At 41.3% G+C, this 110,980-nt stretch overlaps 1 protein-coding gene across 2 annotated transcripts; it reads left to right on the top strand.

Moving 5' to 3' along the window:
- The first annotated feature begins 4,467 nt into the window (after positions 1-4,467).
- DGKK (diacylglycerol kinase kappa) lies at positions 4,468-110,704 on the top strand. 2 transcript variants are annotated; one of them, XM_024240406.3, is made up of 28 exons: positions 4,468-5,292; positions 51,305-51,415; positions 53,132-53,212; positions 55,151-55,255; positions 71,138-71,273; positions 71,725-71,831; positions 72,139-72,261; positions 74,146-74,248; positions 81,970-82,153; positions 82,855-82,963; positions 83,730-83,869; positions 84,904-84,985; positions 86,690-86,781; positions 87,653-87,752; positions 88,717-88,945; positions 90,474-90,578; positions 91,034-91,130; positions 92,692-92,799; positions 95,244-95,340; positions 95,587-95,694; positions 96,630-96,743; positions 97,089-97,223; positions 98,401-98,561; positions 99,154-99,295; positions 100,261-100,347; positions 103,489-103,599; positions 104,786-104,909; positions 106,290-110,704. In XM_024240406.3, the coding sequence occupies exons 1-28, from the start codon at positions 4,702-4,704 to the stop codon at positions 106,367-106,369; spliced, it is 3,762 nt and encodes a 1,253-aa protein (XP_024096174.2). In that variant the 5' UTR covers positions 4,468-4,701; the 3' UTR covers positions 106,370-110,704. The 2 variants fall into 2 exon arrangements, with proteins under 2 accessions (XP_024096174.2, XP_024096175.2); XM_024240407.3 differs by lacking the exon at positions 100,261-100,347 and having other exon boundaries at positions 4,469-5,292.
- Positions 110,705-110,980: the final 276 nt, after the last annotated feature.

Here is a 110,980-nt window from a genome sequence, read left to right as displayed (position 1 = left end):
TCTATGTTAATTGCATCATTCAAGACCCATTTCAAGATCTGTCCCCTTAAAAAAAGCTGTCCGTGATTCACTCATAGGATTGCTGATATTTTGTTCTAAAACAGACTTTAGAGCTAGATGATCAAGCTCAACTTTATTCCCACCTCCATTTTTCATACGAGAAAACTTAAGGCCCAAAGATATTAAATGATCTGTATAAAGTCATGTTGAGAGTTTAGTGGTAGAACCTTAATATGAAGCCAGATTTCCTGACTCCCCTTGCAATTTCCTTTCCGCTCTGTCACACTTAGTCCCCACCCACCCCCAGCCCCCGAGAAAAGTACAAAGTGTGGTGTCATGATCATAAACTGGCATCTGTGTTTGGATTGCTTTTCACCTGTATGTGGCTTATCTTGACCACCAAGCTCTAATAATTCTTGTGGGAAGGATCATGTGTAATATTTCTGCCTTTTCTCCTTCCCCAGGACACCTAATAGGGCTGTATACACCACAGACTGGCAGTAAATACTGCTTAACTGTGGAGTGCTTCACTTCAAGAAAACATAAAAACAGAACCAATAAAATGAGTATACCCTGGTTGAATTATTATATTACATACATATTCAAAAATGTTCCTCTAAACAGGGACCTCCTATAGTGAGCTTGGTTACAGATCATTAACTGCTGTCCAGAAAGAGTGAGAGCTGAGAAACCTCTGCTCCTTTGACAGGCTCAAGAAAGAAAAAGACATTAACGCAGCCTTCCCACTCTGCTATGAAGAGGATTTACACAGACCCTGTCTCACAGCCCCCAGCTCACAGCCCTCAGTATTGTGCTCTGGTCTCCTTCAGCTGGGAATTGAGTGACACAAGTTCTAAATGTCTGTTCCACCATTAATTATCTCTGTGACCTAAGAAATGGCACTTAGTCTCACTGGACTTGTGTTTTCTCATCTGTTAAAGGGTAGGGGCCAGGGGTATGTGATGGAAGTCTGAATTTGCTTGCCTCACACATTTGTTGTGAGGCTGAAATGAGATAATATATGTGAAAGTACTTTAGAAATAAAAAGGCATTATACAAATGCAAGGTATTAACTTTTTAACTCTCCAATCCTATATCAATTAATCCTAGGAGACTAGAGTGAGTAAAGGTTAACAGGTTTGCATTTTAATCCCAGCTAAATTAATTGTCTGAATCCTCTACCTTCTCCATAAATGCTGCCTGTTCTTCATCCCATCTCCTTATTTTATTTAGTAGATTATTATAAAGGTTGCTATTTTGGCTTGGCACATCCCGAGGTAGTACAGTAGGGGAGGTTGGCAGCTGCTAAGACTCGGGAGAGACACTGATGTCTTCCCAAATTGCCCTAAAAGGGAGGACTTAGGGAATTTAAAGCCACTGATCAAGGGGGGAAGGGCTTCGACTCTAGCAGTACAGTGCCACCCTCTCATTCAATAATGAAAATGAAATGAAAACAGGAAGGGAGAAGAGATTTAATTTTGTCACATTTCTCAGCTTTTCTCTCCTTTGCCTCTCCAGAACTCTGAGCATGGCTGAAATTGAAGGAGCTCCATGCTGGCTTGGATAAACTTTATTCTGGGTAGAATCAGAGTAAATGCTGGCAGTTGGGTGAGGTAGTGCATTGCATATTCAAAAGATATGAGCCTACTGTACTGATCGATCCTTCATCCAGCCCAATCAGGTAACTTATATAACATGCCCAAAAGTCCCAAGCTAAGGACCATTTCTGCCCTGGGATGTCCAGACCCATGTTCATCCAAGCCTCTGTGGATACGGTCATCATTCCAGATATGTCTGGTTAAAGAAATTCTTATGTACCTCTTTGCCTTTTTAAAAATCTGTATTGTTTAATTAAAAGAGAGCCTCTTAGGAGATCATTAATCATTTGAAATATCAAATAGTGCTAAAAAGCAATGCAGAAAAATACATCCTAACCAGTAACCTACAATGAATCATCCACTTAACAGACATTTCCTGAATCCTGACTATGACCTCAAGTCCTGGGTTAGGTTGTGAGGAAAATACAGAAGCATCTAAGTAAAACTTTGTTGAGAAACCAGCAGGTTATGGGAAAGAGGAAGGTGTAGCTTAGTTACAGCAAAGGTGCCTCCCCAAATCAAGTACCAATCAACCATTCTGGCCATCCCTCTACCCTGCCTCCAATGTAAAGCATGGTATTCAATGCTGGGCTAAGGAACTCCCAACACACACACACACAAAACCCTTACTATGATATGAGGCAATAAGGTAGCTAATGATGGGCTGAAAAATAATTTTTTAAAACCTTCAAAACTAATCATAATGCAGTTCAGGCAGTATATCTCCAGTAACCTACCCTAATGGAGCAAAAGCCATTGCATTTTTAGCGTTCAATCTAAAAATGACCTTGTAGCAAGAGTCTAAATCATATATGTTGGCCTCATTATAATTGAGCGTAGAATTATAGACAAGAGTTTCAATAAACATACATAAAACAGTAACTCCAAGTTGTCCCCTGGTGGTATCTCGCTTGACAATACACTGTCTATGCCAAATCCCAAGAGGCCATCTGTAACCCAAGAGGCCATCTTACTCTGTGACTGCTCAGCCTTCAGCCCTTCTAACTACATGTCGGGTTCAGTAAAAAGCAAAATTTAAATGTGGGTTATCTGCCCCTTCTAAGGACAGGGATTCCATTAAGGTGTGAGAGCCAGAAAAGTGATCTCCAATCCTGGACTTGCTGGTTCGTCAGATCTGGCACTTTTATGTGCCAGATCCAATAATGAGATCTGGCACCTATATATTTCAGTCCTGAACTCTTAGGGTTAAAGGCATCTTGGCTACTTGAGTGTGGGATAGGGGAAAGGAGAACAAGCCCAAGGAGGGTGAAGAGAGTGGGCCCCTAAGGTGAATTTACTGGAAGGAGGACTGCCACGTGAGGGAATTGATAGGGCTCACTTCTCCTGGTCTTCCCATCCCCAGAGTTTAAGGACGGTCCCTGCACTAGCTTAGTAGCTGCCAAGCAGTGTTAACACATCTCTGGAAAGGTGGGCTTAGGCTGTGATGCTGCAGCGAGGATCTGGGAAATGCAGACCTCACCAGAGATTCTGGTCTTTGGAGGGAGTTAGGTGAAACTGTGCTCTTGTGGTATTATTTATTGCTGAGACGTAGTATAGGCAACAGAAAGATGCTGCAGATTCTAGAAAATTCTGGCTAGGTCAGTGTCCGTTGGCAAAAGAAGAGGGAATAGTGGGGGATATGGTCTGGGAGTAGATGGCTAGAGAAGGGGCTGCAGAAAGAGGGCTGCTACCCACAACTGCAGCATTATGTGTATGGGAGATAAATTCACTTGTCATATTTCAAATCAGGTTTACAGGTATTTCTCCCCCGTCCGCTCCCCCCACCCAGCTGTGGCTTGACAGGTAGTCTTCTCAAATTTTAATTATAATTGGTAATATATTGGCGTCTAAAGTCTAGGTCTGACTAAGATGATGGTTTGTATGTATGTGTACGTGACTATAACAGAAAGAGCTTGTAAAGTCTTCCGATGTGGTGGGAAAGGTGCTGCGCTAGGCATCAGCCGTTCTTTTCGCAAGAGAATCTCCCATCTCTAATGTCAGACTGCTTCAGGAGGTGAAAAAGGTGTGGGTGTTGCAGTGAATTTCCCCAGCCCAAGACACACACACACACACACACACACACACACGCGCGCGCGCGCGCGTTAACAAGTTTGGGGGGGAAAAAACCAAACTCCTGGGAAATCCAGCTAAAAGCACAAGGCAGGCTCCTATGGCATAGGCGAGCCAGACAGACGCCCAGATAGCCTCAGCTCCCGAGCGCGAAGCCCAGCTGCTGCCGGGGCACTCTCGCCTTGCTCTCGGGGAGGCTGCAGGCTGCGGAAAGCCGGGGCGCCAGCCTCCCTCATCATACTCCTTTCCCGAATCACCTCAAACTCTGTACCCAACGGCAAACCGCTTGGATCCGGCAAAGCTCAGAAATGCAAAAAACCGAAGGGGGGCAAATTGTACTTCAATCCAAAGGAGGCTGAACACCCGCCGCCCCCGCCCCCCCCCCCCCCCACACCCCACACACACACCATGCCGCTTAATTTCTTTTCCCGGCTTAGATAAAAAGCATTACTTGCCCATCGAGGCTTGGAGATGGGGGGCAAGAGGTTGGTCCGAGGCTAAGCTCACCTGCTGCTGAGGTGAGAGAGCAGACACAGGATGGAAGCTATTCTGACCAGCAGCTAAGTGTTTGGGGGATTGCAAAGACCCTCAACTTCGCCTCTGGCTTTTTTTTTTTTTTTTTCATTCGTGTCACTAAAGGGTTAAACACGGCAAGGCTCCAGCCCGCCCCCCAACCTCCACGCCGCTCCACTCCCCCTCCCCTTTTTGTCTCTCCCCTCCCCTCCCGCGCGTCGCTAGGAGGTCATCAAGCGCTCTGCCCAGTCCGCGTTCGCAAGCCCCTCTGCTTCCCGCCCATCGGACCCGTGGCTGCTTACGAAGAGGTGTGCGCTCACTGAGGGGCGTGTTCCAGCATAGGGAGACGCTGAGCGCCCACGGGTTAGACCTCAGAGCCGAGCCAGCCATGGAGTGGGATGGGGGAAAGTTTGGCACCCTGCGAGGGGCTGCCGGACTGGAGTGGGCGGGGCGCCCGAGGGTACTTTAGCCTTCCAGGCTTAGGGACGCAGGCTGCCCAGACCTGAAGCGGTGTGCGGCCATGGACCGCGGAGCTGCCGCGGCCCAGGGCACTGCCCCGCCTCAGGATGGAGAGCAGCCCGCTGAGTCTCCAGAGCCTCCGCCGCCTTGGCCGCCGCCGCCACCACCACCGGCTCCGCCGCCGCTCTCCGAGGCTTCGCCAGAACCCATACCAGAGCCCTGTCCAGAGCTTGCTCCAGGACCCTGTCCAGAGGCGACCTCAGAACCAGCCACAGAACTGTACACAGAACCGACCCCAGAACCAGCCACAGAGCCGGCCTCAGAACCGGCCCCAGAACCTGCCACAGAGCCGGCCCCAGAACCTGCCACAGAGCCGGCCCCAGAACCGGCCCCAGAACCTGCCCTAGAGTCGGCCCCAGAGCCGGCCCCAGAGCTGACTCCAGAAGTTGCCCCAGAGCCGGCCCCAGAGCCGACCCCAGAACCTGTGACAGAGCTGGCCCCAGAGTTCTGCCCTGAGGCGGCTCCAGAGTCCCGTCCAAGTCCAGCACCATGTCTATTGCAATGTCCGGTGGACACTCGAGAGAGAGGTCTAAAGACCTCGCCATCGCCATCGCCATCACCCAGAACGCCAATGTCGTGGTCCAGAATAAAGGTAAGCAAAAGACCTCCTGAAGCGGGGAAAAGAAGCAAGGCGAAGTCAGATGGCTATGGAGCCCGCGGGACTCCGGGTACCCCTTGCATCCCGCTTGTCTGGCACTGGCTGGCCAAGATGCTGAGAAAGATGCAGGGATCGGGGAACCCGGGGGAATGGGAAGGGGTTGGGAGGCGGGAAGCAACATGTGGGAATCGAGAATGGGCTGTTTGGGGCTAGAAACGGGGGTGACAGCAGGGGGTGGGAATCGGAGCAGTTTTCCCCGTGAGGAGAAGCGACAGTGCGGTGAGCGCCAATATCTTGAAAAGAGGAGGAAGATACCCTCGGGGAGCGCAAGAGACCTGGAGAAGTGTTTGGGGCTGGCCCCGAGTACATAGCGGACGGATTGAGCGGGGGCGGTGGGACACACCTCTTAGCCGCGGTCACTGCGGCAGAGGCCCAAGCTGCGGAGCCGCCGCATGCTTGGCCCCCTCCCTGCCACTGGGGAGGGGGCGCCTCAGCTGGGTGCAACTGGCGGCGCTCCAGGGAGGTGCCCGGCGCCTCTGCCGGCTGCTTCGAGCTGGTACTCCTGGTGAGGACGAGGGGATGGGCGGCGCCCACGCGCACTGCAGGGGAAGGGCAGGGTTCTCCGGGAGGAGGGGGAGAGCATGCGTGTGTCGAAGCCACCATTCCATCTGTCTGCAGGATTTCCCAGCAGGTAGGTGTAAACGCAGTGATACAATGATGCGCAGCGTCACAAACGGGGCAACTGGCATCCCGCACCAGGGCCAGTTGGAATGGTACAGGAGTCCTGGTTTAGAGACACGAAAATAGGAGTTGGGATTGCAGAACGTGTGAAGGGGAACATTCATCTCTACCAGTCTACCGCGACGCCTTCTAAATCGTTACACTTAGCCGGGAAAAGATGAGTGTAGAATCCTCTGGCACTCGCCCAAGGGGAGTAGGGAGGAAAAAGGTTTTCGTGTTTGCCTTGGACCCTGAAACCGCGTCTGCTCTTAAGCGGGAGTACGCCTGGCCTGTCTTTCCTGCTTTCTCTGCACTCTCCCTACTCTTCCTTTCCCCTAAACTTCGTTCCACAAAACTGTGAAAACCATGATAATGCACACACACACCTCAATTTAGCTTCCCCTGCAGGAAAACATACACACGCGCGCGCATTCACACACACACACACACACAAACGAATAACACAACACACGAACAATACCGGTCCGTCCTGCTGCCTAGCAGACCATAAGGACACGGCTCAGGAACCCTTCTGCTGTGGATCGCACACTTACAGAATGTAGAATGCAGGAGGGGAGGGGGCAGAGGTTGGTATCACGAAATGGAAGCGTTGGTTGCTTCCTGAGTTCTTAGTAGGGAGGCTTGAGTTTGCAAAATATCTGCAATGACGAATGACTGAAAAAGAAGGCTAAAATGAAAAGTTTCACAGAGAAAAGAAAGTGCAGAGGTTTAAAAATAAATAAAACAGGACGGTGGGAGACTCTGACAATTTTTAAAAAATTCAACACCCTAGCTCTCACCAGGGGATGTATCCCTCCCCTTCCTGAAAATACCCTTTCCTGCAGTGATCTTAAGAAGGGAAAAGTTGGGGTGGCTAGATTTGGGAGCTCACCCTCACCGGGTGATTTATCTTGTCTTTTTGGAAGAGTTTGCATTAAGCTGGTGGGAAAGAGACAGCAGGAATCACCTGACCTATGGCCATCTTAAGCGAAATTTTGGGAACATGGCTGTGAAACTGACACGTGGGGACGTAATACCCAGAGAATGCATCTCCCTTTTGGCCTCTGGAAGGCTGACTGGAGACCAGGACCCTTCCCCCAGTGAAAAGCATCCCCTGCTCCCATGTGAAAGCATCTCCTACCTGTTTGACAGGAAAATGTCATTGCCAGACAGATGAGGAAGATTAAGGTAAGGGGAATCATATTTGTTTCCTCTACATAGTGCCCACTCAGACGTGCTGGCTAGCTGACCCACAGACATTTGGCAACACTGGCAGGAGACCAGGATCCCATGGGTTTGACTTTGCCCTTAGTAGAGCCAGACATTTGTTGAACCACTTATCTGTAGAATGGGGTTAAGAACCACAACCGTCCGTTAAGAAGGCCATGCAGATTAACTAATCAGTGGCTCTGGAGAATTTTGAAGGATGCAAAGGATCTAGGTACGTGCTCAAATTAAATTGCTTGGAGCCAAACCCTTTTACAACACCCTCAATGTTGCTATGCAATTGCTCTCTGGTGCAGCTGGGAACATCTGATCTTCAGTGATAGGATCATTCTCTCCTGCATCTTCCTCAGACAAATGGCACCTGCAACCAGCTGGCTTGTATCTTAACATTCAAGGCAAACAGGTTGTCATCTTAGCTGAGGTGATGTTGTTTTCAAACACTGCCTCCTCGAGGCAAGCTTGGGGGGAAACAATTGTGCAACACGCACAGGCGTGCACACACCCCTAACACACACACATACTATACATATGTGTGCAAAATGTCAGGGAACAAAACAAAATACAGGTCTCATCATGCAATGAAATCCTCCATAGCAAGCATGAAACTATCCTGATAATTCAAAGGATGAAATGAGCAAAACCAAGTGTTTGAATGTGACTGCAAGTTTCTCCCAGGTAATTTTGTTGACTGGTATTGTAGCAAAAAACCAACATCTTCCAGCCTTGTAGTCTGCTCTTTTTTGGGATTTCAGAAAAGTTTCAGAACCTGCAATTGACTGAGAAAAGGGGGCTCATGTTTTCTTTTCAAATAGCTACCAGGATAACACAGTCAGTCTGTGAACCAAACATGTCTATTTCTTTCCTTTCTAAAATGTTTCAATTCCCAGGAAATGAGCCATGGTCTCCCACCTGGTGGCAGCAAGTGTAAGTCGGATGTGTGAATTGGTTCTTTAGCAATGCTATAACTCTCTTGGGGGAGAGATGGGGCTTATATGAAGTAGACCATGTTTCTTTCTCTCTCATCAGCTGTGCTTGAAGAAAGACAAAATTTTGTTTATTCATTGGGTTTTGACCAATTGATTTTCATTGTATAATGAAAATCACATCATACACATGATTGATGAAAATCTGGGGGGAGATACACTTTAATGGCTTTTGGGGGAGATAAAAGGGGTCTGGGTATCCCTCCTGATGACTGCACAGTAATAACCATTATCCTCAAACCATATCAGGACAGCTTTTATGCACAAAACTGATATTTTTGTACATTTTCTTGCAAAATAGCAAGCATTTGTTTATATGATATCTGGTGATTCCTATCAGAATATTTTATTAGTGATTTCTGAGCTTCTCAAAAATAGGGGTGGCCTTTCTCAGTGCCTAGTTCAATGCAGCCCTCTTTGATTTTGCTTAATAAACACTTGCTGAAGCTTGAAACCTATCCATTTCCAGCAATGTACAGGCTGCTGCTGTGAATGAATAAAAATTTGTTCTCATTGGTTTCAGAGTGAGAAGTAAATACTTATTTAAATGGCATGGAATATATAAGCCCTTAAGGAAGTACAGTCAATCTTTCCATTTTCAGAGTGCTTATTGGAACTATAATTAAGAAGCAAATTACTAACAATTTTTTTTTAATGGCTTGGAAAGTGTCCTTATCCCATGCAGTCCCAGCAGCAGCAGACTAATAATGATATTGTTAGCTTCAGGGGATAATAAATTTTTTTCCTAAGTGAACAGAGTATCTGCAGTGACTGTAAACAGATTTGGGATTATAGATTCAGATGTTTAACCTGTTGAAGGTCAGAATGAAATTACTTTCTTTTCTCTTCAGTTTTTCCCGCCTCCTTGCCAAGCTTTGATGATACCATCTGATTTATTTGGTGTATTCTAATAGTTCCTAAGCAGTCACTACAGGGTGTTCTAGAAAAGATGATGAAGTGTTGGTCAGTGGTCTTTAGTTTCTCAGAGTACAATTCTTATGCATTTAATTAAAATCTCCGACTAGGGCTTCTGCAGATCTGCAGCCCAAAGGGAAAGTGCCTCCAAGGAAAGGCAAAAAAAAAAAAAAAAGAAAAGAATAAAAATCCATAGAAACCAGGAAACCATTCAGGGGTATTCTAATAAGGATTATATAGTTCCTTCTGCTCCTGTGGCACTTTACAGTTTACAGAGTGCTTTCCTCTGCATTATTAACCCTTTTATTTCCTTGAACAAGGCAGCAGATGGGGGAGGGCAAAAATAAAACTTGACAGCTTATAGGATGTAATGATTAAATTTTCTGTTGTAGATTTTTTTAAAAATCTGACATATGGCCTTTTGTGATACATAGGATCCTCATTTGTCTAAGAACAGTCTTTTAGCTGACATTTCATCAGCTCTGAATTTTTTTCCATAGCAGTGGTTGCTGCTCCACTTCTGATGCTCCCAGAGGGGGCCAGCATAGAAGAGGAGCCCAAGAAGAAACGAAAAGAGGCAGAGACCCTGAACCGATTACTCACAAAGACCTTTTTTGTTGGTGTGTGTGTGTTTTGTAAAGGAAATAAATTGAAATCCTGCTAAGGATAGGGTGCCCGACCTTTCCAAAGCCCACCCACTGTAATTCTTTCAGTGGAAAAAAAATAATTTTAAAGGAAAAAAAAAAAAAGCAAGCAAGCAGCCATTCTAAAGGGAGATGCCCCACCCTCACCAAAGCAAATAGAGCTCATTCTCAAAATAATAAAAACAAATTTATGAATTTTAAAAATGAAAAGAAAGGGACAGTGACCCCAGATAATGAAATTTATCTCTCCTCTGAAAATTATTTTAAGAAAAAAAAAGAAAGAGCTTCTAAAAGGAAGTTCTCCTCACCCTCATCAAAGCCGATGGAACTTATATCCACCAAAGAAAAATTTTAAAATGAGAAAAGAGAAATCATCTTAAGTTAAACAGTATTTCTAACCTTAAAATATTCATGAAATTTGTAAACTTTATTTGACTTCATGGCTCATGCTCAATCTCTTGAGAAAATTAAGGGGGCAAAAATAAAGGGAAGGTCCACCAACCTCATCAAAGCTTCCTGACATTATTTTTCCCAATTACATAAAATGTGGAGCAGGCAAATCCTTAGAGATGGAAAGGAAATGAGTGAAGCAATATGGGAGTTGGAAAAGGGGATGATGGCTAAAGAGCACAGGGCTTCTTTTGAGGGTGATTAAAATGTTCTAGAATCAGAGAATGGTGATGGGTGCACAACCTTGTGGATACACTAAAACCCACAAAATTGTGTATGTTAAGATGATGAATTTTATGGTATGTAAATTACATCTCAATTTTAAAAAATAGTTAAAAGAAAGATACCATCCCTCTAACCACAAGATAAGAGACCTAGTATTCTCCCCAAAACAAAAAACAAACAAAATTGAAAAAAGGAACTAAAAGAAAGGGAGATCCTCTTAAAGGATCTTCAACTTCACCAAGGATAATAACCTTTGTTTGCCACCCCTTCAATTAAAAAAAAAGAAATTAAGGAAAACAAACAAAAAAAGGAAATCTTTTTAAGGGCAGATATTCTCAAAAATCATAAAAGTTAATGAAATTTATGAATCCTCCCCTCTAGATACACACATTTTAATTAAAAAAAAGAAAGAAATATTAAAGGATAGGTCACTGATGATACCAAATCTCCTGAATTTTTAATTCCAAGAAGCGGGGGTTGGGGGGTGCGGGAGGGAGGGACAAAAGAAATACCACTCCTCCATGACTAAAGAGCATAAACCTTATTCTTAAAATACAATTTTTTTAAAGATTTAAAATAAAATTAAGAATGGAAGGGTATATGTGTTGGTGAAGAGGATATTACTAATGAAACAAAAACAGAATCCTCTTAAAGAGAGGAAGTACTTCAATGTCACAAAGACCCATGAATTTTTCTGTCAAAACACAACCAAAAAAAAAAAAAACCGATTTTTTTAAAAGAAGAAAAAATAAAAGAAAATCCTTCTAATGGGAGTTGACTCAAATTCACTCAAAAACTTTATTCTTTTTATTTTATTTATTTATTTTTAATTTTTAACTGATGCATAATAGATGTACATATTTTCAGGGTACATGTGATAATTTAATATATTTGTATAATTTACCAAAAGATTTATTCTTAATATAGAGTTTTTTGTAATTTGAGAATAAATAGAAAAGATAGGCAGGGGAGAAACACAAAGCCAAGAAAGTCCTCTTAAACAAAAGTATTCTCAGCCTCAACAAAGCCCCTTTTTTTCTCAAAACAAGCAAATACATTTAGAATTATGGGGGGCAGGGGAGGGAAGAAATGAACAGTATGTTTTAAAGAGAAATATTTTTCTTAAGGAATGAAGATGCCCCCAAACTCACCAAAGTCCTGGAATATTTTTCTGAAAACAAAAAAGAAACAAAGAGAAGGAGAGAGGGAGAAAGAAGGAAGAGAAGGGAGAAGGAGAGAGAGAAACAGAGAGAGGGAGGGAGGGAGGAGGCGAGAAGGGAGGGAGGGGGAAAGCCTGACGGGTAGAGAGGAGAGGAAGGTAGGAGCGGGTAGGGAGAGACTGAGATAGGGAGAGGAAAAAAGAGGGAGAGAGACAGAGGAAGGGAGGGAGCCAGAGAGAGAGACAAAGGGGAGAGATGGAGAGGGAAAAAGAAAGAGGGGGAGAGAAGGGAGGAGAGGGAGAGAGGGAAGAAAGAAAGAGGGGAGAGGGAGGAAAGGAGAGGGAGAGAGGAAGGAGGATGGGAGGAGAAATGTGAAGGGAAGGGGAAAAGGACTAGCTAGGATAGAGTGAAGGTGGTAGAGAAGGAGGGGTGGGAAAGAGAGGAAGAAGAAAATTAACAACGGGATTATTTTTTAAAGGATCAAAGAAAGAAATTCTCTCCAGGAAAATGCACCAACACCTTACTGCAGACATTGCTTATTATTCCTGATGACTACCCTCTCCATCCCCCACAATAAGGAAAAAAAAACACACACACACAAAATCTCTTTCTCAAGCTTCTTCAAGGTGGGGAATGTGCATGTGTGGAGGGGGTGGGGATGTACCCAATCTCACCGTATCCCGGGGACCTTATTTATCTTTCAGCCTTCACTGTTTTATAAAAAAAAAAAAAAAAAAAAAAGCAAGCAAAGGAAAAGAAAATCTTTCCAGGAGAGATGTCTCCCATTCTAATTTTTCCCAATAAACTGTTTCTTTTAAAGAAAAGGAAAGAAAGAAAAATCCTACTAGTGAGGGCTTCCCAGCTTCATTAAAACAAGTTGCCCTTGTAGGTCCTCTCCACAAAACCTATTTTTTAATGGAAATCCTCCAGACCTAAAGAGAGATGCTCCCCCACCTCCACCAAAAGCAATGAATCTTTTCCCTGGAGATTTTTAAAGAAAAAAATCTTCCATTGTAAGAGGAGATACGTTCAACTTTACTAAAGTCAATGGACTTTATTCCTCTCCACATCCAAGAGGAGAAAAAAAATATTTGAGGAAAAGGGAAGAAATCCTCCTAAACTAAGGCAAGTTGGCCATAATCCCTCCAACACCATTGAACTTTCTTCCTGAGATTTTTTAAAAGAAAAAGCAAAGACAGAAAAAAAGCCTCAAAAAAAAAAAAAAAGCACTCACTTCTCCCACAGGCTCCACAGACTCTGAAGTGTTGTACAAAGAAAAGGTACTATCCCTCTCAAATGGCACCAGTGAACCTTACATTCAGCACTAAGGCTAAAGGATGATACATTTTAATCCCAGGCTGGCTTCCCGCTGCCCCAGTCTATTTCTGGTTACCTTCCCCATCATCCAGGTAGGCGACACTCCCAAGAAAGGCACTGTCCAAAAGAAAAAGAATTAGGAGGCAAACCTTCTGGGGAAAAATCATACCTCTTTTCCAAACCAAACAAATGATTTGGGAATTCTCTGCGTCATTGTTCCCATCTAACAGTACAGAGAATTAAGAGTTGATGATAAACTCAAAAGCAGTGACACTCTTGCTATTAACTACCAATTAGTCAGACACCCCTACCTAACAGGGAAGGACCCTTCGCCAACTCGATAATGGAGGTGATCCATCCTCCATTATGTCTCGTTGTGTGCTGGCTTTGATGTCTGTTCCTGCAGGGCGATTAAAGGGCTTGATTTTCACAAATCCATAAAATTTGCAAGTCATATTTATAAGCGGAGAGTAAGACTCAGTTAATGTTTTCTACATTTTAAAATTCATTTATTTCTTTAAAACATAAACTGATACCTGCTCCCTATGTGCTATGTGTTTAGCCTTGTGCTAAGCACTGAGGATTCTACAGTGAACAAAACCACATGGATGAGACTTCCTTTAAGCAAAACTGGTAAATGAGAGACTCAATTACCAAGACAAATATACAGATGGTGGTTATTTGTTTTACCAGATGCTTTGCCAAGGTATTCACTATTAATAGTCAATTCTCTCAGCATTCCTCTACTTAAACTAAAATTCAATGTAATAAAATAAAGGAATGCATGCTAATTTCAGAGAATGTAGAAAATCAAGAAAGCTTCTAAAAAGTAAATAAAAATCATCTAGTACCCCACCACTCAGAGATAATCACTGTTAATATTTTGCTATATTTTTCATTTATTTTCTCTGAATATTTGCTTATAGTCTTCTGTAGTAAGACTTTGGGGAATGCACAATTGTGTCTCGGGCTTCACCCTGCCCCAGTCACAACCCCACATGCTTAATTATTAGATCGTGTTCATTATTCTACCTTGGATTTAGGAAACACTTGTTCATTTTAGCTTAAAGTTCATCTAGTCAAACTCCTGTCTGATCTGATTGTTAAACATATGCTTGAATCACAACCATTCAGGGACATATTTGCTGTGTGAAGCAATAAGTATATAGATTTTATGTAGACACAATTGTTGCAGTTGCTCCCATATACAAATGTAGTTTGATCTCACATTTACTTACTGCACTTTTTTGGACACTTAGATTTTATTTGTCCAGCTAGCTTTTGTGACTTGGCCTTGGAGAAGGAGATCCAGAACAAAACCAACCTTATCTTCCCACTGTTAAATTCCCGAAAGGAAAAATCTAAATTTCTGAGTCACTTTTAACTATATGCCAAAAAAAAAAAAAAAATTTAGTGATGGCTTTGTCTCTTTAACAAGAAGTTACAGCATTATGCTAAACTGGGTATGCCATACCCAGAAGGGAAATAAGAATATATGAGGACATTATCCACAATTATAAGGAAATAGAATATTCAATTCATCCAGCTTTCATTAACCAAGTGTGATCAAAACTTGAGAGAGTTAATAAACTGTATACAACCCAACCAAGGCTGAATCAGTAATTTAAAAGGGAAGTGTAATGCATTATTGAGTAAGATCAGAATCTTCAGCCTGGTCAGTAGCACTTCAGAGATTTTCATCTTCCAAAGCATTATAGGCATTTATTGTTTAAGCCTCTTGCTTTAAAGAGCCTGTGAAGGAAATATTGGCCCCTGAGGACAGAGATTCTTACCCCTTGTTTCCCTCAAGCACGTGTAGGATACTGAGAGATATGCTTAATGCTCCCCACCCACTCGCACACCCAGAGCTTTGCAGTGTTCTTCTGAAACAAGAGGCAGTGGGTCTGAGGACTGAGCCTTTTCCCTGCCTCCAAGAGTAGAGGGGAATGAAAGTATGGCTTGCAGGACTAAATCCTGGATGTTCATTCATTTGCCTTCTCCTGCAGCAAATGTCTCTACCTCTTCTCTTCTGGGATTTTGCAGCTTGACACAGGAAATGAAAGGTACCTGCTGAGCAAAAATTGTTAAGCTCCTTGGCTGTCAGTAAAGAGACTTGAAACCCAGAAAGTTTTCATTAACTCTGGGCTCTGTCAGTTGAGCCCTCACTGTACTGAAGTCAGCTCCAGCGTCGTGGTGCTGTCCTCTGAACCCCAACTCTAAGAGTAGTTTCTTAGTTCCATTTTATAATAAACTTGATTTTTAATTTTCCCTTGATAAGTGTCACTTGCGTTTATTATGTACCTTTAACATATTATTTCATGGTTTATTCACATCACTGTGCATGTCTCTTGCACTATAGAGGAAAATATGATGTAGCTTTATTAAAACAGCCAAGTGTAAACAATAAAGAGGACAGTAAATGAAGCTGCAGAACAAGATTCTTGATTTCAGAAAATTAACAAGTTGGTACCCTTCTCACTAACCTCAATTAATGCTTACTGTGACAATTTCCCTCCTGCAGAGCTTGAGTAAAACAACTTTTCTCTTACCCAGAATTCGGATATTGCTGTCCCTTTCTTCCCTACCTCACCTCTAGTGCAAACTACTTAACTCTCTTTGACTGTTAAGACTAATTAAAATGATAATTTTGACATTGTTATGATCTCCTCTGCTTGAATTTACTTAACTTGGTGACATTTTTTTTGTTTGTTTTTTTTGGATGTGAGAGTTTCACTTTGGTTTCACATGGAATCAAAGCACCCATTAGTGGTTCTCTTCATGGTTTTCTTATTATATTCCTTCGCATTTGTGAGTCCTCTTTCTAGAAATTCCTGAAAAAGCCTTACTTTGCCTTTCCACAATTCCTCACTGGCACTGAACTTTTTGAATTTCTCTGTCTTTTTTTCTAATGATGGAACACAAAGGTAGACCTTTGAAACAGCTTGAAAGGTTGTTTTTTGTGTGGGAAGTACTTTGTACCCAGTATAGCAGGGCACTATTGTGACCTACTCACAAAGTATCTGCTCGTCTGTTAAGTGTTCAATAATTAGGTACTTAGTGTTTTAAATGCTTTATAATATGATACATATTTGGAGGATTGTTACATGGGCATTTAACAGTGTTTTACCGTATTTGAAGAAATATTGGGACTTTTAGATGTGGTGGGAATGCATTATCGCTTTTCCAACCTAAATAATGGAGCAAAGTTTCCTACAATTCAAAATTCATCATCCAACAAGTTTTCAGAGATGGATTAGGTGCAGATATGAGAGACTGCCTGATAGCAAATTCACTTTGATGTAAGAAGTTTAGGGGAAAAATGAAGAAGTTGTTTGAGGAAAGTAGGAACAATATATCCCCCTCAAACCCAGAGAGAAAACTGGTATTAAATTAAGCAGTGACAGTGAAAAGTATCAGTAGAAGTGAAGTTATACTTGAATTGGACAGGTGAGGCCAGGGCCAGGGAATCATAGGGTACTGATTGAAATATTGTAAAAAAATAAAGTAGATGAGGCAAGTCCTATTGAAATTTTAAAGGCAACAGATTCCTTGGCAAGTAGACTCAGAAAAATAAATAAATAAAGGCAATCGACAAAATTTTGTATATCACCTGATTAATGTTGTGCAATCATTGAAGAGCTGTTGATTAGTATAACATGGCTGAAGTGGAGGGTTGGCTGATGGGGCATATAATTAAAAACTATCCAGCTTTCAATTTATTTGTATGCTAAATTCAAATTTAAACTACAAAAGCTAAAATGGGAGAAAATAAATATATTATCTAGTATCCTTTTCCTACTGTTTCAGGCCCTCTTTTATCCACATTACACAGTTACAAGTCTCATCTGCCTTCTCTATGACATTTTTACCTATTTCATTTCAGTGTTTTCTATAGTGGAAGTAAGAAATCATGATGAAAATCCAGTGAAGCCTTTTATCTTCAGTATTATAGACCCATAGAATGTCCTGGAAAGAGCCTTTGGGGGTCAGGTAGTCCAGTGGTTTTAAAACCTTTTTAGCAGTAGAATCTCATGTTTTTCTCAATGAAATAATAAATGAAAGCCAGGCATTTAACATAAAACATGCAGTATTTTATCACTCCTCTTCTATGCTAAAATGGGTTTGTAAATAACTTAGCTTCCCAATTGCTTATTTTAGGCTAAGAGGAGAGTGTGTTTTCGTTCCCTGTTTATTACTAGCTGCTTAGCAAGGAGGCTGGTGATGCAGGAGCACATGGGACCAAAAAGAAAAAGAAAAATAAAGAAAGAAACAAGTCAGGGTTTAAAATTTGGCCTGTAATATTCCAGAAGGTAGATCATACTTTCTTGGAAACATGGCCGTTCTCTCAAGTTTCTTTCTTCCCTCCTCCTAACCTGGAATGTGTTAAAACTATCTCATAAAGTGGGTTGTCATAATGCACACTGTCTTTGCTTATAGGTCGTTATTATTTTTGGGGATTGTGTTCCTGACCAAGAACACTACACCAAATAAACTGTAGATATAACTAAAAATATGTGGTAAAAGCTAGCATATAACTGTAAGCCCCTGTAATCATTTAAAGCAGCAAAATTGTTCCAAGTCCTATAAAATAGGCATAAACGTACCATCCACATTGAATTTGTAAGGGGCCTTGGTGTACTATAAACTGTACATGAAGCACATAAAAGAGCTAATTCTACATAACTTTAATCCATTGTTTATTATTTATTTAGAATTTATACTCTGCCTGCATCCAGAAAAGATATGAAGTATCTTACAAAATTAAATGCACATAAAACAGTACAATTAAGCACAAATAAAAACAGGACAAAGCCAGTTCAAAGCAAGGGTGAATCAGACCTAGAACAAATGTATGCTAGTTATAATAAACCCTAATTACATTTTTAATTAGCGGCACTTTTGTTTGCTGCCTTTGGTGGTCGAAGGATTTTGGGGAATGATTTGAATGACTCAGGTCTCTTAAAGTTGGTGTCCGAGGAATTTTGAGCTGATGCAATACATCTTCCTGTAGCAAGCTGCAGCAACCACAAAATGAAGAACTAAAGGTTGACAGGATTGTGGTATAGGTGTTAATGAGCTGTCCTAAAAGGCTGCAGGACTGGGTTATTTTGGTGTGCCTGCATTTTAATATGCTAATGTTCGTGTCTGTGAGGCATATCAGTATGGAATTTTCTCACAAAAATATTTGCTCCGTGGTAACTTGTAGCAAGAAGTTGAAGAGTTTGGACTCTTTCTTAGATTGGAAGTCACCTCACTTTGGTAGACTCCAATTTAGATGGTGGTGCAATATGGGGTAAATTGCTTAATCTTTCTGTGGCTTAGCTTTTATGTCTCTTAAATGAAGCCCGTGATGTGCCATTAACTCAGCTCAACAGTCTCATCCAGCAAGCCTTCACTGCTATCCCATCCGGGCTAGACACCTAGAACCTAGGGTTCCCATCATCCTGTGCAAACCTTTGCATTACCAGTAGGCGGTGGTAAGCAGGACTGCCTCATATCTTCCCAGGGGATTATAGATTTTTCTAACTCCCACAGACACACCATATGTACTAGGAGGAGGCCCATATTGATTGTGTGGTCTTGAATTACTAGTCTTCAGTCATGAACATAGTTAATTTTAATAAAAATAAGAATGATGATTTATCTCCCCAGTTCTTAAAAAAACCCAAAATGCACATTTATTAAAATACTCCAGCATAATAACACTAAAGACTACTGCATTTAAGTATACTATATGGAGAGCAGGTTTAAACAAATAACTAAGTACCATTTGGTAACCTTTTCACTAATCTTAACTGTTAATCAGAATTTAATCTATTTCTGGTAGGTTTTTCACTTTAATTGAAAAGCTCTTGACTCATTACCTTAGTGTCAAATTTCTCCTGTACCTGGCACTTGAATTTGGAGCTAGGTGTCAGTAGGACTATTCCAAGGCTCTCTCTTTTTTGTGAGGACTGAGAAGCAACAGCTAAGCTCTGATGTTCCTTTGGCAGTCCAAGTTTTATCTAAAATAGCGTTCTACTAATTACAGGAAAAGCCTTAACTTGTTTCACCAATGCCTCTGATCAGATTAGCACCCTGACCTTGAAATGGTCTGGTCAGGGAAGAGAATATGAAGTCTCCAATCAGAGAGCAGGAAACCCTAACAGCCACCTTGTTTCCAATCAGAAGGAACAACTTTTCCTTTTAAATGAGAAGGAAAACTTCTACTCTTTCTAGAATAGCTGCAGGGCAAGATGACCACATAAAGTTGTACAGGTTGTGCACTATATGAGGGTGTCATGTCTAAGGGGACACCTTTCACATTGTAGACACCATAGATGTATATATTCATTGTGACAATTTTCTAGCAGATGGCAGTTAAGTGCCTCGCTTTGACAAAACTGGTATATTGTGACAATAAGGGAGTGTAGACAAATGTGGGCAAATAATGTTTAGGGAAAAGGGGAGGGGAAAATACTGAATTAGAGGTTGAAGTATTGGAAGCAAATCGGAAAGAAAGAATGTGTAATTTTTTAAGGAACATTTTCCTTTAAAGGGTTGATCCTGAGTAATTTTTTCAATAACTTCTATTTTTCCTTTGGCTATTCTCTCTTTGTTGATGAAAATCCTCCAAATGGCTTTGAAAGGAGGGGAATATTGTTAATGTGTTGCCATTTGATGGAATGCAAGTGTCTTTTCTCTCATTACACAACTGCTTATTTATAAGCCTTGGAATATATTGTGTTTAGGGAAACTAGTAATGAAGGTTAATATTTATCCAGTTATTAATAGGAGGAGCATGAAAATACTTCTCTTATTAAAATAATGAGAATATATTGTTCTCTATATAAAAATTCTATTTTAATGTTCTTCACACATAGTGTGAAGTATTAAGTACCTATACTTAATAACTGCTGAATTAACATGAACAAAGCAGTGATACACAGATAAATAGATACATAGATAGATACAGATATTAAAAGATCTCCAAAGACAGCAAGCTGAAATATACTTAGAGGATTATAAGATTTGCTCTGAAAATGTTGAGGGAAAGTGAGGACTTTCTTAAAGAAAACTGGTCTTACCAAGTCAACATCGTCTTTTAGGTATCAACTGAATAAGCTCCTTAAAACGGCTGCAGACAGTGGAGGAAACAAAGGGAAGCCCAGACAGAATAATCAGGGAATAAATCAGTAATTGTTTGAAAGTGTGAACTGAAGACCTAGTAGGTCCCCAGTTTGTGGAAAGAACAAAATAGATGCAAATTCTGCAATCTCATTTGAAAGACAAAACATGTACATTGGAGACAGGTACATAACAATATGAGGAAAGATATGATTTTGTTACAGGAAAAGCGGTACAGAGAATAATGCCGTAGAATTGTAAAAGAGGACCAATAAAGGATGGAGGAGGCTTTTCTTGTAATTAGTAGAAAACTATTTTAGATAAAACTTGAACTGCCAAAGGAACATCAGAGCTTAGCTGTTGCTTCTCAGTCCTCACAAAAAAAGAGAGCCTTGCATTAGTCCTACTGACAATCTAGCTCCAAATTCAAGTTAGGGAAGGCTTCCTGATGGAGTTGAGATCAATTGAATTTAGATCTGTGGAGAGGAGAAAGCATTCCACTACAAGGGAGCAAGCAACATACACAAATACCTGGAAGCAGCAAGAACCCTATTCAGCTGATATCAAAGAGCTTTGAGAGAAAGGCAGAGGGATTTGGACCTTATTATGTACAGCAGGATATTAATTAAAGTTCTTGAGTAGGAGAGTAACATAATGAAAGTACTGTTTTTAAGATATATATTGTGACAGCGTAAAGGATAGATTGGAAGGGAACAATGCAGAATGCAGAAAGATTACTTGGACTGTTGCAGAAATCAGGGTGAGAGATGATGGTGGCCTGCTTACCTCAGGCAATGATAATCTAAAATCATTCATTTAACACCTACTCTGTGTTGAGCGCTGTGCCAATAACTGTAATTTGCCTGAAGGAAGGAAATTATAGTCAAGTAAAGGAAATAAGACCAAGTATACAAATAACTGTAATCTCAAATAGAAAATGAGTATGTCCTCAAGAGAAACTCAAATTTAAAGGAGGTAAGAATTGATTGGGGCCTAGCAAGATGGGGTAGACTTGGGTTCAGTGATGAGTAAAAGAACATTCCAGAATTTTTCTTATTTGGGTGGAGGTGCTGAGAGGAGTGTTGAGAAGGGAATTCTAGGCAAGCAAAACGGTGTGCGCAAAGGAACAGAGATGGGAAAACCGTTTCTTTTTCTTTTTCTTTTTTTTTTTTTTTAAGCCTGAAGGTGTGAGAGAATTGGGGGAGAACAAGTGAATAGTGGAGTAAGGAGAAAGAAATGGTCAGAGGAGGTAGCATAGGATGCTGATAATGTCTCATTTTCTCTCCACTCTGCAATTCACCCTTTCGTCAGGCTGGCTGGATTCTTTGTGGGTGCCATCCGAGGGTCTGCAATCCTTTTGTTTCCCCTCTGGATTGCCCATTTCTATGCACCATCTTTCTCTGCCATGAGAGCATGAGATCTTGATTGGCTTTCAGAGATGTCCATGTCTGAGAAGGGAGCTAATTCCCCCGTGCATTTTATACAGGGCCAGTTGCTACATGAAAGAACATCTATATTCAGTCTTTGGTATTCAAGAGAATCTTTCAGTCTCAGTTTTGTTGCCTGTATATGTCTGTTTGTCATACTTTTGGAAGGCCTTGTCATGCATGTAAGGAATACTACTTCTAATTGGCTTTCTCTGTAGGCTTATAATATTGCAGAATGAGCCTTCAGAGACCTTCCCAATCAGGCATGTTATAGCCAAAAAATGTAGTTGTCTTTCTAGACTACCACTTGATTTTTGTATCATACTCTAATGCCTTATACACACACATTTCCCATGTCCTATGTCCTTGTATTCTCACCCCAATCCTGTGTAATTAGCGATATTCATTTAATTCCCATTGTACAGATGATAAAACTAAAGCTAAAGGAAACTTAACTGAAGATAAAAGTCAAGATTGAAGCCCAAGGCTCCGGACTACAAAACCACTTCCTAGTCCACCTCAAGATAATTAATAGAAGGATTTCAAAGCAGCCTCTTTGAGCCCAGAAATGATCTAGGTTCCTCTAAACAAAGTGGGATAATGGGGGCCACTTGCCTGCCTTTTAGGACTAATTACCTTCTTTAGGGCTAAACAAATCCACAGACTTAAGATGAGATACCATTTTAAGGTGGTTGTAATGATTGATTTTTTAAAAGGCTTAATACTTTTAAAATGCTTATAATGATGATTCATCATTTAAACTGTTTGAGACTTCCTGAGATCAGAATTCTCAAAAGGTTCTACAATTCCTAAGAGATTAAAAACACACCAGTCTAGTGCTTTGGGCCCAGAATTGAGATTTAACAGGCTGACTCTATTCCTAGCTGTGCCTTTGTGATTGAGATAAATCTTTTAACCTCTCACTTCTCATTTATGCATTTGCAAACAAGCATATTTCCCACCATAGAATATCTGGGAAGCACTTTAAAATTCTAGGCTCAAAGGTATTTTAAAGCTTTATGAATTCTGCAAAGCACTTTGCATAGCTTTAAAATGAATGTGACACCAATACATGGTGGAATTCATTCACTAAAAAACAGTAAAGAGCATGGGGACAGGGTTAGAGCCCAGATTTCTGCCTGCTTACTACTGTTTTTTAACAAGTGCATCTCAGGACTATGCTGTGCTTCCATCTCTGCCACAATGTGGTGTTGTCACAGCAAGTTGGATTATTTTGTATACTCTCCTGTAGAGCAGTATGTCACTAAGACTGGTTGCTGGGTAGAGATTTTTCTAAGGTAGAAGCCTAGTGAAGAAGGCGAATTCTTTACTTCACTTCCCCGCTTTGGAGCCTAGATTATATGAAAGAAGAAATGTTTTAGACTCTTTGGAATAATACTTCTCTGTCCTATGCCTTAATGTCCTTGTCTATAAAATGGAGTTAAGATTTGCTTCTACCTACAGAGAGTATGGTGTGAGGGTAAATGAGAGAGTTGCAGTGTAATATAGCGGGCTTCAGAGTCAGACACATTTGGGTTGCAATCCCAGCTCTGTCATTTCCTAGCTCTGTGACCTTGGGCAAAGACCCTTAATCACCTTTCTAAGTCTCATTTTCCTCATTTATGATATCAGTCTAATAATTCCCACTTTGTAAGGTTTTTCTAAGGATCAAATGACATATCAAGTTCTTAGTTCAGTGCCTTGTGCCTAACTGATTCTTTAAAACTATGGTAGCCCCTACAATGTGGAGAAGAACACTGATTTTGTTTCAAACAAATGCTATACTTGCTCATGACCTCTGGTCCCTTTTCCTTTCAAAAGGATGAGTGCCCTATGCAGAATAAGGAAAAAGTCAGAACAACAAGGATGGCTATCTTAACAATGCATCTTAACATCAGAGTCATATATCCCCTTTAATTACTGCTGTTTCTTTCTCTTCTGGTTAAAAGGGCATGTTAAGAGAAAGATCCACAATTCAATTCAACAAGTATTTCTGAGTACTTAGTATGTGCCTCTCTGACTTTTTTCATAATAAGTTCTTGCCTCTTGCCATAATTTTTCACAGAAAAGTGGCAGATACTTCACTGATATTAGTAATTGTAGGATTTCCTAAGTTTTCAGTCAATGATTATTTTAATAATATTCTGAGCTACCAATATCTGACTAATCACTATCTCATATATATATTATACATATAAATTGTATATAAATATATAATTTCCAGGGTGCATAGCCTTGGCATCAATTTCATTTACACTTGTCTCTAGCAAGAATATTAGTAACATTTGGGTGACCTGCCTTCAATCATTGAGGATGACGATGAACTTTCATCATTCTGGAAAATGATGAACTTCCTTCAGCAAAGAATGGTGACCTTTCGTGATCAATGTATGACAGTTCACAAAGTTTTATATTAACTTTATTCCAACTGCTGAAGAAATTGCTGGAGAAACCTAAGTCCTGAAAGAAGCTCTTTTCACTTGGAGTCTCTCCTAGGTAGATTTTTCAAGCAGATAGAGGCATTAATTCAATATCTACATAGAGTTTTTTCCCATTCATAGAGGACTAGAGAAGTGCCATTAAATTTCAAAGCCCCATTTTTTAATTTTTTCACTTAGAGAAGAAAACTATTTTGTGTTGCCTTCCTCCCTGCCACCCCTCTTGATTAGAGTTGTTCTGAATCTGAGAACACTGACAACTATATTTTCCTAGGATGGCCTTGTAACTTGAGATTGCAGCATAACAAACATGGCAGACACAATTTCTGATGCATGGATTTATATCCATAAGACGAATTGGAGGGAACAAGGCTATTCTGTTTATGCACTGACATTGCAACATCTGCTACTATTGAGAGACCTGAGCTCTGATATCCAGTTTGGCCATCCTGACAAGGTCTCCAAGATCCTAAGGCTCCTCACAGTTGATGATATCTTCTGTAGTCAACTCTCCATCTCTAGGTGAAATGAAGACAGATTTAGGTATTTAATCCATGGTCTCAAGTAGCCTTGAGATTTCATAGAGGAGGCTCATGGCAGAGCATGCCTCTTGTCCTCTGGGAAGAACTTTGACTCAGTAGTCTAAAAATAACATGAATGCCAGGGATAGTCATGTATACACTGCTGTGGTCAAATGGCTGTGTTTGCTAAGCATATACCTTAGAAGACAGACAAATGATTATAAATGGTTGTGAAGAGACAGCACTGACCTTCTGGGAAGTGTGAGGCAAACCTAGCTTATGTGTCATCCTGCAACAGGATCAAGTTCTGTATACAGTGGAAAGCTGCCACTTGAAGCCCACCAACGGAACAAGGTCAGCCAGATAAAAAAGGCAGGGCAGCAACATCCAAGTTCCCATCACAGTTCCACTCATCTGAATTGGTGCTCTGTGTTTTATAAGTGGCAGTTGGAAACTAAACAGCCAGTGTATGATGTGGTCAGGTAATCAGAAGCCTAGAGGATGAAGAAAAGCTTTCTGGGACACACTGAAATACAGCATGGCTTGGCCTTGGACTTCCAGCAAATGAGAATGTATGTGCAGACCGTTCTAGTCAGGAACTCTCAGAAACAGAATGTCTTTTTGCATATGGAGCCAAATATGAATCTTAGTTGCAAAAGTATGAAAAATATCTAGTGTGAGTAGTGGATAAGGCTAGCCTCAAGGATAGGGTTTGTGTGTACAGCATGGAAGATAGTGACCACAATTATTTGCAGCCATGTGTACACATGACTAGTCATCACTCTCACCTGTACTACATTTCAGCATAAAGGACAACAACGTGTGCCTTGTTTCTCAAGTCCATCTCGCAGAAGGCTAATGTACACGTTTTCTATGATTTAGAAGAAAGAAAATATTTTAAAAAACGCCACATACAGTTAGTCATCCTTTCTTTCTAGGCTAGAGTCAATCCGAGGGACTGACTCTCAGTTGCCAGGGGGACTTTCGTGGGAAAAGTTAAAGTACTGTAGCTGGAGAAGTCAGTCAAGAAAGCTTCAACTCAGTCCTAGGTGCTATTGGGGCCCTCTATACCCCATGCATGTCTGAGCAAGGTCGTGGTACTAGTGGTGTAAACAGTAGCACAGGAGTGGTTGTGAGCCGGCTCAGCTCTTGAGGCCATTGTGCTTCATCATTGCCTTTTCTCTCTAGGGAGCCTGATCACTAGAGTCTTTGTATGACCCATTACATTATTTGCTCAGAGGCAGCTTAGGATTTCTGTTCTCTGGCATGTGGCTTCTATCTCTGCGCAGAGGGAGGAAAAATAAACAATCAAATTAGTCCGCCTTGTCTCTCCTCAGTGTCTTCTAGTCCCAATACCATTGAATGTTGTCTTAGCTGTTTCGACCAAGGCTTCTACTACAGCAGACACTTCCTCTGTGGGATGGCTATTGATGAGGTATTTGAATATTTCATCACCTTTGGGTGGATCTTTCCCAGGATCCACTTAAGGAGGGAAAAACAGGAGGAGTGAGGGAGGAGAGGAGGCTCCAAGTGGGTAATATCTCAAATGCTGTTACTTCCGCTATCTCCCCTCTGACTACTCCCTGGGCTGCCACCCTAAGGGGCACATGGTTCTTGCTTTGGGGTGTCACCATGTGGTTTAGCATACAACTCTCATTCCAGAGCGTGGTCTTCCTGCAATGTAGTGGTGATCTCAACAAAGAAGGAAACTGATGTGTGCAAGCTAGTGTGGGAAGGCTGTTGAGGCTGTAAGCTGACAACAATGACTTCTACTTTACCCTGTAGAGTATTGGGGATAAAAGGCCCCAGTACTCACCACAGGAAAAGATGCCACTCAATTCATTCTAATATCCTGGCAATTATTTTATCAGGGTGAATACAGAGGCACTTCCCCATTCCTCCCTGCTTCACAGGTTCCTGCAGTCCCTCTGGGGCAATGAAGACCATTATTCCTATGGCATCCTGCAGGGGGAGTTCTAGGTCAGAAAGCAGATAGAAGCCCTTAACCTGGTTCACTGTTGGGACACCTTCAACTGTGACTCATAGTAGGCGTCTGATCTTCTGAGTCACCACTATTAAGGGATACTGGTCATCCAGTGCTCATTGTGAGCTCTTGATAGCTATGCAGACTTTACAGACTCTCGGAAGAACAAAAGAATCTATTTTGAAGCTCACCACTCCCTACCTCACCCCCTCCATGCATTATTGAGTCCATTTGTGGCTGTGTGTATACTTATGCACACTCACATGGATTTGCCCCTGCTGATGTATGTATGTTTCTCTTCCTACCAGTATGAGTTAGTGTTTCTGTGTAGGAGTCTAGCATTATGTCTTTTAGTCAAGTCCTGTGAGGGGCATTCTCGGATAATTAATAGAGTAATTTGTTTAGAAAGCACTTCCCACCCCCAGATGTCCCTAAGCAGACTGGGCTGATCACAAAAAATAAATGAATAAATAAATAAATCAGAACTATCTGGGGAGCTCCCAGAAGATCAAATAGCCCTATTTCAGATCAGCCATTTGGGATCCAGGAAATGGTATTGGGGCTAGAGCCTGCAAGATGGAAGTACTGGGTATGGGATGGAAAAAAAAAAAAAAAAGAGAAAGGAGCTTTAATAAAAGGTTAAAAATATTCCCACACAAAAAAAGGATGTAACCTCTGCCAGATGCCTAATTTCTCTTTCGATGTTTAGAAATACCACACAAATAGCTCTAGCATTTGAGTTGTCCAGGTGGCTGGAGATCCATTTATTTTACATTTAACAAAGGGTCAAAGGATCTTTACAGATGTTTTTGCTTAAGGGTCCCAAATAAACTGTCCACCACATTTATCTGGAGGTTGACTGGGGTGGGGGTAGTTTGTTCAGTACTTGCTATTTTTATGTTACCTTTAAGTCGCTCCTTTAAAAAAAAAAAAATTGAAAAGCAACATTTATGTCCTGAAAGATTTCCAAAAAGAATACAGAAGATCTGAGTTACTGCTCCCCCTCCTTCCCAAGAGAATTTCTCACTGGAAATCCAAGCAAGTCACTTGGACTCTGCCCTGAACACAAAGGATTATCGTGCAAATAACAGAAATTGGTTAAATATTGGTACAACCCAAGGTAAAGTGTCAGAAATCTAGCCCTACCTTAAGCCAAGTTGGGTTTTGAGAGTTGGCTGATAATGATAACTAGTCAGTGTTTAACAATGTAAGCTCATAGAATCTGATTGTCTTTGTATGAAACACCTAAAACCAGTGCTCTGCAGTGAGTTCCAGTTTACTGAATTTTGATTCATGTTGGTTCCTTATTAAGTAGGTGTGTCATGCATTTGTTGTACAGTGGCCTTGGATCTCAACTTCTGTGAAAGCATATATATATACACATACTACTTCTCCTAGACATTAACGAATTTTAGATTTTTTACTTATGTATGACCACATACTTTCCAAGACATTTCACAGACTTATATAATATAAATATATATATTATATATATACACACACAATAGTCATGCTTCCCTATTTAATTGTTATAAATGGAACAGTATAATTTGAAGAGGAATTGTAATTTTATGAGCTATTTCCTCCCCATGCACATCAGGCATGGTAAATAAACCCTCACTAGATAATATCTTTTACAGTATTATATTGAGCTCTAGGAGCTATGGGTCTATGAATTCCATCGTAGTACATATGCATTAGCATTTATGCATGAGCAATAAGCTCAAGCTTTTCTAGTTAGACCAGTCAGCGTACATGCACATGCACACATGCATGCACGTACACATGCACATATACATATACACACATGCATGCACATACATGTAAAAGCTTCCAAAAGCATGAAAGACAGCAGAAAGAATTTCATGAAGAATGTTTCTCCAAAGACAATATATAACAATATGCTATCAAAAGCATGAGCCACAACAGTAAGAACTGATCAATTATACCTCATCAAAATTTACAACTTTTACTCTGTAAAAGAACTTCTTAAGAGGATAAAAAGACAAATTGCAGATTAGGAGAAAATATTTTCAAATCACATATCCAACAAAGGACTTGTATCTAGACTCTACAAATAACTCTAAAAACTCAACATTTAAAAAACAAAAAATCTAATTAAAAAAGAGACAAAAGGCACACACAGACATTTCATCCAAGAGAATATACAATAGCAAATAAGCAAAAAATGCAAAGATGTTCCACATCATTAGCCATTAGAGAAATACAAATTAAGACCACAATGAGATGTCACCGTACACCTATTAGAATGGCCAAAATAAAAAAGTAATGACAACACCAAATGCTACAGAGGATGTAGAGAAACTGTATCACTTATAAATTGTTGGTGGAACTCCTATTCAACATAGTATTGGAAGTCCTGGCCAGAGCAATCAGGCAAGAGAAAGAAATAAAGGGCATCCAAATAGGAAGAGAGGAAGTCAGACCATCCTGTTTGCAGACAACATGATTCTATATCTAGAAAACCCCATAGTCTTGGCCCCAAAGCTCCTTCAGCTGATAAACAACTTCAGCAAACTCTCAAGATACAAAATCAATGTAGAAAAACCACTAGCATTCCTATACACCAACAACAGCCAAGCCGAGAGCCAAATCAGGAACGCAATTCCATTCTCAATGGCCATAAAAGGAATAAAACACCTACGAATACAGCTAACCAAGGAGGTGAAAAACCTTTACAAGGAGAATTACAAAACACTTGTCAAAGAAATTAGAGATGACACAAACACATGGAAAAACATCCCATGCTCATGGATGGGAAGAATCAATATCATTAAAATGACCACACTGCCCAAAGAAATTTAGAGATTCAACACTGTTCCTATCAAAGTACCAATGACATTATTCATAGAACTAGAAAAAACTATGTAAAAATCCATGTTGAACCAAAAAGGAGCCTGAATAGCCAAAGCAATCCTAAGTAAAAAGAACAAAGCTGGAGACATCACATTACCCGACTTCAAATTTTACTACAGGGCTACAGTAACCAAAACAGCACAGTAGAGGTACAAAAACAGACACATAGACCAATGGAACAGAATAGAGAGCCTAGGAATAAGGTTGCACACCTATAACCATCTGATTTTCTACAAAGCTGACACAAAAAAAAGCAATAGGGAAAAGACTCCCTATTAAATAAATGATACTGGGATAACTGGCTAGTTATATGCAGAAGATGGAAACTGGACCCCTTCCTTACACCATATACAAAAATTAACTCAAGATAGATTAAAGACTTGAATGTAAAACCCAAAACTATAAAATCCCTGGAAGACAAACTAGGCAATACCATTCTAGACATATGACTTGGCAAAGATTTCATGATGAAGACACCAAACACAATTGCAACAAAAGCAAAATTTGACAAATGGCATCTAATTAAATTAAGAGCTTCTTCACAACAAAAGAAACTATCAACAGAGTAAACAGACAACCTGCAGAATGGGAAAAATATTTGCAAACTATGCATCTGACAAAGGTCTAATATCCAGCATCTACAAGGAGCTTAAACAGATTTACAAAGAAAAAAAAAAAGTGGGCAAAGGATATGAACAGACACTTTTCAAAAGACATATACACAACCTACAAGCATATGAGAAAAATGCTCAACATTACTAATAATTGGAGAAGTGCAAATCAAAACCACAATGAGATACCATCTCACATCAGTCAGAATGGCTACTAAAAAGTAAAAAAATTACAGATGTTGGTGAGGTTGTGGAGAAAAGGGAACACTTATACTTTGTTGGTGAGAGTGTAAATTAGTTCAACCATTGTGGGAAGCAGTGTGGCAATTCCTCAAAGAGCTAAAAACAGAGCTACCATTTGACCCAGCAATCCCATTACTGACTATATACCCAAAGGAATAGAAATCATTCTACCATAAAGACACATGCGTGCGAATGTTCATTGCAGCACTATTCACAATAGCAAAGACATAGAATCAACCTAAATGCCCATCAATGACAGATTGGATAAAGAAAACATAGCACATACATACCATGGAATACTATGCAGCCATACAAAAGAATGAGATCATGTTTTTTGCAGGAACATGGATGGAGCTGGAGACCATTATCCTTAACAAACTAATTCAGGAACAGAAAACCAAATACTGCATGTTCTCACTTATAAGTGGGAGCTAAATGATGAGAACTCACGGACAAAAAGAGGGGAACAACAGACATTGGGGCCTACTTGAGGGTGGAGGGTGAGAGGAGGGAGAGGATCAGAAAAAAGTAACTGTTGAGTACTAGGCTTAATACCTGGGTGACGAAATAGTCTGTACAACAAACTCCTGTGAAATGAGCTTACTTATATAACAAACCTGCACATGTACCCCTGAACCTAAAATAAAAGTTAAAAAAATAAATTGCTGGTGGAAATGTGAAATGATACAGTCACTTTCAAAAACAGTTTGGCAGTTTTTTTTTTTAACATTAAACATGGATGTACCATATGACCCAGCAATTACACTCTTGGGCATATATCCCACAGAAATGAGAACTTATTTTCATGCAGAAATGTACACACAAATATTCACAGCAGCTTTATTTATAATAGCCAAATACTGGAAACTACCCATAGGCTATAAAAACCATGGCACATTCTTATCATGGAATACTACTCAGCAACACAACTTTGATGAACCCAAAGGAAATTATGCTGAGTGTAAAAAGCCAATCTCAAAAGGGTACAGACTGAATGATTTCATTTATGTAACCATTGTGAATTAACAAATTATACAAAAGGAGAATAGATTTGTGGTTGCCAGGGATTAGGGATGTGAGGGGGCAGAAGGAGTAGTTGTGGCTATAGAAGGATAGCAGGAGAGAGTTTTGTGCTGACGGTACAGTTCAGTATCTTGATTGTGGTGATAGTTACCCAAGGCTACACATGTGATAAAATTGCATAGAGCTACACACACACACACACACACACACACACACAATGAGTTCATGTATAACTGGTGAAATCTAAATAAGCTCTATGGATTTTACCAATGTCATTCTCTTGCTTTTGCTGTCATACTATAGTTATACAAGATGCTAACATTGGGGGAGCTAGGTGAAGGGTGCACAGAACCTCCCTCTGCATTTCTTTGCACATTTCTTTCCTGTGAGTCTATAATTATTTTTAAAAATAGTGTTTTTTTAAACCCCTGTAATAACATTTTTTGGATGCTAAATATTTTGCTTTATATGTAGGACATAATTTCTTTGTTTTGTGTATTAAAAATACATTTTGGTTCTATCTGTGTCATTTTGTGCTTAAGTATAGTACAGTATATTTAAAAGTACAGCATCTGATGTAAAAGATGTTAGTTCTCTGGCATAGGGATGTCACAGTGGAAACGGGAGGATTTATGCCACTGGACTTGAAGCTTCCTAGGGTAGAATTGTTGGTGTGTTGTGGCAAACAAACCCTAAAGTGACCTCAAATGATCCCTGCCTCCTGGTGTTCACCCCTTTGTATAATACCCTCCCCTATAATGTAGGCAGGATCTGTGAATTTCTGTGACTTGTTTCTAACCAACAGAATATGACAAAAGTTACGAGATGTTACTCCTGTGATAATGTTACTATATATCTATATAAACTCTGTGTTGCTAGTAGATGAGCTAGTCAGACTCTCTTTCGCTGGCTTTGTAGAAATAAGCAGCCATGAAGTAAGTGGCCATGTTGGAGAAGCCCATGTAGCAAGGAACTGTGGGTGGCCTGTAGGAGCTAAGCATGGCCTGCAGCAAAAAACTGAGACCTCAATCTTGTAACCTAAGGAATTGAATTCTGCCAACAACCTAAGGGAGATTGGGAGCATACCTTTCCACAGCCAAGCTTTTGATGAGAACATAGCCCTGGAAGATAGCTAGATCACAGTCTGGTGACACCTTGAAGCAGAGGACTCAGCTAAGCTGTACCTGAGCCTCTAACCTACAGAAACTGTGAGATAATAAATTTACTTTTTAAGCCACTAAGTTTGTGGTAATTTGTTACTTAACAATAGAAACGTAATACATACATGAATCCTCTGCAAGGTCCCACTTAGAACTGAGGCCACAACCCACACAGATCTACTCCCCATAATCTGTCTCATCATCCTGAGACAGAGAGAGGTCAAAAAGAGCAGCTTCACACATTTTGTTTTTGGTGACTGTGTCCTGAAATAGTGTTGTTTCTTCTTATTTGTCAAGGGGGTACCTTGACACAGCTGAGCCCAGGGTTTTACAGCCCCATTGTTAAACTGTAATCAAGAAGTTTAATAGGTTTGTTTGTTTAGAATTTTGTAATCATCAGTTCTCAGTTGTGGCATGACTAATCAAAACACATTTATATTTGGCTTTTGGAATGTGTTTTATGCTTTCATTTAAATATAGTTACATAAACCTGAGTGACTTCATATTCCATTCAGAAAATAGATGGCATTATATCTTGGATTCAAGCAAAGTACCCAACTTAAGCAGAGTGCCTGTTATGAGACTTGAAAATGTGCATTTCACATATTTTTTAGCTCTTAGTTGCTCTAGGTTGTTTGTTATGTGAAGAAATGGCCTTGTGAGATTTACCTTGAGGAAATTAATTGAGCATTCTGATTCAAGAAGCCTCTTTTGGGGCTGTAGGTTGCATTAGAACACAGAACTCAACAAGAGGACAAGGAATGTTATCTATGAAATTTCTCAAGATCTGTTGTTGAAGTGTATCAATGAGACCCTGAAAGCATTTTGGCCCAGGAAGATGACATAAGATGACATCATTTTTATTTATTTATATCAATGTATTAAAAGGTTTATACTTAAGCTAATATATAGCTACACACACATTCTGTTAAAAAACATATAAATGGCAATAATACAAAATGAATATGGTCTATAACACACTTTGACATTCTTAGAAATAGATGCTATTAAGAAAATATGACATTTCACTGCATTTTAAACTTGGGGAAGAGAAAGCACTCTATTTACTGAGGCAATGAGTTATGAAAATGATAAACTACTTCCTCAATTACCTTTGTGGGATGTTGAAAGGACAAATCAGGCAGAATGTATAAAACATTTTAAGCATCATGGAAAACGTGTGCTTGATGCTTTTTTTCCATACAGTAAAAGGTTTTATACATGGAATTTTGCCTTCCTGAAATCCTTCACTGACAGCTTTTCCTTTAACTACCGCTTCTCTCTTTGATTTTACTATTCGCTCATTCCAGAACTATCTTCCCTCATCCAAATATTCGTGTACCCAACTTAGTTTCAGGCCATCAGTTAGAATGTCCTCTTACCTCCAAACATGCTATTTGGAGAACATTCATATGTGGGAATCAATTAGTAAACCACGATTGACCACAGGGATTCCAAGGCACCTCTGAGTCCTTGAATGAGGAGATAGTATGTGTATGCACTTTATACATTTTGAGGTAAGAGAGACTGTCCCCTTTCATATTTACTTAAGGTTTATGAGGTTTTCAGTACATGTTTCCCTGTTATTTCTCATTATGTAACTTGCTACTCCTGGGTGAAAATAGTTCAGTGAATCATGAGCCTGGAAACAGGTTTCACCATGTCTCCAGGTGAGAAAGACCTGGAGAAGTCAAAAAGCTCATCAAGTTGGGAACACTAAAGTGGAAGTTCTGCTCACCAGGAAGCCATGAGGATTGAAGGCAAATAGGGAGTTCCCTTATAGCTAATTTCTCTATAATAACCAGAGAGAGTTTATTAGCATAAGCTATGTCCACCTACTCTATACTCACTTCCCCACGTTAAAAATTCTTTTGGTTTTCCCCTGGCCTCATGTTGGTATAGCAAATCTTCAAGTTCTCCTGACAGAATTGAGAACTAAGTAGAATTAGCATTTCCTGCCCCTGCATCAAAGGTAAATGGAAGAGGAGGAACTTCTAAGAAAGGTAAGAACAGCCATTTGGAGGGGACAGGTTAACTATACAGTCATCCCATATAGCCATGAGCAAGGAGATGGATTTTTTACTGTGACACCCACTCCAATTCTCTTAGCTTCCTAAAGGCATGCAGTAAATAAGAAGATTCATTTGCCATTTTTCATTGTATAACTCTCCATTTAGACTTTCCTTGAGAGCCCAAAGCACATGAATGACAAAGTATAATAGAATAAGAAAGGGTTGGATTTTTGTTTTAAGCTAAGTGCATGGCGGAAGCTGTTACGTAGTATATAATTGTAGACTTCCAGGTCCTGTCCAGTAAAGTCATAGATGTTACTCATTGGTATGATAAAACCCTGCTCGTCATTGTTGGTTTCGTGGAAAAATGGCCTTGTGATATTTACTTTTATGTCATGTAACTAATTTGGGGTTTGCAAGGTTAGACTCTAAAAGCTATTGCTTTCCTCTTAGGTTATTGGCCCGGAATTACGTTATACTATGACTAGAATACATTGACACCAGGTAAATGGTGATGCCTCAGTTATGGCAGATTATAGCAGCTCTTGAAACTACGTTTCCCATAACTGTGGCTGATGGAATACAACAGAAGAGGATATTTTCAACTCAGCCCTTTTTTGGGGCCTTCAAAAATTGGCTCGATGTTTTAATAATAAACATTCGAGAGCATTAGATTCAAAATGTCAATGTGCTAAATTTAAAGAGATACAAACACTTGGGTTCACTAATACTAACTGTTCTCATCCCCTCTTATTCTAACACTGGTTTCTCTTCCAGGCTTCAATAGAGCATTTCTTTCAAAGTACCTTAAGTCTTCATACCTATCATCAGAAGCCCTTCTGATGTAATAGGTTCTGTTTTTTTCTCTGGGGACCTCATGAGTCCTAGCACTATGAGTGTCTACAGTAAGCACAAATTCTTGCACAGACATAAATTTGATTTTCTATTTATAGTCTTTGTTTCTTTTCCCAGTGATCTTTGATCTGTTACTCATGGGAAGGAATGAGTCTGTGCTTGCATGGACTAATCCATACAAATCAAAAGTACCCTAACCTCTGGTAGTAAAGTCCTTCTGGGCTTGGACTATTTATATGTAAATTATGCTTCCAAATTTGGGGCAAAACACTAATATCAAATTGAGCCCCCACTACCCTGTTGCAACCACATATACACTTATACTTGACAAGACTTGTGTTCTAATTTTTTTAATTAATTAATTAATTTATTATTATTATTATACTTTAGGTTTTAGGGTACATGTGCGCAATGTGCAGGTTAGTTACATATGTATACATGTGCCATGCTGGTGCGCTGCACCCACTAACTCGTCATCTAGCATTAGGTACATCTCCCAATGCTATCCCTCCCCCCTCCCCCCACCCCATACTTGTGTTCTAATTTAGGGGTCAAAAATATAGCCACCATATTCACAGAAAGAAATAAGAAATATGTATTGCATTTCTACCTTACACTGGGCACTTTAATGCATTATCTTGATCCCTACTGAGAGTTGAATGCCATTATGTGTATTTTTACGATACAATTGCAAAGATTTTTAAGTTAAATGACTTGCCCAAGGACACACACCTAATAAGTGATGAAGCTGTGTTTCAAATTCAGGTTTATCTGAGTCCAAATCTACACTCCTTTTTGCTGTACTATATTGGTTTTGCATAAATATAAGTGCTTGGATATATTAATATAAGAATCTTCAGTGTATTTCTTCCAATAGTGACTGGCTTTTAGGAGCCAATTGATAGAAAAATGAATCCAGGAACATTTGAGAATACCTTTTTCATTGTCCTCTCCAGATGTGTTTTCCCCCATTCAATTTCACTTTGTAAATATCCATCAAGTGCTAATTATGGGTAAGTTGTGGCACTTTGGGCACTGTGCCTGGCAGATATAACTTGGCTATGACACATATTTGTGATTTACCAAGAGAGTTTTATGCTGAGGTTTGCCTTCCTGGCCTGCTCAGTTTTGAAATAATCTCTATTCCTGGGCCCAGGGTCTATCCCCGCAGTGTTAAATTAGGTAGGAGGCTACTTTACGGCAACAGACCTAAGCGATATTAATAGTTTGTTTTTTCTGTTATGCCTTGGCTTCCCTTGATGAATCAAGTGCCAAATTTTCATATCTTTTATCCATAGTTCCTAGCAAGGAGATGGCAGCTTGGAGAAGTGATAGGATTTGCTCACACAGCAGGTTACTGCTGGTGGCTAAACTCCATGAAGTTCAGAATCCATTAAGTCCACTGTCTTTCCCAGGTGCCATATTGGTGCCCATATTGTACCTGTGTGCAAATGTTTCTGTGAAGTGGTATTATTCAGGTGTCTTGTGGTTTTGCAAACTATTCACCCTCTCTCACCTCAAACCACTCCAGGAAAGAGTGGCAGTGTGTGTGATATAACGAGTAGAAATGTGTCTAGGCTTTGGAATCAGACAGACTTGAGTTCAAAGTCATCCCTCTTTGTAACTGTGTGTGGTCTTGGAGAAGTCTGTTGAACATTCTGAGCTTCAGTGTCTTATCTGTAATATGAGGATGATAATAACTACCTCGCATACTGTTGTGACTATTAGCACTAATGTATACAAAGGGCCTAGCACAATATTTCAGAAAAGGTGTAGATATCAGATGCCACTCTAATTAGAACATTGCTTTTTAATTATATGCATGGAGGGGTGGAAGGGGCAGGAGGGTAGCTGTGTCATGGTATTTGTGTTTCAATTTTGGGTGTGTACATTGCTGTTAGTGAGTTTGTTTCAAACTGGACTCTCCCCTGCCATCTCCCTTGCTCCTTCCCTTTATTAAGCTTTATTGTTTAGGCCCTGTTTCGAATTAAAAGACAGTCCCCTCCCCCACAGGACAAATTTGCCCACTGTTGTGTTTTGTGTGTGTGTGTGTGTGTGTGTGTGTGTGTGTCTGTCTGTGTGATTCAAAACTAGCTGTCCCCCAGATTGCAGCTGATAACCCTTCTCTTCCCAGTAGCCGCTACTGCCTCTTCCCAGAAATTTTAAACAGGGAGCAGCACATATGGATTAGGGCACAATCTCAGAGTCAATGAAATGGTGGCTCAGAGATCTTTCCAGGACCAGTGGGAATCCCATGTGTCATTGATGGGAAAATAAGCATCCCTTGTCATCTACAAGTCTATGAGTGTTTGCTGCCACCCCTAGCCCTCCAATGCAACATGCTCATCCTATTCTTATTTATTTTCTACTCCTCTTCCTCCTCCCTTTCCAGGCCTATCAGACTGAGTTATAATACCACCGATCTCTTCCTTCCTTCCCACCCCTCTCTCTTTCTCTCTTATTGCATTTGTACTTTTATGGTCAGCCCTTCTGGATACGCTATCAAGAGTTGAGCAGCACAAAATCCAGATGGTAACAGTCAGCCTCGCTCTAAGCCCTGGCTGGTAGGTGTTAGAATTTGATTACTGTAGTTAGTGGCCATTTAGGATTCAGCAACCTTAATCCCTTAAACATAGCCTGGCTAGAGAGGAGTGTAATTTTACCAGATGTTTGCCTGCAGGGAGAAGTTGGAAAAGGATGCAGATCTGGATGGTGTTTTTGCCTGCAGGGAGAAGTCGGAAAAGGATGCAGATCTGGATGGTGTTTCAACAGGGAAATAAATGGAGGTGAAACACTGTGAAAAAGGTAGCAGTAGGTTCTAGGGTAAAACATCTGAACAAGCTGTGGGAAGTTGCTCCCTGGGAGGGGAGGCAATACTGAGAGCCGCACTCTCAGTCTTTCTCAGTAAGATCCTTGTGTGATGCTTTTGTGCAGTAGTTGTATGGCCAAGTTAATTTTTTTATTACTAGGAGCTATCCAGGTCAGAGGAGAATTTCCCTTTGGGTCCAGTGTCGCATTACTTTCGTTAACCAAGAGAATGCCTGCCACTGGCACACTTGATTATGTCATATTTCTTTACCAGTGATGATGGCAGAGAGTTTTATTGCAGGATAACAGGAAAGGTAAAACTAGGCTTTGAAATATGGACTACTAATCAAAATGATATCAAACAACACAGAACCTATAAAGTGTGGAGATAACAGTGAAAAGAGCCTTGTACTGGAAGTCAGAAGGCCAGAACAAGTTTACTACTTAACGACCTTGGGCAAGTCACTGTACTTTTTTGAGTCACGGTATTATTACCTGAAAAAAAAAAGGCCAGTAGGATTACTTAACTGGCCTACCCCTCAGGGTTGTGTTCAGAATCAAGTAAGAATCTTCAATATCTTTATAACCAACAAAGTGCTGTGTAAATTAAATAATTATTACTTTAATTACTTTAGCATTTAAAATTAAAAACAAAAACAAAACTGAACCAACAAGCTGTGATTCACACCATCAAACTCCTGCCAAATCTGCCTTCTTCTGTCGATTGACTTAGAATAGGATATAATTTCCAATAAGACCAGTGGTTTAAACCTTCCTTTTTTCCTTCCACTGAAGGGATAACTAGTTATTCATGTCCTTGTGAAACCTCAAGAGAGATTTTAGCTCTGTCATTTATTAACACATTAGGGAAACTACTTCATCTCTCCAAGACTCAGATTAGCGTGGCATCTACCTTTCAGAGTTGCTAAAATCAAATGAGATAACCAATGTAACATGATTAGCATAGTCCTTCCCACATAGTAAGGACTCACCAACTGTTAGCACTTCATTTCACTATTATTTCTCCAGGAGGCTTGTCTCTGATAGCCTCCTGTTACCAAGAATACATTCACATTGGCACAGTTTTCAGCTTTGTTACCTGGTCAGTAATTTCTGTGGAACCAAGGCCCACAACATAGTCTCTTCTCTGACAGATTAGTGTCTCATGCAGTCACTTCTCTTCCCTCTCTTTTCCTTCCAAGTGTGATAGACTGTCAAACTACCATATCTCCTGACTCCATGTGGGGCAATTGTGTTCAGCCAGGGACAATCCTCTGCTCAGAGGCAGCAAGGCTACCCACAGCTTTAGGAATTGAGTGAGGGCGCCCATCAATCTGTCATCACCCATTCTACCCCCAAGCCAATCCAACCCCTGAGGTGACCTTACCTGACACTTCCCTCCTGCTCTCACCTACCACTGGTGGTACAGAGGCATTCTCTCTCTCTCTCTCTCTCTGAGTCTCTCTCTCTCTCTCTCTCTCTCTGAATCTCTCTCTCTCTCTCTCTGAATCTCTCTCTCTCTCTCTGAATCTCTCTCTCTCTCTCTGAATCTCTCTCTCTCTCTCACACACACACACACACACACACACACACACCCCTTCTTTTCCCACCGCTCATACACAACTCCTAATGAATTAGTGAATTTCATCTTCCCTAGACCACCACTGCTGCAAGAAGCAAACAGAACCAACTGGTCTAGCATCAATTTCTGTCTACCTTCCTCATGATTCTCGGTAATGCCACTTCATAAAACTGAGAAAAAGTAAAAACCAAACCCACACATCCCCTCATTATAATCTAGCCACTTATTCCCCAGAGGACTTTTTAGTGAATGTATTCTTAAGTATTATTCAGGCCTTCAGATGGCTGTCTGCATGGGTCCAGTTTGGCAATAAAACAATCTCCCCAGCTCAGGAGTAAACATGTACTTCCCAAGTACATGTGATTAGGTGATGTGGGCTCACCATCCCCACTTCTAAGAGGCATTTAAAGCCATGACTGGAAAGAAATGGATACTTTTAAAAACCAGAGCACAGAAATCACCAAAATTGAGTTTCTCTGTTTTGCTGTTTGAGTGAGTTGTAGCCAAATAAGCTACATACAGGCATGCGCTGCATAACAATGTCTCAGTCAATGCTGGACCTCATATACTATCGTGGTCCCATAAGATTATAATATTGTATATTTACCGTACCTTTTCTATGTTTACATACACAAATACCATTGTGTTACAACTGCCTACATTACAGTAATAGGCTGTACAGGTTTGTAGCCTAAGAGCAATAGTTTATGCCATATAGCCTAAGTGTGTAGTAGGCTATACCATCTAGGTATCTAGGTTTGTATAAGCATAGTCTCGTGTTTGCACAATGATGAAATGGCCTAATGACGCGTTTCTCAGAACATATCTCTGTCTTTAAGTGAGGCATAACTGTATTTGCATATTTACAAGCTTCCTTTTTGGCTTTAGGTTGCAGGCACTTTTAAATACCTCTGGGGGCTGAAGTCTCCAGATTTAGAAGCCCCCAAGCATGGTCCAGCATATTGTTACAAAGTTGTATATATGCAAAATTTGGGATTATGACATTTCAGGTACCTCTCTAAAGGACTGTTTTTTTTTTTTTTCTCCCTTCTTGTGAAATCATTTGCAGTACATGGTCCCCTTCAATAAATTCAGCTAAACTAGTGGGAAATCTGCAGATATCACTGGTCCATGGCTTTTCCTGCTGGGTGAAATAGTGACCCCTGGGGGAAAAAAGAAGTGAACTGAAGTGATCCCCAAGTTAGACCTCACACCCAAGTCAGATCATGATAACTGTCATCATGTAGTTATTTCATATGAGAGTGGGGTGGGGAGACATAGTAAAGTAAAAAAGATCAGGGTTCAAACCCCAGCTCTGCTATTCACTGTGACTTAGAGCTAGACACTGAAGCTCTCTAAGCCCCAACTTCTTCACTTCCCTCACAGGACTGTGGCTGTGGGCATTAAATAAGATAATGCATGTAAAGCAAGGGCAAATAGCAGGCATTTGTCAGCCAGAAACAAATCTCTTCCTTTGGAGAAGGAGGGTTGAAGAGAAACTTAGAGAAAAAATTGCTACTCCTGCTGCTTCTAATGAGGGCCATCACCAGAGTCACAACAGGAGCCACTGCTCTCATAGTAGATGGTTAGGATAAACAGGGCATGTTTCTTGGTGGTGGGAGCCCAGGGTTAGTTAGAAGCAGTGAGGGAAGTGTCCCTGAGAGAATAAACATCCACGGAATGTTAGAAGAACCTTCGTCTCTGGTAGCTTATGGTCAGGTAAAAGAATGGAAAAGAAGGCAATTGGAAGCAAGCGTTGCTTTGTCACTTTTTATGCGATGGCAGCACCAGATAAGCTAATTGATGTCCTGACCTCTGTGACCTTGCCTAGGTTGAGGACCAGGGTCCAAGGTACCCTGGTATCTTTTTGGAGGAAATTTGTGTGACCAAAAAACTTCTTTTCTAGGCAAGCAGCAACTACTGCTGTAGCCATAGGGGTCTCCCATGAAGCTTCCACTTATACTATTCCTTTCACTGGATTTCCTGTTTCTTGGCTTTTGGCTCTCCAATGGTCAGAAACAATCCTCTTTCCCCTACTCAGAACTTTGAGTCTTCCCTGGATTTGTGGAGCAAAGGCAACCTTCTGCAGAAAGGTTTATCATAAGCCACTTTTCTCCTCAAACCCCCAAAGCTCTTACTCAGCCCTTCCTTTTGATCCTACTCTTAGAGTCAAGCCATCTTCCTGCTGGTTTCCTCACATGCCATTCCATGCCATTCCCCTAGAGCCCTGTAACTGTGCACATATTCCAAGAGGCATTCCCAATACAGTGAAAACTCAACGGCTGCAGTTATAGGGCACCTTCACTCACCTTACGGAGGTCGGTGAGGAGTCCCAACACAACTGAAATACGGTGGCCAGAGGCCCAATGCTCTACCACTAATTTGCTATCTGACTTGAGTAAGCACAGCCCCTCTTGGAGCATTATTTTCATAATCTCTAACAGGACAGGGAGATCTAAGATTACTCATTACTAAGGTCGTGGTTAGCTCAGAAAGTTAAAAGGCCAGTTTTGTGGCATGAGCACAGACTTTGAACTAACATAGACCAGAGCTTGTATCTCCATCCTACCAACTTAACAGTGGCCCCTCGTCACAGTGAAATGGCTTGTTCAAGGCTGCACAGCTAGTAGGCAGCAAAGCCAGCATTCAAACCTATAAGTAGTTCTGGGCGGGCTCAGCAGAGCTCTTCCTCCTTCCTGGATGCAGCTAGTCCCAGGTCAATTACCAAGGGCCAGGTTACCACTTTCAGAACTTTGTCAGCCTGGGCTCAGATTGCTCACCTCCTTCCTATACCCCAAACAATTAGTGATCCTTACCCTCCCTAGGAATTCCAGTAATAGAAAAGAAGAAGGGGGGAGGGGCAGAGAGATTTGAGAAGACACAGACTTAAAGGCTAAGCTTCCATTTACATTGTTCCTTTCACTGGGTTTCCTGTTTCTATGTTTTTGGCTCCCCCAAAACTTATAGGTGTTTAGGCTTTATGGTCCCAGTGGACTAGTTTTAAAGTCATCAACTCTTGATATTTATTTTATCAATGTACTCAGACCAGTGCAAAATTACATGTATATACAGAGTTTTTGCAGTGTCATTTATAATAAAATAAGATTTGAAAGCACTGTCTTTCAATAGGGAATTGTTTAAATAAATCACATTACATTCATTTAGTAGAATGCTATGCAATTGTAAAAAGAAAGGAAACCACTTAATATGTATCAACATCTAAAAGGGTTCATTGTATATTAAGTGTAGAAAGCAAGAAACAAAACATTGTACATAGAATGCTATGATTTACAGGAAGAAAAAAGAATATATGTGTATATATGTTTGCTCACGTGTGTAAAATACCTTTTTAGTGATATGCAAGGAACTGGTTAAAATTTTTGCCTATTCATAAAAATAAATACGTATAGCATCATTATCAACTTTCTTTTATTTCACTGATAGAGAACAGGGACATAGATGTTCATCTATAGCTCTTCCTTAGCACAGGAAGCAGTGGGAGGAGATTTGCAGATACAGTCCTTGCAGACCTGCATGGTAGAAAGATCTGGCTTTTCAGTGTTAGGGTGACCACGAGGTCTCAGTTCGCCCAAGACCCTCCTGATTGTAGTGCTGAAACTCCTGGGAAAACCAGGACAGTCGGTCATCCTATTCCTCATCCTGCTGCTGCAGCCCTTAGACAGCCAGGAGGGAAGATTCCAGTAGTGGCATGAGCAGAGCGATGGCAGCAGCCCTTGGCTCCACAATCCACAAGGGACAAGGGACTCACAGAGTGGCAGGCACATGCTCTGTAAGATATTCTTATCTAACAGACAAGGAAATTGAGGCTCAGAGAGGTTAAGTGATTTGCCCAAGGTCACACAGCTAGTAAGTGCTGGAGCCAGTCTGTCTGACTCCTGCCATGTCAACAGGACCCTGGGGAATGTAAAGCTTTCAGTGGAGCAGTGGGTCTGACCTTTCTTAAAGCCTAAAGCACCCAGAGTTGCATTTTAACCAAATCAAACACAGTTGCTTTGAATCAACTTTGGCAAGCCAGTGTTAGGAAAAAGCTTTCTTCCCAGCACTCTAACCCAAGCAAAGAGAATAGATGTTTCAGGTCTTTGGACTGAAGGAGTCATAGACAGAAAGCTGGCCTTCTCAGTTGTGCCCGTAATAGTTCAGTTCTCACCTGGGGAATGATAGCCTACTCATCCCCTAACTTGATCCAGCCTCCTACACAAGAGCAACAAGAGAAATTAAAACGGAAGAGCAGCCAACTAATAACAGGTAGTGGTGCATGTCATGGTGCTTGTCTACTTTTTGAGTGGGTGGGGGTGGAATTCAACTTGGCTGTATAACAGGGGACCCTTTTGCTAGGAAAAGGTAAATAATTCCCCAAAGCCTTATGCATCAAAAACGAACCGAGCAGGCTGGACATGGTGGCTCATTTCTGTAATGGGATTACAGAGGTGGGAGGATTGCTTGAGCCCAGGAGTTCAAGACCAGCCTGGGCAACATAGCGAGACTGTCTTTACAAAAAGATGAAAAAATTAGTCAGACATGGTGGCGGGCACCTGTAGTCTCGACTACTCAGGAGACTGAAGCAAGCGGATTACTTGAGCCAGGAGTTTGAGGTTACAGTGAGTCATGATTGCGCCACTGCACTTCAGCCTGGGTGACAGAACAAGACCCTGTCTCTTAAAAAAAAAAAATGCACCAAGCAACAGAAAAACAGATGTAGCAGATAGTAGAAGCTTTAGGGACTTGGGAGAAGCATAGGAAAAGGTCACAGCAGCAGCTGTACTTGCCCTTTCCCAATTAAGCAGCAGGCGGGTGTTAATTATATACAGGAAATTGGGCTGCTTTACAGACTCTGTTGAGATATTTTATAGAAGATATTTTATAAATATGGAGTGAGGGAAATGTTTATCCTCATTAATTTATTAATTTACACATGCTGAGTTGTACAGAGCACCAGAGAGAGATACTACCTGTGCCAGGGTGTGGGAGTTTCTGGGAGCAATGGATTTGGGTAGTGGTTTATCGAAGAGGATTCAGAATGAAACTAAAGCAGAGTTTTCCAAAGCTTTAGCCTTCTCTGCAAGGGCAGCCATGGTTTTGGCAAAGACCATTTTGTGTGAACACTGTACACAGGACCTGAATTACGTATGCCTTGGAGTCCTACATTCTTGAATTTGAATGAAGCCAATTGATCTCTGTGGTGATTGAATTCGGGACAATAGATTAATTAGCACCATACTCACTCTCACCACAAAACAATCAGCCTTGAGGCTTTAATAGTAGAAACCATAATGTTATTTGGGTTTTAATGTCTAATAGAGCTGGCAGGAAGGATTAGGAAGCCTGCCTGCAGTGTGCTGTGGTTTAAGAAGCGTCAAGTGGTAACATGACATTTCAATATGTACAAGGATTCTACAGCCCTTCCTAAATTGTTTCTATCTGCAGCATCACAGATATTGCCACAGAAATGTGGCAGCTTGGACCAGGAGGACTACATGTGTGTCCCTTCTTATGAAATAGCTGTGTGCTTATAAATGTGGCCACCAAGCAGAATTTCCCATATGGAGTCCCATTCCTCATTGCCTTTTGTAATAACATCAGAGATGCGTTCTTCTGACAAATATTTTAACTCCAAGATGTTGCAAAGTCTCAAAACTGCAAAACAAACATGGGCTATCTTATTTGAGAGGAAAAATTTCAACTACTTCCTCGGGCAAGCCACTTGAAGATACTAATTTCAGGGTGTCTTTCATAGGACAGAATTGCGTTAGAAAACGCCTTTCACTACCTGCTTCAGAGGGCTGATGAGAAGCGGAAGCACTTTATTAATTACAAAGTGCTGTCAATATGTGAATTCTAATTACTCCTCCAGTCAATCTTGGACTGTCACTTTAAAAAAACTGGAGAACTCCCTTCTCGCCCGCCAACGAATGTTAGGTCTTTAGAAAAACAAGGAATACCATTTGCCACTTTGAGGGAAGCTCATTAAGAGTTCTAGTATGGAATAGTCAGAGCTGTTCATGGAATACTTTGTGTGTGTGTGTGTGTGTGTGACGGAGTCTTGCTCTGTCGCCCAGGCTGGAGTGCAGTGGCGCGATCTGGGCTCACTGCAAGCTCCGTCTCTCGGGTTCACGCCATTCTCCTGCCTCAGCCTCCCAAGTAGCCGGGACTACAGGCGCCTGCCACCACGCCCGGCTAATTTTTTTTTTTTTTTGTATTTTTAGTAGAGACAGGGTTTCACCGTGTTAGCCAGGATGGTCTCGATCTCCTGACCTCGTGATCCGCCCTCCTCGGCCTCCCAAAGTGCTGGGATTACAGGCGTGCTCGCCCGGCCGAGAATACATTTTAATTCTTAGCAATCTATGATCTTGTCATTTAGAATAAAGTTTGGCAGGGGGATGGGGTGGGGTCTGTGTTCACCCTGTTGTGTACATACTAATTAACCAAGCCCTCCCAGTTTTCTCATCACGGGGAGAGGAAGCACAGAGTCCACTAGCATTTTGTAACTGTGGGTACTTGAACAAAGTAAGGGAAACCAAGCCTCAGATTTACTGTCTGGAAGTCAGACGTGATACTGCATAGTTGTGAGGAGGCAATGAGATGATACTATCTGCCAGAGGCCAGGGACCAGGAAGCACTATGCAAATCTTCTTAGGGGATAGGCAAGGGCTCTCCCTTCAGTGCCTCCCTTGGCAGGATGCGTTTGCTTGTTACCTTGCTTCTTCCAATTTTTGCCTCAGGACGTTGTTCAGTTTAGTAGCCCCAAGCAGGTAAAGATTGTTTTGCATGCACATATTTTATCGACTTGGGGCAATCAAGCAAGGGATTTTTAGCTTCTGCCTGTTCAAACTGGCTTCCTGGGGCTGCCTATTGGTTTTGGGGTTTTAACAAAATAAACAATGGTTTATTTAGAAACAGTAATCGGGTGAGTAGGGAAGTTTCCCCAAAGGAGGACAGAATTCAGAAGGAAAAGGACTACAGGTACTTTACCTTTTCCAAGATCCAGGTTTGGGCATTTGTAGAAGTTCAGAGCTGATGACACAGAGCCTCTGTTTAGAACTTAAGGAACTCTTATTATGCACCCTGCGAAGGGAGGCATTGAAGGGAGAGCCCTTGCCTATCCCCTAAGAAGATTTGCATTCTAACTTAATTAACAAAAAGTAGGTTTTAACTTCATTTTATCTTATTCAAAGCAATACAACTTCATTTGGTTCCTTCCAACAATGCCCTCATGGGTCTTTTAACTTGGTGAAGAGGTTTATCTCACTAAACAATTTTAGAACCACAGAGCTTACGTGCTCCCTAGCCTTGACATTCTGTTCTTGTCATGGTTGACTGTGTCCTGTTTCCAGTTTCCAGATGGTAATTTGGCTTTTGACAGAAACAAAGTAACTTGATAGGCAAAAGAAGGACAGTTCCCACAAGCTACCAACTCTGTTCTGGTGCCAAAGGATTATAAACTTTGTGTTGACAAGCCATAGTATCTGCGAGAGTAATTCCAGACTTAATCTAAAATGTGTTAACAATAATAATAATAATAATAATTTATTATTGGAAAGTAGCTCCACAATCTCATCATCCACTTCAGAAATAAATCTTCCTCATCTCCACTGGTAGACACACATTGAAACTTTCCCCTTCTCATACCCTCAGACCTTGGGTATCAGGTATAAAAGAGATTACTTCATTTCTGCCATCTCTTTTTCCCTTAAAGAACTCAAACAACCACTCCCTGAAACAGCCAGGGTGTAGACAGAGCTTTTGTTGTATTTTTCAATGAATATTCCTCATACTTATGCTTATGCCCCTGCCATATCACATGGGTATATGTTTATGTTCCTTTAATAATTTTAACATTTTAGTCCCTTTAATTATTTTTTTCATTATTATAGCTTTATACTAGGTTTTAAAACCTAAATAGCAGGTAGTTCCCTCTTAATTATTCTTCTTTTTCAGAATTCCCAGCCTGTTTTTGCTTGCTTATTAAAAAAAATTAATAGACCATTTTTGGCATTTTTAGATATATAGAAAAACTGAGTGGAAAGTAAAGAATGTACCCATATACCCCCTCCCACCCCCTCCCAGTTTCCCCTATTACCTGCTTGGGGCTACTAAACTGACCAAGGTCCTGAGACAATTATTATTATTATTATTAACATCTTGCATTAGTGCAGTGCATTTGTTACAATTGGTGAGCCAATATTGATTTTTTATTATTAACTAAAATCCATCATTTGCATCAGGGTTCATTCTTGGTGTTGTACATTCTATGAGTTTTGACAAATGTATAATGACATGTAGCCACCATTACAGTATCATACAGGGTAGTATCGCTGCCCTAAAAATCTCCTGTGCTCCACCTATTCATCTCTTCCCAACTGCCCTTGAGCTTCTGGCAGCCACTGAGTTTTTTTACTGTCCCTATAGTCTTGCCTTTTCCAGAATGTTATGTAGTTGTATTGATATAGTTAATGTAGCCTTTTCAGATTGACTTCTTTTACTTAGCAATATACATTTAAAGTTCCTCCATGTCTTTCCGTGGCTTTATAGTGCATTTATTTTTATTACTGGATAACATTCCATTGTCTGGATGTACCACAGTCTGTTTACCCATTCACCTATTGAAGGACATCTTGGTTGTTTCCATGTTTTGGCAATTATGAATAAAACCGCTATAAACATTCATATGCAGGTTTTTGTGTGGACATCACTTTTTAATGCATTTGGGTAAATAGCAAAGATTTCAATTTTTAGATCATGTGGTAGAAGTATGTTTGATTTTGTAAGAAACCGCCAAACTGTCTTCCAAACTAGTTGTACCATTTTGCATTCCTACTAGCAATGAAGGAGAGTTCCTTTTGCTCCATATTCTTGCCAGCATTTGGTATTGTCACTGTATTGGGTTTTAGCTATTCTAATCCACATGTAGTGGTATTTAATTGTTGCTTTATGATGTATTAATAATTTTTAAAAGTTATTTTTCTTTTTTAAAAATTTTTTAATTTTATTATTATTATACTTTAAGTTTTAGGGTACATGTGCACGATGTGCAGGTTAGTTACATATGTATACATGTGCCATGCTGGTGTGCTGCACCCATTAACTCGTCATTTAGCATTAGGTATATTTCCTAAAGCTATCCCTCCCCCCTCCCCCCACCCCACAACAGTCCCGAGTGTGATGTTCCCCTTCCTGTGTCCATGTGTTCTCATTGTTCAATTCCCACCTATGAGTGAGAATATGCAGTGCTTGGTTTTTTGTTCTTGCGATAGTTTACTGAGAATGATGATTTCCAATTTCATCCATGTCCCTACAAAGGACACGAACTCGCTCTGGGCTTATACATCTTTACTTATCAGAATCTATTTCAGATTTGTATTAATTATGGTGAGATATAGAAAACTTATTCCTATATAGCTCCATTGTCTGTAAGGGTCCCCTGAGTGGTAGAGCTTAATTGGGGGTCCCCTGAGTTGAGGGTGGCTACTGGTTTGTTGGGAGTAGGCTCTGAATAACCAAACAGGATGACTTGCTGAGGAAGGGGATGTGATCTACAGGCAGATAAAATAGGAACTTGAACAAAGATAATCATTTCTCCTTCTTGCTCGTAGTAATATCATTAAAGAGCTTATCAAATGCATAAGCTAAAATCTGAGTCCTCTTGGGCTATCATATTCACAAGTTATAAATAGAAAGATTTTCGTTTACTAGCCCATGACTTGCAATGCCTGAAAAATGGGTTCTTTAAGGGTAAGTGCTTCTCAGAACAGGCCAAGAGAATGTAGTAGTGTAAATATCTGACAGTCAGAGTTACAACACTTTAAACTGCGAATGGAGGGAAGGGAAAAGTAGCCGACCAAAAACTGTAAAATGAGCTGGTATAGGGGACATTACATATGACAAAATAAGAAGAGTAAAGGAAGCATTTAATAATTTTAACAGAGCAGAACAAGTTGGGAAAAGGGCAGAGATAATGGGTGTAGATTCAGTTGCACAGAATTGATTCTGAGCCGTTAAATTTTGGAAATTAAGTCTTTAGCAGAAAGGAGTAAATGGGACTGCCTAGGTATTATGGAGACTTAGTGTGGAGAAATATATGGATAGAGGTGAGAGGGTTAGGATAAAAAAACCAAAAGCCATTTTTGAGAACTGTACTTTAGGCCACCTGGCCAGAGAGGGGAAAGGAACAATATATTCTTAATGCTTACAGCAGTTGTTTTTTCTTGGATGACTCAATTTCAACAATTTAAATATAATTTCTTACTCTCTCTCACTGCAAACTCCCTCCTTCCCACAAGATGTTATTGTTCTCTTTGTTCTGACTGCTCAGCACCATTCTTTTGCATCCCAAGGGTGTTACAATAACCTTGAAACTCCCATAAGCTATGAAGAGGGCTCAGGTAAATTGTGACTGCTTATGAACTGACTTTTCAGTTGAGATACAGAGGCTCTGTCCACTAGTACTATCCAATTGGTTAGAGAATTGAAGAGTGTATAAATGTGTGTGTATGAGTACGTGTGTGTGTGTATGTGTATGTGTGTGTGTGTATTTGGGAGAGCAGGAATGGCAAATAATAGTTTAGATCAGAGTCCTAAACTCAAATTCCTGCTGGAGTCAGGCACCCCATCTGAAGGGAGCAGCTGGTACTCAGTTTCTGCAGATTGTTGCCATGTGAGAATATAAATTCAATGTTACCAGATGTTCTAATTTAAAAAAAAAAAAAAAGAAACAGGAAACCTGAATTTTTATATGAAATCTTCTACCTTTTAACTACTACCAACTAATTTGAAACTTTGAAAAACACTAGGTAGGCCAAACAAAATTCTTCTCCAGCCACCCAATGGTGAATGCTAATTTAGATGATAGAATTCATGGTAGAGCCTTGATCTGGTGATTTTAAACTCAGTCTGGCCCTTTGTCCATTAAGTATGGGTTTGATTCCAGCTTGGTGGGGTTGAGTACTTCTCCCAAATGGCAGTCTTGCATGTTGGTTTGTATCCTATAACTTAAGTGAGAACTTCCTCAATGATGAAAATGGTAAGTAGACTCTATGCTTGGTTAGGATCAGTCTGTTCAGCAGGTAACTGAAAAATCAGTGGTTAGACTATGAGATGTAAAGAAAGTAATCAGAAGGTAGTTTTCTTGTGGTTCCTTTTTATGTGCTTGCTCCTTCATGAGATCATGAGTCCGCTGAAGACAAACCATGGTAAAGACTGGATTTGGCTCTAAACGTGTTGAGAAGCTATTGGAGGCTTGCGAACAAGGAAGGAACACGATCTAACTTAATATTCTAAAAGGAACACTCTAAAAGAGCTGACAGGAGAGCCCTGTCTGGAGCTACAATCTGGAGACTTCCAGAAAATCTGCCTTTACAGCCTTTTCCTCTACCACGCGTTCTTTCCTAGGAATGCTGTTCTTATATTTATGATGTTCATGTCCCTGCCCTCTACTGCAAATAGAGATATCCTCTACGGTTTTTGGGCCACGTAGCCTGATAAACGTGAAACCTATATCATCCTGAATGAGTAATCCAAGGGTAACCAATGTCTCCTCTGATTGAACGAGCTTCACTGTGTTCTCACCTGGCCTTCAGGCCATTTCTCAGATATGTGACAAGATAGAGCCTTCTAGATATCTGCTGTTTCCATCTGAGAAAACAAGTGATATGACCTTATGAATTGATCTAATTGCTCAACACCATGCTTCTGTCTTTCAGAAAATATTGAAGGAAGGACCTATGCTGAAGAACTGTAACTCCTTCAAGAGATGGAAGCTTAGATATTTTCTGGTTCAAGGACAGAAGCTCTACTTTGCACACCATCCCGCGGTAATGTATAGCATATTGTCAACTAGATTAATGGGTGGGTGCCAGGAAACCTTTGTGTGGGAAGATGGACTAATAAGTAAAGACGTGTCAGCAAACATTAGGGTGGAAGTTGAAGCCCTGTACTCCTTTTTTAACTTGCCTTTTTGGGTCAAATGGGGATACTTTTCTCTCCCTTCTCTTTTCTGTATCCCTTTCCTTTTGTATTTTTCCCAGCTAGCTTCTGCACCCAGAACCAACTATAATTTTGGGGATCCAGTGCAAAATGAAAATGTAGTGCCCTTTATTAAAAAAGCAGGGGGAAGTTGTATTAAAGCTACTAACATATAACGCTTTATGTTTATACTAAAATATTAATATAAAGCAAAGACTTGTCATGGTGTTTTTATTTGCTAATGTAATTCTAAGTAAAGAAAAATACAATTTTAAATAATTAGCATGAATTTCACTATTTGCACACTATACAACACCAGTTTTAAATGCAAATGTAAGAGCATTTAATTCATATAAAGAATAACTATAAAATTGTATAAAATTATACAATTTGTGTTTAGTAGCTCATACAAGCGTAGTATTTTGTTCTCAGTAGTATAAAAAACTGCACAAAACTAGCTCAACTGTTCATATTTTACTTCTCGATACTTGCACATTCCACCAACACTTTTTTAACTGAAAGAACTGTGGGTTGCCTTATCTTTCCATTTCCTTCCATGTCATCATTTTTAGCATAAATGGTTGGCTAACACAGGGGTGTAACGAGCAAGAAAGAATACAATAGGGCTTCTTGGTTGTTTGTATTTCTCAGAAACTATTGTCTTTTTCCTATGTCTGAAGCAAGTTCTGGTTCCAACAGAAAGTATGACCTCTCAGGGCTGTCAGCTCCCCTACTGCTTACTCAGTTATAGATGTAACACACTTATCTTGTACTTGCTTTGAGTCTTGCTAAACTCCCACTCATCATGGGTCCACTAGAGTTCTATGTTCACGGGCATCACAGATGCAAATGGAGCGACAAGACATGGGGTGGAAATGTATAATGCGCTTATCTCCTCTGCTCATATGCATGATCTGTTGTCCCATTGGACCTTACTTACAAAGCACATGCTCAAAGACAAAATTGTGAAGTAATTTTAAGATGATAACGACAAAGCATTAAACTAAGTGTGAGGCTCTTCTGAACATGGGGCCCTGTGTGACTGCACAGTTTGTATACTGGTGAAACCGGCCTTGCCTGTATCCATGATACTGATTTCCTGCTGCTGGCTAGATGGTATCTACTATGGCCAGTGAATAAGGAGACACAGGCCTCAAACTGGATGGGACTAGCAACACTGCAAAGGCTGCCACCCAATAAAATAGGAGTTTATCACAATCTGTTTCTCTAGGACTCTAGTTAAACCACATCTCATTATCTTTTCCAGCATAAGCCTTTATGTTTAAATAATTCTGAACTGACCAACTCAAGCCTTCCTATAATTCCACATAAATGTCTATAAAAAGTTTATTTTGATTTCATTTTTTTGTCACATGATACATTAACAAAAATCATGTTGCTAAATAAATTTTAGCCCTCAAGCCAAAGAAATGATTGGATCATGACTGCCACAAATGCCTGTCAGTAAGTGTGTGTGTGTGTGTGTGTGTGTGTTTACCTTTTAATGTCTCTTTGCATCATTAATCAGACAGTTCCTTGTCCCTCCCTGTCTTATATCTTTCCAGTTTGCACACTTTGAAACGATTGATCTGTCTCAAGCCACTGTGGCAGAAAGCAGCTGCAGAAACCTTTGCCACAGTTTTTGTGTAAGTAAGATTGGAAATGACTAAATGGGCAGGGGTAGGGGCTAGCTGGGAAGATAGCTTTCCATAACCACTTCTTGCTTCTTTGAACTTCAGGTTTCCAAAGTTTCCTTTGATCCCAAAGTGTTATCATTCATGCAAACATTTTCTAGCAGCCCACTGAGAGGGAAGAAAAAAAGTGATAGTCTTGTTCCTTATTACCGGTATAAAGCTAAGCTGATTTCAAGGGGAAGGGAGTATGTGACTTATAAAAATCAGTCCTCCCAGTGAAGGTGATTTAGAAGAGTATCACTGGGAGTCTTTCAAGAGACTGCTAATATGTTATAGAAAATGGCAGGATAATTGAGTTACATGACATCCTCTCCTCTGATGAGGTAGATAAAAGCCCTAATTCAAAGTGAAATCTACCCCATGTTGAGATTACTGATGAAAGTGCCTCAAAGAAAGCAGAAGATTTTCTAGGGAAGTGTCTAGGGCTTCGTGTGGCTGAAATGTCACATGGCTTTGGTCGTTCTGGTGAATCCAGACCAGAAAACTGACTGAAAAATAGAAAGCTTGGTAGCCCAGGAATTCTCCTACCCACCTCCTTCCAGAACTGTCTTCTCCCAGCCTCAGTGGTAGGTTATGGAGACTGGAGTTCCTGTTTAGGCAGGTAGGGGATAGTACCTAACAGACTAAAGAGCTGCGGACCCAATATCCTGCTTCCATAGTTGGTTCATGTTCCATCCTCCCTTGAAAGGAGAGCGGCTGGGTCTAACAAGAAGACTTTGCTTTTGTTACTCTCTCATTACATCACCCTGACACAGGGTAAAACTGAGGGCTCTGTTGACCAGTCCCAAAAAGCTGAGTCTTTGGGTGATGAGCCTATAGGCTAATGTTTTTGGTCTCCATTCTACAAAGAAAGAAATCATAAAGGTTAGGCTGCCCCTTAACCTAATTAAAGCACAGAAGCACTGAACATCAGCCCCACTCAAGAATGGGTTTGGACCAAAGGAGTGGCTGTTATCATAATCCCAACTAGCTCCTATTTCCATCTACCACATAATCTCACTGTGTTACATGCAAAAGAAGAAACAAATTCCTTGTTGGCGTGGTGAGCTCTAGCTTCAAGACTTGGGGAGCTTATCGTGAAGGCAAATAGGGCAATGGAAGCAATGACTGATGCTGTAGCTATCCATGATCCCTCCTGCCCTCTGGGAAAAGATCAAGTCCTGCCCACGGTCTACGTCTGCTAGACTCTCAGTGTGGCATTCTTATTATTCCTGCCTGGGTTCTTGTGCCAAGCAGGGTTAAGAAAGACAACTGTAAAATTCTCTTCAGGTTGTCCCTAACCATAAGAAAGAAAGAAACTGGGTTTTTAGACATCTCACTCTCCCACTAAACAGAAACAGGGACACCCTAATGAACCACATACAATTTTACCACTTCAAGTAGACAGAGTCGCAGTAAGCAAGTAGGGTTTTCAGGCAAACTAACTTGAGTAATAGATGGTACATGGTTTAGTATTTAAAAGAATGAATTCTGAAGCCAAAGAATCTGGATTTCAATTCTGATTTAGTTTTTTACCTGCTGGGTGACCCTGAGCAAATCATTTAACTCTTTTTGTCTTGGTTTTCTCGGCTATGAAATGGGAAAAATAACAATGCCCATCTCATAGGGTTGTAATGAAGATTGAATGAAATCATATGCATAAAGTGCTTTAGAATAGTTCTTGGCACATAGTGAATGGCATTAAAATGTTAATTATTGCTATTAGCATTATTATTATTTTGGATGGGTATCTAAGGAGCTACAGTGGCTCTGGGAACGTCTGTCTTATATTCAAGAAGTGGCTTACGTTGTGCTTGGTACATCTGTGTAGTTTCTTAGAGAATTCACAGACTGTGTTTGAAGGCAAAGTTATGGAGTGAGAACCAGCTAATAATGTGGCTTTTTGTTTAGGTTATCACACCACAACGAAAAATCACTCTGGCTGCACCCAACCGGAAAGACATGGAAGAATGGATTAACATCATAAAAACCGTCCAACAGGGAGAAATTTATAAGGTAAGGAAACTAGTAGAGAAGCCACACAATTCTTAATAGGTAAATAATTAATTGCATTAGTTAAGCCACCTTTAGAGCAGGGAAATAATAAGATGGAAGCAGAGACCACCTGGTTAGGAATTATAGACAGAAAACCTCTTTAGAATTATTCATAAATAGGAGTAATTCACTTGGACTCAGACCTTTGTAAGTATGTGGTGCAGATACTTCTATACATATCCACTTGTTATGTAGATGTCAATGTATGCCCAATGGATGAGTCACTCAAGATGTATGTGAGCAGCTAATGTAGATGCCCTTAGGTTAGGAAAACCGGAATCAGCAGTCTTGACTTGGGTCTGCTGAATGACTATAGTAACAGCTAAGGAAACTGAGACTCAGAAAGAGGTAGGAACCAGTCCAAGGCGGAATCAGTATTCAGTAGTGAAACCAGGATTCTGATGCAGGCTATGTGACTCCAAAGCCTATGTCCTTGACCACTATGCTCTTTGCCTTTCTGTTTTCTGTCTACTACAAAAGTAATGTAGAGGGAAGAGCAAGAAGTATCCTCTCCAAAGCTTAGCAAGGTTCTTTTTTACCTGGCAGTACCAAATCTCTGGCCACTGCTCCCTGCAGTAACTGGTGCAGTCAAACTTCAGGAGATAGACTCTGCCTGCCCTTCTATAGATCTACCACAGTTAGAATTTATGTAAGTTCCAGGAGGAGAGAGATCTGTGTCACTTATTTACTTAGAGCAGTCTCTGGCACATAGTAAAGGCACAATAAATATTTTTTGAATGAATAAATGAATCTGCAGGAAATCTTGGAACCAGAGTTTGGACAGAGAATGATACATGGTTCGTCTTGAAGCAAAGTTCTCCTGTAAAGGTCTTAGAGATAAAGGGGAAGGTGAATCCAGACTTTAAAACAACCTAATGTCTTAAATAACTAGCAATGGGTAGAAGATTGTTCTAGGCAATTTGGATGGAGCAGTGTGTGAAGTGGCTTGGTGATAATGCGGTTTAGAAATAAAGCTAATGCCATAGAGAAGAACCATCCATCCCTACTCCCCGAGAACTTCTCAGGCTTTTGACCACTTAGTCTCATAACTATACATTCTGCTCCCTATAGCAATGATGGGGAACATGACAAGATGGCTGACTTGAGGTCTCTCCAATATCATTAAGGCCTCTCCCAGTCCCACATTATATATGCTTAAATTGAGAGATCCCTTGCTTAGCATTTGATGGTGATCTTGATATGATTTAGCACTCAGAATTTTACCTCTTGTTACTTTCTTCTTCCTTTCCTAATGGAGAAGCACATCCCCTTTTTGCCCCCTGCCCTAACCAATGAGGCCACTATGGTACAACATTAGAGGCAGTCATAAAAAGTTGTGAATTCCATGCTCCTTTCCTATCTTTGTCCCTGTGGACCAATATCTTTCCTTCCTGTGACTTAACCTCTATTCAAACTGGAGGGTTTCTCATGAATCATATAACATTTTCAATTTGGCATAAAAGGTCACATATGATATTTTGAATTTTAATTATTGTTCTAGGAACGCAAAAACTGCTAGAGAAATTCTGATGACTACCAGAGAATTGGTGCGCCATCCCTGAATTCATTGAATTAAACACCTAGGTATTGATTACCCAGCACAAACTAGAAAGGAAAAAAATCTCCCTGTTTACTCTCTTGGAAGAGTTGTATCAGGTTGTAATCACAACCTCTGTGGAGCTTCTCCAGGGACCTAAATCTATTAAGGAACACTTTGAGCTGATAGTGAAATGTCTCGGCACCAGCATCTTAGCAATTTGTCTTACTTGAAGCTTAAATTGTCAAATATGCTTTCTCCCATATGTGCCTTATCTCTAATGGTCCCTTCTATCTTCTGTCACCACCAATGCCTGACAAATAGGGCAAGGGAAGATTAATCATGGATTTGGTGGTCTATTAAAGTGGTGACAAAGTAATTGGATAATCTATTGGAAACTAGTCAGTACACATTAATAAGCCATCCCCTACTAGTTGCCCAATTCTGTTTCATAAAGAGTAGAAAAAAAAAGATGCAATACTTGCTCCAAGCCTCAATGAGCTTTGTAGGTAATAGGGAGACACTATATACACAGAAACAAAAGAACAGTTAAATGACAGTACCCAAGATAAATGACAGTTTTCAGAGATGTTACAAGGCAATACATGATTGATTGCCAGAGGAATGAAACAGACAATAAAGTGGTATGGGAGTTCAGAGGAGAAAGAGATAAGTATGGGCTGGAGTCCTCTGGGAAGAGTTAACAGAGGAGAGATTTGAGACTGACCTTGAAAGATAGATTGTATTTTATTGGTGGCAGGGAATTAGGGGCAGTGCGAGGTCCTAGGCTATGGAACTGGTATAAGCAAAAGCTGAATAACAGGAAAACAGAACCTTTTTGGAATACAGTGAAAGGGAGAATTCATTTCACCAGAAAAGTTTAGGAAAGTGAGTCCAAGAAGTATGTCTTGAGAGGTAGATGAGGCCTGACTGTGGAGATTTTTCAATGCCAGGATAAAGAGTGGGGAAGATTTGCAATGTGTTCAAAGTTAAGCTTCAGGATGGATTCAAAAGGGAAGAGAATTGATAAGAGGGATACTTTAGAAATACAGGATGGATTAGACAAGGGAAAAACTAGAGGCCAGAAGTTCAGAGAAGAGGCTATGATTAATTATGGCAAGACCGTGTTAAGCCCCAGAATGAGGATAGAAAGGGAGGACAAGTGTGGATACTGAGTTAGGGGTGGGGGAGAACCTAAATATAAGAAAGAGGCAAATGAAATAGAAAAGTCACAGACAGATGAAAGGTGTGAGCCTGGGGGATTTAAAGAAAGAATAAAAGAAGAAAGTTAGAAATAAAGAGCTGCTTGGAAGACTAGATTAAAAAGTTAGCGTTTCCTAATGAATTGCCATGGAATCATTGACCATGGAAACAGAAATAGACCTTAAAAGTTATCTGGACTCCAGATACTAGATTTTAGAGCATCTGGAGATGTAAGTCATGTGGCCTTTATTTGAACTCTTCCAAAGGTAGAGAACTAACTTTCTTGCAAAAAAGTCCATCTAATGTTCCTAAAGCTCTAAATCTTGGAAAATTTTTTCTGAAACTTTGCTCTAGTTGAAGAAATAACTTTACAACATTCACTGTAAGCTGCAGGAATGACATCAGCTGGCTCTTGAGGTGGAGAACTCCCTATCATTGGAAGTAATACAAACAAACAAATTGAACAACTGCTTGTCAGATGTTGTACAGAAAATTGATTTTTTTCAAGTGGGCAAACTAGATGAACTTCAAAATTCCTTTCAACTTGAAAAGCTTATGATTCCAAGATTTCACTTAGCAGATGAGAAAACTGAGCCTCAGAGAGGTTCAGTTGCCTTGCCTAAAATCATAAGTTGATTCTGGCAAAATTAATATCTTAGTTCTTTTAATTTTTAATCCAAGTTCTCAGGAGGATATCGTAAATTCCGCCTAGTTATCTTCTTTCTATCCTTTAATTTCCACCCTTTGTGATTATGGGGCAGGAACACTAAGGTAGACAGCTGAATCGTATAGATCAACAAATAAATTCAAAGTGGCAAAATGACTCTAGCTCATGCATAGTGTGTCCATGGCTAGTGGTTTGCTCAGGCTGAGCCCAGTTTACACTTGTCCCAGCATAAGTATTAACAGCTCCCCTTTCACTGTAGAAAGTGGCCCAATTTGGACAACATGGTCACCCTACCAATGGCCAACCTGGGAGGCCCTAACACTCTTCTGTAGTTCCCCAAACCTTGATAGAACTGAGCAATTTAGTTCACATTAAAGCACAAACCACTGACTTTGTTTTATCTAAACTCAACATTTTATCATGTAAGCCATCCCCAAAAAGTCTCCTTTATGGAATTATATCTGTAGCCGACTTTGTGCTTTGTGGGATATTTCACCTGATACTTTTATGTACTTTGCAAACACTTAATATTACTAAATCCTCACATTTGGAAAGTGCTTTGGAGTCAATAAGCTTTCATTTAACTAATAGACAAATAATTAATACACATATCTGACTTCTCGATTATGCTGAAAGGAATTCAGGAGGTGGAGAAAGTACCCTTAGCTGCCCTACATCAGTGATGTCTTAGTTCAGGCTGCCATAATAAAAATACCATAGACTAGGTGGCTTAAACAACAAACATGTATTTCTCACACTTCTGGAGGCTGTAGAGTCCAAGATCAAGGGACTGGCAGGTTCAGTGTCTGGTAAGGGGCTGCTTCTTGGTTCATAGATGGGAGTCTTCTGATTGTATCCTCATATGGCAGAAAAAGGAGCAAGAAAACTCTCTGGGGTCCCTTTTATAAGAGCGCTAATCTCATTCATGAGGGATCCATCACTTCCTATAACGTGTGGGGAGCATGCATTCAGTGCATTGCCATCTGCCCCTGCACACCTCCAAATTAATGGCCTTCTCACATGTGAAATACATTCATTTCACCTAAAAATTCCAAAAGTCTTAACTCATTCCAACGTGAATTCTAAAGTCTAAAGTATCATCTAAATATCATTTATATCAGATATGGGTGAGACAGCCTTGGACAAAATTTATTTCCAGCTGTGAACCCATGAAGTCAAACAAGTTATGTCCTTCCAAAATAGAAATGGTGAACTAGGCATGGGATAGACATTCTCATTCTAAAAGGGAGAAATAAAAAACAAGGAAGAAATGACAGGTCCCAGGCAAGTCCAAAACCTGGCAAGGCAAGCTCCATGAGACCTTAAGTTTGGAGAATACAGGTGGTCTCCAACTTACGATGGTTGGACTCACAGCTTTTTGACTTTACAATGGTGCAAAAGCAATATACATTTAGTAGAAACAGTATTTCAAAATTTTGAATTTTGATCTTTTCCTGAGGTAGTGATAGGCAGTACTGTGCTGGGCAGCAGCAGCAAGCCACAGTTCCCAGTGAGCCACTCAATCTTGAGGGTAAACAACCCATATTCTACAGTGCACTGTGTTGCCAAAGTCTTGGGAGATATTGTACTTTGTGTTTTTACATCCCATCATGTCTACAAAACGTCCATTTTTGACTTAACAATATTTCGAACTTACTGGGTTTATCAGGATGTAACCCCATAGTAAACTGGGAGCATCTGTAATCCTCTGGCTCAATGCTCTGCCTTCCAGACCTACGCGGGTGGCAACATCACTCCCACAGATCAGCAGGGCAGTGCCAATGCTGTGGCTCTCTACAGTGGCCCTATTCATGGCATGATTCTCTGTTAGAACAGGGGCAAGTCCCCAGGGCTCTGCTGGACTGTTCCGTCCCCACAGCTCTGCTGGGCATTGGTTCTACCCTTTGAAATTGACGTGGAGGCAGCCTTGCCACCTAGAACTGTGCACTTTGGGCCTGTGGTGGGATGGCAGCCCTATTGATCTCTGAATCACCTTTGGGATCATTCTTTACTTGTCTTGAAGAAGTTCGCATCCGAATAGTTCTATGGTCCAGTCCTGTAGGGTCTTCTTTGTTGCGTCCCATTTTCTCAATTTCCTTTAGTCTCAGCTGACAGTGGTTCTGCTACTATAATCCCATCTCTATTCCTGGCTTTTGTAGAGATGGCTAATGAAGTCTGTGATTGACATCCACACTAATCTCTTTATCAAATAGTGGGTCTTTCACACCTTTTCAAACATATTTTCTTATTTTTTGTAATGTGGACAGACTGAGAATTTTCCAAAATCTCTAAATTCTATGGGGTTTTTGCTTAACAATTCCATCCTCAATTCATTTATCTCCTCTCACATTTTTCATTTTAATAACATTTTATTAACCAAATATATGTACAATATTATAATTTTAACTATAATCAAAATAAAACTGATTAATGAGCTATTTATTTATGTTTCTTTTTAAAAATTATTATTAATTTTGATTGACAAATCATAATTACACAGATTTATGGAGTAAAATGTGATGCTTTCACATATGTATACAAGGTGGCATGATTAAATCAAGCTAATTAACATATCCATCACCCCGATTACCTATCATTTTTTATGGTGAGGTATTTGAAATTTACTCTCTTAATTATTTAAAAATACTCTATATAATTCATTGTTATTGACTATAGTTACCCTGCTGCACAGTAGATCTCAAAATTCATTCCTCCTGTCTATCTGAAACTTTGTACCCTTTGATCTCCCCATTCCCTCCTCCTCTCCCTCAACCACCATTCTATTCTCTACTTCTTTGAGTTCAACTTTATCAGATTCCATATATAAATGAGATCATGCAGTATTTGTTTTTCTGTGCTAGCTTATTTCACTTAGCATAATGTCCTCCAGATTCACCCATGTTGTCACCAATGATAGAATTCCCCTCTTCTTTAATGCTGAATAGCATTCCATCATGTATATATACCACATTTTATTTATTCATTCATTTGTTGATGGACACATATCTTGACTATTGTGAATAATGCTGCAGTGAACTTGGGAGTGCAAATATCCCTTTGACAGAATGATTTCAGTTTCTTTTCACATATACCTAGAAATGGAACTACTGGATCATATGGTTGTTCTATTTTTAGGTTTTTTGAGGAACCCCTATACCATTTTCCATAATGGCTATATTAATTTACATTCCTACCAACAATGCCTAAGAGTTCCCTATTCTCCACATCCCCTCCAACACTTATTATCTTTCATCTTTTTTGTTAGAAAGCCATTCTAACAGGTGTGGTGTGATATCTCAATGTGGTTTTAATTTTCACTTCCTTAATGATTAATGATATTGAGCATTTTTTCCTGTACCTATTGGCCATTTGTATATCTTCTTTTGAGAAATATCTGTTCAGGTCTCTTGCCATTTTTAATTGGGCTGTTTTCTTGCTATTGAGTTGTTACAGTTCCTTATATATTTTGGATATTATCCTCTTATCAGATGTATGGTTTGCAAATATTTTCTTCCACTCTGTGTGTTGTCTTTTCACTTTGTTAATTATTTCCTTTGCTGTATAGAAGATTTTTAGTTTGATGTAATCTCATTTGTCCAGTTTTGCATTTGTTGCCTGTGCTTTGGGGGTCAGAGCCAAAACATCCTTGCCCAGACCAATGTTGAGGAGCTTTTTCCCTTGTGTTATCACAGTAGTTCTACAGTTTCAGCTTTTACAGTTAAGTCTTTAACCCACTTTGAATTGATTTTTTAATATGGTATAAGGCAGCAGTCTTCAAACTTTTTGGCACCAGGGATTAGTTTCCATGGAAGACAATTTTTCCATGGACTGTGGTTGGGGATTGGTAGGGGGGCTTCAGGATGAAACTGTTCCACCTCAGATCATCAGGCATTAGTTAGATTCTCATAAGGAGTGTGCAACCTAGAGCCCTCATGTGTGCAGTTCACAATAGGATTCTCACTCCTATGAGAATCTAATGCCACTGCTCATCTGACAGGAGGCAGAGCTCAGGCAGTAATGCTCACTCGTCCACTGGTCACTTCCTACTGTGCGGCCTGGTTCCTAATAGGCCATGGACTGGTACCAATCTGTGGCTCAGGGGTTCAGGACCCCTCATATAAGGGTCTAATTTTGTTCTCCTGTATGTGGATATCCAGCCAACACCATTTATTGAAAAGACTGTCCTTTCTCCATTTTGTGTTTTTGGCAACTTTGTCAAAAGCTGTCAGTCAACTTTTGTCAGTTAACTGTAAATGCATGGGTTTATTTCTGGGTTTCCTACCCTGTTTCATTTGTCAGTGTATCTGTTTTTATGCCAGTACCATGCTGTTTTAATTATAATCACTTTACATATGTTTTGAAATCAGCAAGTGTGATGCTTCCAGCTTTGTTCTTTTTGGTCAAGATTGTTTTGGCTATTCAGGGTCTTTTTTGGTTCCATACAAATTTAAGGATTTTTTTCCATTTGTGTGAAAAATGACATTGGATGATCTTAGAGGAAAGGTGTTCAAAAAATGACATTGGAATTTTGATAGGGATTGCATTGAATCTGTAGATTGCTTTGGGTAGTATGAATATTTTTTACAAAATTAATTCTTCCAATCCATGAACACAACATATCTTTCCATTTATTTGTGTTTTCTTCCATTTTTTAATTGATATTCTATAGTTTTCTGTATGCAGGTCTTTTACTTCCTTGGTTAAATTTACGCCTAAGTATTTTCTTTTTTGTTGCTATTGTAAGTGGGATTGTTTTCTTAATTTCCTTTTCACATAGTTCATTATTGGTACAGGTTGAGCATCACAAATTTCAAAATCCCAAACCCGAAATGCCCCAAAATCCAAAACTTTTTTAGCACCAAGATGATGCTTAAAAGAAATGCTCATTGGGGCATTTCAGATGTCAGATTTTTGGATTTGGGATGCTCAACAGGAAAGTATAATGCAAATACCTCAAAATCCTGAAAAATCTGAAATCTGAAACACTTTTTGGTCCCAGGCATTTTGGATAAGAGATACTCAACCTGTATATAAAATGCTACTGATTTTTGTATGTTGATTTTATATCCTGCAACTTTACTGAATTTGTTTATCAGTTCTAACAGTTTTTTGGTAGAGTCTTTGGTTTTTTTAAATATATAAGGTCATGTCATCAGCAACTAAAGGCAATTTCACTTGTTTCTTTTCTATTAGGATATCTTTTATTTATTTCTCCTGCCTAATTGCTCTGGTTTTTACATATGATAATTATCAGAATTTGAAAAGAAGTGATGAGAGTGGGCATCCTTGTCCCTGATTTTAGAGGAAAAGCTTTCAACATTTTACTATTTAGAATGATACTAGTTATCAGTTTGTTACGTGGCCTTTATTATGCTGGTTACATTCCCTCTATACCTAATCTGTTGAGAGGTTTTTTTCTTTTTTAAATCATGAAAGGGTCTTGAATTTTGTCAAATGCTTTTTCTGCATCACTGAGATTATCATGTGATTTGAATTCTTCATTTGTTGATATGGTGAATCACACTTATTGATTTATGTATGTTGCATCATCTTTTTATCTCAGGGATAAATCCCACTTGATCATGGTAAATGATTCTTTTAATGTATTCTTAAATTCAGTTTGCTAATATTTTATTGAGGATTTTTGCATCTGTGTTTGTCAGGAATATTAGCCTGTAGTTTTCTTTTTTTGTTGTGTCCTTGTCTGGCTTTGTTGTCAATGAGCATCAGAATTTATTGGATCACCTCTCTGACACTAGGGTTGGATGGGGCCAGGTGTTCCTCCATGGGTAATCGCTGGCCTAACAGTTATCCCTTGGCCTGGGGAAGAGTTAATCAGAGCACCCAGGTTGTCTGAAGAAGCCAGCTAGGGATTCAAGCCTGGAAGACCCATGGACCATGTTTCCTGCAGCATGGTGCTATTGGCAAGCTCCTCTGATGTGGCACTTCCATTGGCAGGAACACAGAGCAGCCACCAAGATCTATACATTGATTACTGTGAGCCCCACCCCATTTTTTGTTTCTTACTGACCCCAAGTGACCTAGCCCTGCTGGTACTACCAATGTTTCCCGTGGGACAAGACAGGAGTGGACTTCCTGTGAAGGGTCCCAAAATGTGAGGAAGCTGAATATCTGCCTTCAACTCTCTTTTCCCACTTAGAATCCATAACTCCAGGGAAATTCTCTGTGGCACTGCACCAGCTTGAGGGGGAAGCGGCATAGTCAAACAGAACCATTACTCTTACCATTTGACCCTGGGTTTTCTCAGTTCTGTGGTCCAAGGGGGGTGTCTCAGCCTCACTCCAAAGTTCTGGGATGTTCATAATGGTATTCTTGCCCGTGGATAGTTGCCAGTTGGATTTCTGTAGTGCAGGGAGTGAAGCTGGAGAACTCCTATTCCACCATCTTGTTGATGTCACTCTCTATCTTACATTTTACTATAAGCAGTCAGGAGGAACCAAATATCCTCAGCTAAATATCGAATTTCATCATTCACAAGTTCTACTTTCCATCAAACACTAGAATACAAACACAATTCAGGCAAGTTCTTTGCCACTTTATAACAACAATCACTTTTTCTTTATTGTCCAGTAACATGTTCTTGGCCGGTCCACATTTCTACCAAAATTCTGTTCATGATTGCTCAGGTATACTCTAAGAAGATAGAAGCTTTCTCTACAGTTCTCCTTTTCCCTTTCTGAGCTCTCACCAAAATCTCCTTTAAAATTCTATTCAGAACAATCTAGGCTTTCTTGGCATGTACCTCAAAACTCTTCTAACCTCTACCCATTACCCAGTTTCAAAGTTTTTCTACATTTTTAGGTATTTGTTATAGCAATACTCCTCACTTCTCAGTACCAATTCCTGTCTTGGTCAGTTTGGGCTGCTATAAAAAAATTCCACAGACTAGGTGGCTTAAAATGGCAAACATTATTTCTCACACTTCCGGAAGCCAGAGAGTCCAAGATCAAGCCACTGGCAGACTCAGTGTCTGGTGAAGACCCACTTCCTGGTTCATAGACAATTGTCTTCTTGTGTCTTCATATGGTGGAAAAGGGACTGAGATGGGTCTCTGGGGTCTCTTTTATAAGGGCACTAATCCGATTCATGAGGATTCCAATCTCATGACCTAATCACCTCCCAAAGGCCCCATCTCCTAATACCATAATCTTGAGGGTTAGGATTTCAACATATGATATGAAGGGGGTACACAAGCATTCAGTCCATTGCAAATGAAGAATCCGATTGGAGCAATGGACTGCATGAATGTATTCACCTAAGTATTTTACAGACAGTAAAAATCAAACACAAAAACCCAACAACCACACACTGAAAGCTTTAAAGAAAACTACTTTCTTTAGCATTTAGAGATCCCTGGTTTGCGTACATGCCACAGTTTTAAATCTGTCTTCAAAATGGATTTTTAATCTGTGTCAACAAGTAAGAAGACCTGTAATGACATACTGTATTAGTTTCCTAAGGCTGCTGTAACAAATTACTGCAAATTTTGTGGCTGAAAGCAACAGAAATTTATTTTCTCAGAGTCCTGGAGGCTAGAAGTCTGAAATCAACAAGTCAACAGGGCCATGATCTCTCTGTAAGATTTAGGGGAGGATTTTTTTTTGGCCTCTTCCTAGCTTCTGGTGGTTGCTGGTAATTCTTGGTGTTCCTTAGTTTGCTGACACATCACTCCAATCTCTGCCTTCATCATCACATAGTATTCCCCCCTGTGTTCCCTCTGTATCCTCACATGGTGTTCTCCTCTCTGTATGTACCTATGTTCAAATTTCTCTTTTTATAAAGATAGCAGTCATTGGATTGAGGCCTACCATAATATAGTATGATCTCATCTTAAATTTATTATATCTTCAAAGACCCTACTTCCATATAGAATCACAGTCACAGGTAGTGGACGTTAGGACTTGAACATATCCTTTGGGGGGATACAATTCAATCCACAAGAGTCCACCCTCTAGTCTCCCCCAAATTCATGTCCTTCCAATGTGCAAAATACATTCACTGTCATCTCAACATCTTCAAAAGCCATAGCATATTCCAGCGTTAAATCTAAGTCCAAAATATCATTTTGTAAATAATCTAAATCAGGTATGAATGAGACTTTGTGTATGGTCCATCCTCGGCAATATTCCTCTCCATCTATGGACGTGTGAAACCAAGAAAACAAGCTATATGCTTCCAAAATACAATGTTGAGACAGGCATAGGATAGATATTCCCATTTTGAAAGGGATAAAATGGAAGGAATAAAATGGTTGCGGGTTTAAAAAAAATTGGCAACCCAGCAGGGCAAATTCCATCAGGTTCTCCAGGCCTGAGAATAATTCTCTGTGGCTAAGTGTTCTGTTCTCTGACCCTACCCTCTTAGCTCACTGGAGTGTCAATCCCCCCACAAGCCCCTGCATAACCAAGGAGATAGCCCCACCTTCTGGAACCCAGGAGACAACTCCACCTCTGGAACCAAGGAGGCAGTGCCTCTGCCCCTTGGGCCCACAATCTTTGGGCCTACGAAGGCAACAGCAGCATCTCTGGCCTCTGAGCCTCTCTCGGCAGCCTTGCTGGCCTCTGAGCTACCCCTGGAAGTCATTCTTCCATTTTCTTGAAGGATAACACATGTTCACAGCTGAGTCGCTTTATCAGTGTGTTTCATGCCTATAGAATCTCAGAAGTCTGACAACCTTCCTTCATTTTACCCCATATCTGTCCCCTTAAGTCCAAGTCCAGTCCAATCTGACAGCGTTCTGCTGAAGTGGTTAATCGGAGCCAGGTGTCCCACATCTAATCTCTCCAGCAAAAGTTTGTCCAGACACACCCTTGATGTTCTCTGCAGAGCACACTTTCTTGGGTTTTGCAATATGGATAGGCTGAGAATTTTCTAAATCTTCTAGTTCTGGTGACTTTTTGCTTGATAGTTCTGTTATGGACTGCATTGTGTGCCCTCCACCCAAATTAATATGTTGATGCCCTAACCCCTAATGTGACTTTGGAGAGAGGACATTTAGGAGGCAAATAAGATTAAATGTGGCCATAGGGTGGGGACCTAATCCGATAGGATTTGTGGCCTTATAATAAGAGGAAAAGAAAGAGATATTCTCTCTCTCTCTCTCTTTCTTCTCTCTCTCTCTCTCTACATGCACACATTGAGGAAAAACCACAAGAGTACACAGTGAGAAGGTGGCCTTCTACAAGCTAGGAAGGAAGCCCTCACCAAGAACTGAATTGATTGATACCTTGATCTTGGACTTTCCAGCTGTAAACTGTGAGAAAATAGATTTCTGTTTTTAAGCCACTCAGTCTATGCTATTTTTTTATGATGCCTGAGCAGACTAACACAATTTCTTTCCTCATTGTATCACTTCCCTGTCACTTATCACTATAAACAGCAAAGAGAAACCAAGATGCACCTCTTATACTTTGCTTGGAAATCTCCTCAGTCAAATATTCAAGTTTATTGCTCACAAAGTCTACTTTCTACCCAACAGTAGAGCAAAATCAGCCATGTTCTCTGCTACCTTATAAAAGTATTACCTTTCCTTTAGTTTCCAATATGTTCCACATATTCACACGAGTCCTCACCAGAAACACCTTTAATGTTCATATTTTTAGAAACACTCGGTTCAAGGCAATCTAGGCTTTTTCTAGCATGTGTCTCAAAATTCTTCTAGTCTTTACCCATTACCCAGTTCCAAAGCCACTTCCACATTTTCAGGTATTTGTTACAGCAGCACCCCACTTCCCAGTACCAAAATCTGTATTAGTTTCCTAGGGCTGCCATAATAAAATAACTACAAACTGGATGGCTTAAAACCAACAGCAACTTACTGTCTCACAGTTTTAGAGTCTAGAAGTCCCAAATTAAGGTATCTGCAGAGCCATGCTTTCTCTGATGACCCTAGGGAAGGATCTTTCTTTGCCTCCTCCTAGCTTCTGGTGATTGCAGACAAACTTTGGCATTTTTTGGCTTGCAGATGCATCACTCCAATCTCTGCCTTCATTGTCACCTGGTGTTCTCCCCTGTGTCTGTGTGCTCTGTATCTTCACAAGGTGTTCTCCTCTTTGTGTGTGTGTGTCTGTGTCCAAATTCCTCTCTTCTTATAAGGATAGCAGTCATTGGATTAGGGCCCGTTCTAATCCATTATGGCCTCATCTTAACTTGATTATATCTGTTAAACCCCTATTTCCAAGTAAGGTCACATTCATAGGTACCAAGGGTTAGGATTTGAACATATTTCTGAGGGGACACAGTTCAATCACCACACATACTCATCCAGGGTGGGAAGCATCAACATTTTCTTACAGAATAGGATGTAGACAAGGAATATAAATTCCATCACCTCAACTGCTGAACCTAAGCAATGTCCATTTTACCTGTTCCTTTGTATTCTGTAGGCAATTTGGACGATGAAATTTAATATTATACCCAGGCAGAGCTCTGGATTTCTTCCACGCAGTCCTGTGAAACCTTGCACATTCTAGAAGAGCTTCACTTGTCACTCTATACAGGAATGATCTGTTTTAGAATTTGTTTCCTCCAGTAGACTATAAATTCCTTGAGGGAAACAACTATGGTTTATTCATCTCTGTATCTCCAGTGCCTACCATGGTAGATGATACATAATAGGTTCTTAGTAATTATTGGAGGAGAGGAGACTGGGAGGAAAAAAAAAAGATGCTTGTAGAATTACAATCTAGTGACTTGGGGAGTAGAAAGGTTCTAGGAGCTCAAAGTGCCAAAGCCAAGAGTATGTCACTTCCTCAGGACTCTCCATCTTCTATTCTAATCACCCTAGAGCTTTCCAGTGTCTTGATGTACAATAAACATTACAATCACAAAGCAATCCCAGAACATGTGAGCCTTTAGTTCATCAAAATAGCTTTCCCTTCCAGAAGGTTCCAGGTCAAATCAACAGTAGCTTAGCATGTAACCAGCATGCCAGAAGTGGAAAGGAGTGATCAGAGAGGGCAATGTGCAGGCTATGTCTTGGATAGCTAATTCATGTAAATTGATCAAGGATGAATACTTAATGTGCTAAAGCCCTCAATAGCTCTCTCTCTCTCCCTCTCTCTCTCCCCCCACTGTCAACTGATGTCAGAAAGAAAATATAGTTCTTTTTAAAGTCTTGTCATGCCTTTACACACCCAACTCATTATAATGTCAAGAATGAAAAGCTCTGTGTACGCCTATGTCTAAACTTCAGGGGAAGGCAGAGAAGGAGAAAATCAGACATTCATAGGAATTAGTGAAAAGGTATAAGAGTCCTTGGAGTTTTTTCGGTGCTCACCCTTCCCTTCTTTCAATCTCAAAACTGTTGCTGGTATACCCTTGCCTTCCCTACAGTCATGAAAGTCAGGCTGTGAAATACAAATGCCGCATTTAACAAAAAATGTTAAGGCATGTTAACAAAAAATGTCAAACTCAGTACCATGAAAGAGGACACCAAAAAGAATGCCAGTCCATGTAGGCAGGGGTTGTGTCTTGTTCACTATATCTCAAATGCTTTGAAAAGTGCCAAGCACAAAGTATTTACTCAGTAAATATTTGTTTAATGGATTATTGAATGAATTAAGCTGATTAATCAGGAAACTGCTGTAGGCAGTCAGAGCGTGGTATTCCTAAAAGAATACTCAAGGGACTCCTAAAAGAATCCCCTGAGATGAAACTGTTGTCCAGGTAAAGCAATGCTCTGCTCACCTGGCAGCCAGGAAGGGAAGTGTATACCTCCAGGAGGTAGTTAAAGCCTTATTATAATATTCCTTAGCCCAGAGTCAGAGCCTTACCTCCTGTCTTTATTCCCTGGCTAGAGAACCAAGGCCAAGGCCACGACAACACATTTTTGCTTGAACTAAGACAATAGAGTGATTGGCCAAGCAGTATAAAGATCATTACTCCTGGCCGGGCACAGTGGCTCACGCTTGTAATCCCAGCACTTTGGGAGGCCGAGGCAGGCAGATCACTTGACCCCGTCTCTGCTAAAAATACAAAAATTAGCCGGGCGTGGTGGTGCACACCTGTAGTCCCAGCTACTTGGGAGGCTGAGGCAGGAGAATCACTTGAATCCGGGAGGCGGAGGTTGCAGTGAGCCGAGATTGCGACACTGCACTACAGCCTGGTGACAGATCAAGACTTCCTCTCAAAAAAAAATAAATAAATAAATAAAATAATTACTCCTGCCTTCAGCTTCTATTCCAGGATCTGCCCCTCTATTATTTTTGTTTTTGAAAACAACTGGCAAAACAAACAAAAATGCACACAAAATATCCCAGGTCCCAGGTATTGGCTCCAACTTTCAGTCTTCCCCTTCACACGCTCTGACACCTATACAGCAGGCCATTTTAGACTTAGCAGCAGATTTTCAGGCCCTCTTTAATCCGTCTCGGTGATTCATCCTCCATTCTCTCTTCTCGTTTATTTATTTTAGATACCTGCAGCAGAAAACAACCCTTTTCTTGTTGGAATGCACTGTTGGTACTCCAGCTACAGCCACCGGACCCAGCACTGCAATGTTTGTCGAGAGAGCATTCCTGCCTTATCTAGAGATGCCATCATCTGTGAAGGTACCTTTCTGATTCCTTTAGGAAGTGAAGCTCAGTGGGCAGATATAGGGATGAAGGAACTCATGTGGCTTTAGTATCATTAACTCATACTAGGTCACTGACTCTGGTGTGAGGTTAACCCTGATTGAGGAAAGAAAAAGGGAGGAAACTAACATGAAGGGAATGAAAATAGAGGGATGAGTGTGGGGGGATAGGACTATATTATCGCAAGTGTTAAAAAGACAGAAATCACCTCATTCTTACCATCAATTTTCATTCAAGTTGGGTAATAAAAAGATTAGCCAGTAAGAATAAAAAGGAACTGGATCCTATTGGAAATAGGTTTTTGGAGGTGCATTAGAACTATTTAGAATGCATCTGTGTTCTAACTTTCAGAGCAGCTTAGGGAAGGGAATTAGAATCCTCACTGCCACCAGATTCACACCCATCTTTTTTCTTCCTCTTCTCACAGTGTGCAAAGTGAAATCTCACAGATTATGTGCTTTGAGAGCAAGCAAAGACTGCAAGTGGAATACATTGTCTGTCACTGATGACCTCCTCCTGCCTGCAGATGAAGTAGTAAGTACTAGCCATGTCTTCCCACAGTCGGCCTCTCCCACGTCCCCTTCAACCAGGATACACAGGGGAAGGAAGACTTCTTCCTAACTCCAGATAAGCAAAGTCCCAGGCTCACAATCCAACTTATCTGGAAGAATGAACCTCCCTCCTCCACTTGTCATCGTTTACTAGCATTGGAGTAGGGAGGGCAGGGTCATTTGGGTCATTTACCTAATGTCCTCCATGGAGTAGTACAATTATTCCAGTTGGCCCTTCCTCTCCTTATGTCTCTAACCTCTACCTCCTGTGTCTTTTTACCCTTCTGCAGAACATGCCCCATCAATGGGTAGAAGGAAACATGCCTGTCAGCTCTCAGTGTGCAGTATGTCATGAGAGCTGTGGCAGTTATCAAAGACTTCAAGACTTCCGCTGCCTGTGGTGTAATTCTACGGTAAGACTCTTCTCATCTTGACATTTAGAGAACTTAACTCCTGGCGAGGGGGTGGATTAGAACTTGATCATGTATACACATAGATAGAAACCTAAGAAACCCTTACCTCAAAACAGGTTAAACAGATTCCATAGTATAAAGCTTAGTATCCTGCCTTTCCAGATCTGACTATGGAGCCTTTGGGAGAAAGATTTAAGACCATCTTTGTTGCTTCTTAATTGGTGAGGTCTACTAACAAATGGGAAAAGCTGAACTCTCTAATGGCAGTATGGGCAATTAAAAAATAAGTTCTGAGTCTGCCTTTGAGAAACCTTCTCCCTTTCTCATTCACTATTTCCTAGGAACTTGTAACCTTTATTAATTAAAAATGGTTGATAATATTAACACATTATTATTGCCACTATATACTGAGTGCTTAATATACATGATCTCATTTATTCCTTCCAATAAGCCTAAACCGGGCCTCGTTGTTCCCATTTTACAGATGACGAAAGTGAGGGTCAGAAAAGTGAAGTGATTTGTCCAAGGTCATTCAGCCAGTAAGCAAGAGTCTTGATTCATACATAATTCTGCAAAGACTATGCTCTTTTTTGTTTTGTTTTTTGTTTTTGAGACAGGGTCTCACTATGCCACCCAGGCTGGAGTACAGTGGCACAATCACAGCTCACTACAGCCTCAAATTCCTGGGCTCGTGTGAGGTGGGCTCCTCTCACTTCAGCCTCCTCAGAGTAGCAGGGACTACAGGCACATGCCATCATGCCCAGCTAATTTTTTAATTTTTTTGTAGAGACGGAGTCTTGCTATGTTGCCCAGGCTGGTCTCAAACTTCTGGGCTCAAGCGATCCTCCTACCTTGGCCTCCCAAAGTGCTGGACTTACAAGCATAAGCCACCATTCCCAGCCGACCACACTCTTAACTACAACACTACCATGCCTCTAAACCAGTGGTCCTCAACTGGGGGTAATTTAGCCCCCAGGAGACATTTGTCAATGCGTGGAGACATTTTTTTATTTTTGCAACTCAGGGTGGAGGGAAGTGCTACTGACATGGAGTGGGTAGAGGCCTGGGATTCTGCTGAACCTCCTACAACGCACAGGTCAGCCTCTCTTAAAGAACTATCTGGCTCAAAATATCAGTAATGCTGAAGTTGAGAGACCCTGATCTAGATTTCTAGCCTTTTAGATGCTTCTCCAAAACTAAGTTTTCTAGACAAGAAGAAACTGAAGTATGAGCTTCTTCTTAGAAGACTCTGGTTGTCCTCTGTTTTTTTTTTTCAATTGCTTTTGAATAACCAGGCCAGGTTCATGCCCCCTAGAAACTGTAATTTTCCAGGAAGTGGCACTTGAAGATGTCAGAAATCTGGAAAGAATGGGCCGCTTGGGGGAAAGGCAGCAAAGTCTCAGCTATCACTTCCCAACTGTTTGACCTTGGGCAAAACCCTTTACCTTTCTGAGCTTTGGTATCTTCATTTTTAAAATGAATTCAATAATGTCTTTTCTACTTCACACACCTGTTGTTATAAGGATTGAAGTGTAATATTAGATTATTATTATTAACTCTTTTATACTGCACGTAAATTCCCTGTTCTGCAGGCCACTAAGGTTGTGCCTTAGGACTGGTGATTTCTCAGTGCCTGTAGGTGGGTGTCTTCTGAAAGCTACCTTTGAAAGGACCAGAGTTCTGAGGCCACACTGAGGGACAGTGTAGGCTCAGAGTAGAATGGGGGTGTTCAGGTGAGTTAGGGATATATGTATAGCACCAAATCTCAGAAAGGGAGATTAAATACTAAGGATCTAAATCTTGGTATTGGAACTCAAGACTGATCAATGGTATCCTTTTCTCTCCCCCTCCTTTTTTTTCTCTGCTCTTCTCTTGTCGTTTCAGGTGCATGATGACTGTAGGAGACGGTTTTCCAAGGAATGTTGCTTCGGAAGCCATCGCTCATCAGTCATTCCTCCCACTGCTCTAAGCGACCCCAAAGGCGATGGTGAGTAGTTAAATCTTAACCTCAGAAGCACATTGGGGATGCAGGGAAGGTGCAAAGTCTGGGAAGAAGGACTGCAATTAAATTACTCTCCTCAACCAGTCAAACATTTTGGGGAAGTAGGAATGTGCATGTGTATATAGCTAGCTCCTGGTTCTCTTACCTTTGGGATTGTGAATGTTGTTCTTTCTGGTGTATATCTACGTGGGCATGTTCTCTGTAGCTCGGTCACAATTGTTTCTGATCAGAATTGATTTCAGCTTTTTCATGATTTCCAAACACTGGATAAGTCATGAAATAAGTTTGTGTCCAGGTGGTCAAGGAAGAACTTCATGAAGGCCAGGTTATGTTACTTTTAAAATGGAAACGAACACCAATGTTGTTCCTAAATATGAAACTAACATGATCATTACCCCAACTTCACTGATGCTTTGTCAATTCCTGGACACTAGTGATTTATTAAGAACTCTGTTCTCAAGGTGTCTGAAGGCTACAGAAAGATCTAAGACATGGGCATTGCCAGAGCTATTGATTATTGTGGATTCAGGCTACTGATATAATACAACAATTAACAATTTAATGTGTCATATGCTAAGTGCCAAGGGAATGGTAGAGACATTTGGAAATGAGAAAACCTTAGAAATGTTAACCATTTATAGGAGGTTGAGCAGAAAGGAGGTAGTAATGAAATCAATGCAGCAAGAATAAACTTTGTATAGTCTTCTATCAAGAGGTCTAGCAATGTTAGAACAAAAAAAGCAGGAGCCAAGGAGAAGGGTATTTTGTATCGTTTTTGTGTTTGTTTAAGAATAAGTAAGACATGGAGGTATCATGACGTAAGGAAAAAAAACAAGAGCTAGGCAATTATGAGCTTTAGTTACTAGATATGTGATGTTGGGTTAGTCACTTACATTTTCTGAGCTTTGCTTTCCCCATCTGTAAATGGGAATGAAGCTATCTATTGTGAGGATAGATGATAATATGTGAAGGGCCTAAGTATCTAAAAACATAACCTCAAAGGACCATAAAATTAAATCCCTCGACTTCTTGGGCAACTAAATACCTAGTCTCCTAGCCTAATAAAAAGTGCAGATCCCACAGGGATGATTCACTCTTTGGCACTTGCGTTTTGAATTCACCTCTCCTTCCCTACTTTTTCTTTGCTTTTTCTGAGAGACTCTCCTTTTTGCCATTGACTTGTCCATTTGCTTCTCCCATTACTCATTATTAAAGAATGGGAACCGTCAAGATCAAAATCACATATCACAGCTTAAAAGACCTAACCTATTTTACTAACACTAAGAAATTTAGAAATCTAATATACTTACCACTGACATACTACTATTTCACTAAGCCAGGGAAGAGATACACTGCTCATAAATTTCAGTTTGTGTATGATTACTTTCACTCTATATATGGTCAATTTCACTTACTGGAGGAAAGTTCAAATTCTTCCTGGAATGTTTTAATCTGGATTTCTCTAATTTGCTAATTTGTCCATCTCTGACGTGTGGGATATCCACTGGTCCAAGAGTGATTAGTGAACCCTCGTTTCACTGACTTAAAAATTAGCCCCGTATAGATGCTAGTTGCTCACTTCACTGCCAGGGAAGAGCCAGCATTAGCTGGAAGCAAAGAAAGGAAAAGAAAGAAGAGTAGATGGTTTCCTTAGAGAACAGAAGGGGGCAAAGATTCCTGTAGCCATTACAACATATTTTAGAACTAGACATACCACATGTGTATGTGCGTGCTCATATATATGTGCACGTGCACACACACGCACACACAGCCACTCTAGATCCTTCCAGTTATTTTTCCAACCCTAACACAGATATAGCTAGACCTTAGTACATGGAATGAAATATTCACACAGGTTTCTGCAGGCACGTATACTCATATGTCCCCATAATAACATGTAAAGACACAAAACTGAATTTCACTCAGGTATACATGCATATATTATTCTGAGATCTACTCAAATAGTTATCCACATGGAGTCACCCACCAGGTAGTTGACCAAAGCGGTGATGAGACTGATGACTTAGTAAATAAGAGATACTTGCCTAGATAGGAGAATGAGGGACTAGGGGAAGATACGGTTGATACAAGAGGAAAAGTAGCAAACTGGTCAGCTGAGCAAAATCAGGCTGGTAGTGAAATCAACCTAGTTTTGAATCTGAGACATTTTGCTCACCCCCACAGAGACCTGACAAAGATGTCTTTAAGCAGATGGCCCACCTCAGCATGCCACAAATGACCCCAAATAGGTGTTAAGAGGATTGCCGCCTCTCCTTTGTAACTGGGCCAAACATGTTCTGTGCTTCCTGTCCTTGTGTTGGTGTTTTTAAAATTTATTTCTTCCTATCCTATATCACTTCTTATGCGTGTTATAGCTTGTTAAATAATGGCATTGTTACTTTCTTCTTCTTTCCACCAGTGATATAATATTATTGCTTAGGAGCACCTGGGCTAATCTATTCTTTTTGTTTGGTGTCTTATTTAACATCCCATGAGTTAGCTTTTAACTTTTCCTCCTAGTCATCTGCAATCTTGATCCAGTTGAATCTCACTCTCTGCCAGCCCTTCTTTCTATCATGCATTACTTGTCCTGGAACTTCTTAGAAATGTCTTTCAAACTTCCCTATCTTCTTGACTCTGTCTTCCTGGCTTCTTGGCTGTGGCCTTATGCCCTTTAATGAGTAAGTTTCCTACTGGAAGGTACCATCCCAGAGAAATCTTTTGCATCTTCCAGTCATAGAATCTTAGCCATGTGAGGTCCTTAAAGATGGTCTGGTTCAATGCCCCCTGGCTGAGCTAGAGAATCCTTTCTTCAGCACCCAGCTGAAGTCATGAGGGCATCCAGCTCATGACTTTCTGAGAAGGCCCTTGCTAGCGTTGAGTCACACCCATCTGTTCACGCATATATTTATTCAGTCAATAGACTCTAATTTCTGAGAATTCCTTCCAATTATCCCTTTTTCCTATCCAGTCTGCTTGGTATATTCCTTCTCTTATCCTTTAGGGTCCAGCTCAAAATCAAACATTGTCTTCTCTGTTTGACAGCTTCTGTAATGGCCTCTTCCCACTCTCCCAAACAAGTCAATTACTTCTTTGGCTATAAACCAAGAAGACATATCTCAAAGCACCTAACACATGCCATTATAATGGTGTCCGTCTTCCACCCCAGACTGTGAACTCTCTGTATCCTTAGCACTTGACTCAGACCTGGGTATACGGTATACGCACAGTCAAGATTTGTTATATGAATTCCTTAATACATTTACTGAATACTGCCTGTATGTAAGGCTCAGTGCTGAGCAACGACTAAGATAGCATCACTGGCTCATATGGAGAAAAAATAGTGAAGTGCAGTGGTTGTTGTATCAGAAGCATCTGAAAGGCTTGTTAAAACACAGATTTCTGGGCACTACCCCCAGAGCATTTGATTCAGTAGATCTGGGTGGGGCCCAGGAATTTGCATCTCTAACAAGTCCCAGATGTTGCTGATACTACTAGACCTACAAACACACTCAATCATTTACTGTATGCCCCTGGACAAGTTACTTAACCTCTCTGTGATTAATCTGGCATTTGTTTTCTGCCAATAAGGAATAACAATTGTACTCAAGTGTGTCATGAAGGTTAAATGAGTTGACATTTGTAAAGGAGGATTTTAAAAGTACGGGAAGAGAATGGTAAGCCAACCTATGCCAATTTCGCATCTTTCTGTGGAGTGAACAGCATAAATTTGAGTGGGACTGTTGGCTCCCTGTTTAGGGCACTGTGGTTATATTAATGCAGCTCAAAGAAACATGAGCTTTTTTTGAAAGGTTCTTTCAGGCTGTTGACTCATCAGGAGCTTAAAGTCAACTAAATCCTCTAAGCTCTTTTCACACTTGATGCTGCCAAGTCAAGTTCGTATTGTCCTGTTCTGGTACAATTTATGTCCTTGAGCCTAAAGGGCAAGCTTCACATTTATTCACTTTACATTTCATCCCTAGACTTTGACCGGTCAGCCTGTCAAGGTCATTTTTCAATCTTGATTCTGTCATCCAGTATCTCTTCCTCCAGCTTTGAGTACTTCAGAGTTCACAAGCCAGACTTCTATGTTTCCATGTGAATTGTCAATTAAAATTGTGGAATAATACTGGGCACTCCCTTATGATTAACATCAGTCTATTCAAAAGCAATCTTGTAGGAAGGATTACCTGGTTATAAATCTTAACATACCTGGTTATAAATCTTAACATACCTGGTTATAAATCTTAATATTTCTGCCCTCAGTGGCACCCATCTTTGTCACCTGGTTCACAAGATTCTCTTGACAAACTTGGCCTTGCTCAAATTCAGATATTCTCTTCCTCAGGGGGAAATGCTAGATGGGGCTGCCCCTGTAGTCTCCTGGGACTGCCTTCCTGCTGGGGCTGTGTCCCACTGTCTTCCCATCCACAGATGAGGTTTGATGCTAAAGTTCAAGTTGCCTTAATTACAGAATTTTCTCTCTAAGCTTCCTATGCTCACTCTAGTTTACACCCTCATGGCTATTTAATTTATAGACAGCATTAGTATAATTCGTTTTTCCTATTTCTTAATTTAATTCTTGTCTAGTTAATATATTCACATGGTTCGGTTTTTTTAAAAAGAAATACATATATACACATAATACTTAATGAAAAGTCTTGCTGCTATCTTTTCTCTGATCTTCTCAATCTCCTACAGCTCCCATATCCTCACTCACAGTTCAATACTGCCATTAGTTTCTTAAATACCTTCCAGTAGTTCTTCATGTATATACTAGTAAATATAAATAGATATTCTTATCCACCCCTTTTAATACTATGCACGTTGTTCTGCGCCTTACTCTTTTTCTCCTTCACAGTATATTTTGGAGATTTTTCCTTATCAACAAATTGCTTCCTCGCTCTTTTTTACAGTTACAAGATATTCTGCTGTATGGATATAGCATGATGTATTTAACCAGTCCACTATGATGAATAATTTAGTAGTTTTCAGTCTTTTGCTATTGCAAATAATGCCACAGTGAACAGCCTCATGCATATCCTTTTACATACACGTCTATATGAAAAATTCCGAGAAATGGAATTACTAGGTCAAAATGCATATGCCTCTGTAATTTTCATAGATACTGTCAAATTCACCTCCACAGGGCTTGTGTCACTCAGCACTTCCATTCTTGGTGTATGAGAGTGCCTATTTCCCCATGGCCTCCCCAGTCAAGTGTGTTATCTTTTTTTTTTTGCCAATGTTCTAGACAAGAAAAAAAAAATGATAACATAGTCTAGTTTTAATTTGTATATTTCTCGTTATGAGTAAGTTTGACCATCTTCTCATCTTTAGGAGCCAAGTTATGAGCTTAATGATTGGCTTTTAAAGGTCCATTTTCATCTAAACACTGGGAAACTAATTTAAGTTTTTGAATGATTTATTTTGAAGATAAGGAAACTGAGGCCCAAATAGTACACAGTGGTTGGTCTCACTGCCACTGCTGTCTCACCTTTAGAGAGGAACTACCCCCAAAGGGCCTTTGACACTAAACAAAACAAAAACATTGGGGGCATAGATAGGTTTATTCCAGGACCTCTGGCAGGGAAAGTGCTTGCTTCCAAGCACACCTCAGAGAGCCACTAGATGTTGGCAAGAAGTTGCTTCCATGAGTCCTTTAATTAGGGTGCATACCCAAAGTCATATGCTTACTTAGAGGGTGTTGACAGAGGGTTGCAGAGTGAGAAAGGGAAGCACAGAGCACAGACAGGTTCTAAAACAAGGGAGAGGTAAGCTTGGGGCTAGGCCATGAATTGGGACCTGCATTGTTGGTTGGTAGGGGAGCAAGCACATAAAAAGTTAACACCTTTTGACTACTTTCTTTAAATATCTTAAGACCTGACTTGTGACGTCTCAAGTCTGTGCTGAACAGTCTTCCCCTTATTTTTGCACTGCTTCCTCTAACATCTTGTTACCGTTGGATCTGTCCCATGTCACCTCTCTGACCTCATCTTCTGCCACTCCCCCCTCACTCACTCCACAACAACCATACTATTCTCTTCACTGGTCCTCAGACAGCCCAGACAGTCTCCCTTTTCAGGGTCCTGGCACTTATTCTTCTTCCTACCCTCAAAAAAACTCTTCCCTGCATTGCTCACTCCTGCATTCATTCAAGTTTCATCTCAAATGTCACCTCCTGAAAGAAGCCATCCCTGACCACTCTGTCTAAAATAACACCCCTTCCAATATCTACCCCCTTTCCCTACCTTATTTTTCTTCATGGCAAATTCTTTTTTATAATTCTTTGTTATGGTCTGTCTCCTCCATTAAAATATAAGTTCCACAAGGGCGGAGACTATTTCTATCTTGTCCACCACTGTATTCTCAGGACATACAGCAGGCACAGAGAATGTCCTCCATACATATTTATTGAACGAAGGGATTAATGTGTCTTAACTACCATTGTGTCAACACATTACTTTAGTAAAAAAATGTTGGAAGGGGTACTACTTTTGGATAATGTATTCAGGGAAAGTAACTACTTCCGAGCTATGCTAGTGAGGGGACCCAGCTTCTGCAAGACTCCCCTTGTAGCTGTGAGTCCTGGCAAGTCCTAAAAATTTGGTGCATGACTGGCTAGCTGGCTTAGGATGCCTTCAAGCTCCACTGGCCAGTGAGTGGGAATTGGCCCACAGAGGAAACCTGCCTTCGATTTTTCCAGGCAAACCAGTTATGAAATCTGCTCAAGTAGATTTCCTTCAGGTTCCCTTTCACCCAGGCTAAAACAAATGGGTCTTCTCAACCCACTTCCTCCCACCCCCACTGAGGAGTGAGCCACATGCTTTTTGCCCTGTGTATTTATTTTTGCGGAGGCATCCCTGTCAAGCCACAGCTCTGAGACCTGGGGGCTCACTATTTGTCTAGCATCTCTTAGGAGGCCATTGCACACTGCCTGTCTCCCTGCCAACAGGCTCTGAGACTCAGCACGAGCTGGCAGGCTTTGGTTATTAAGACTGCTATAACCCTACTTCTCTATGGGTAATTACAATATTGGGGATTATTAAAAGCCTCTCCCTTGTTCAGATAATTTTCCTATAGTCTTGTTTCCCCAGGGAAGTTGGTGAGATAACACAGATTGCTCTGCAACAGCCTTAGAGAAGTGATTAAAGCTCTTTGCTTCACCCCACATTGATATGTTTTGTTATTAGCTCCTGGCTAAATGACAGCCTTTCCTTCCCCTCTCTCCTGATCTGGTATCTTCTCACTATAAGAACTGAGGTATCCTGGGCAGAGAAAGGACTAGTTGTGTGCTGGTCTTCCTCCTGGGTTCTCAATCCTCTCCTTCCTCAGTTTCCTCGCAGTTTTACTAATCCTTGGTTGTGGCACCAATTTCGTTATTCCTTATGTTCCAACGTACTGTTGTGTATGGGTCTCTCTCCTGAGCTTGAAGGCAGGGACTATACCCCTAGCAGTATCTGGCATGATGCTTGGCATGTAGTAGTGGCTCAGCAAATGTCATTTGTCTGATGACAGCTGGACAAATACGACAAATACTTTTAAGCCCCTCTGGGTGGTATCTTGACTTTTCCTCTGCTCCTCATTCTCAAAAGACTGAGACTCATACTCAAAAAGTTATTGCAAAATGTGATGTTAAGTCATGTCTCGTTTCCATCTCAACGGGTCTGTTCTTTTTTTTCTTCTTTTTCTTTTCGTTGTGTCAGGCCAATTAGTAGTATCTTCGGACTTCTGGAATCTTGATTGGTCATCAGCCTGTTCATGTCCCTTGCTCATCTTCATCAACTCCAAAAGTGGCGATCATCAGGGGATTGTCTTCCTCCGAAAATTCAAGCAATACCTTAACCCATCTCAAGTGTTCGACCTGTTGAAGGGTGGACCTGAAGCAGGGTAAGCATGTACCCCATGGATATGATTGGGTATGTAAGAGAGTCTTCCCTCTATATATTCTAAACTAAAATAGGCTCCTTGGAATCAGTTCTTGTATTTGGGCAGGAAAGGTCTATTTTCTCAAGTTAGGACACAAACACATAACTCCAGAGCATTTTGGGTTGGCTGGTAGGAGGGCTCTTAGCCCTCTCCCAGAAATCCCTTCAAGCCCATGTCCAAACCCCTGTCAGATTTGCTTTATCTTTTTTGATTGGAAAACATAAAACTATGCCTCCTAACCTCAGAGACAGAGACAAATGGATACTGCTGTCTACTTTTCCTGCAACTCTCTTTCCTGGGACCAAATAGATATATCTCCTCTACAGACCTGTTTTATTTTGGGACCATCTGGCTGCTCAGTCCTGGTTCCTGTGAGCCCACTGGCCACCATGCAAGGCATCTTCCTGGGCCTCAGCAAATGGGTCTGGTTAGGTTACTAGTGTTTTCCAGAGGCACAGAAAGAAAATGAGTTGAGGCAAAGCCTGATCTCTGGGATGGTCTATGGTCTTAGATACACAGAGAGATAAGGGCTAAGGGAAAGAAGGCAGGTGGTCTGTTAGCGGAGTGCCAAAGCAGCAATCCTTGTGTCCTGATACATTGTAGGAAAAGTTACAAAACCCAGCTGTTCATGAAATGACCCCCTTTCCTCTTTGTCCTTCCAGGCTGTCTATGTTCAAGAACTTTGCTCGCTTTCGCATTCTGGTTTGTGGTGGAGATGGCAGCGTGAGCTGGGTCTTATCTCTGATTGATGCCTTTGGATTACATGAAAAGGTAAGTCCCTGGATGACTCACTTTAGCCATTGCTAGAAAGAGTAGGGGTGTGCAGCTGCCCATCCCAAGAAGTCCCAAGTCTTCGCCCTCCCTGTCTGTAAAATATGTTTCCCCCAGGTTTCATATTCAGCCTGACTGGTAGATTCCCAATCTAAGCCTACTCATCTACACTGTTTTCTGGTTGTCTATCTGTGTGACGTTGACAGAAAGAATGAGCAGTGCTCTGTTCCCTAGGCTTCAAAGTGAAGAGTTGAAGGGGAGGAGAGCAAACAAAACAGAAGTAGTCTTAGACAGCACTCAACCCCCAATTTCCTTCCCCTCCTGAGCCCACTGATTTTCTTCCTTGAGTCTCAAGAGTGGCAGAAACTTTCCTCTATGTCTCCTTGCTGTCCCTAGGCAGCCCCCTTGCTCTTCTCACTCCAGTAGCTTTGTCTCCTGACGTACTTCAAACCTCCTTGGCCCAGCCCAGATAGAAATTCACAGCTATATTTCTCTTCTTTAAGCATGGCCATGAATATTGTCATATTCCGGCAACTTTACCCTTTACTTAGTAGGTTCTGTGTTGTTAACACTGGGGGCCAACTCCTTAGGGAAAATTTCACCCAATTGCAAACATCCTCTCATTACCTTCCCCAGAATCTGAAGTCCCATAAATCCACTGGTTTTAAGACCATAATTCTTCCCAAAGAGTACCCTCTGGGTTCTTTCATGGGTGAAGCTTGGTAGAAAGACTGTCTGAAAAGGGTGTCTCCTTTTGTTCTTGCAGTGTCAGCTGGCAGTCATCCCACTTGGAACCGGCAATGATCTGGCTCGTGTCCTAGGCTGGGGTGCATTCTGGAACAAAAGCAAGTCACCTCTGGACATCCTCAACAGAGTGGAGCAGGCTAGTGTGAGGACCCTAGACAGGTAAGTGGCCGAAAGACCAGGCCCTTGTGCCTCTTCCTGTCCCACATCAGTTACATCATCTCAATCAGGAATACTTTAACCTCTCTGATAGAGCCTCATCTCCTTTCTGGCTTCAGTGCAGAGCCATTTGTGGGCTGGGTGGGGCTTGTCTCTTGGGAAGCCAGGGTCTACTATGTATCCTTCAAACATTGAAGCCCCTCTTCAAAACTAAAGGATCCTACTGGGAGGTCAAGGCTGCAGTGGGCCATGATCATGCCAATGCATTCCAGCCTGGGCGACAGAGTGAGACCCTGTCTCAAAAAAACCAAAACAAAACAAAAACAACAACAACAACAACAACAACAAAAACACCAGAAAACTAATGGAGTCTAGAGCAGGGGCCCCATGCATAAAGTTCAAGGGTTCTGTGAACCCTCTTCAAATTGCAGAGCTAATGATCTGTTTAAGCATATTCTCTCTTGGGGAAAAGTCTATAATTTCATCAGATTTTCAAAGAAACTAAAAAAGGGATGGAGGGAGAGTTTAGAAATAACTTGCTTACATTGTCACTGCTCTAGAGAAGAGCAAGTACTACCATCCTATCTCCTGAGGAAAAAAAGACTTTCTATGCTGGTATATATAGGAGCATTTGATTTATTGCTGCCCATAAGGATCTCCTGGGGAGCTTTTTAAAAACATCAACCTGAGCCCCACCACAAAGATTCAGTAGGTCTTGGCAGGGCCCTGGAATGTGTATTGTACAAAAGCACCTCAGATGATCTTGATGGTTACCTCTGGTTAAGAAGCACTGCTCTCTGAGAACCCTGTAAAGGGAAGGGAATTCCTTCCATCACACTGGCCTACAGAATTCATGAGACAGAGGTCCCTCTTATGGTCACCTTGAGATCAGGTGACCAGAGATTGCTTGGACACCCCCTACAACCCACCTCCCCCCACCACATAAACATTTTTACTTCTATCTTCACCTTTGAAGCACTAATTTTTACCAGTCATGAAACAGACCCTTAAATATCTGTCTTTGAAATTCATTTCAGATGGAGTGTGATGATTCGTGAGACTCCCAGACAAACCCCGCTGCTAAAAGGACAGGTTGAAATGGATGTACCACGATTTGAGGTAACTACTGTTCAGCTGTAATTCAGACCAATATCTTTATTACACAGTGAAATAATTGACAAAACCCAGAGAGAAGCTTTTGCATTGTCCATGGATGAGGATGAGATCATTGAGGGTTGGTGACATGTCAGTCAGCAGCTATTTACCAAGAACTATGTTAAGCACTGGGGATATAATTCATTCACCCATTTACTTATTCATTCAAAATATTTATGGAGTAACTACTTTATGTGAGATATTATTCTAGGAGATGTTCTTATATGCTACTGGGTAAAGAAGAATGACATAGTCTACTTGAATAGATGGAAAAATAAATTGTTTTAATCAAGTAGTATGAGTGTTAGTATATAAGGAAGTAGAGGGGGTTGGGAACACATAGCAAGAAGATCTATCTCAGTCTGGGGAAATCAGGGAAAGCCGCTCAGAAGGAGTGCCGTTTCACAAGATACTTGAGATCCAGAGGGAGTTAACCAGGAGAATAAGAAAGGGGAGGGCTGTTCCACACAGATGGAACAGCGTGTATTGTTCCAAAGGCAAGGGAGAGCATGGAATATTCACGAAACTGAAGTACATTCATAATGGCTGATGCATAGGGGCCAGGGAGGGGGCATTCAGGGAGAGTGACTAAAGATAAGGCTAGAAAAGTAATCAGGGGCCAGGCCGGGAAGGGCCTGATAAACCACAGTAGGAAGTTTGGATTTCATCCTAAGAGCAATAAGAATTACAGAAGGATTTTTTCTTATCTTATGAAAATTTCTACATTGATGAAAGTTAAAATGGTAGCTCTACTACTAACATTTTCCTATGCATGCTTTATCACATATCCAGTCATCTATCCAGTCTGCTATCTAAGAGAAGGGGTTTAAGTAGAGGATTGCCACGGTATGTGGAGAAACAATTGAAGTAATAAAAGACTAGAGGCAAAGAGAAAAGCTAGGAGATGTAACTGTCTGGGCAAGAGGTGATGGTGATTTGGACTGGTGAAGTGGTAGCGGGGATGAGTAGCAGTGGATACGTTTGAGACATACTGAAAAAATAGAATTATCAAGTCTTTGTAGATGTTTGAATGTCAAGGGTCATAGAGAGGAAGGAGTAGAAGTTGTAATTAAGAGCACAGACTCAAGAGCCAGACTACCTGGAATTGAATCCTGGCTCTACAATTTATCATCTTTCCCTTCTCTGGGCTCAGCTTTCTCTTCTGTGAAATGGAGATAATAATAGTCTTTATCTCACAGGGTTGTTATGACGATTATATGAAAAAAATACACATGTAGCTTAGAAGAGAGCCTGGCACATAGTCAGTACTATATAAGTGGGTACTGTTATTATTGGTAGTGATATTATTAAAGAAGTTACATTCTGGAATTGGAAAGATGTAGATTCGAATCCAGCTTTATTCCTTACTAGCTATGTAATATGAGATTGTTTGTTCATTTGAAACATGAAAGAAATAGTACCTCCTTCATATGAGGTTTTGATTATTAAGAGAAAATGAAATACATCTAAATTTTTAGAATATGCATAGATCTAAGATCATCTCTGTTGACCTTCAACAAGAATTCTTTGATCATTATCATTTCCAGAGAGGCAGTTGAGTTGCGGGTAGAGTCAGTAAGAAACAATGAGGTTGCAGGGGATGAGGATGGGCAACACACTGCGTTATTGTACTAAGATTCCAGGGCTAAGAACTCCTTTTGCCCCTAGGCTGCTGCCATCCGACACTTAGAATCTGCAGCCACCGAGTTGAACAAAATCCTGAAGGCCAAGTACCCCACAGAGATGATCATCGCAACCAGGTCAGTCTTCCTTTGGCTCTCAGCCTTTGGGGCTGTTCCCAGGTCAGACATGGGGCTCATTTTGATAGCTGGGGGTGTTGAGGCCAAGGAAAATATATGTTTATGTTCCCAAATCAGATTTCTCCCAACTCAAACCCCCTGAATGGAAAGTTTAGGAAAGAAAGATGACATTGAGGTGAAGTCGTCTGCTGCTCCAAAAAGTCAAAATTGCAAGCCAGAAATTTGGGAAGAGAATTATAGTAGGGAAACACAACATTATGGACCATTTAGGAGCATAGCATAGCTCCCTATAGTATAGACACCTTGCTTTCCATCTTTGACATTAAGAAAGGTCTCTGCAATATCTACCTATAGCTGCTTTCTCATAACCTGAGGAACACATTCCCCCTTCTAAATATGTGGGTCATTTGTTTTTCCTGGGACTTCTTAGGGGGCTCCTGCCCAGTCGACTAACTCTCCTTTGAGAAAAACTTCCCACAGGGAGAGTCCTCCCAATATAATTGTTTGTACTAAATTAGCTGGGCCCTTGAAACATAGCTGATTGACCCTAGGTGAAAACCTGACCCAAGTTGGACCAAGTGAATTCTCTTTTCTGGAAATTCAGAATTAGTACTAAGAAATGCTGGTCAAGCTCTATTAGGTTCTTGACTAGGGAAGTGGTGTGAAACTGAACTAAAGTGGGGATGGAACATATTTCACCATATGCACAGGAAAAAAAAGCAGAGAGAAAAAGGCTGGGAGGAGAGGGTGAGAGAGAGAGGACAGATCAGGAAAGAGAGAGAGGAGGAGGATGGGGACTGATGACATAAGAGAGAAGGGCTCTGGGCCTCATGGTTCATGTAACATTGTGCCATCTATCTTATCTTTCCAGATTCTTGTGTTCAGCCGTGGAAGATTTTGTGGTTGATATTGTAAAGGCCTGGGGTCAGATAAAACAGAACAATACAGCAATAGTGTCTGTGATTCTGAAAGTAAGTTTCCATTCCTTTTGTCTTATACTCTTTGTGGAGCAGCCAGGGGCCCCTTTTTAATAAAAAGCAAACATGCCTCTCACTGGAAATTGTAAAAGAAAGGAAAGGAGGGGCAGCTGTTAAGCCTCCCTGATGAGGAAGGTCTAACCTCATTGAACTTCCATCTTTTGCTAAATGAAGGATGACACTCTACATGCATACACACGTACCATGTACATGCCAAGCATCTGCCCACAACTAGACACAAGTGTACATCAAGCAGGTATGTGCATGGTTGTACATGAGAACATGCTTGAAAGTATGTACATATGAATACACACTTCAAATACATTCACATTCACCTCTCTAACAACAATAGCCAACATTTATATAGCACTTTGTGTCAAGGACTGTTCTGTTTTTAATGTATTAATGTATTTATTCCTCACAACTACCCTAGAATATGGAGGCACAAAGCGGTTAAGAAACTTGCCTCAGATCACAAACTATTAAGTGATGGAGCTAAGAATCGAGGCCTTAAATCATGCAGCAGATGTAGGTCCCCAAACCTATACACATACAAAGACACACACCAAGCACCCAAGCAGGGGCACATTCATATCCAGAGGAGCGTGCCCATGAAAATCCAGAAATATTTGTCTTTCCTCAAGTTTGCATGTTACACATTGTTTTATAGGCCTGTTTGACACAAGAAAGACTCAGCTATATACACTGATGCATGGGGCCACTCAGAAAAAAATGATATGTGTTTGATCTCCTAACACCCTTTGGTTATCTCATCACATCTACCCACCTACTTCTTTTGCTAAGTACTTCATCTTCTCACATGTGGTTTTCTATGCTCAGCATTTATGGACAACTCCTACCCCTCCCTACCCTTCCCCATATCACCACCACTCCTCATTCTGTCCTCTCAAGCATGGGTCCCTCATAACAACGCCCTGTCTCCTTCCTTGCTATATAGAGTGACTTAATGTATGATAAGCTCAGTGTCCTGATCGATGTCCTGGCTGAGGAGGCAGCAGCTACTTCTGCTGAGAAAAGTGCTACAGAATATGCAGACAGCAGCAAGGCAGATAGGAAGCCCTTCGTTCCTCAAATAGACCACATAGCCAAGTGCAAGTTGGAGCTGGCTACAAAGGCCCAGAATCTCCAGAAATCCTTGAAACTCATCATATTCCAAGTTGAACAAGGTAAGGTGGCCAGGGTTGTAGTGACTGAGGTAGGGGAAAGAAAAAGTTCCAGAGGATGGTTTACTGGCCTCACTGACTCTGGGTTTGCTCTCTGACTCTGCTACAAAAAGTCTAGATTCTGCATTCATATTGCATACAAAGTCAATATTCAGACTACTGATTTGAAAAGCCTCAGTCCTGCTAAGCTGCCCCTTTGGCTCCTCCTACCTCCCAGACAGTCAACTCCTGCTACTCATTTTTGGAAACCAACACTCATCCTATATAATTATATTAATATATGCTAAGTGACCTGGTTCAAAGCTCTATCAGCTTTCACCACCAGCCATAAGACTTTTTTCCTCCTTCTCCTGTTTCTTTCCAACCACTGAGCCTATGACTATTTTAGAAAGAAAATGGTGTTCAACTCTGCATGTGTTGCACAGTATTAATCAGGCATAAGGGCCCTGAGAGTGGTCCTGACAGTTCTGGCATTAATTGCCACTGCCCAGAACTCACGACAGTCTGCAAACTTCCCAACTCAGAATGAAAACTCTTCAACTCCCTCAGTTTCTTCATTGAATGTTTTGCTGACCACTTCTTTCCCACAATACTTTGAGAAACAGATCAGAAGGTGGTATAAGACTGAGTGTATTCTAACTGAACTATTGGAACTGAGCAGAAGTCCTATGCAGCAAGGAAGTCCCTTTGGCTGGCCCTTGACTTTTAGCCATGGTGCCTTGCCCTGCCTTGGTACCTTCAAGCACAACCTCAGCCAAGTTTCCTAGAAAGAAAGAAAATCTCCCTTCTGCACAGTGGAAGGATTAAACAGTCAATTTGCCTCTATTTCTATAATTAGTTTCCAAGCAGTGGGGATCAGAATAAACGGATGTAGCCATAACTGTCACAACCAACCCTCAGTCTGCTCCATCAACACATATGTTAGATTTAGAGGTGTAGCTTGTGGCTATGAGATAGGAAAATACCTCCCTGGTAGGGGTAGAGATTGAACCTATGAGCTCTGACACAGGCTGAGACTGGGCATCTCAGCTATACAACATTTGGCTGGTGAAAGGAAAGAGACTTCCCAAATGTTCCAGGTGTGGAGTGAGACATTAGAGTGAAAGAGTGGCACAGTCCTAGAGGCTCAATTATAGACAAAAGCCACATAAGTAAATGAACTAATAGAATGGAGGTAGAAGAGCAGAGGTTTTCCCGTGCTGATACCCCAATCCACAGCCACAAGCTTCTACTCACAACCACATGTACTGGGTGAGAGAAAAAAGAGTAACCAGTAAAACAAAGAAAGCTCAGGCATGAATATGAAAAAACAGCAACACTGTAAGTAAGCTGAGACTACAAACAGTATCATGGAGGAGATTTGATGGTCGAATGGGAGTCTCCATCATCTACCCATTAACTAAACAAAATAGATGCGTGATAAATGTTCAATAAGTGTAATTAATCTTTCCTTCCTTCCATCCTGTCTCCCTCCTTTCTTCCTCCCTCCCTTCCTCCTTTCTTTTTTGCTTTCCTTCCTCCCACTTTATAGTTCTGGATGAGGAAAGCAGACAGACAATATCTGTTAAGAACTTTAGTTCAACTTTCTTCCTGGAAGATGACCCAGAAGATATTAACCAGACAAGCCCACGACGCCGTAAGGATCTTTCTGTCTTCTTCCCTTATTCTAGCCTTTGTCACTGCTGTTTAGTTCCCAAAGAATAAATATGTATTTTTTATGCATCCTCTTTTAGCCATAATCCTGCAGTAGATACCCCTCCCTCTTCCCCAGAAACTCACACTATAAGATCCCATGCCAATGTCCAGAGTAATGACCCCATTAGGAACATTGAAGAGGCTGGTCTGATGAAATACAAGATTTGAAGTTGTTTTCACTGCCAGCAAGCAAGCAGCCCAGCTTTATTCTTCTCTCAGTGGAAGTCCCTATCCATCCAAGAGGATCCCTCTTTGGAATTAGAACCCTTAATATTATCTAGGAGAAAGTCATTGAGCTTGACCCTGCCTCCACAGAGAAAATAGGGTGAAATACAAGTGAGGGGAAAGGGCTTTTTTGTTTGTATCTGACACCCAAGTGATGTCTTTTGTGTCTAGGTTCTCATCGTGGCACTTTGTCTTCTATATCTTCTCTCAAAAGTGAGGACCTAGACAATCTTAACTTGGATCACTTACATTTTACACCTGAATCTATGTAAGTATTTAACTCTATCACCGTTTTAATGGCTTCTTTCTTTCTCTTGTTAAGAGCACAATCTCAGGATATCCATAGTCAAATCCTTTCTCTTACTTACTAGCTGTGTCACCTACACAAGTGACTAAACCAATGTGAGCCTCAGTTTTCTCATATGTAAAATGAAGACCATTGTAGAACTTGCATCATGGGTTTGCTGTATTTATTACATTTATATATGAAAAGTACTTGCACTGAGTAGTGCTTGGCACCCATAATTAAGTGTTATATGCATTTGCAGTTATTATTGTTATTATTATAAATAATTAATCAATCTTAGTTGTTGTTGTTACAGAGGACTTGCTTTTTTTCACTGTTGCCCTTAACAGTAAATGGTTGAAGATACTAAAAACTAAATGGTCATAGGGGACTAGGCAGCAAATCTAAGGACATCTGTCTCACCAGTTCTCCCTCTTTAGAATATCCCCAGCAGCCAAGTTCTGCCACACTCGCTCATTCTGAGTTCCATTAAGAAGATCAGTTTGGACATTAGTTAGAGAAACTCCAATCTCTGGACTGTGGTTGAGGGAGGCAAATCTCATGTGAGAGATGTAGGGTCAGTATGGTAATGAATAAAAAGTAATCTAAGATTAAACAGCTAAACTGTATCCATTTTAATTTCTCAAAAGGATACAGCTAGCAATTATTTATGTTTTCTTAAATAATTTATTTAAGAAAACAATGTTTATTCCTGTCTCCAACCTGCATTCTTGCCCCCACACTTCACCACTGGCTCAAATTTATGTCTGAGCTCTCATGGATCTACCTAATGAATTTTGATCAATAGTGCACTGGCAAGTGTTTAACGACCTGCTCTCTTGGGGGAGAAAGCCCTGATTCATTTATGGTGTAAACCCTTCCACCATGGCCTATTTAAGTTAGTGATATAATGCCATTGAATCTGGAGTTAGAAAGAGATATGCATAATCAGTTTACATGAGCTGGTGCCAACTGGCTATGGCACACCACTGGTTTTGATGTTGACACCCTAGATGGACAAAGGAGACTTGACAAATAATTTGGCTTTTTTGTTATGTACATATCTACCCTCTTTTATCAGTCTTTCCTCCCAAATGTGTGGGCACTTTGCCCTTTGATGTCGGACATCACTGAGAGCAGTTGTGCAGACTTAACTGTCATGGCACGTTTGTGTCTAGGATATTCAAAAGTTCTTTATAGGAGTAAACAGTATTTCCCTTAATACTGCATATGAAGAAAATATGGGCCACTCATATATAAGGCCTCCGAAGATTACTAAAATCATCAATGTTGCTTCTTTATTATAAGTTCCAATCCCACTGAAGCTTCCCAACTGGTGAGGCACTCCCTCTTACAGCTAATAAGCTAGTTGTTCACACAAAAGGATAACTACATGTGCCTCTCAAAAATGTTATAGTTAGTGCCCAGTGTGGAGGGGGCCTTCCCTCACTGGTTTTCCATCATGCAGATTCATCTTCATGCCCAATGATAGCAGCACTTCTTTCCTGCACCAATGTCTGTCCTCTTCTTTGAATAATTTCAGACGCTTCAAAGAAAAATGTGTCATGAACAACTACTTCGGAATTGGACTGGATGCTAAAATTTCTCTGGACTTCAACACCAGAAGAGATGAACACCCAGGGCAATACAAGTAAGGAAAAGAAACTCCCTTCCCTACATGCAAACACACTATCACAATACACATACGTATTCCTACATTCTCTACCTCTCAGACAAGCAACAGAAAGAAAGGGACCCGCTGGAAGTACAATGCATTGGCCCCAAGACTAGTCTAGCGGGACAGTGTGCGCCAAATTTTGGATGACTGCACTGGCATCCTAAACTTGAGCTGCCTTCAAATCCAGACCTGTGGATTTCTGTGTAAACACAGCTACCTGTGTTACTGTTACTGACAACAGATTATGTTGACTCAATTTAGCAAATCGCCCATCTTTGTTCTGTCTGTGAAAGTTTAACCAGGTTTCAGTAGTGGCTTCAGATCTGTTTTCACTTGACAAAGTTGCAAAGCATCAAACATCCCTCTATTTGTTTTTGGTGTTCCTAACCTGGTTCCCCTGGACCCGTTAATTTTACCCTATCCAGCGTTGGCCTACATGGCACCTTCTCGCACTTTCATACTTCAGACAAGACCTAAGTCAGTCTCAGAGTTCTTGTGGTACATTGAAGCTATAAGTAAAAAGTGTGACACCCCACCCCACCCCACCCCACCCCACCCCACCCCACCCTTGCCACCACCACTAGAACCTCTTTCTCAAAGCAGGCCTGGGCTGAGAAACAAGAACTTTGTCAGATATGTGATTTGCAAATATTTTCTCCCAGTCTCTTGCTGGTCTTTTCATTTTCTTAGTGGTATCTTTGAAGTACAAAAGTATTGAATTCTAAGGCGGTCCAATTGATCAGTTTTTTTCTTTATGGACCATGCTTTTGGTGCCATCTGTAAGAAATCTTTGCCTAATCCAAGATCTTAAAAATTTGCTCCTAAGTTTTCTTCTAAAGTTTGTATTGTTTTAGCTCTTATTAATACATTTAAGTGTATGATCTACTTTGAGTTAATTTTTACATATAGTGTGAGGGTCTAAGGTAAGAGTCTAAGTTTATCTTTTTGCCTGTGGATATCTAATTATCTCACCACCACTTTTATTTATTTATTTATTTATTTATTTATTTATTTATTTTATTTTTTTGGAGACGGAGTCTTGTTCTGTTGCCTAGGCTGGAGTGCAGTGGCATGATCTCGGCTCACTGCAACCTCTGCCTCCTGGGTTCAAGTAATTCTCCTGCCTCAGCCTCCCAAGTAGCTGGGACTACAGGTGCATGATACCATGCCTGACTAATTTTTTGTAATTTAGTAGAGACGGAGTTTCACCATTTTGCCCAGGCTGGCCTCGAATTCCTGAGGTCAGGCAATCCGCCCGCCTTGGCTTCCCAAAGTGCTAGGATTATAGGCATGAGCCACTGTGCCCGGATCTAGAGCCATTTTTTAAAACAGCTATCCTTTCCCCAGTGAATCGTGTTGGCACCTTTGTCAAAAATCAATTGACCACAAATGCAAGGGTTTATTTCTGGACTCTCACTCCTGTTCTATTTATTTATGTGTCTATCCTATGCAAGTACCACACTATCTTGATAACTGTAGCTTGAAAGTAATTTTTGAAATTGGGAGATGAAAGTCCCCCACTTGATTCTTTTTTTCAGAATGGTTTGTTCTAGGTATTGTGCATTTTCATATACCTAAACTCCTATTTTTGTAGATGAGAACACCAAAGTGCCCAGAGAATGAATGGTTTAAACAGTGTCTCAATAATTTTGTGCTAGCCTTCTAACATTTCAAAACTCATTCCATGTGATGATGGCTCATTTCTGTGGCTCTACTTTACAAGCTCCAAGTAAACTATATCCAGTCTTTCTAGTGATCATAAGCGCCCCACCTATTTCTATCAGAGATTCCACAGTCAGCAAGACCCTGTCCTCCCCACCTCCACCTCAAGTCACCTGATATCCTTTCCTGTCTCCTATTTTTCTCCACTGGCTCCTCCTCTAAAATCTCCCTACTAAGCTTAGATCTGTTCCATGGCATTGAATTAAGCATTTAGTATATGGATCTGGTGTTTGGAAAAGTACTTCACTTTGCCAGAAAAGTTGCTGCTTCGAAAAAATTGCACTCTAAGAGTCACGTGTTTCAAATGAAATTGATTCCAAGCAGCTGAAATCTCCTGGAGTAGCACAACTAGGGTAGCTGGTGTGTACCAGCCAGCTATGCTCATAGCTTTTTATGAGCATTGATGTCTGAATATAGCCTGTTTCTTCCAAGTCTGGACCAATATTGGTAGCAAGGAGAAATGGAAAATGTATCTATTGATAGGGTACTGAGGCTTCAAAGGGGCCCAGGAACCCATTTCTGCAAGTGTTTGCATGGGATATCAGTTACATTAACCGCTGTCCAGTTGCCATTTAGCATGACTCCTCTCTGTAAGAAGGCATTTGAGAAATAAGATGGTTTTCCTTCCTGTCTTTCTCCACCATTTATCTATATATCATTCACCCTCTGCTTTCTTAATGCTTACCTCCCTGTAGTAGCCGCCTTAAGAACAAGATGTGGTATGGCCTTCTGGGAACCAGGGAACTTTTGCAGCGCTCTTACAGGAAACTGGAAGAACGAGTGCATTTGGAGGTTAGTAGAAAAGCGGGTAGTCTTTCCTGGGTATGGAGAAAGGAAATCTCGCGGCCTTGGGAATACCCTATATGCTGATTCTTCCTGAGCTTTAACTCTGTGATCCTCACAGCTCATGGGAGGAAGGCATGAAGATAGATTTCCATGTAATGGAAGAGAAGACAGAGCCCTTTCCCCATCTCTGTAAATGTTCCTTCATGTTGCTATCTAAAGATCCAGCTAATGAGAGCTACTCTTTTCTTTCAGTGTGATGGAGAAACCATCTCCTTGCCAAACCTGCAAGGCATTGTAGTGCTCAACATTACCAGCTATGCCGGAGGTATCAACTTCTGGGGAAGCAACACAGCAACCACGGTTAGTATGGAACAAGGAATGGGGAGGGAGAAAGGCATGATCCCACTAAGGTATCTCTGAAGGAAGCATTGTGCTAACTGAAGTGAAAAATAGACAATGGGAGAAGAGGAGGTGGGCCGAGAACCTTTATTAGCAGCAGCTGTATGATCAGTTTTTCAGGCAATTACCATCCGAAAGCAGAAAATTCAACCAAAGACCTTAGGATAAGGTCAACTCTTAGGTGTTGCCTGGGCTTTGGATTTTCCATTCCTCGGGTCTGACAGATCCTTTAAAGGCTATCTAGACCATGCTTTTTTTTTTTTTTTTTTTTTTTGAGACCGAGTCTCGCTCTGTCATCCAGGCTGGAGTGGCAAGATCTCAGCTCACTGCAACCTCCGCCTCCCAGGTTCAAGTGATTCTCCTGCCTCAGCCTCCCGAGTAGCTGGGATAACAGGCACCAGCCACCATGCCTGGCTAATTTTTGTATTTTTAGTAGAGACAGTGTTTCGCCATGTTGGCCAGGCTCATTGACCTTGAACTTTTGGCCTCAGGTGATCCACCTGCCTCGGCCTCTCAAAGTGCTGGGATTACAGGTGTGAGCCACTGCGCCCGGCCAAGGCCATGCTCTTTTCTCCAAGGAATTCTGTCAATAAAATCTCCTGGGAAGCTGACCATGACCCCTTTACTCTGAGTTTACCCAAGAAGGTCATAAGGCCAATAAGACTGGCCTCAGGTATTTATGATGCTGGATTGGACAAGGAGGGAACTGGCTAAGAGTTCAGTACCCTTTTCCCAGATTGGCTTCCTGACCTCATCTTTTTCCCTTTTAATAATGAAGTTTCCACTCTTCATGAGCTAGAAAAATTCTCACCAGGAGCCTTTAAACATGCCTTCTTGTTATAGACATGGTGTGATTTCTCAAGGGTGGGAGATGTGACACAGTTCTTCCTCCTCAGGAATATGAGGCTCCTGCAATCGATGATGGGAAACTGGAGGTGGTGGCAATCTTTGGTTCTGTGCAGATGGCAATGTCCCGTATCATCAACCTGCATCATCATCGCATTGCCCAGGTAGGCAGGGGCTGGGTGGGCACCAGGAAGAGGCTGAGGTTTTTGGCTGCTACCCAGGATGTGGGATAGTCCCAGGAATTAACTGGGTAGAAGAATGACAGGGTGGAGTGAGCAGGTTATCTGGTGGGCAGTAAAGTGCTGACTGGGGTTGGAGGCAGAGGTGGCAGAAGCCAATGGAGCAAAAAGCCCATAGGAAACAGACATTTCTTCCTGGGATGATCTGATTCACATCCTTTCCAGTCCTGCTTCAGATACACATTCAAGGCCATAACTATGAGATTATCAGATAGAGTTATAGCAGTTGCCTCATTTTTCTCTTCCATTCTTCCTCATTTTCTCTGGCAGTGCCATGAGGTGATGATAACCATTGATGGTGAAGAAGGTATTCCAGTGCAGGTGGATGGGGAGGCCTGGATTCAGAGACCAGGCCTTATCAAGATTAGATACAAGAACGCTGCCCAGATGCTGACAAGAGATCGGGTAAGGGGGAAAAGCTTGTCTTGGGCTCCTATACTGCCTCACCCATAGTCACTTGAGTACTGAATATTTCCACTCAAGCAGAATTCCTCAAAGGGAGGTCTGTGTGCCCCTGGCATCAGAGTCACTTGAGATGCTGGTTATAAATGCATTCTTGGGCCCCCACACCAGACCCACTGAACCACATAGGGATGCGTAGTTCCCAGGAACCCAAATTTGCAAACAAGCTCCTCAAGACACTCTGATATATACTGACATTTGCAAACACTCTCCAAGAGAGTGAGACAAGGGGCTTCCTCCCCTGGTTTTGGACAAGGTTATCCTCCTCTTTCCACTGCAAAGAGAGCTAAAAGCATCAGTTGATTATGGAAAAATCTCCTTCAGCAACAAGTTCTGCATTGAATATGGTCTTTAGGTATCTCTAAGGTTCCTTAAAATGTTGCATTAATAAATGTCATCCACTTCAGCTAAACCTTCTAAAGCTTATAAAGGAGCTATTATTGATCACATATTCAATGCTTGGAGGTTATCTTGCACTCTAACCTGTGAAAAGTCCATGGAAATAGCAATAGAGAAGGGAAGAGAAGTCCAGTTTATAAACTGCCTATTCTGTGCTAGGCATTTTACATTTCTCTCATGTAGGTTCTCTCCACAATCTTATGAGGTGGATAAACTTATTCCCATTTTACAGATGAGGAAAATGAGGACCAGAGAGGTTAAATAATTTGCTAATGGTCACACAACTAGTAAATGACAGAAACACGATTCAAAATTAAATTAGATATGTTTGGCTCTAAACTCCATCACCACATATTGCCTACATTTGGCAAAGAAGGGAGCATGAAAGGTGCTCCACTGTCTTGTCAGTCATGATGCCTTCATATGGGAGCTTCTAGGAAGTAGACATGTGTCTGATCCAAGCCTGGTGTCCCAAAACCCAGCATACTCTGAACAACAAAAACTAAAACGGCATAGTCCAGAAGAGATTGAATAAAATGATGGATACTTGTATAGGTACATAGATGGGTATGACAGGGGGAATGGACAGGGGGCCCTCCTTCCCCTTTACCCACTGTACCCACATACCCATTGCCCACAGACGTCAGGCTCACAGACAGATCTGTCATGTGCACTAGTAGCTACAGCAATCATTAGGATATGCCACTGTATTCATCTCCAGGACTTTGAGAACTCAATGAAAATGTGGGAATACAAGCATACTGAAATTCAAGCTGCCCCTCAACCCCAGCTGGACTCCCAGGACTCTCAAGAGAGCCTCTCTGATGAGGAGTATGCCCAGATGCAGCACTTAGCTCGGCTTGCAGAAAACCTCATCAGCAAGTAAGTGGACTGGCCTAGATACAGGGCTGAGAATCCTAAGAAGGCATAGGGAGAAGAAGCCAATTTGTGTCTATTGGCTACTAGGGAGCCTGGCCTCAGAGAGGAATTTAGCTTAGAGCTCTAAAAATTGAGTGGGACCCTCACAATCCAGGCAGAAAATATTCTTTGTGCTCAGCAATAAGCCAGGTTAGACATCTCTCATTAGACCCAGGGATGAATTTGGATCTCTTGATGCTAATCCAAACCCAACAGAACTAAGACTGTTTACCCTTGCCCTTAAATATCAGGAGGGCCTTGGAGTTCCTAGAGTCAGCTGCCCTCTTCTGTTCTAGCCTTCTACCCTCCCCAAGTTCCCAGTATCTAAATTCAGGTGAGACAAGGATGGGTAAAGGTAAATACCTAGAGAAGAGTAGAAACATTTGCTAGCATAGGTGGCTACCTAGAGAAGAGCACAAATAACAGGAGGGAGTCATGAGTCCAAGTCAGGTACCCAGGGCTTTCACTTCTACCCTTACCCAAACCCTCACCAGTGCCCCAGGCCAGAAGTCCTTCAGAAATCCCAACTCATCTATCTGTCCTTGCTTTATTACAGACTTAATGACCTGAGCAAGATCCACCAGCATGTGTCTGTCCTCATGGATTCTGTGAATGCCAGCGCTAACATCCTGAATGATATATTTTACGGCCAAGACAGTGGCAATGAGATGGGTGCAGCTTCCTGTATTCCCATTGAAGTAAGTGGAAAGGAGTGAATTAAGGAAAGGAGTCAAACCAGATAGGAAAGAGGATGAAAGAGAAAGAAGTGGAGCCGGAGGCTGGACGGAGAAACTGGGCAAATATGGCAGGAAACTGATGGAGAGAGTGGATGGGAAGGCAGGCATTCCTTGACTTGTTACAGGTCCAAGGTGGTTGCTGGGGGAAAACCACAGCAGATTTCATCAGCCTGAGAGCTAGCCCTCTTCCCTGATAGCCATCCATCCCACCAGCTTCAAGGGAGAAATGGACAATGAATGAAGAGAAACTTGTACTTGGCCCTTCCTTATCCCAATTAGATCTCTGTATAACCTGATAAGGGGACACCTGTCATTGGAACTAGAACTTCCAGGTGCCTCGGTTTTCCTCTTGAGGGAAAGGTCCATATCAGGCAGGACACTTAATGTTAAATGTGTCACCCCATGGCTTTGTCCACTGCCAGAATTGCTAACTGATGCTTTTAAAAAGTAACTTTAGTGCTAGGCAAAAGATATAATTGTGTCAGGGCCTGATTACAGTTGGAGGAGGCCTACAACTCAAGGCCTGGAGTTGCAAGAAGAGAGATGTTAGGCCCTAATTCCACCTGCCCTGGAATGATGGTTTTGGCCTAGGACAACAAGTAGCCTTAAATTTACCCTCTGGTTTGCATATTTCCTATTTTCCTATACCCACTGCAATCAATCAATGATGCCAAAGCCAAGCCGTGCTCTGCCACTTCACATAGTACTACACAACTACTGTACCGCAGTTGTCAGCTGGCACTGGTTCTGATAGTACAGCTCATGCTGTACTAGTTGTACTATATTTTGAATATTGCTTTTTCACCTATAGCCACATCCTACTAGCCTGCTTCTACCTTCCCACGGAGAAGACAGCTGCATGCTTACTAACCAACAACTCCCCTGTCTTTGTCTTTTTCTCTCCTTTTCCGTTCTTCTCCTCTCAGACTCTAAGCAGAAATGATGCTGTAGATGTTACATTTAGTCTTAAAGGGCTCTACGATGACACCACAGCTTTCCTGGATGAAAAGCTGGTGAGTGCAGGGGGTTGGAGCCTGGGAGGGCAAAGTATTCTATCTGAACATGGTCATGGTCTTGTGCTTGGTCCAAGGGCACTGGAGACCCGTGGGAGCATTTTGGCCAAGTGCTTGCCTGGAAGTCCCTACTGTGTCACCTAGGATTGTTGTTGATTGTATGACTTCATGGGTTATGCTAATCCACAGGGACTACCATACTCTTGAGAGAAAGTCTCAACCTCTCCTTTGGTAAATGTCTTGTGAGTTCAGACCAGGCCAATAAAAAGTAGAGTGTTACTGTACTTGATACATCTCCAGTAGAAAAAGGTGAGCTCTTTTGAGCTGCTTTGTACCTCCCAAGTTTCTACATGCCTCTTTCACCCTATGAGAAGGTGGTGTGGAATAGTGGAAAAATTGGGAGATTCCTGGGTTCAAATCTCAAATCTGCCACTTACTAGCTATTAATATATTAGTTTCCTAAGGCTGCCATAACAAAGTATCAAGAACTAGGTGTCCTCAAACAACAGAAATGTATTGTCTCGCAATTCTGGAAGCTGGAAGTCCAAAATCCAGGTGTCAGCAGGGCCATCCTCTCTCTAAAACCTGTAAGGGGTCCTTCTTTGCCTCTTTCTAGCTTCCAGTAGTTTTCTGGCAAGCTTTGATGTTCCTTGGATTGTAGATGCATCACTTCAATCCTCTATCTTCACATGATGTTCTCTCTGTGTTTCTCTGTCTTCACAAGGCCATCTTCTTATAAGAACACCAGTCACATTGGATTGGGGCCTACCCTATCCAATATGACCTCAACAACTAATTGCATCTGCAATGACCCTATTTCGAATAAGGTCACATTCTGATGTACTGGGGGTTAGGTCTTCAACGTATCATTCCTGGGGGGACACAATTCAACCCATAACACTAGCTGTGCGACTTCACCTGTCTGGGTCTTGGTTTCCATATCTACAAGATAGGAATTATAATCCCTACCTCTCCAGGGTGTTGTGTATTAAGTACCTATCAGTGCCTAGCACATACTAGCAGCTTCATAGATAGTACATTTTATTAGTGCTAGGGAGAACAGACTGAGGCTCCATTTTTGGGCTACAAGGCTAGTTGCATGTTTCTGAGAATGCAAAACCCATAGGCATACTTGATGAGTGTGCTCTGATGAGGTGACTAATTATGATCATCCACTTTAGGGTTGGCTGGTAAGGCCCTGAGGCAGGTGCTGTGCTTGCCTCTCATCTAATTAAGGTTTATTTGAAGAGGGGCTTCAGAGTTGATATTGCAGAAGTGCATCTATTTCCTCTTTTCATTTGCTCATCTAATTGGCACACTGCACAGGAGGCAGAGTGGCTAAGGCAATCAGGTCAGGCTGTCCCAACATCTGAGCCCCAAGCTAGTCTTTGAGCCTCAGACAACATCAACAGAAGTACCTTCTATATATAGGCAGAGCTCAATAGCCTTGCCCGTTTGGGCAGCAGGAAATAGGTGCATTTGGTCTCTTGTCGCCACTTTCCCGAGGCTCATGACCTGAAAATTGGTTCACACCAACCAACAAGCCAACTTGAGCACATACCACACTTGAGAAGTCTCCCACCTCATAGGGCCCAGTGAGGACTTCAACACACATACACATCCACACATCCAAATGTGGCCAAGAAGCAGGCAGCAGCTAAGAATGACCATGTATCTCCAGAAAGGCTGTCCTAGAGGTGAGATGGAGATACAGCTTGTTTCATTTGGGTGTTATTCCTCCCCTTGAAGAAGGAGGGCAGTAAGGAGCTCTGAGTTAGCAAAGGGAAGTAAATTGATGACGAAGTGAATCCCTCCCAGTAACTCCCACTTCCCTTACTTGGCACACACATGTCCTGTGCATCTAGGGCAGTTTGTATTGTCTTAAGTTACTAGTTGAAAAGCAAAAAACATTATTTGTCGGCACTGACTTGCTCCTCCCTCAGTATCCCATTGTGACTGACCATAACTTCCTACCCTGTACTCCTCTCATTCACATGCCACCCATTTGTGACAGCCAGCAAGGCTCGACCTATGGCTGGAGCAGCAAGTGGCCTGTGCACAGCAAGAAGCCACATAAGTGCTAGATTGAAAGTAAAGTGCATGCCAGGGAGTAGAGGTGAGGCCCGGTTAGGTGGGCTGTAAGCATGTGAGGGCTGAAGATATCTGTGCCCATCTGTTCTCCCAGCTCACTACTTACTGGAATGTGAACTATCTCACCTGTGTTGATGTTCTAGAACTTGATTCTTCTGAGTCGAAGATGGTCCCAAAAGAATCCATTTTAAGTCTTCCATGGACTGTACAAAGGTCATCTTGTGGGCGCTGGGGGTTACTAGGGAGCACTTAAATTTGCTTCCTGAACCTGTGGGACAAGCCATCTAGAACTCATTTCTTAATTAGTCATAGTGATAGCTGGGGGCTAAAGCACGGCCTGGGGAGACAGACCCTCTTTTCCAGGAGGAGAAAGTTGAGCCAGCCTCTCTCTAGCTCTCTCCTTGCTTCACAAAACAACTTTTAAATTACAGTAAGCATGTAATAAAGATTCCCTCAGCATCTGGCCTCCCCACATGTCTTTGATAAGACAGTGTTGTATAGAGGGTAGGCCATATAGTTAAACAGACCTGGGTTCTGTCTAGCTGTGTGATCTTGAGCACTAAACTTCTTGGAGTCTGTTTTCTCACCCATGGAATGAAAACAATAGTACCTTGTAAGGTATTGTAAGGTTACCAGGAAGATGGGACAAAATTATGTATGTACAGTGCTTGGCATACAGTATGTGCTCAAAACTAGGTAGCTTTTACTTAGGGGAGCACTGAGATGTCTCCAGGGACTGGAGGTCAACAGTAGGACCCTTGTCCTTGACCCTAAGCTGTAGGGGTGAAGCTCAGTGTTAATTGATACTAATCAAAAGACCTCTCTGCTTGCAAAACTGTAAGCATGCCCAGCCCCAAGGAGAGCCCCACCATTTGGTTGTTTTCTGGATATTCCTTTTGAGAAAGAAAACAGCTGGCTATGGGCCAAAGGAATACAAGTTGGCACCTTGTGGTCTCTTGGTCACTAGCAGGGACTGGGAGTGGGGGAGAGTGTAAGAGTCTACAAAAGTGCTAGGCATTGGACACTCACTCTTTTTACTGTCTGTACCAGCTGAGAAGTGCTGAGGATGAGACCTCACTACAAAGCACCCTGGAAGCTATGAATAAGGAGTTCAAAAAGCTATCTGAGATTGACTGGATGAATCTGATCTTTGTTCCAGAGGTGCGTAATCTTGGGAATTGGGAAATAAAGGGAAAGAGGGATTCTTCCTTAGTGCCTTCCCTTCCAGTGTGGGCCAGGACACGGTGACTGTAGTACAGGGAGTCCAGTGCTGGCTTTCAACTGAAGGTTACTGGAGCTTCCTCCCTGCCCACCTCACCCCACTCTTTTCATCATAAATAGATAGGGTAAGGCAGAAAACATGTAGAAAAATTAGGCGACTGTGGAAAAATAACCAGAAAGAAGGCTCATTCTGTAACAAGAGATGATCAAGAAAGAATAAGCAAGATAGGTTTTTTTTTGTGTTGTTTTCCTGGCTGCAAATTCGCCCTCCCTGCTCAGCACCTGCTGCCAGGACTGAACTTCATCTGGTTCATACCAGTATGGCCATGCCAGTTTACAGCCAATACCTGTTCAAAACGGTTGGTGCCCAGGCCATACTGGTGGTTACATCTTCCAAATATTACCTCTCCCTGCTGCTTTCCGTCCCTCCCACTCTGGGTTTTCTGACAACAAAATTAATCTCAAAATTGTGTTTTACTGAGACCAGTAGTAAAACAAGCACACTTTAGCAGGCCCGAGCTGGAATTACAGAGCCTGCATGAACTGCACAGCAGAGAGGCCAAGTTCAGAATGAAGAGTTATGTTTAGAGAACCCTCTTTGCATTCCAGACAGGGAAGCAGCTGGCCTGGCAGGCAAGGGTCTTCCCTATAAGAAGGTATTTGGCCAAGGCGCAAGTAAGGGCTCACCAAACTATATGTCTGAAGGAAGAGGTGTTTTTTCCTAATTCATGCAGAGATTCCATGTGAGCTAGCAGTGGTGCTAGCAATCTCATCCTCCTAATCCCTAGCCACATGAGCTCAGGTGAAATATTTAACCTCTCCAAGCTTCTGCTTCCTCATCTCTGATACAGGGATGTTAATAACCACTTTGCAAGGTTGCTTTGAGAGTTGTATGAGAGCATTTATGAATGCTAGCAAAGCACCTGGCATCAAGTAGCCTCTTGGTAAGGATCAATTGCTTTCCTAGGGCATGCGACCAGTGATGGGGGTGTTTCTCATACCTGGATAGAGAGCAGATCTCCCTGTTCTCTGCAGCCATTCTTGTTTACCACTTTTCCAGGACCCCAGCAATTATCTTCGAATATTAGGCAACTAACATTTTGACCTTCCTCTTGTGGTTTCTCAGGAAAAATCTTCGGCCACTGACAGTAGAAGCCTCAGGCTGAAAATTAAGTTCCCCAAATTGGGAAAGAAAAAGCTAGAAGAGGAACTCAAGCCTAAATCAGGCCAGAGTGTCCAGAGTTTTATTGGTAAGTCTCCCCCACAGGCAGAGGGGTCATGAAGACTTCCCCTAACAGCCTGGCTACCTCCCAGGGACCTAAAGCCCCCATTAGAAATGTTTGTGGGAATGGTGATGATGAAGGGGGAGGCCATCTGGGAGTTAGCAGTAAGTGATACCAAGCCATATCTTGGACAAGGTGAGAGAAAGTGATATGGACACTGGTAAGGGGAGAACCTGTGTGGTCTCCATGACATATACAGAAAACAAAAATGCAAATAGGTGGTGATTTTTCTGCCTGATTCACTCCTAAGGGTCAGGAACAGGTTCTGTGGCCTATCTAAACACTTTCGTTCCTGTTATAGTAAGTGGTAGAAAAGCAACATATCTGTATATTTTATTGTTTGAATTTTGGTTCCATTTCTTCTTTCTTCAGAATTGGCTTTAAGCACTATTGACATATCATTAGGATTCAAAAGAAGGTTCTCTTAGAGTTTTCAGTTGTGCCAATTCTGATGTCCATGGTGGTCCCTCCTAAATTTTGGTCCTATACAACCTGGAAGCTTGAGAGATGTAGTAATAGTAGACATGGAAAAAAAAGGAACAGGCTCACGCCTGTAATCCCAACATTTTGGAAGGCCGAGGCAGGCAGACCATTTGAGCCCAGGAGTTCAAGACCAGCCTGGGCAACATGATGGGACCCCGTCTCTACAAAAAATAAAAAATTAATAGGGCATGGTGGTGTGCGTTTGTAGTCCTAGCTACTTGGGAGGCTGAGGTGGGAGGATTGCTTGAGCCTGGGAGGCTGAGGCTGCAGAGAGCTGTCATCGTGCCACTGCTCTTCAGCTTGGGCAACAGAGTGAGACCTCATCTCGAAAGGAGGGAGGGAGGGAGGGAGGGAGGGAGGGAGGGAGGAAGGAAGGAAGGAAGGAGAAAAAGAGAGGAAGAATAAAGGAAGGAAGGAGAAAGAAAGGGAGCAAAAGGAAAGAAAGAAAAAAGAAAAGAAAAAAAAGAAAGGGACAGAGGGTAGCAGTTTGTTTTCAAGGAACTAAGAGTTTGCACAAATGCCGAGAGAGAATCTCTTGGATCGAGCTGTATTTTCTCAGGTATGGTCCAACTGGTTTGATTCCTTAAGAGTCTGTCAATTGGGAGACAATGGTGTTTGCAAATATTTCTAAAGACTCTGCGGAGTCAATATCAGTTCCATAAATTATCAGGTTCTGAAAATTCATCCCATTTGTCTTTAGCTCACATGGTTTCAGCTGGTTTTCCCTGATGATTCAGAGATAGTACAATAGGAACAAACCAGTCTATCTTCTAACAGACTTTTTGCTCTCTTTTGGGTCCACATACTTGGGCATCTGGCATTGTGCTAACCTCATTATTTCTATACCATTTTTTTCCTCTGAAGGCAGTTTATGGCACCGCAGACATCGTGAAGATAAAGCAGAGGGTGATGATCCTCTAACACCATCAAGATCTCAACTGTAGCCCTTGAAAGCTGGAAGAACTCACAACATTGAGAATTCTACTAAAAAACTCTCAAAACCTCAATACAGGCTAGACTAAATCATTTCAGAACAAACATGAGCACCACCAAGAAAGACCCTCCAATTCTTTTCACTAATGCATTTTCCTGGACTTAATCTGGTCTCCTTAGAGGGTTACATTTCCTCATTGGCCAAAAGTTCTTGTTCCGAGTTGTCTTGTTCAGTTCTCCTTCTCTTTCTGCATCTTGAGCAACTACAGTATTTATTGGGATAAGCTCTTTATGAATGGCCGGGTATCTATAAAGGATTCAAGGGAGTTCACCTCTTCAGGGAGTTTTGGAATGGTTTTCTCTGACCAGCAGAGAAACTATCAATGCTAAGGAATGAATGAAAGACACACAGACTCCCAGGGAGATGAAGAGAAGGGGGCAGGCAGGACAGCCAGACTTGGTTGTGTGTCTCTCGGAATCCCTGCCAACTGCAACTTGCACCTTCAGGAGATCTCTTCTAGTTGGCTCATTAAAATGAGAACTAGAGCCTGGGGGCTTGTCCACTTTCCTGTTAAGATGATCATATGAAATCTCTTCTTGTAGATATGGTAATCTCTCTCTCTCTCTCTCGCTCTCTCGCTCTCTCTCTGCAAACCCTTTGCGTTTTTCCATGTGTGCTTGTATGTCTGCATATGTCCAGGTGGTGCTCTGGTGGGCTCATTGGTTGGAACTCACCCCTCATGGCAACCATACAGGCTCCCCTCCTGCTGCCTTGATCCTAGCCTGCATGCCTCCACGGAGTGTTTGCCTGCATTCTTGCTGGATTTTTTAACTTAACTAAATGTTTTGCCGCTGTGCTGCAGTATAGATTATGTATAGAGACATAAAGATGTATATATATATATATATACACATATGCATATATATTTTTAAGAACTGAAAATACAACTCGACCTCTAAGTGACCCTATAATTTATTGTGCTAATCCAGGAATCCCTTCCCACTCCCCCTTACTCTACATAACAATAACACATTCACCTCTACCAACTGCCCTATTTCTTGGTGGAGCTTCTAAATCTTTTGGTGCATTTTCAGTGTCTTAGAGGTGGCTGGGATCTATGGCCCAGCTGATTCTGACGCCCCCTTAAAATTCTGAGCCAGGCCATGGAAAGGGGAACAAAAACACCAATGCCCTAAAGAAGGGGTTTAAGCTGGCATGCTGCCTTTTTTTGCTCTATTTGTCCTAGACTCTCCATCAGCAACTGTGCCCTTCCCCAATAAAAAGACTATATGGAGCAATCAGGCCTTGAGCTCTGTGACTTAGATGCCTGAACTAGGGACTGCCTGACAAGTCACAGCCTAGGCCCTTCCCCACAAGCTCCATCTTGGCCTGATCTTCTGGACAGGATGTTGGGTCAGTCCTCAAGTCACCTTCAAATCTCCCATCTTGCCCTTTTCCCTTGAGTACAGAGGGGCATTGAAGTGATCAGAAAAAACATGGGCCTGGAGAAATGAAGGCTAGAAGCCTCTGCTTTCCTGTGGTTCTTCTTGCAAATTTCTCATGAAAACAAACTATTCCTAAATCGCTTCAAATCCTAATTCACATTTTTCAAAAATGCCTTCTCCCAGTCAGGCAAATCTAATCAAACCCCAATGCCCAGAGAGGTTCTCTCTGGTCAGCCTTGCATCTTCACCCCACCCTTGACTCATACCTTTAGTTAAGTGTCCCTTCCCACTTATCAAGAGAAAACTGGCCTCTCCCTACTTCTCAGACAAACTCAGCGTGCTCAATTACCTGATTCAGTCCAACGGCTGGTTCATTGAGGTGCACAATCCAGATTCCAAGCACTGGTTCTCAACTCTGGAACTCCACCAGCCTAACCCACTTAAACCAGCCACCTGTGCTCCACCTCCGCAGGGGTGAGGAGAAAAATATTAACAAGGGGATAGTCCCCAAATGTCTGATTGCTGTGCCAAACTAAGTCCTAGCTCTACAACTAGAGAAGAAAGTCAATGGAAAAAGATGACAGAAAACATTTAAAACTTATTTAAGCATCAGAATGTGTTAGCTTATTGTACATATTTGAGTAGTCAGTGTGCTGTTGTTGTGTCTTTGACTTTCTCTGTTATTAGTCTTTCTTCCCAGGAGGAGGTATTAGATGAAATCAGCAAGCTCACTATTGCAGCCCGACTTGGCTCCTCTATGGCTGCATGCATTGACATCTGCACACACACTCACAGAGTGGGAACCAAGTCGCATTTTCTTCAGAAGAGCTTTTTTCCGAAGGGGAAAATGTCCAAATGAGCAAATTTAGGACAACAGAAGGAAGTCCTGGGAGAAGGTAGCTTTATCTTGGCGGTGACTAAGCAGGGCTGTGTCTTGTAATTATTTTTATCACTGATGATAGTAAACTGTAATAAGACTCCATCTCTTGTGCTTACTTTGCTGCAATAATTAGGTCTTTGTGCACAGTGATGCTGCTGTTGCTCTGTTGTGCCATGTGGATTCCCTTTCACCTACCCTGTCCTCCCACTCTGAGTCAGAATGATATTGAATGAAACCACTAGTATTTGGGGCTAGAGTCGGCTCATGGAGCACAGTTGATAGATGACAAGGCCCAGGAGCAGGTGTGGCTTGCTCAATCCCTCAGTTACCTCCTAAATTGCTAAGTTACCAGTAGTTTCCCAAAAAGGAAGATAGCTTGCCAAGCACCTGTTCTTGCATATGCTCACTTGGAAACAAAGCAAGAAGTGATGCCTCAAGGGAGCTGTCTTAGCCCTGGGAGTGTCAGCCCCTTTAAGGACTTTGTTAACCACTTGCAGTAATTAATACAATTGCTTGGGTGGTGGGACCAAACACCAAATATCCATCTCAATTATGTTCAGACATCATTAAGACCCAAAGCTCTAGAGTTTGGTTGTATCTTTGGTAGCACTTTCTGACGAATTGGTTGGGTAGGCAATTCCTGGCAAGAATAGTGGAGAAGAAAAAACCGATACATTTGAACTGCCACCAACTGCTTCTGGTGTCAATACTATAGGAGGTAAACAGTTATGGGTCCCCTTCTCCAGAAAGGCCCTGTGCTGTGTCCATAAGGGCAGGGTAAGAAAAAGAAAGAGATTTTTTACCTTAATAAAACTGGGCCAGAAGAAACAGTCAGGGTCAACATCATCTTCCCTCAGGGGACAAATGGAAGAATTTTTCTTTCACGAGAGGTGGAAAATAATACCAAAGCAACCAAACCCATTAGCACCATTCCATCCTATATGAGACCTTGCTTGGCTATATGGTTTATGGAATTGCATTTGTCTATTTGTCAGTGAATCTGTAATCCATTGTTGTTTTCTGCTCTGTGTTTTTTATTTCCTCAGAGGCCCCTGCAAATAAGCAGCAGGGCCAGGGGCTGGTTGGGGGAGGAAGCTGGGGTATTTACATGGTAACAGGAAAAAGCAGGAAAAAAAGGTCCACAAAGTGTGCCTATTCCTTTCCCCCCACCAAATGGAACACCAGTCCTCAATGTTAATAAAGTATTGCTTCTTGAAATATTTTAATAAATGTATAAACATAATCAATACCAGTTCCTCATCATTTACCTCAGCATAAGGGGAGTTGAATGGTGGTAGAAATGGGGGGCAGGTGGGCTTGGGTGGTCATCCAAGCTCTAAGCAAGCCATATACAGGTCACGATGGCAGGTGAGGGAGGACAGCAGCAGCGTAAACCAAGAATCTCCATCAGGGATATCATGATACTAAAGGGGTTGCCATGAAGAACTCTAAAACCTAGCTGCGACTCTGGATGATCCTGTGGGGAAGTACATGCCACTGTAATTGTTCCAGGAGCTAATTCTCTGCAGGATACAAATCTCAGTGGAATGCATTAGTTACTGGGGAGGCAAAGTGGGAAAGAGTGTAGCCCAGACTGTTAAATAAATGCATAAGGCACCTTGAAATCTGACAACACAATCTATTCCCCTCAATGCATACATCACATACTCCTCTCCTCTCTAGAGGGGTTTGAGGTGGGAAGGCATATTCTGTTCAAATGCAAAATCAGTTCAGCTGAGCATTCAATATAGTTTAATTTCTGTCACACTAATAGTGACCCCAGGGGAGCCAGTTCTTAGTCATGTTTAATAGGTAGGGAACTGAGGCTATACTAAGCCAGGATTCCACAACATGCTACACCAGAGTGAGAGCTTGAGTCTTCTAAATCCTTGATTTTCCAAACTGACAAGTGTCTTATTTAGAGACAAAACATTTGTGACCTTCGGGACCACATTTCAGTCTACCCCCATAAAAACTACATTCTTAGGCTTTATGAGGGGAAACAGCCCTGTTGTTGAGGTGCTACCATCAGGGTGGGCCCTGTAATCCATATTAAGAAGTCTGTACTGCACCCTGTAAGCTAGTGCAGCACCATCAGAATTGAATTTTAAGTCTATTTTTCTTTTTTTTTTCTTTTTATTTATTTTTTATTATTATACTTTAGGTTTTAGGGTACATGTGCGCAATGTGCAGGTTAGTTACATATGTATACATGTGCCTTAAGTCTATTTTTCAAATGATCATACAATTGCCCTTTACTTTTGGTGTAGAGTTCCATGAATTTTAACACATGTAG

The sequence above is a fragment of the Pongo abelii genome, chromosome X, assembly GCF_028885655.2.
Source record: "Pongo abelii isolate AG06213 chromosome X, NHGRI_mPonAbe1-v2.0_pri, whole genome shotgun sequence".
NCBI lineage: Eukaryota > Metazoa > Chordata > Mammalia > Primates > Hominidae > Pongo > Pongo abelii.
Note: the sequence above shows the minus strand (reverse complement) of the source record. Positions and strands in the feature narration are given on the sequence as shown.

Coding starts and splice junctions, on each gene's coding strand:
- DGKK (XM_024240406.3), top strand. CDS start 4,702: ATGGACCGCGGAGCTGCCGCGGCCCAGGGCACTGCCCCGCCTCAGGAT. Junction 53,213..55,150: donor ACCTTTGCCACAGTTTTTGT/GTAAGTAAGATT, acceptor CTTTTTGTTTAG/GTTATCACACCACAACGAAA. Junction 104,910..106,289: donor GAGTGTCCAGAGTTTTATTG/GTAAGTCTCCCC, acceptor TTTCCTCTGAAG/GCAGTTTATGGCACCGCAGA.